Raw genomic sequence first — 112,967 nt, forward strand, 5'->3', positions numbered from 1 at the left:
TTATATGGCAAGTGGAAAGGGCTTAAAGATCAAACAACTGAAAGATTTCAGCACAGTTTTGGGCACAGTGGAGCCTTAACATCCCCAGGTGCAAACACCTAAGGTGAAAAAAGAGAGCCTGGTTGAAGCCAGCACCAGCAGCAAATCTTATCCACCTTGCACAAGGTCCCAAGGAGGAACAGTGGACCTACTGACAGGCTTCAAACATCACACAACCTTCAGAAGTTGTATGGCAAGGGGACCCTGGAACATCCTATCAATAATATTAGTGGGTGAACCTAAAGATTTGACCTCTTAGCAGGTAGGCAGGCACCACAGCTCTGGGCAATGGTGGACCTGAATCATGGCCACCATGTATACACTGAGAGGCTGACTACCTCTGCGTACCACGGCTTCGAGTGTCAGCGAGGAAATTCCAAAATAAAGGAGAGCTTACCCTACCTGACCCTCTCCAGCATTAGCAAGATCAACTCCAATCGAAACCAGTGTTTGGCCATAAGTAAGAATTGAGATCCATCAGAGAACAATACATGTTTTCCCTGGATGCAATCTGGGTAAATTATGATATAAAATCAGGCATCAGTCAGGTCTACTGTAGTGAACCAATCCCCCATGCTGCAAGTCAGTATGAAATAAATTGTCCATGAGCAGATGATTGTTTAACATTCTCCGATCCACAATTGGATTTGAACAGGTGTCTCTGTCCAGAAGCACAAAATAACATCTGTACCAGAAACAGGCTGAATGGCTCGTTTGTGTAAAAGACTTTCCTCTCTGAGAAACTTTGCCCTGCTGCCTGAAACCTGAGTCTGGATCACCCCAGCAAAACAAGGAGGGATATTATGCCCTCTACCTCTCCCCCTCCTATCTGCCAACAGATACAACAGCAGTGAACATGGTTCTGTCATTAAACCCATCATGTAAAAGGCTCATGTCAGTTCTTTAAGCCTTGGTGTCAGGTTTGAAGCCTTCACACATAAGGCATCATGGGTGAGGACTTAACAATAGTTACATTTCATTAGAGGATGATGAATCCATTTTATAATCTGCAACAGAAAGGAAAGGTGCTGGCAGACCTACTGAGGTACATCATAGTAAAATGTTTTCCTCACAGATTAAAACTGGAGATTGCAGTGGTGAACAAAGTAATCAAACAAAGCATGGCGGCCTTGTAATCAGAAGGTTGCCGGTTCGAATCCCAACCTGCCATGGTGCCACTGAGCAAAGCACTGTTCCCACACACTGCTCCCTGGGCGCCTGTCATGGCTGCCCACTGCTCACCAAGGTAGATGGGTTAAAAGCAGAGATTGGAAGAGCACTGTGTGCTGTGGTCTATGACAATCACTTCACTTTCATTTTAAGTACTTTACCGCTTTAAGATTCCTCAGCTTTGGCACATAAGTTACAATTCAAGGATTCAAAACCTTTTCAATCGCAATGTGACAAATTTGTTTTTGGTTAGAAGCCCATTGTAAAAGTTGTAATAGACATGCGTACATAATTGAAAAAGAATAATTGCTAAAATTTATTAAAAGTTCCCTATTATGAAATGTATTCATTTTTTATATTGGTATTAGTGGTCCCCTAATCATATATCTGAAGTCTATTTCTGAAAGTTTTTGGTGCAGAATTACAGCCACTTTTTAGCCAGTCCCACAATAAGATTTCCCCAGAACGTGCCATTTCGGTGTCTGTAGCTTTAAATGCTAATGAGGAGGGGAGAGGCCTATAGAAGTGAGGGGGCATTTGCAGAAATTATGTCATCAACACCTTTCACCAACCACAATTTTGGCACCAACAGGAAAAAAAATTAAACTGGTTCTTTAGATTCCTACAGGACTGAACAAAACCTGTAATCTTTCTCCTTATGACAACATAAGGGGAGACATTTCAGATCCAACTGTCTGAGCTGCTGCTCTCTAAACGGCGAAGCAGAGTGACCAAAGCACTCTTTACACCTATCACCATTTCTAGCCACTGCAGTACCGTAGACAGGCTAGAGGAACTTTTATTAATGTTAAATAAAGTGACATTTTCATAATAGGGGACTTTTAAACAATAGTGATGGCCTGTTTGTAAAATAAATACTATGGTGGGAATTAATGGTTTTGTGGGTTTTATGCTGCGCCACAGGTGTAATGCAATGGCCAAAAGTGGACATGAAATCCAACAATATTCCTGTTGTTCCTGTAACTCCATGTGAAGCAGCTATACAAGGTGTATTTGGAAAAGCAAACCTACATGAGGACCACATGAGGCTGCAAATACAGAAAACCCAACTAGAAATAAATTACAGGTGGGTATATTGCCATATTTTAATTGTTTAATTTAATTGTTTCAATATGAATAGTTTTCTATATGTACTTGAAAAAAACTCATAAAAGAAACCCACCAAAAATTTTGCATATTGTCTTTAATGGACTATTGATTGGTCATTTCGAAATGACTGACATATTGCATCTTCCTCTTCCATCTTGCATGTCAGGGTTGCATTCGGGGTCTGTCTCTGGTGCAGAAGGGCAGTGTTCTCCCCTCATTATAGCAATGTTATGGGGTCTGGGGTGACCTGAAGCCAATGAAGGCACTAGTATGGCCCAGGCTTGAGGTCAGGGTAATGGGTTAATAAGTGGGACTGGCAGGGTCATCCTTGCTTAGTAACTCAGTTGCAATATAAGTACTATATATGTGTGTTCATAAGTACAATCATGGGTCAATCTAGTGCTTAGTGTAGACTCATGAGAAATTTTGGAGTCATCCAGGCCAATTTGATTCCACATTGGTGGAAGATCACACAAACTGTAATTAGTTCCTGCAGATGTACTGTAAAGTTGGCCCGTCATCTATTTATAGTAATACAAGTTCCAAAGCCTGAAAAGTAAGCCTACATGCAAATTGATACTGCAGAAAAACTTCCTGTTTACATAATCAAGAGACCACACCAGACATACAAAAATGTCTATAACCTAGTACAGTGCTGTATTTAACTTTTTGGTTTGATTAACTTTAGGTTTGCTGAAATTCCAAACAACAAGAGCAAGATTATTTGTGGAAATAGCTAGCAGAGTCATAAATTTCTGTTTGGATAGCTTGGACAGGTTAGGGGCACTTGGGTATGACTTCCGCCATACTTTTTATAAAATTGCAATTAGTGACTTAAATATCCAACAATTTGCAGTGTACAGTGTCGATAGTATATCGAATAAGGAAATGAAACCAATTTCTTTTGAATTTTAGTGGTGCTTTGTAAAACAACAATTGGTTTTTGGTCAAACTGCGGGAGAACGACCGGCGTTGATTCGATACTAGACTCTGTTTCCCAGGAACACCCTACTTTAGCCGAAATGCCTGACGGTATATTGGTGGACATAGCGGCTGTCGCGCTGCCAGTAGAGGCAGCGAGTCCCGACTCAGTAGCGACTACCATGGCGGCCACAGGAGGAGGGAAAATCAGAACTAGAAGATACCATATCGTCTCCAAACCGTACGCGAAAGGGAAGCAGGTACCATGGAGCTTTTTGTGTCCTATTGTGGGTGGTTTGACCATTTGACGGTCGTGTAATTTTAGGAAGACTTTGTGGAGCTCCGTTGTTCGCCACCTTCCGGGCTAGCAGGCCCCGCGGCCCGTGGCGCACTCATTTAGCCCTCAATGCTAACTAGACCTGATTTTGAAACAGCGGACAAAAGTATTGCTTTGGTCTACACGGACTCTGTGCTTGGTTAACAGCGTTTATAGGCAAGATAACAGCGGCTGTCAGCCGCCACGGTTCTCGGGGAGCTTCCCGGCGGCCCAGTTGCTAAATGCTAAAGTGTTTAAAACCGCACACTTTCACCGGCGCACAAGTTAAAGCAGCCGGCCACGGTTCTGCGGCACAGGCCAGGGCCCGCCACGGTTCCGCAGTTGACCGTGGTTCGATGGACGACAGCCGGGCGCGGTTACCCGCCTGAACCAGCCAGCTTCAGGTTTACCGCTTCGAAACTGCTCCTCCCTGCACGTGTGCGCCGCTTTTCGCCTTATTTACTCCACGCAACTTCACTCGTGCATTCATCTGTTGGCAGCCGTGTGTAGTTGTTTTAAACGATCAGGAATGAATGAAGCTGGACACGTGGGAGTGTTCGGATTAGACGTAATGTTATGACCTTTATTGAGTAGGCCCGCATTTTAGTCAGAACACCTGGACGTCGGTGATAGTGGGGTGTGGGGTACAAAGCCATCCGCATCATAAACTTTATGGCCAAAAATAAGGTGTGCCTGCGTGGATTGTTTTCCAGCACATCAGACAGATTATTGATTAATTTATTGATTAATTTGGAGGTTGGGATCTCCAATTTATGGTCCTCAGTTCTGTTTTAGGGGTTTGTAGTGTGGTAGGGTATGTTATTCTTCCTAAAAGAGGGCTCAGGCATCAGGGGATATTTTTTCATGAAGGGAGCTTAGCTGCCTGACCAGCTTGAACACTCATCAGTTTGAGAATTATCTGAACACTACTATACATTAATTTGACATTCATCAAAACACGTTTATCCATTTTCCTTTAAATAACGTTTCGCCAGTCGATATAGCCAGGCACAGTGCTGGATGTGTGTGAAGCTTGTATTGGAAATTAGTACTCTGTATGCGTAACAATAATTAGTGCTGCTCACTTTTAATTATGCTTTAGGCCCCTACAGGCATTCTCTCTCTCACACAGACATTTAGTTTTTTAACATTAATATTTTGTGAGGCCATCATTATTTTCCAGCACTGCCTCAACTCTCCTAAGCATGGAGTTCCACTCCTCCATGACTGCATGACTGACGCTCCTCCATAATCCTTTTGAGGATGTCCCACAGATGCTTAATAGGGTTCAAGTCTGGAGGCAGTGTTTGGGAATGTTATATTGAGTAGTTTCTGCTTCAGCACGTTTGCCTTCATGTTCAGCACCAAACCATGACACTCCCACCACCATGTTTCACTGTAGGCAAGACACACTTGTCTTTGTACTGCGTACCTGGTTGACACCACACAAGCTTGACTCAATCTGAAACAAATAAGTCGACATTGGTCACATCAGACCACAGCACCTGGTTCCAATGTTAATGTCTTTAGTCTGCTTGTCTTCAATGAACTTTTTGCAGGTTTTTTTTGTGCATCATCTTCAGAAGACGCTTCTTTCTGGGTCAACAGCCATGCAGACCCGTCTAATGCAGCGTGTGGCATCTGGTCTGATGATTGACAGGCTGACCTCTGACCCCTTCAACCCATGCAGGAAGGCTAGCAGCACTCGATCTGTTTTTCAAAAGACCTCTGGTTATGACCTGACCCACATTTGTGGCATTTATCAGATGCCCTTAACCAGAGTGACTTCCAATCAGTAATTACAGGGGCAGTCCTGGAGACACTCATGGTTAAGTGTCTTGCTCAGGGACACAATGGTAGTAAGTGGGGTTTGAACCTGGGACTTTGTGGTCGTCTGGTTCAGAGGCAAGTGTGTTACACTCTAGGCTACTAGCACCCCGTTGAGAGACACCTTTTTTTAGTAGACCATGGCGAGGTCTCTACTGAGTCCTGTTAAACCGCTGTATGGTCGTTACCATCATGCTGGCATCTTCTTTTAGCTTCTGCCATCTTTATGCATAGCAAAAACACCAAGTTAAGCAACCATAGTACCTTTTATTTGGTCTGAATCAGTCGGCGAGTTTGTCACATTGAATCATTTTCCTCTTGGTTCAGTTTCCTTTCACATAAGGAGAATTAAACTAATCCAAAATGCAACATTTCCAATCACACAAGAACTTTCTCTCTGCTTATCGGTTTGATGTGTTGCCTTGGGAACAACAAAAGGAAGTACAGAAAGTAGATCTTTGTGGACAACTGCAAGTTTGTGGAACATTATAATGGTTTTTGCCATTTTCTATGCATTTACCACTTTAGGCAAATCATACAGTTTGAAAATTAGGTATGGTTATGGCTTGATATACTCCTGGTGAAGTTTTTAACTCGTGGGTTGTGCAGCAGACCCTTTCTTTCCCAAGTCGCTTGCCTCCTCATGACTCCTGCAATCATAACTGACAAAAAACAGTTTTTTTTCATCTTGCACATTGTTTAAACGGTGTAAACGGCGTATACCTCTGTAAACTGCCCTACCACCATTACTGCCAGCAGTTGGAAATATTCACAGATTCTGAATTAATTCAATGTCTACTGTTTCTTTTTGTATGAATCTTTGATTGGTTTGAACCAGTCCTGTTCATATGTTATACTTGTGTGTGTGTGTGTAAACATATGTAAATGTCTTTTGCTTTCGTAACTGTACTTTCTCTGTCTTCTTCTCTGGTTTTGCAGCAGGTTGGTTTAATCAGTAGAGTGACTGACACGGTGAAGAGCATTGTACCCTCCTGGCTGCAGAAGTACTTCAGAAATGAGGAGGTGGCTGAAGCACCAGGGGGAGGAGTTAAAGGGCATGACCAGCCAACCCCCAATGGCAATGAGGAGGTTGTCCCTCTGCAAGATGGGCGTGACTCACCTGAACCAAGCACCAGTAATACAGGTAGGGTTATTTCAGCACATTAAGTCAGCTAGGGCTATACTATGTATTAAAAGATCTCTGGCCTGGCCAATTCTTAATATTTTGAACTGATATGAAGTAATTAGGTGTGCAAGTAGTTAGGTAGCAATCAAAAATCTCTGATTGCTAAAGTCACACAAGCCAATCAACACTGAAGCGCTGCTGTCACTTACATTCCACTTCCACATGTGAGCAGTGTAAAGGTGGAGAGAGGAAGGAAGATATAGCAGCTGAGGGCACTAATCCTTGTGGCAATCTCTGTGGTTTGTTGTGAGTCTTCCACCTTCCTCACCTCTGTCCTCTTCTCTTGCCACCAACGGTCTGTCTTAAAGTAAAGTGAAGTGATTGTCACATGTGATACACAGCAGCACAGCACACGGTGCACACAGTGAAATTTGTCCTCTGCATCACCCTGAGTGAGCAGTGGGCAGCCATGACAGGCGCCCGGGGAGCAGTGTGTGGGGACTGTGCTTTGCTCAGTGGCACCTCAGTGGCACCTTGGCGGATCGGGATTCGAACCAGCAACCTTCTGTTTACAGGGCTGCTTCCTTAACCGCTAGGCCACCACTGCCCCTAACTGTCTGGCCTAGTCCTCTTCCCATATTTCCCTTATGATCCCACTCTTTGCGCATCATGTGGGTCCCCAAGTCAGTCCTTTGCATCCCACATGCTAAAGTTGCAAAACATGCATTTTCATAATTGAAAGACTTTTGGAAAGATTTTTGCTTTAATTTTAGCTTAAATTTTGATTTAATTTTAGCTTTAGTCTAGTCTTTGCATCAAGCAGTCATTTTAGTTTTTGTCATGTACAGACTCAAGTTTGTCAAGTATGACACTTTTATTCTATTTTTATTATTTTATTATTTTTTTTTCAACAAAAATTTTATTTTTATTCTGAAATCTAAATTATGCCATGAACCAGACATAATTTATGACATAATTAATTACATTTCATAGGTAAGGCTGGACAATTGTTTTGAATATATTTGGCCATTATAAAATCCCGTTTTATAAGTCTTAACCTTAGCTAAGCTAGGCTAAGCTAACGAAGCTATGCATTCCTGTGTTCAAGTCAGCCTCCAAACAACATTTTGGCTAAACGTAGGCATTAACTATTTAGACTGTTCTTAGCTGTTTAGTTAACTTTTCTCAAACTTTGAAGGTTTCCTAAAGAAATTCACCTCAGTTTACAAATCTTAACCTTAGCTAAGCTTGCAAAGCTGTGCATGTTCAAGTCAGCCTCCAAACAACGTTTTGGTTAAAAGTAGTGGTGGGCTGTTATCGGCGTTAACGTGAGACTCTTATCGGCAATTTAAAATAAATAAATAAATAAATATCGCCGTTAATCTATTCACAAAGTTGGGTTGGGAGCTGGGTCTATACTACGCAAGCTATTGTGCCTGAGTTAAATGGTTACACTAGATTTATATGTATATTTCTTCTTTCTTGTGTCTTATTTTCTAAAGACTTTTATTTGGTTTTTGAGACCTGGTTCAGGTCTCTTGGACACATTGCGTGAGTTGTGAGAGGTGCGTGGGGTTTGTGTGCAAAGTTATTTTTCATTTTAATTTATGTACATATTAGGAATATTTTGCATGTGTTTGTGAATATTTTTTTTTATGTTCTTTTAATACTGTATATTATAGAGAGAGGTGTAGAAAGACGCAATGTTCTGACGCGACCTTGCTTTTTGTACAGGTATGCAGTATTGTAAATTGTGAATGCTTTATGTTAATGTTCAGTTCTGTTGGACATGGCGTGAGTTGTGAGAGAGAGAGGTGCAGAAAGACGCGATGTGTGACGCGATGTTCTGACGCGACCTTGCTTTTTGTACAGAATACACTTTGCACAGAAAATCTCTTGGGTGTCAGCTCATCATTTGTGGTTCAAGAAACGAAACCCAAAAATTACACAATGCCGAAGAAGAACCGCTACACTATGATGACTTTCACCTTGATATTTTAGGGCAGATGTATACCTAGCCAAATTGCACTGTAGGGGGCGAGAAAAAATTACCACATCAAATGTGACGTGGTAACATGGATGCAGCTATTTAACTGAATAGACAGTTGGTAAACACAAGTACATCTTATTGAACATCATTTATTTTCATCACCAATTATCATAGTAGAACAGCTTTCTCAAGTAGTTTGTGATTCATTTTGGAAACAGGAGAAGAGCCCCTGGTCTAATGCGCCACCTGTCTTGAGAAACCCGTTCTCAAAGACTTACTTTTAGTCATTATTTGGGTAGCACACACATTCTGAATGCCTTCGGCAGAATTCAAATGAGACATTTTAATCTAGATTAATTTAGATTAATCTAGATTAAACTCACTGTAATCTTTGAATTAATCTAGATTAAGAAAATTAATCTATGCCCACCTCTAGTTAAAAGTAAGAACTATAATACAGGATTTTATAATGGCTAAATATAATCAAAACAGTTGTTTAGCCTTACCAGGGAATTGTCGTTCGACAGTAATGTAAAGAGTTTTTTGTGATTATTTAATTTTGTAGAATATTGTATTTTGAAAGCACTGGGCATTTCAAGTTGTTATAAGTAGTTTGTATGTTTCACTTTGAAATTAAACATTTCACTATTAGTATGCCACTTTTCATTGACATACAAGCAAGTGTCCTTTATCATATTGCAATCGCATATTGCACTATTGATCTCAATAATTGCAATATGTATTTTTTTCCCCCAAATCATGCAGCCCTACTTGATGACTAATAATAAGAAACTGGAGTCTCCTAATTAGAAGGTTTAAATTGATGTCATTATTGTTTGATCCCCAATCATAAAATATTACACTGTGAGATTATTTAACACTAATGAGTTTCCCCTAGCCTGTCTGAGGTTCTGTAGTGGCTAGAAATGGCTATTGGTGTAAAGAGTGCTTTGTTCATTCTACTTCGCCGTTCAGTAAGCAGCAGCTCAGATGGTCTGATCTGGAATTTGTCCCTTTGTCATCATAAGGGGAAAGGTTACCTCCCGTTTGTCATGCTTTGCCCACCCCTCCCCTAAAACATTATCTTCACGGATTGTCATGGCTTTAAAAATGAGCACAAATGTAATTTTTGTTGTCATGCAAGACTCTGCAGAACCAGTGGGTTAATAAAATGTTTCTTTTCTGGAAAAACGCTGACACTACTTTCTGTCTGTGCCAAACATGGTTGGTGAATGGTGTTATCATTTCTGCGAATCCCCCTCAACTTCAATAGGCTGCTCTCCTTGCCCCGCCTCTCTCCTCCTCATTAGCATTTAAAGCTACAGACTCCGAAACTGTATGTCCTGGGGAAATCTCATTGTGGGATTGGATAAAAGTGGCTGTAATTCTGATTCTACTTCAGATATAGTAATATGGGACCACTAAGACATATAAAAGCATAAAAAATTATAATAGGTGACCTTTTAAAGCACCCAGTCATTTGTAAAACTCAGGAATGTTTGGGTGATACATGTAGGGTGGAAGGTGGCCTAGTGGGTTAAACAATCGACTATCATCCAGAACACCAAAAGGCCCAGGTTTAAACCCCACTTGCACCCATTGGCCAGGGGAGTGTCTCCGGGGGGCCTGTCCCTGTAACTACTGATTGTAAGGCACTAAGGGTGTGTGATTGTTCTTTCAAGTACAGTATTTAAGTGAAGTTTAAGATGGATTCTGAAAAGTCCTACTTCTGAACTTTTATACACTATTGATATGTAAATAAAGAATATACAAACCGCCTAAATTCCTCATTGGGGTTCTTTCCAGAATCTTCAACAAACAAGGCATTGCTGAACTTCCACGATGTTCTTTCTCGCCCTCCACTCAATCGCTCTCACCTGCACTTCCCATCTCTGGATGGATCTCCAGTGTTGAGCGGCTCCGGGACTCTATTCCCACAGTCCTCTGCTGCCTCAGCCCCCTTCTCTCTGGTGAAGGAGATTAAAGATTCAAGCTCTCAGCATGAGGATGATAACATCTCCACCACCAGTGGCTTCTCATCACGTGCCTCAGAGAAAGGTGTGTGCTTTAAAAAAAAAAAAAATTCTGTCTTGGAATTGGTGCTTTCAACCCTGATTTGTTTCAGATGTATCCACCTCAAGACCGCCTCCACAACTGTGGTCCCCGGAGGGTGACCGCACCTCATCAGGACCTCAGCATGCTCAATCCAGTCTGAAGAAGCCCACCTTTAACTTGTCTGTTTTCAACACTTCCAACTCGGTGAGTGCATTTGGGATGTTCACGTATGGGACAGTTGGAATCTTCTGGTGGTTACTGATTGTGTCTCTCCTGTAGATGGTGCTAAACAGCTCAGGGCTCATCTCAAGCCAGTTGGGTAATTCACCGTTCTACCCAGGCAAGACCACCTATGGTGGCGCTGCAGCAGTGGTTCGCTCACCTCGAGTGCACTCTGGGACACCTTACCAGGTGTGTCCATGCGTTGGCTGAAGGTTCTGGTTTATGGTGTCTCCTGTTTCTGACAAACTGGGACACAACCCAGATTTTGACTGAAAGATTTTGTCTCTCCTAGGCTCCTCTGAGAAGGCAGCTTAAAGCCAAACCTTCAGTGGCTCAGCCCTGTGGGGTGACTAGTGCTACAGCTCGTCGTATCCTGCAGTCCCTGGAGCACATGTCCAGCCCCCTCGCAGTGAGTAGCACATTTACCGGGGATCACTCGCCTCAGGTTGAACTGCTCTCATTCTACATGCTGGTCTTATTTAGTTTGGCCTTCAATTTGTTCTTTAAACACCAGTCCGTGTCCTGGTAAATACTGCATGTTCATCGTGTTTTTTTTTTCTCTTTTACAGGATGCAAGGAAAATTCCGTCAACTATCTCTTCCCCTTTGTCAACAGTGAGTGTGAACGCAGCTCTTTGCTTTTATTTAGGACAAGAATGCTGAAGCTGTGTGACCATTTTGGTCTTTTGTACTCTCTTTTCACTTTACAGTCTTTACAGTCACTGGATCATTCTGATGCAGCCGTTTCACTTCATCAGGCCAAAAAAAAAAGGGTACGTTATTTTCTTTTTAAGGAAATCCTGTCTTTAACCTGAAAAGTTCCATCTGGCTTATAGTTACCAAGAACTACCCATCCACTTTGGTGGCGCCCATTTTTATGACCATGATGACTGCAATGAAATGTTACATTTGGTGATCACGCCTGAAGAGTGTTTCATCCTTCTGAAAGGGATTGTACAATATTTAACTTTTCACTGTATGATAAATTAGGAAGCTACATAATAAATATGCTTACTTTGATGTAGATAAAGATCCATGCATCCAAAAAACTGACCTTTTGTCCATAATTGCAACAGGTTCAGATTTGTTCTTTCGTGGTAGGTAGGGCTTTATAAATGCTTAAGCATCTGAAAGCTTGTTCTGTTTTTTTTTTTTTTTTTTTTTTTTTTTGGTCTAAATTTATGGACTGTGGATTTGTAAGACTGTGTAATTGAGTTGTGCTTTGCTGTGCGTGGTATTTTTTTTTTTTTTTTTTTAGATTGAACCTGGACTGCCCCCTGTGCAGAAATTATTGGTACCAACATCTGTGTGTGCATCAGGAAATCGTTCCATGTCGTTCCGGCCCTCTCTCACACCAAGGGGAGCCAATCAAAGCTTGGACGGGAAAATGTCCAGACCTATGGTTAAGAGCATTTCACACTTATTGTATAAAGAGCTAGGAAAGGGGAACATTCAGTTCTAACATGTGTGTCTGTCTGCAGTCTGTCAGGAAGTCTCCTCCCATCCCTGAGCCAGCTCAGAGGTAAAGAAATATCTCTACTCTTGTGCATACAGTTCCACCAATGTCTGCATTGTGTGGAGGGCTAACAACAGACCTTTGACCCCACAGCCCAGGCACCACGTCAAAACCGCTTTCCAGCACCCCTGCCTCCTATGGGTCAGGAGGAGGCAAGATGAAGCGTGAAAGAGCCATCAGACCATCCAACAAACGGCCTGACGATGAGGTATGAATAGATGATGCACTCTCTCGTTTGCACTTCTCTCATGTTGACCTTTATAATTATGAAGCTTAAAATGTTTTTTGTTTGCTATTGGTTATGGGGCCGGACTTCCATGTTCTCTGATTTAGTTACTGACTGGATTTGATTGAATAGTTCTCCAGTGTGTTAAATACTTGTGTAGGATCTTTTAGGGGGCAGTGGTGGCCTAGTGGTTAAGGAAGTGGCCCCGTAATCCGAAGGTTACCAGTTCAAATCCCGACTCGCCAAGGTGCCACTGAGCAAAGCACCGTCCCCACACACTGCTCCCCGGGCGCCTGTCATGGCAGCCCACTGCTCTCTAAGGGTGATGGGCTAAATGCACAGGACAAATTTCACTATGTGCACCGTGTGCTGTGCTGCTGCACAATGACCATCACTTTTTTTTTTCTTTTCACTTTTCAGTATGTTTGTTTGTGTTGTCAGATTGTGAAAGTGTACTACAATTGCTGATTTTATGCTTATTCGGGGGGGTATGGTTATATACACGCTTGTGGGGTTATGTGGTGTGGTGGCCCAGCAAGTAATCAAAAGGTGGCTGGTTCAAAACGCAAACTGCCAAGGTCCCACTGAGGTCTTGATCAAGGTACCTTCCCCACACACTGCTCCCTGGGCACCTTTCATGTCTTGCCACTACTCACTAAGAGGGATAGGTTAAATGGAGAGGACACATTTCACTGTCTGTCACATTTGACAGTCACTTTCAATTCCCTTCCACTGGTTTGATTTATATTCTAAAAATATGGATTGTGTGGTGTTCTTTCAGGTAGTGGAAGTGCCTGACCTGCCTGCCATCTCTCTGCCCATCAGCACTCACTCCCTCCCAATGTTCACTTTCTCGTCCACAACACCTACCAACACTGTCTCACCTGTTGTCAAGACTGCGCCTCCTTCCACAAAGAAGTCCCTTCCCACGAAGGTGAGTGCTATTCAAACTGAGTGATCATTAAAAATGCTGAATAATCATGTATACAGTACAGAGGGACTGATTTTCAGCAGAATGTGGTATTGTGGTATAGCATTTTATCAATTTTTGTAATCTACACCAGTGGGGACAGGGACCGCTTAGCCTGAAAAACCTCAACACAACATTACAGAACATTTTACAAATAAACATTTAATCAAAATTTTTGTGAGATTTTCAGTTTTGTCTAACTAGCACTTGCAAACAGCCAAACACATCATGTAGACACATCATGGGTGGTAGTAGCCTAGTGGGTAACACACTCGCCTATGAACCAGAAGACCCGGGGTTCGAATCCCACTTACTACCATTGTGTCCTTGAGCAAGACAATTAACCCTAAGTTGCTCCAGGGAGACTGTCCCTGTAACTACTGATTGTAAGTCGCTCTGGATAAAAGGCGTCTGATAAATGCTGTAAATGTAGACCCTGTTGAAGAGCAATGTGGTAAATTTGAATTCTCTTCCTGCAGGAGACTCAATCATCTTCCCCACCCCCATGTGCACCCTTCACTTTTTCCTCACCCATCGTAAAGGCGACGGCTGCCAGTCCTCCAACTTTCTCTCCATCTGTAAGTGCAGCATCACAGTGTCATACCCACTTCCCATAATGCTCTTGACAAATGTGCTCATTAACTGTGTGTGTGTGTGTGTGTGTGTGTGTGTGTGTGTGTGTGTCCATGCCTGCAGTCCGGCTTTACATTCAGTGCTCCTGTAATGAAGACGTGTGTCACTATGTCCAACGGGAGTGGACTGCAGGACGTGACTGGTATGATCTTGTGGGAAATCTTGATTTTGCTGGAGTGAATGACTGTTGTCATGACCCTGTACGTTTCTCTCTGTGTTCAGTCAAAGTTGCATCCTGTAACAGTGAAGAGGAGAGTGAGGGTCCATTCAAGCCAGCCAAGTTCCTGAAGCAGGGCAGTGTCCTGGACCTTCTGAAGGACCCTGGTAAAAAACAAATGTTCTCTTCGTTGTTTTTGGTTCAGAAGGGTTTGGACAGATTTTCAAACGTGAAGTATTGTCTCTTCACCAGGTTTTTCCTCCACCTCCCCAGAGATTTCCACAGCCCCCAACCCACCTGCCCCCCTACCAACCGATAAATTCAAACCTGCTGCTGGTTCGTGGAGTTGCAGCACCTGCCTGCTGCAGAATACCTTGACCGACACTAAATGTGTTACCTGTCAGACCCCCAAACCGGACGATAAACCTGTTTCTGGGCAGACCGCACCCTTATCTGGGTTGGCTGCCCTGTTTGCTCCCCCAGCGGGTTCATGGGAGTGTGACACTTGTCTGGTTCAGAACAAACCAGGGGCTGTCAGGTGTGTCGCCTGTGACACAGCAAAGCCAGGCACTGCGGTCAAACACGGCCTGATGCTGCCCAATTTCTCGGACTCCCCCAAGACCACAACTTCTCCCTCCTCCAGCACGCCCACACCCGGCCTTTCAGGATTTGGGGATCAGTTTAAGAAGCCCGAGGGATCCTGGGAGTGCAACACGTGCCTGGTGCAGAATAAAGAGCAGGACTCTGCATGTGTGGCGTGTCAGAGCACCAAGCCTGGTAAGGGTTGATTACTGGCCCTGTACTCTCATTTAAATTGGCTGCTCAAGACACACTGTTCTTCCAACTGTTCCAATTCCAATTCTGCATCTGCTTTGTAGACCAAGGAGCAGTCCCCCCTGTTTTACTCGTAACATGACACTATCCTGTTCTCCCCATCCATACTTGCTCTTTTCATCCCATTTATATCTATATTCCACACGGTGGAATCTTCAATTTTCGTCTATTCAATCTATACTCTAACCCTGATTTTTCTTTTTCAACACTCCCTTTCACTCTCCTTCAGAGACTTTTAACATGTTCGCACCAATTTGTGACACAAGATTCCATTTGCTAAATCTTTTTTTTTTTGTTTTTTTTTTTTGTTTCTACTGGGATCTACCTGATTATTCTTTCTGTAAAAACTGCCACAGGTGTGACTGCAGCACCTACCTCCGTCAGCAGCTCTGCAATGCCCCTACTTGGATTTGGGGATCAGTTCAGGAAGCCAGATGGATCATGGGAGTGTGACACCTGCCTGGTCCAGAACAAATATGAGGATCCAGCGTGCGTGGCATGCCAGACACCCAAGCCGGGTGCGTCCATCGAGAAAAAGAACTCAGGTAAAGATATGAAGCACCAAAAACTGATTAGCTTACTGAAATAAATGTTGTATAAAATTTGCATCCACCACTCACCAAATATGTAGTCTCCACTCCCCTTATGAAGCTTTGCATGAGTCTATAAGTAAGTTTTTCATTTCATTTTCATTTGTTAACTCTATAAAACAAATGTAATTCTGCACACAGCTGCACATGTCTAGTTGTGTGACTTTTATATTAAATCATTTAAAAAAGCACATTAATATACCCTGTATTTTGCTGATTTCCTGTAGGTTTTTAGACAATCTGTGGTTTAGTTTATTTTGCTCCCTGTGTAAAATCACCATTTTATTTTATACCTCCATACAAGTTGAAGGAAGATTACTCATTCTAGTTTCTTTTTTTTTTTTTTTTTTTTTTTTCTTTCTTTCTTTCTTCAGGTTTTGGAGTCTCCTCTTGCAGTTCAGGAGGTTTTAAATTTGGTAGCACTGCTTCTTCCTCAGACTCGGCTGCTGGAGCGATTAAGTTTGGAGGCTCTTTTTCAGATTCCTCCAGTACTTTGTCAGGGGGCTTTAAATTTGGAGGCACTTCAGATTCGGTGGGCAGTGTGACCACAGGGTTCAAATTTGGAGGCTCGTCTGTGGATCTGCCCAATTCAGGAGGGTTCAAATTTGGCTCTGCTTCCACCGCTGTGGCTTCCTCTTCAGAAAGCACCAATGTTTCTGGAGGGTTCAAATTTGGTTCTTCTGCTTCCTCGACTACAGCACCTAGGGAGGAATCACTCACGACAGACACTCCGAGCCAGAATGGGGGGTTAAAATTTGATGTGGCTGGTGGCTTCTCATTTGGTACAAGCACAGCAGAGCCCTCCGGTGACACAAACCCACAATCTACAGCATCTGAAACCCCCAAAGGCTTCTCGTTTGGCCAATCCAAACTTGAGTGCAAACCCCCCAGCACCACATTCAGCTTCTCCACCACAGCACCCAAAGTGGACAAGGAGGAGCATCCACCTGAGACCCAGTCAGCTGCATCCACTCCCTCCCTGTCCATGTTTGGAAAAGCAGCAGGGGTGGAGCCCACCAAAGCACCAACAACCATGTTTTTGTTCGGGAAACCAGAGGAGGAGGCATCTCCTCCACAGACTGGCTTAATTTTTGCTCCTGTGAAAGAGCAGGAGAATCCTGCTGCCTCCACAGTCACCACAGGCTTTGACTTCAAACAAGAGACGCAGAAGGACTCCGCAAAAGCCTCCTTCACATTCAGCAAACCAGCAGAGAAGTGTGAGCCTGAGCCCCCCAAACCCACCTTCAGCTTTGGGCAGAGTGGTACAGGTGAAGTTCCTCCACGAAAAAGACAGAAAACACAAAAAGTGTGCCTCACTAATGCTAGGGCACTCCAAATTAATATTCATACTTCACAGAATAAATCAATTACTCAATTATTCAAATCAAATGCTTCAATCCTGTATTGACTATAACGTTCCCCATGTTTAGATTTCTTCTTATGGCCACAAGCATCTCGTGAGGGTGGTGCACATTTATAAAGATGCAAGTCCAAAAAGTATATGAAAGTGGAAATAACAGCCAGAGTTTGCCAAAAAATCAGATCAGTTTTGTTTTGTTTGTTTTAAAACTTAATTGAACACAAACGTGTATTTTAAGTCTAAGAAAGGCTTAATTAAATGAATGCAATGAAAATAAGTAAATGGTATTGTAATTTTGAATACATGAACATGCTTGGTAGTGGCTCTCTTCTAGGCAACATTTTCCAGCTGCTGGAGATGCGCGTGCATTTGCTGAAATTAAAAAATGTGCATTAACTTGACCGTGTTGCTGTAGACATGTTTGTATACAATCAGAGATCATTGTGTGAGAACTGTGCTCATAACTAATATCAGTTGATTCTGGGACCTGTCTGCATTGTGATTTTTCAAGAAATGTTAATCACATTGTCTGGTGTGTTCCATGTAGATACAACAACAAAACCAGCTTTTGGCTTCGTGGCTCCAGTTTCCACCAGCAGCCCTCCGGCCCCCAGCCTTTTTGGGGGTCCTACCACCTCCACCCCGGCACCTGCTTCTACCTCCACGTATGTGTTTGGTCAGAGCTCCTCGTCTGATGCCCCCCCAGCCAAGACCTTCACGTTTGGTCAGCAGCAGCATGACTGTACTCCAGGCGCCACTCAAAATTTCTTGTTTGCTCCTGCCAACAACGCAGCAGCAACCTCCTTTTCTTTCGGCTCTGCGTCTTCATCCACTGCAGCTTCTTCAGGTGAGACTAGCGTCCTTGGCATCAATAAATGAATGTGGCTTCATCTAAGCACCACCTTCTCTTTTCAGCAGCTCCTCAGTCTGCAGCGCCCGCCCCCTTTCTTTTCAATGCTGCCTCTTCCATCTCAGGCTTTGGTTCTAGTCAGACACCTGTGTTTGGTCAAGGCTCCGCCCAGTCCACCACTCCAGCTTTTGGCTCAGCAGCACCTTCATTCTCAGCAAGCTCCTCCCAGCCCTCAGCATTTGGTACCAAGCCCAGCACCGCCCCAGTATTTGGTCAAGCAGCAAATGCTGCGCCCGCTTTTGGCTCTGCCAGTGCCAGCACTGGACAAGGTGAGAGTATCGGTCACAAAAATTCTGCGTGAACGCTGGTAGACTGAAGTAAAGTGATGTTTCTTGGTGTTGTGTGCAGGTGGCTTCCAGTTCAGTGGTGCCAGTGCATTTGGGGCCTCGGGGAGCAGCACGGGTGTGTTCACGTTTGGAGGAGGACCAGCGGCAGCTGCTTCTGCGGGAACACAGTCCTGTGCTCCAGGCGGGGCATTCGGCTTCTCCCAGGCTCCAGCCTTCAATATTGGGTATGCAGATTTTTCACTGATCTGAACCTGACTGGACCAAAACAGTAGTTTAAATTAGACATTAGAAAAAAAAATAGAAAATTTTGGAAAAAAAAAAATATAAATAAAATGACCTTGCTGAAGAATCAAAACAAATAATTAATAACCAAATCTAGGGAATTAAGTCAAACTGAAGGTAATGAATAGAATTTTAATTAAAATGTGCAGTCTTAGTCATTTAAGTGAAACTTTAGCACAGAAGGTTGAATCAGCTGTATGGTTATGTAACCATTGGTGTAATTACAGCAGTCAATGCTGCCAGGCAAGGTAAATCTGGAGAACAGCACTATGACTGACGCGGCTTGGAGTTACGCCTCAAATCTGAGAATATTGTGTACTAAAAATGATAAATGATTTCTATTGTGTTGCCAGATGAATTTAGCATTGGGGGCATCTTGTATGTCTCATTCTAGGAGTCATGCCAACTGAAGCGGTCAACCTTCACTGGTTTCATCATTTGATTACAATTTTTGATGCATCACAGTGCATCTCATCAATTTTTCTAGATTACTTCATATTATGTTCTAAAAACAGTCAGTGAGATGACACTGACATCTGAACTGGCAGTACTTCACATTAAAGCGTCCACACGGGCATTCAGTCTACTGCACTTTAAGTTGATTCCTTTATTCCTTGATGGTGGTACCAGTGGAGGAGTGATGAGAGAGGAACATCTTCATTATGGAGATGTCTACATTATCTGTTCTGATATGAAGATGTCAGTCATTATTGAATATCTGGTAGTTTGCTGTGTGTGAATCTCTTGTATGGTGAACTGAACTCTGTTGTTCTACCCTGACAGGTCTGCCAAAAACTCATTTATTGCAGCACCAGCAGGACAGAACACCATCTCTGGGCGCAAGATCAAAACTGCTTTTCGTCGCAGGAAGCAGTAGTTTTCTGAGTGAAGTGTGTCTCTTATTGGATGAACTCTGGAGTTCTATGCATATGGAGATGTTGTGGGAATATGGAGAGCCTGTGGTAATGGGGATGGATAGGAGCAGCGCAGGGACTCTGCCAGAGCCACTGAGGACTTCAGTCTTTTGTAAGAAATTTGTAAGATTTGAGACTGTGTGAAGATGGGATTTGGCTAGACCCCCACCCTCTTTTTTTTTTAAATTGGATTTATTGGTGCACCGTTGGTCCTTTGTACAGAAGTGTGGTGAAATGTGCTGGAGTGACGTGTGCGTGTGTGTCTGTAGGTTCTCTGGTTGGATGCAGTCATGTCTGAAGCATATGAATGTGTTTCTGTGCGGCCCGCGGTGTGGTTGGGTGGGGGTGCTGCTTGGAGGGATGACCTTGCTCCACCTATCAGTGTGTAGTTTCGTCTTCACTCCCACCCCACCCCCTCCACTTTCTCTGATTTACCTCTGTCTCTCTCTTTCCTCTCTCCCCTATATTCACTTGCTCTTAATTGGCCTTTAAATATTATTAAAAAAAATGTGTAAATAGTTTTGTTTTCTTTTTAATCGTTTTTTTTTTTTTTTTTTTTTGTGTCTTATCAGATTTTTTGTTCAGCATTGTCTTTTAGACTATGTGAAGTCCTTTATTCAAAGCTACCCAGGTCCATTTGAAATAATCTTAAATGCAAATTCGGGATCCTTTGTTTAAAAGGCATATTGGCTTTTCTGATCCGTTTGCGTCAAAAGCAGTATTGTAAAAAGTGTTAGTATGTATTTTTCTATTTTGTTTAAATGGACTCTGGTAACCTTGCATAACAAGGACAACTGCTTACTTTTAAAACTATGATTAATACTGGATGAGTTGAAAATAAACCATGGGTGATTGCCTACAATAAATTTTCAGAAATAGTTTTTAATAGTCATTAATGTTGTCTGTTTCCAGCCCACAACCAGTCAGGGGAAAATGTGTCTAAACGTTTAACATAGACAATGTTATGAGTGTGTGTAACCATACAGAAAAGAAAAAATGTGAGCTCTGGAATGGTTTTCTGCATTAATTTGTTATAAAATGTGACAATCTTCATCGAAGTCATTGTGCCTAGAATATTTTGATCTTTACAAAAATCATGATCTTTCATGTCCTTATTGAAACTACCAGAGTTAATGACTCCAAAAAAAGCCAAATGGAGTGAAATTTTCACAAACCTGAATGATTTTTAGAAACTGAGTTTAGAGGTGTGGACGAGATAATTTGACAATCCACTCAAAATTGGTTCCACAGAAACTGTAATATCCTAGTGGGAAAGACACCTCACCTTTCAACCAGAAGACCCCAAATTCCCAGGTTCAAACCCCCACTACCATTTGTCCCTGAGCAAGACACTTAACACTGAGTGTCTCCATTGGGACTGTCACTACTGATTACTAAGGCACTCTGGATAAATGCGGTAAATGTACATAATTACGATTCCAACAGTGACATGGATGTTTGCTAAGACTGATCATGTCTCACTGGCACCTGCTCCTGTGCAGTTAAATGAAAGCCTGCAGAAGAAAACGTGGTCCTGCGAAGTATCATGCCACTCCACACCAGCGTCTCAACTTTAACTCCCTATTTAATACCCTGCTAAACAGCCTCTATGAACATGCTTAACCTCTTAAAGGGGTTTGGAGGTTTTCCTTCCCAATGACTCCTACATGAGCCATGACTCTCTAAAAGCAGCTTTCACTCGATCTACAATTTACATAAGGGTGGAAAGATAAGACTTTAGAGATTCATCAGTCTCTAACCAACCTACAAATGGAGACAAGAAGAGGTTGGACAGTCAAAATGACACCAAGAGCAGAACAAAGACTCATCAATGAGATTAACAACCCAGAGTGACAGGCTAAGATCTGAAGGAGTCATTAAAGTGAAGTGATTGTCACATGTGATACACAGCACACGGTGCACACAGTGAAATTTGTCTTCTGCATTTAACCCATCACCCTGAGTGAGCAGTGGGCAGCCATGACAGGCGCCCGGGGAGCAGTGTGTGGGGACGGTGCTTTGCTCAGTGGCACCTTGGCGGATCGGGATTCGAACCGGCAACCTTCTGATTACGGGGCCGCTTCCTTAACCACTAGGCCACCACTGCCCCTGGTAACATTTGTGTTCATGAGTCTACAGCATGTAAACTGAACAGGAAACCAAACTATTTGGGAAGAACATGCAGCACAACATCTGGGGTAAAAAAATAACACTCGTGAAAACGTCACAATGATTTGCACCTGCCAGCTTGTAATCACTGATGTGAAGATGAATTTGCAAGTTTATCGAGAAGTTCTGCTTGATAATGTGAGTGTGTGCATCAGATGAAACTGTACAATTTTGGTGATTCAACAGGACAATGATTTAAGATTGGTTTATTGTCAGTACAACAGTATACATTGTATTGAAATAATGTTTCACACAGACCCCCCCCCATAGTGCAATCATAAAAGAAAAAAAATATATATGTATATACACACTAAACCATACTAACTAAAACTAAAGTAAAACTTTTCTGTACAATGAACAGGTTGAACATAACTGGACAACTTCATGTAGGATGCTTGTAAGTGGGCATGTTGGATATAAAAGAACACAAGACAAACGTGCAAAATGAGATGAGGTGCATAAGGGTGGAAGTGTCTTGTTGTCGAATTTATCAGTGTTCTGGTGCTGGCGGTGCATAGAGAGCTCTGACTGCTTGTGGGAAAAAGCTCTTGCAGTGTCTGTGAGATGGGTGGAAGTGGAACCCCGATGATGCGCTTTTTTTCTCCTCTCTGTAGGCAGACTCATCGTTGTTGGTGATGAGCCCCACTACTGACAAAGGTCCTTGTCGTTGGGAGTGGGAGTCATTTTCCTTGGTGGCTCCCTGATCTCAACCTCAAACCATGCAAAGAAGTTCAGCTTATCCGGCAGGGAGGGGTCACTGCTGCAGGCCTGATGTGTTGACTTGTAGCCCGTGATGGTCTGGATCCCCTGCCACATGCGCCGTGTGTCCTTGAAGATGTGAAGTGGCTGCGGATAAGCTCGCTTTGCCTCCTTAATAACCTTTTTTAACAGGTTGGCTCTGGCTGTAGAATAAGCCTCTTTGTCTTTGGACTGGAAGGCAGAGTTCCATGATTTTCATCATGTTGTGCAGATTAGCAGAAAACCAGAGTATGTGGTTTGGACAGGTGATGACGATCTTGGAGAGGGTGACATCCTCAACACACTTGGGGTGGTAGTAGCCTAGTGGGTAACACACTCGCCTATGAACCAGAAGGTTCAAATCCCACTTACTACCATTGTGTCCCTGAGCAAGACACTTAACCCTAAGTTGCTCCAGGGAGACTGTCCCTGTAACTACTGATTGTAAGTCGCTCTGGATAAAGGCGTCTGATAAATGCCGTAAAATGTAAATGCTGATGTAGCTGGTGACTGAGGTCCTACGAATCTTCCCTTTGGAGAGTCAGATCCCAGACCTTGACCCAATAGAGATGCTGTTGAATGACATCCATGCACATGGATGCAAAGAATACGAGAGATCTGAGGCAGTTCTGCCAGGATGACTAGGACTGATTCCTCCTGAACGATCCACAGATACATGCCTGGATGAGGTTATTACTGCCAAGTTATTAAGCATACTTTATGGTTGGTCTGCAAGACAAAAAATACATTTATTTTATGTACATTACATTAGGTTAAGATCTGGTGACATGACGAGTTTTTACAGAAAATTTACATGCTTTTTTGGCCATTGTATCAGTGTGTGTGTGGTGTTGCTTTATTTGTGTACGGGATGATTTGACCTCGCATGTGAAGAGACAGGAGAGCGTGTCCCTTAAACCGGATCAGATTTATTGTGGCAACGGGCCTTGACAACAGAGAGAGTCTGTAGTGACCTGGGTCGTGTGCTGGAATCTGTGTGGGTCCACTATGGGTTGCAGGAGCTCCAAAACGTGCAGTGTAGAGCCGTTCCTGGACGAAAATGAGGTATGTGTGTTTCATAATGATGATTATATATCACGCTCAATTTGCCCAGTCTTATCCAGAAAAAAAGCTGCTGCCTGATGCGAATCAGCCACCTGACCACAGGAACCATTTTCTAATCAGTTTGTCAGCATTTCTACCTGACGTGACGTGTGAGCAGCTGCACTTCATGGTAAATGCACATTTATGGACCTGTGCTGGGAGTAAATCATTTTTCATCTTTTAAAAACAGCATTTTTGCTGTTGAGGGCTGGTATTTTGTCGACTGTGTATTATTATAAGATGTATGGACCAACATTTTAACACAAACTCTGCACTGATACCTACTTCACCCTCACTCTACCCTGGAAGGGCATCCCTTTTTGTCAACTCTGTGCTGAGGGAGGGGACAAAAATCTTGTTTGTTTTTAATAATGAGTTTGAAATCAGCACTTGATTTTAATAACATAATAATTTTTAATGTCTATAGTTATTTAAATTACTGTTTAGATACGACCAAAACAAATGGGATGGATGTAGAAGAAAAACGAGCGCTTGGTAATGCAATGAGATGATGACTGGATGGATGGATGGATGTTCTCCTCTTCACAGCGCGTGCACAGCTCTGCTCGTGGAGACTCTGCCGCGTCCAATAACACGACAGACAGCGGCTTGGGCCTCGAGCCGCCAGAGGGCGCTACTGTCCGAGGAATCAATCAGAACATGTTGTCTCAACTCACAGGTACGCCGGTACCACTTATTGTAAAATGTAAAATGTAAAAATGTATATAGGTATCTAAAAAAAAAGTCTATGAAGACTAATATTTTTGCAACATGAATGTACAATAATTTGCCAGAATTTCAACAAGATCATCTTTTGAGCACCATTTTTCAGAATTATTGACTGGACGTGTACTTGGTCTTCCAGAAATATTTGGTATTCCTTACATCTAGAGAAAAATCAATGATATTACTGCAGCCCAAACTGTCTCTCATACTCCCTCTGGAAGTAAAGAAGTTTCTACGAGAGAACAACACTAATACTAATAATAATTTATTTGTGCTATGCTGTTGCTTTACTGATGCAACCTTCCGAGCAGAAAAACACTATTGGCCAGGTGTTCAGAGTGTGTGTGTGGCAATGGACAGTGCTATGCATAGGAGTGAGAAAATTATATTCTTTATTCTCTCTCCACTGCCTTGAATCAGACTGGCCCTCCTGAAATCAGAATCGTGTTTATTGGCCAAGTATGTGAGTGAACACATACAAGTAATTTGATTCCAGTCGATGGAGTCTCTCAAGCCGAATGGTATAAAATATGAGGTTGAGGTTGAGGTTGAAGTTTATTGTCATATGTACAAAGTACAGTGTACAGAGCACAATGAAATTCTTACTTGAAAACCTCTCCCACGTAGACAGAACATAGAACATGAATCATAGAAGACATGATACATAGAAGACATAGAAGGCAAAGTGCAGCAGCAATAAATAATAAGTCACAGAAGGGTGAATATATATAAGTTGCATATGAAAGTGATTGTGTGTAATTTAAGTGCAGTGCATACTATGTGTTGTATAGCCTGATGGCACTGGGGTAGAAACTGTTTCTAAATCGTGATGTGCGTGTGTGAATTGTCCTGAGTCTCTTGCCTGATGGCAGGAAAGTAAAAAGTGACAGTGCAAAAAAGTGACAGTGCAATACAATATTATACAATATTATCAAATGCTATATACACAAAAATACGAACATTACATACTTCAGAGGTAATACCGTATACATAAAGTGCAATACTGTATAGGTAACAGTTCACTTGTTATGGAGGCTAAAGGAAAGAAACTGTTGCTGTGTCGGCTGGTCCTGGTCTGCAGGCTTCTGTATTGTCTGCCAGAGGGCAGCAGGTCAAACATTCTGGGTCCAGGGTGTGAGGGATTTTGTATTGATCTTCGCTGCATGTTTCCTGGTTCCTGAGAGGACCAAAAAAAACTGGCAAGGTCACAGCCTTTTTTTTTTATCTTTTTCTTTTGGTAAATCAATATTCTTATCACTGTATTGGTTATTTACCTGAGCACCAATTGCACATTTAGAAACACCTCTAAAGTGTCCAACTGTTTTAATTCAAAAAGTTCATTCAAAAGTTTATTTCTCTGTGGAAATGTTGTGAATGTAAATGTGCATGTAGTTATTAATGTGCATGTAAATTGATGACAAAAAGAGGGTGTCAAATGCTTATTTCCTATGCACAAAATACATTCTGTGCCACAAAACCTTGTTGCATTATAATTTGTTTGCCCAAATCCAAAAGCAATGGTTTATTTTGATTTTAGCACCCACCATTTACAGAAGGCTGTATTGTATGAAGAACTGAAAATGGTTTAGTCCACAAAATGCATTTTGTCTTGTAGTGTTTGTCTTGCATTATTGTGTGTGTGTTTAAAAGCCCCCAGTCCTGGCCTGGCTAGTTCTTGTGCAAACAGGCTTGACTCGAGTGAAATCTTGGAGCAGCTGCTGAGTCAGGGCATCATCCCAGCCCAGTCCAGACATGCTTCTAGCGGTGAGGCCTACAGCCTGATGGTAAGATGGAGGCAGGCATTGTGGTGGTGAGGTAGGGTGACCCCCTATCCCCCTGAGTTAAAGTGAAACACAAATATATACATGGACACGAGATCAAACTGAAATGTAGCCTCACATGCACAGGCAGACACGACATGCATATCAGTTTCAGTGAAGCGGCAATGAGATCTGGGGGCGTTTCACTTGCCAACGTACTGTCCCATTGGATTTGGGAAGAAGGAGTTTAGCAAACCAGGGAGTTCTATGTAATTAGCTGTGATCCCAGAAGCCCCCCTTTTGCCCGCATCATTTCAACTCATTCTCGACTCGAGTGTTTTTCGGCAATTACAGTCAGAATTAGAACTGCATACTCACAGCATAAATTTATTCTTAACAATCAGCCAAAGATTCAGGCTAACAACAATTTCCTTCAGCTTCAGAAGACCCTGATGGACTTGCATATATGCGTATATTAACTTTCACTAGTGATATACCTGGAAACATGAAGGCAGGGGTTTTCTCTTCAACATTACTGAAATGTTTAAATACCGTTCTCACTGATTTCAAATAAACCATGAGAAAAAGTCTCTATTTAATGTCCAAGTGTGAGATGTGAGCTTCTGTCTCTCCTGAAACAGATGAAGGATGAGATTAGGACCAAGAAGCGGCCACCACTTTTCCTGGAGTCACTGAAATTAAAGAGGGGACAAGGAGTGATGACAAAGGAGGAACTGGATGAGAGGATGAAACGAGTAGAGGAACGGCGTCAGGTGAGAGAAGGAATCAACTCAACTGAATCAAAAACATTGACAAAAAATGTTGATCATCATGTTGATCTTTCTGTAAGATGAAGGCCCTTGCCGTGTTTGAGGCTCCATTCATTTAAGCATCTTAAAAATACATCATTTGATGTAGAGGTGGAGTGGAGATGGTGGGAGGGACTTTGTCCTGAGCTTTAAACTATGCCCTAGGCCAAAGAGGAGAAGCTGAAGACCAGACTCAGGGCCAAATCGGCCCGGCTGCACCCAGCGTGCCATCCCACTGGGAGAAAGGAGAGGGAAACCCCCATACTCACTTCCGTCATGAGCTGCAGCACGGACCCAGAGTAGACTCCACAGGAAGGATTTCTGAACATGAAGACTGACTCCACCTTCCAGCAGGCTGAGAACACAGAATGTATGTTTTAGCCTGGATCTCCACACATATTTTAGTTCTTAATTTAGTGAAATGAAATAAGCTTGTAGGACAGAAAGGTTTTTAAATTTTGCAATACGTCAATCACTCCCAATATCTGGTGAATCTGAGTTGACTCTGGACTGAATGTGTGTGTGTGTGCATGCATGCATGTATGTCTGTGTTGTTTTACTGTGGAAGCATTTGCATCTATCTCGCCATCACTTTAAAATGACAATGTTGCCAATGTTGTAACTCAATGTTGTAATTTCAGATGTTGATTTTTGATTATTACTCTACGTTTTGTGCCACATGTATGAGCAGGAGCTCCAGTGTGTAATGGAACCCAGATCATGTGTAATGTGTGTGTCTGACAATAAAGTTTCTGTACATTGTTGTGTGCATGGAAGATTTTTCACCAAAATAGTGTTGGCATCACAATACCCATCCGAGTCATGAAAAAGGTATTTTAAGTTTGTGATACAAGTTTGTCTGTGTGTGTGTGTGGAGAAAACAGTGTTAAAACACACACACGCAATCCTCACGTAGGTTCACCACTTTGTGATCAGATCTCAAATTGCAACCAGGCCCATCTGTCCATGACAAAGACACACGCATGTGGCAGAAGCCGGACTGCTGGGACAATGACAGGACAGGAGAAGAGTGGGGAAGTCAACCAGGAGTGGAGAGCAGGGCCTTTGTCCCCTGTAACCTGAAGCGGGGTGCAGTGTGCTGCCTCACTCTGGAATGAATGGGTGTCAGTCTCGGATTAATAAATTAGTGGCTGTGGAGCTCCGGCTAAGTTTACTGGGCAGCTGTCTGGTGGGCAGCACCCAGTCGTGGAAAAGTGAGGACTTTCATAAGACTTGTCGGATGTATTTTGGTGAGTACAGAAGCCAGCACCTGTTCTGCTCCAGCACGACTACTTTCAAACAGAAAAGAACAGCACCAGAAGAGAAGGAGGAAAGTTTTCATGGCTCTGGTTACAGACGTTACTGAGTAGAATGAATAATTCAGCGCGTTCCTATCACATTCCCTCACTTCTCTCCGGCAGAAAAGATGCGGAGCGCGCATGCGCACTGCGGTTCCGCGGGAACCGCTGACCGCCACCTGTCGCTGTGATCAGGTGAGCATCTCAGAAACGCCAAGAGATGCAAAGTGGCTCACAGATGTGGAGTTTAGAAGTCTAAAGCTCATTCTCTGCCCGTTATCCAGCTGTTCCTGCCGTGCGCGTGCTCGTGCCTCAGGCGGGCGTGTCCAACGCGGCTCGTCAGAGCGGGTGGGCGGAGCCTGCAGGCCGCATTTAGCAATGGGTCACCGGTGGCCTGCGGGAGTCCAGGCAGTCGAGCAGAGTGCCCAGCACCTGATGATCCTTGAAGTTCCACTCCAGTGACGGAACTCATCTACCTCGAGGCGGACCGCGGAGAGGATGCATACCACGCAGAAAGACACGACCTACACCAAGATATTTGTTGGAGGACTTCCGTACCACACCACGGACTCGAGCCTGAGGAAGTACTTCGAGGTGTTCGGGGAGATCGAGGAGGCTGTGGTCATAACGGACCGGCAGACCGGCAAGTCCAGAGGTTACGGATTTGTGAGTAAAGTCACATACACACATGTTGATGGTGCTGTTGACAGTTGAATGTCACAAAGATCCACTGTTCCACTGACAGAAACCACTTCTAAATAAATAAATAATGTAAGAATGAATCATTTCTGACCCAGAGCTCCTGTCATTCGTGCCTCTTATGTGCTTGTCTAGGTTACAATGGCAGACCGCACCGCTGCGGACCGAGCTTGTAAAGACCCCAACCCCATCATCGATGGAAGGAAGGCCAACGTTAACCTGGCCTACCTGGGCGCCAAGCCGAGGGTGATGCAGCCAGGTGAGTGTGGGTGGAGCCGCACTCTCTGACCTCACTTTTGATGGATTTGTGTAAAACCTGCTCATGCATAACTAGGTTTTTCTTACAATTCTGGACAGGCTTCAGCTTCGGCGTTCCCCAGATACACCCAGCATTCATCCAAAGGCCTTATGGGTAAGTAGGTCTGTAGAATGGGTGTGCAGACATTAGTGCAGGAGAGTATTAGAATTCAGCCAATCACATTCCTTCATGGGAGAGCTGTGTATCACTGCTTTTATTTTATTCCCAAATGTTATAGTAAAGTGCTGTGTGTGTGTTTGAAATATTAGACGCCACCGTCTGACCGAATATTGTTTATCTCCCTCTGGTCCGACAGGCAGAATGTGGGTTAACGTGTCAGTTACCATGGTGATTACTGCATGTATGTGCATTTTTTTTGGGGTGAAACGGCTCTTAGAGCCACGTGTGCCTGTATGAAGTGGTGTTAATACTGGGGGGTAGAAATGCGGTTTTGCTTTCTCTGGAGTGTGAACTTTGCTGAGCGACAGCAAAGTGTGTGTTTTATTTTTTAACCAGACAGTGTGTGTTCTGAAGTTATATTGAAGTTAGTGGAGTCTCTGTTTGTGTGTGTGTGGTGCTCCTCATGACAACCTCCTCCCATCCACCTGCTTTTCCCTCTTTCACTGTCTGTCAGCCGCCCTGCACCCATCCATGCTCCTCTCTCTCTTCCTCCCCCCCACTACTGTGACACAAACAAATGTCTGGATGCCACAGCTCCTGAACAAGCTATGGGTCACATGTTTGGCCCACGGTAAGGAAAACAAGTTGGGCCATTGTCAGACACAAAGACCGCCCTGCTGACACTGCAGTTGCATGAAGCACGTTCTCTGTCTCCCTCGCTCTCTCGCTCTGTCCCTGTCTCGGTTGCTTTGTGGGGTAGAGGACCTTTTCTTATCTTTAAAAATCCGAGGCTCTGTTTTTCTAACAGGGTGAAGGCCTGCCGGCTGTTGTGCCGCCTTCAGAGGAGTTAACATGGCCTGCGGTCGGGTTTGGCTTAGCAGCAGCAGCAGGAGAGGGAGGAGAGGAGAGGAGTGGTGGGACAGAGAGATTTTAGACCTAGAGGGAATTCCAGCTTGAAGGGGAAGGTGATTGCTGGTGATCTGTGTGTGTGTGTGTGTGTGTGTGTGTGTGTGTGAGAGAGAGAGAAAATAGCTACACTCCAGCCTGCACTGTCAGTCAAGCACACAGTGGACCAATCCCACAATCCAAATCCCTCACCATCCTCCAAAATGGAATTTTCCAGATGAATATTCCATAAATACTGAGACCCTTTATAAACACCTTTATATATTTAACAAAAGTGAGTGTGAAGGATCTTAACATGGTTCATTTAGAGTTTGACTGGTACAGGCCTGAACGATTTGGCAAGTGTGTAGTGCCTACTAGACCTGCAACATACAGTCTCACGGACAGAAGTGGATTCTGCTCCTAAGGGGTTAATGGTCACTGATTGTCATTTCAACTCCTGATTTAGGTTCTGCAGAGGGCATCTTTTATCTTTTCATACCATGAATGTTCTGCTTCACCGTAAGCTATTGTTGGACATCGCCATGGTCCAATTCTGATTGAAGGGCATTAACTTTTAAAGCATGAACAGGACACCTTCTACAGACACTATACACTACCAAATGATGAGTATTCATTTACATTACATTTACATTTACAGCATTTATCAGACGCCCTTGTCTAGAGCAACTTACAATCAGAATTTACAGGGACAGTCCTCCCCTGGAGCAACTCAGGGTTAAGTGTTTTGCTCAGAGACACAATGGTAGTAAGTGGGATTTGAACCTGGGTCTTTTGGTTCATAGGCGAGTGTGTTACCCACTAGCCTACTACACCCTATTCACACTGCACGCTGGTGGATTGTATCCAGTTTGTGCAAAACCATGAAACAATAAATGGTGTAGGCAGTTTATTGAAAACGGGCTGTTCGCCAGCTGATCAAAACAAAGAAAACTTTGACAAAAAAAGTCTAGTGGTAGACACCAAAATTTTTTAACTACTCAGACAACCGACTGGTTCCTCTTACTCAAAAAAGACACCAAACATGGGGCGTTCAATGGTGGGAAAAGGAGGATTCATTCTCCTCCATCATGAAACTTGGATGGTCCTGATGGTTTCCAACATTCCTGTCTTGATGTTTTGGAGGAGACTCCATCATTTGGAGCTAAAGGTTGTGTAGATGTAGAGATGGATGCACTGTCTGGGTCGCCTCCTGATGAAGGATGTTGCTCTTTTGGACCCTACTGTGTATCCGTCTGATCTAAATCCCATTCAGAATGTCTGGGGATAGATGGTAAGGGGCAAAATGGACCTAAATTCCAGATCGTAGATGTCCTGCATTAAGCCATCTTTCCTGATGTCCTGCATTAAGCCATCTTAAACCTTTGATTAGCTGATGCCTGTTTGAGTTTAAATGCAGTATATTTTCAGTATATACTTTGCCCTCTTTTTTTCCTCTTGTTCCTATTTGTAGTTTGAACCTCCATAGCTAATTGCAGTTTGAAATTTTGAACTGAATGAATCGTTCAGCTCTCATGTGGTGGATGAGTGTGTGTGTGTGTGCGCAGTTCCACTTCTATTTGCACCTCAAGAGTTTAATGCATTGTGCCACTGGCAGAAATTTAATTGTGTGTATGTGTGTGTGTGTGTGTGTGTGTGTGTGTGTGTGTGTGTGTTACGGTAGGGATTACAGATACTTCTTGTAAAACTGGTAGAATTTTTTTGCAATGTGATTCTGATATTCATATCCATGCAATGTGACATCAACAGGCTCCACCCACCGGAGGTGTATGGAAAGCAGGAGAAGAGTGAGGGACAGAGTGAAAATGTGTGTGAAATGCCTGGCTTTAATCTCAGAGGCGAAACAGGCCTTTTTGAAAACTGTTGTCCCACCCCTAAACTCCTCCTTCTTCCTGTCTGTAGGGGCAGGGCAACACCAAACTTCTTTAAGTCAAGTGATTTTAGTGCTTTGGGTGTTGATGTGGTCCATATCCCACCTCCCTCTCTCGGTACTGTCTGTTCTAGCAACCTTAAAATATGACCTTTTGTGTGTGTGTGTGTGTGTGTGTGTGTGTGTGTGTGTGTTCTTCAGCAGGATAACTTGATTGATGCTCCTCAATAACAGGTGTGTGTGTGTGTGTGTGTGTGTCTGCAGGATCCCTGCTCATTATGTATACCCGCAGGCCTTCATGCAGCCCAGTGTGGTGATCCCCCACGTGCAGCCTGGCACAGGGACGGGCTCCGCCTCTTCCTACCTGGACTACACCAGTGCTGCCTATGCCCAGTACAGTGCCGCCGCTGCCGCCACAGCCGCTGCGTATGAGCAGTATCCCTACGCGGCTTCGCCCGCTGCAGCTGGATACGTTGCCGCGGGATTCGGATATGCCGTCCAGCAGCCGCTAGCCAGCAGCACTCCGGCCACTGCCGCTGCTGCCGCCGCCGCTGCCTTTGGTCAGTACCAGCCCCAGCAGCTGCAGGCTGACCGCATGCAGTAACTAGGGAGGATGAAGTGTTGATATCATTTCACAAAAACACCAAAAGACACAGGGCAGAATAAGGAAGGACATGTAGCTTCATCTTTATTCAACTAGATTTTATTTATTAAGGAGCGAAAAACTAATTGCTGTAGCTGTTGTAGCCACTAGCTCTCATTATTAACTCCTATTTATTAATATTTTTTTGTGGTCTTGAGAACATTGATTTTTTTTTTATGATTATTATTATTATTAATCAGGGATCCGGAGCTTCTTCTTCCAGTGTTTATGTAAACTCTGCTATCAGGGAACAGGAGGAGGACTTGTGGGGAGGAGTGAGGGGAGAGTGTGTTCAGGCATGCTGACGTGATGTGACGTGACATGACATCCTCTGACCTCTTGTCTAGACCTCCTGACACAAACACACACACACACACACACACACACACACCAAATCCCCTCCACAAACAGGAAAAGTTCAGGAAAGTGGAGTTTGACTAAAAATCACAATGAGCGAGAAGAATCAGTGGACTGAGCCATCATACCTGTCTGTGGACCAGCTGCAGGACAGGCTGGCCTTTCTGGAAAGGATTCTGTGCTTGTGCTCATCTATTGTCATTTGCTGTCACTTTTTAATCCCATGGCATCAGCACTTCCTGATCTCCTAAAGCCCCACCCCTGGGTTTGTGTGAGGGGCGGGGCCACTGACAGTCAATGTTCATGTTCACAGGGAGTGACATTGATCACCAGCAACACAATTTCCTTGGAAGGTGGCCTTAAAACCGAGAGACGCAACACTGAGAAAAGATCAGATCACTAACATCATGACTGTTGCCATGTCAAGGATGTCTTAACTGTGTAGTTTCATTTAACAGAGGAGAGATTTCCTCTCTAATCTATTTATTATGAGAAATATGTGGCCTTGTTGTGGTACAGTGTCATGTAAATGTGTCATCTCATGGCTAATAAGTTATTCATAGTACATTTATTATTATTATTATTAGTAGTAGTAGTAGTATTTTTACAACCAAAAACGTAGATGCTATTTAAGATCCTGTTCTGTTTGTTGGCTGTATTGTTTGCGTCTGTATGAAACTTTTAATGCTGGGAGATGGAGACATGGTGGGAACACTGTGTTCTGCGTTAGAATGTAGAATTCATGTCCAGGTGGGAAAGTTTGTTTCTTCTGCTTGTCACTCAGATGGCTTATTTTACACATGTTGGGAATTTTATACTTGAAATGTTTAGTACAAGGGAAAATATGATAATAAATCAAAGAGAAAGACTTTTTCAGAGAGCTTTTCACTGTTCCTGGAGGCATATTTACTATTTAAATGCAACAGCAAACCTGTCGCTACTCGTATTATATATGTTGGCAGTATGAACTCAATATGAAGAATAAACAGTTTTGGACATGTTGCATGGGTCTGTGCTTGTTTTTTGGTGCAATTTCAGCTCTTCACTTATCTTCCTGTCGAAAGGGAAATAAGTGAAGGAGAATATGCCATGTAGAAATGGCAAACACAGCTACACACACACACACACACACACAGGTAATGATAAAGATGTCAGCTTCTTCTTGATTAGAGTGTGAATATTTCATTTGAGATGGTAGTGACTGAACACTACCAATACTCTAACCACATCTGTTTTTGTTGGCTGTAATGTGACACACACATCATGACACAGCAGATATATATGAGCCATAACATAATGACCAGCCATATAATGTTGAATTGGTCACTTTTTACTACAAAAACAGCTCTGGCCTGTCAGGACATGAGCTCCATTAGACCCCTGAAGGTACCAAGCCATCAGTAGCAGGTCCTTTATGTCTTGTAAGTTGTGAGGTAGCGCCTCCGTGCATCAGATGAGATCTGGAGAATTTGGAGGACAGGGCATGGTATTCCTGATGAAAAATGGCCCTGCTGTCAGGGAATACTGTTTCCATCAAGGGAGGACCTGCTCAGCAGTGATGGTTAGGTAGACAGTTCGAGTCAAAGTCACATCCACATGAATGCCCACGTGATTTAAATGAAACACCTTTTTTAGACCAGGACACCTTGTTCTATTGATCCATGGCCCACAAATCATCATGTGCACCCTGACAGGTCTGTGTGTGCACATCAATCACTAGCTTTTTTGGATCACAGCAGATCAAGAACATCCCACAAGGTCTGCAGATGCTATGACATATTTTCAGGGCACTCTGTCACAGGTCATTTTATAACTGATCGCTGTACACCCAGGGGGGTGGGGGGCAGTACAGGGTCCCTAAAATGTCTGGACACTTATCTGGTCATGACATACAGGATGTAGGATGAAGGTCTGGGAATGTGTCTGGTGAGTGTCAGTCTTGCTTTATTTGGAAGTGGTGGAAGTTCGCGCACGCGCATCTCAGACTGGCGCGCGGAGCAGCAGCCGCCCGACAGCACGTCCGCGGAGCAGCACGACTCGGTCCACAGGTAAATCCCATTTAAAAACCCTACTCGCTCTTCTTCTAGATATTCATTTCCGCAGCGGGAATGCGTGCAGTTTCCTGATCCCAGTTAACAATCCGGATTTCTCTGCGTCCTGTGCCAGCGCTTGTGCGCGTGTGGCCCTATATGGTCACCATATCAGATAACGGTGTGGGGTCTGGATCTCAGCAGGCCTCTGTCCGTCCAATTCCGACTGTAAATGTATAGTCAGGGTTTCATTGTACTCTGAAAGAAAGTGAATAAAAATTAAATAGTCAAAACCATTTATAATGGGAACCAAAATGTATTCTAAACTCTAGTGACATTCTTTTTTACAATGGACAGCAAATATTCCTGCCAACTGGTCTGTTGCTTTTCCCAGTTCATCCCAAACCAGCTGGAGACTGTGCTAGATGTTCTCAAGCTTAACAACATGTTTCTTTTGCTGTGGGACAAAGCTCTGGCCAAGTAGGCACATATCAGTCATTTTGGTTCAGGGTTCTACTGACTGTCTAGTCAATAACGCTGGATCCAGCAAGACTGCCCCAGACGTCCATGCTTCTTCTGTCTGGCTTCCTTAATCACTGAGGAAACATCCTTTTGCTACTGATGATGACCTGAAAATATTTTATATCTCTCCATAACAACTTTTTCATTGAGTTTCATGGCCCAAGCAATATTCTTTTTTTTCTCCTGACATCATGACTGGTCTTCTCTTGGCTTCTACAGTTGAAACTGAGTCTTGCTTGAGATGTTAACCCTTGTCTTGTTTTTTGTTAGTAATTTTGTTTGTTTTTAACCTTTGACAGTTACTTTTGTGTCATTTCAAGCTATTCATTGTACATTGAACAGCCTGAATTGAAGCACGGTGGTTAAAGTACTGAATCCTAACCATTAGACCACCAGGGACATAATTAGTATACTTTAATTAGTATAATTTAATCATGTAACGATACAATCATTCGAATGAATGAGCTCATGTTTCTCTGCTGCTATGGTAACTTGTTGGAAGACACATGTGACACCCATCTGGGTCTCAGATGAATAATGAAGTCTGTCTGAACTGAATTATTTAGCATTTTTCCTTTCTGAGATGCCATGTGAGAGATCATGCTGACTAGTATTACTAATACTACTTGTGTGTGTATGCCAGGTTGTTATCGCTACTGTGAGCGATCATGCTGACTAGTATTACTAGTACTACTTGTGTGTGTATGGCAGGTTATCGCCACTGTGAGAGATCATGCTGACTGGTATTACTAGTACTACTTGTGTGTGTATGGAAGGTTGTTATCTTTGCTGTGAGAGATCATGCTGACTAGTATTACTAGTACTACTTGTGTGTGTATGGCATCTCTTCATCTGCTCCACTGTTCTACATTTGTCAGACTGACACCCCGTTACTCTTATTTGTGAGGACCTGTCAGCATGGAGACGTTGTTGGAGAGACTGGAGCAGGCTGTGCTGCGTCTGGAGCAGGTGTCGGCCAGGATGCAGGAGCGGGGCGTGGCCAGTGGAGACATTGTTAATGGCACTGACGGGGGTATGGCCACCTCGAACTGGAAGATATGTGGAGTGAGGTGGATGTGTGAAGGACGGATGTACTCTCCTCTCCTCTCTCTGCAGGCGGGTCTGAGTGTTTGGCTGCATTCGATGCTCTGCTCAGTGGGCCAGTGTGTGAATACCTGAAGCACAGTCACATTATTGGAGACCATGTGGCCCAACATGTGAGTGTGTTTTGTGAACTGCTATATTTCATCTGTACATCCCTGTTCAGTCAGGTTTTCATATTTAATAGGAACTGGGGTATAAATTAGAAGGCAGATGTCAGGAGGCGGTGCTTGCAGTGTTAGTAGGTGTGGTGTGAAGCTTAGTTTGCTGCAAATATAGTGTAGAAAGACTACCATCACACAACACTACCAACACACACTACAGAGAAAATGGGCAGTATTATTTTAATAAATCTTTCTCTAATACAAACAGGCAGTAAAATTATTAGTCAAGTCATGTTTAGTTTTTAAGTGGACGAATTTTCACTCACCGTCATGTCTGATTGATTCTGCTTTTTCTTGGCAGGCCGAGATGGTGAAGAGTGCGCTGCAGGTGCTGAAGGTCTTCCTCAAGATGGCGAGCACTCACCAGGAACCTGCACAGGTAACCACGCACAGGAGTTGGTGGGACTGTTGTGTCTCAGTGCGAATGACGAATGTACTTCATAAAATAAAAATGTGATTGGTCCACATAAAGTGTGTTGCCTTTAAGAACAGAGCCACAATGGGCTTGAAATCTAAACCTAGGAAATGTTACACAACCCAGAAGCCAGCACGCAACAGACCTTTGATGAGCATTCCATTCCACAATGACGTGGACTAATGCCTAAACTGTTATACTGTACACAATTCAAAAAGGGTTTTATAAATCATTTATTAGAACTTATGTAAATTTTACCAAGCTATAACTGATTCATGGATTTCAAAGCTGTAGCAATCTTAATGTCAGTTCCTATTCCTTGCCACTGTCACCTCTGGCTGCTGTACCTCATTAATTTGTGTTTTGTTCCAATGTCCACAGTAAAAAGTGCAAATTCTGGAAGGACCATATGTTGGATTGCTGTATTTTAAATCTGACACCCCCTATATTGTGAGTTGCGGCCAGCAGCCCTGTGCTGTAGACACAGTGGGATTAATAAAAGCTTTCATAGAGAATACACCACATTCCCAGTGCTTTCACACAGCTGTGTGTGTGTGTGTGTGTGTGTGTGTGTGTGTGTGTGAGGGAGTGATGTCACTCTCTGTCCTGAGTTGCTGACTGAGGGTAGGAGTCCAAACGGAAGTGATTAGCTTCTGACTCATGGGTCACTGGAAGGTTCAAATGTTCATGAGCAAGGTCAGCAATTTACACTGTTCTCAGGTCTGTGGATCTTTTGTGGGTGAGGGCGTAGCCGGCTGGTTACAGATCAGCACATGACCCAATACTACAGGAGCAATTCAACCATTGTGTGTGAAATTAATTTCTCACATTATGGCATCATCCCTAAAAAATAATCAAATGTATACACAACAATTGGTTTATGCCATTGAGGCACAATTGTCGAGATATAGGTAGATTCAATGTTCTACACGGTAAAAACGTCACTAAATATGACATCGACAAAGTGTTTTAATATTTTTAAACAAAAAAATGTACAAAATAAAAAATTTTCACTATTGTATTTACTGCAGCCTTCCAGATTATAACACAATCACCACAATAAATACACAGTATATTTAAACAATCATTGCAAATATTAACAGCCAGGCTGTCTTTGCATGAGATTTTTGTCCTGGTTGACTTTTCATGCTCATCTTCAATATCTGAGTCTGTGTATCTTGCGCTTTGATTATCAGTGAGAAATCAAGAAATTGTCAGGTGATGCAGATTGTAGAAAGCTGTGGAAATTCCAAAAACCAACAATCACTCCATTCTGACAAATTGAATAATTGATGCTCACAAAATAGATCAGATCAGTTTGTCAATTCATTAATAAAGGAATGATTGAGGTTAATTCAAGGTCTGGAGAAACAAGTCAACATTCTGAAAGAAATGCTTGTTGGATTGGTAGAAATGTAAATTAAATACATGTTGGAAGATTAATCAGACATATTCTACTGCTCTATTACACCAAGATCTGAAGCTTATGTCATGGCCTGTAGAGTTGCTGCTTTCGTGATCAGGTCATCTTCGGTCCCATTTTCATGTACAAGCTCAGTCCTACAGTGGAACACGTGTGTGTGAGCTGGATATGTGCAGGAGCAAATTGTGGCCTTACAAGGCCAGGGCATCTCACCATCAGCAGAGGAATGCTGGACTGGAGTGGGCGGGAATTTCTCTGGATGGAACAGAATGTGGGTTGTAATGAGGGAGCAGCAATCAGTGATTTTATAATGCATAAACCCCACATCACAGAAATGTTACAACCTTATTTAATTCCATATTTAGCTTAAAACATCATGTGCCAGACTTGCAAAAAAAATGGAACAAATGTTTTTCATTTAAAGATGTTCTCTCCCCCTCTCACTCTTTCAGTCAGAGTTGAAAGATCTTTTGAGACCAATCTCAGATCAGATCCAGGAGATCCAGAATTTTCGAGAGAAACACCGTGGCAGCAAGCTGTTCAACCACCTGTCAGCAGTGAGCGAGAGCATCTCGGCCTTGGGATGGGTTGCTGTGGTGAGAACGGGGACCTGATTGACTATCACACCGAACTCCTGCCTCTCATACCCTAATGACAGGATGTGCTCTTCAGGGTCAGAAGCCAGGGCCGTATGTGAAAGAGATGAACAATGCAGCCATGTTCTACACCAATAGGGTTCTGAAGGACTACAAAGACAGGTCAGCCCTGCCAACACAGACAACACAACTGAAGACCATCAAATGTGTAGAATTCTGAATGAATGCCTATCTCTGTAGTGATGTGAGGCATGTGGACTGGGTTCGCTCCTACCTGAGTATCTGGACTGAGCTGCAAGTCTTCATCAAGCAGCACCACACCACCGGTCTTGTCTGGAGCAACACTGTGAGTCTTGTGTTATATGTGTTTATATTGTGTTACTGTGATATATATGTGTGTAGCAGACTGATGCAAATTGATGATGCAAATTTTATTTAATGCTGCTGACACCACCTGGTTAACTATTTGAAAAAAAATACTTCTAATGATAGGTTTACAACGGCATATTTTTTACATTTACTTGAGCGAATTAGAAACTCCAATAGCAACAATAATCACATGACGATGTTTCACCAATCAGATGTAGCCATGCAATCACATGACCACACACAAACTGGGGTGGCATAGCGGCACAAACTTGTCACACAGCACAGACAAAGAATGAAAAATGGCAGCTGCGACTGTCTCAATGATAAAATCAAAGGATAAGGAAAAGGGATTTGTCTTTTCATTGTGATACACTGCAACACAGCACATCAACCATCACCCTCAGTGGGCAGTGGGCAGCCATGAATGCCATAATTTCATAGTTTATTAAAACCAATTATAAATAAATGTGAAGTAAGATGCTGAGGTTGAGCATGATTAGATCTTTATGTAAGATTATCAAATTGCCAATAAGACCTTTTAGTAAAGTAAGCATGGGTCCCAGTGAAAGTGAAGTGATTGTCATTGTGAAACACTGCAGCACAGCACACTTTGATACAACAAAATGTATAAACCATCACCCTTAGTGAGCAGTGTGCAGCCATGAAAGATGCCCAGGGAGCAGTGTGTGCTGATCAGTGTGTGCTGATCAAGATTTGAACCACCAACCTTCCGTTTCCTTACCCGCTAGGCAACTAGTGGCCCAAAAATGGGAACACATACAATGGAGTTCTAACTCTACTGTGGAAACAAATCACCAGTCATACTAGAGCAAGGAACACACCAGCTTGGTAAATGCTAATAAATTATGATCGATTTTTATGATCGACTTTATGGGGTAGTGGTGGCGTAGCGAGTAAGGAAACAGACCTGTAATTGGAAGGTTGCGTCAGGTGCCACTGAGGTCCCCTTGATCAAGTACCATCCCGTCACACTGCTTCCCGGGGGCCCTTTATGGCTGCCCACTGATCACTAAGGGTGATGGTTAAAAGCAGAGGACACATTTCGTTGTGTCACCATGTGTTTCACAATCACACATGGTCTGTGTGTGTGTGTGTCAGATAGATAGATTACTGGCAGCTGTTGTCTGCGCAGTAAAGTGTCAGACATTGTGTGTGTGTGTGTGTGTGTGTGTGTGTGTGTGTGTGTGTGTGTGTGTAGAACTATTTATGTTTGACAGGCGTTCCTCAAGTTTTTAAGGCAAAAAAAAAAACAAAAAAACAAGTCTAGTATGTCCTGACTCAACACACCTGCTCATACCATCTCTACATCACACACACACACACACACACACACAACCTGTATGTTATAGTGTCTCTTGAAGGCGCATGTCATGAAGCACAGCCCAAGGATGGCGGCATCTCTCTGTGTGTGTGTGTGTGTGTGTGTGTGTGTGTGTGTGTGTGTACAGCACCTGTTTATTTGCTGATTTGTCCCTTAGATCAGGAGTCTCTGAGGGCATTTGGTCCGATCCTCCCCTTTGTGAGCGGTTATGTTCTATCCCCCCCTGCTGTTAGTTTAGTGGAACTGTAGGACCTGTCTGACTGCCTGGCACAGAGCATTTCTGTGTGTGTTCTGAAATTATGACTCTGTATGAGGGAACTGTCACATTTCTCTTTTTTCCAACCCACCCAATACTGAATCAGAGTTTGTATCACATTTTATGTTCTTCACCATTAGGCAGTGGTGGCCTAGCACAGACCTGCAATCGGAAGGTGCCACTGAGCAAAGTACTATCCCCACAAACTGCTCCCCTGGCACCTTTCATGACTGACCAGTGCTCACCAGGAGTGATTGTTAAATGCAGACAACACATTTCACTGGGTGCTGTGCTGTTTCACATGTGACAATTGCTTCACTACATATCTCTATATTTTACTCCAGGGACCTGTTGCCCCTGCTGTCCTTCCCCTCCCCCCTATGGTAGGTCAACACCCGCCTCCACCTCCCCCACCACCTGGACCTCCACCTGTCTTCCTTGATCATGAAGAAACCAAGAGAGACACTGCATCATCTCAGCACTCAGCGCTGTTTGCCCAGCTCAACCAGGGAGAGGACATCACTAAAGGTGGACACTTACAGACACTATTACACTGCTGCCACCAAACGCCATACTTCATCTACAAGTGAACTAAATGTAAATAATTTACTTTATAAATTTACCTACATAATCCTTCTTGAATCTCCTGTATTAATTGTCATATGCTGACTGATTTTGGAATCCATCAACATCCAAGAGATGTAAAAAGAAAAGTTATTTTCCCTTCATTAGAGCTCAACATCATTATTCATCTGAATTCAGATGATACATTTTCACTCTTCTCACAGTTCATTCTCAGATCTCTCTCTCTTTCTCTGTGCCTGCAGGTCTTAAACATGTTTCTGATGATCAGAAGACCCATAAGAATCCAGGTCTGCGTGCTCAAGGTGGCGCACCCCTCGCCACTGCTTTACCCAGACATGGATTCCCTGCCTCCTCACACACACCTGCTAGGAAGCAGCAGTCAGTGTTGGTACTGGAGGGGAAAAAGTGGAGAGTGGTGAGTCCTGTCATTGCAGATCAGGATATAGATTTCATGTATATGTTAGGTCTTCGTGCGCATGATGGTACACGCTGGTACATTATCATTAGAAATGAGAGACCAGATATTGGAACAGTTGGAATCAGAAAGATTAGAGTGGGAAGTGAATTCCGGCAGTCTGGTGAGGAGGAATGAATGGCGGAGTCACACATTCTCCTTCTGGCAGGAACACCATGAACATAAACATGACCTGGTTATAGAAGAGACTGAGTTGAAGCAGGTGGTCTACCTGTACAATTGCAGCAGCTCCACGCTGCAGGTCAAAGGCAAAGTCAACTCCATCATCGTGGGTGAGTAGGAGTGTCTTTCAGTGTCTTTCAGAAATGCTGATCCAGTTGGATTTTTCACCCAGGACATGTCTTTGGATGTTTCACATTCTGATTCTGCAACCCATGCAGCATCATCCTGACTGTCCTTTCCCTCTCACAGATAACTGCAGGAAACTGGGTCTGCTGTTTGATAACGTTGTTGGGATCGTGGAAGTCATCAACTCCAAAGACATTCAGCTTCAGGTGACACTCAGCCGTCTCCATTAGGGACAAGTGCATAATTTACATTTATTAAAGGAACGTTCTTGTTGAACTGTCAGGTGGTGGGGAAAGTGCCCACCATCTCAATCAATAAAACTGAAGGCTGCCATGTCTACCTGAGTCAGGAGGCTCTGAACTGTGAGATTGTGAGTGCCAAGAGCTCGGAGATGAATGTCCTCATACCTCATGGAGACGACTATGTGAGTATGCAGCCTTCAGAACCTGGAACTACACTACTCACAATAAGTTACGGATATTGTTCTTTACATGCATGCTCTTCCTATTTGCTCTAAATTTGAATGAAATCAGTAAAAAATCCCTTTGATATTACTAATAATATATGAGAAGAAACACAATTTTCATTAGTTTAATATTTATTACCCCAAAATTTCTGACAATAACAGGGATAGCCCCAAATATAAAAAATTAACAATGTCAGTAGCAGATTTTTCCACCATTTACCGCAATGACAGCTTGACAGCGATGTTTCATGCTCCTCACCAGCGTCATGATGTTGTTCTTTGGCAATGCATTCCACTCTTCCACAAGTGCTACAAACAGTTCTGCCAGGTCACGAGGTGGTGGGGCACGATAATTTAGTCTCTACCTCGACTGGTCCCAGACGTGTTCAGGTCAGGGGACATTGATGGTCATACCACTCCAACTTCCTGAAGTTGAGCTATGACAATTCTGCTAGGATGCGGTGGAGCATTATTATCCTTGAACAGAAAATTGGGGGTGTGCTGGTGGAACTGGGGGATGATGATGGGTTCTATGATGTCTCTGAGGTAAGAATGTGCAGTGACTGAGCCATGTACAATAACCAAATCTGCTTTGCGCTGACTGGTGATGCCTTCCCAGACGGTTAAACCTCCTCCACCAAAGGAAAATCTGGGGACCATGTTGACCTCAGCATATCACTCACCTTGCTTTCTCCAGCAACTCTGTGCAAAGTGACCCGACACTCATCAGTGAACAGGACAGTAGACCACTGCTGCATTGTCCAGGTTACATAGTCTTGTACCCACTGCAAACGTTCACGGTGGTGTCTTGGTGTCAGTGGAGTCACCTGCAACGGTCGTCTGGCATTCAAGCCAAAGGGGTGGAGTCGGTTGCGAATGGTTTGTCTGGAAAACCTCTTGGTATTGTCCCCAATATAAGGCACACTTGTACACATTGAGACTGTTACATGGAAAACACAAAATGTCTATCCCCCCCAAAAAAGTGAAACAAACACTGTATGTATGACATACACTAAGTCTCTCACAATATCCCTAACTTATTGTGAGTAGTGTATGTAATGGATTGGGTTTCCTTCATGTCCTGCTGAAGGCTGTGTGTTTCGCTGTTCTCTTGCAGAAGGAATTTCCTGTTCCGGAGCAGTTTAAGACCGTGTGGAATGGGCTGAAGTTGTTTACGGAGCCCTCACAGACTGCAGGCTGAATGCTCCATACGTTTCACCATCTCTTCTACTGGTCCCCCATCAGGCTCTACTGCTGCCTGTTTCATACTCCCTTTTAATGTAGAGCAGTGTCTGCCGCAACACAGCCCTCATCAGTTCACCGATGCTACATGTCAGGAAGTGAAATCTAGATTTGCTATATTTGTATTATGTACATAATCTTATGTTGAAATGAGACAGCCACGCTGTATAATCGTGTAGTGCCAAGGAAAAGATGGCAGTGATGAGATTTGGATTGTGGGACTCTGGGACATGATTTTCTACATTGAAGGAACTGGGAGGGTGAACCAAACAAGTAAAAAATAAAAAGCTACTCCTGCATGAAGTTAGTGTCACACTTTCATGCACACGCATGCACATGCACAAACACACACACACACACACACACACACACACACACACACACACACACACACACACACAAACACCTGTCTTAGAGGTCTTGGTATAAATGCTTGAAATGACTTCAGATCGAACAAAGCATGCTGGGTAACTGATGTTAAAGCAGTAGATACATAAGCAGTTTTTATTTGGTTTGAAGTCTACATCCACACATGGACATGAATGTCATGGTCACTCCAGGCTTAAAAAAATTTAAGATTGTTCCACAACTGTTTCTGCTGAAAACGACAACCAGCTGTTATATTTACAGCATTTTACAATCAGTAATTACAGGGACAATCCCCCTGGAGACAAAATGGTACTAAGTAGGGTTTGAACCTGGGACTTTGTGGTTCACATGTTACCGGCTGTCACTGATCACATAAAAATTTTCACTATTGGGTAATATGTAGTGCAAGGTTATAAAGTAAACGTCTCTTCAGACTTGAGCTCATAAGTTTAATAACGGGTTTTAATATATGTCGACATATTTTTTGGGGAAAGGAATTTTAGGATATTTTATTTTATATATGTGTCATTGTCAGAAAACTGGTCTGATCCTGAAAGTGAGAATCCCCTCTCTCTAAATTCACTGGAGGCTGATGTCACTAAGTATGATTGTCATTGCACAATCAAACTTAGTACAATATTACAACAAGATTGTGGTCCTGCCCACCACCCATCATTGGCCCTACCTTCACCTGAATTGCCAGCTCTAGCAGGGTTGCCAGGTCCTTCTCTTTGCTTCATGTCACTTGGCCCCTTCGATCCCAGTATTGTTGCTAGGTTTGCTGCCAGATTCCTCTAAAGAATGTGATACAATTCCACAACAGATCTGCTATGATCAGTTCATAACGAATGATGAACTATGAGTTTAATACCAAGCCTTACTTCAGTACCATAAATATATGAAAAATTATCAGACTTTTAAACAGTATTAAACATTTAGAGGAACAAGTAAGCTCACTGAGAAAAAGAAAGCATTCACCCTGACCTTGAGTTTTGAACCTCCTAAGTGTATGATTTGAATTTGCAACAGAGAGCAGCAAATCCCTTCCAATAAATTCCATCCTAGTTCCAAGACACCTAGACAAAAGCTGAGATACAGCACCAATACAGTTGCTCACACGTGCTCAAACCAGATTCTGCTTTACATGAACTGCATTTGATTATCATTTTATTGTGGCTCTCATGAACAGTGCAATTGTCAGTATTCAAAAGTCATGATTAAGGTGTTTCTGCAAATCTAAGATGGAATTTCAGAGAACTACCCTGACTACCTTTGAAGTTTACATGATATAATACAGTGATTAAAGTAATTACAAATTCAGTTAATTAGGTGTTTGCTGATGAAAGTAGCACAAGTTAACATTACTCATTTCAAATCGAACTCTTGTTGGATCTACAGTACACTTTTGGGAAAATGAATGCAAAGGTACTGATGTTGGGTTCATGTGGAGTTTATTGTTCTTTCTTCACTAGCAACGTAAATAGAACATTGAATAATTAATAAGTGCAGCTTTAAACTCTTCCATGATTTATCTTTATACAACATGCAGAGAAAAGACTATTTGTACATTTAAGACCATCATTGACTCCAGATCATAAAAAAAATCTCCCCTGAAAATTTTATTCTTTGGTCAAATAAAGAAAAAATATAGTTGTGTATCATGAAATGCTTGTGTAAATCCCAGACTTCACATACTTGAATGTTCTGTGCAGGAGGGCCTTCCCATGATCTTACCTTTGAGCCAATGGAAAGCAGACAGGTCAGATTAAGAAATGCGTGTGTGGGTGAGAAAGCTACTGCAGGAAAGATGGAACAGAGAAATACTGCAGGCCGAGCTTTGCAGGGCTTTGGGTGATTTGCTATTATGCTTTTACTAATAAACCATAAATACATTTCAGAGTCCTTCAGTCAAGGAAGAAATTCCATGGTGCAGTCTCATTTCCTCCCAAGTCTCTGGGGTCAGTTCTAACATGGAGATAACTCCATGTCCTAATAAACATCAACATTGGACTACTGACAAGTTTCCACCTCATCAATATGTGGTTTCAATTTGCGAGATATCATTTGGACAGGCCACAGAATAATTGATGAGACAGCTGTTCTCTTTGACTCTAATGTCTGCCACATCATTTTAATGCAACAAAAATAAATGTAGTTATATTGAAACAATGCCGTGGCAAACACGTGCCGTAATCAAGACTGTCCAACCCCCGCCCACCCCAAAATTCTTTTCACAATTTACCAATTTCAGATGAGAAGGTGTTAAAATCAAAGAAGCTAGTTTTTACAACAGGAAAAATAAAAGTGACATCCAGCCACTCATGATTGGTGTGGCGTCTATGGAGAAGGTCCCTGTATTCAGGTTCCTGAGCACTGAGCTGGAGGATGACCTGACCTAGAGCGCAAACGCCAAGGAGCTGCTGAAGAAGATGCAGAAAATACTACTTTCTGAGAATTCTCATGAAAAAAACAAGCTCCCCAACAATCTGCTCTTTTGAATAGGGTGGTAGTAGTCAAGTAGCTAAGACACTCGTCTATGCACCAGAAGAACCAGGTTAAAATCCCACCTACTACCATTTTGTCCTGAGTGTCTCCAGGGGGACTGTCCATGTCACAACTGATTGTATGTTGCTCTGGATAAAGGAGTCTGGTAAATACCATAAATGTAAATCCTCTGCAAAATCATCAGGTCAAACAATTGAAAAAACAATTGACTGCCCCCTCCCACCCTGGAACAAATGTACACCTCACAATGCTGCAAAAAAGCATTAGACATTTCATAGGACTCATGACAATGAGGTCATTGCCACTTGTCATGAGGCAAAAGATAGAGAGCAAAGAAAACCTAGACAAAATTATCTATATATGTGCTATATCTCCATAAAATGTGCACCTTTACACAATTCAGGTCATGATCCAGCAGTGGTGGCCTAGCCAATTAAGGAAGCGGCCCCGTAATCAGAATCCCTGAATCTTGTTACCTCCCATTTCTATTCAAAGAAGTCAGAGTGGCATGGGGAGTTTACATCGTTTAATGTTAAAAATTTATATTTACAATTAAACTTTATATTCAGACTTATTTATATTTGACTAGACTATTAAACAATTAACAATACTGAATTAGGAAGAAGCTTGTTGCACAACAGCATCAATCCTCTTCATAATCCAATTACTGGAGAAAAGGAAAAGTTGCACCGAGGTCCCCCTTAACTGGGGCAGTTGCCTAGCGGATCCGCCAAGGTGCCACCTTGCCTGATCCGCCAAGGTGCCACTGAGCAAAAGCACCATCTTCACACACTGCTCCCTGGGCGCCTGTCATGGCTGCCCACTGCTCACCAAGGGTGATGGGTTAAATCCAGAGGACAAATTTCACTGTGTGCACTGTGCTGCTGTGTATCACATGTGACAATCACGTCAGTTTGATTTTAGTGCTCTTAAATTTGCATAATGTTGCTTCTGAAGTGTGAATTTGAACACAGCTATGGAGAAAACTAAAACAACTCCAATTTTTTATTATCCAGTTAACGATTTATTGGGTCCATATGATGAGCATTAAACTCATATGCAGAATCTGCAAATTGGTTTGTTCCGGTGAGAAATCCATTCTCCGTCTCGTTTGTACTGGATGACTCGCGACGGGCTACTCCTACATCACCGCTCTGCAGTCATTTGGTCAGGACACTCTTCTCCCAGGATAACAGAGGTTCAAATCTCCTCAACAAAGGTCATGATGTACTGAAGGACACTGCCACTTTTTTGCCAGACCTTTGTCAATACATTACAGTGATCATTCAGACAGATCTGAATGAGATTTTGATGCCTGATACTGGTGCCACCCATAGATGGACTCTAGGAGCTCAACCTTGTAAGCTTGACTACTGACAGGCACCAGTGTCTCCAAAAAGGGCCACAGTTCGAAGCTGTTTTTGCTGGGTCAGGCACTATTTGGCTGGCTTGATGTCAGCTGGGGCTTCGCCACTGTCCAATGTCTTCAGCAGGCGAAAGAGTCCAGCAGCCTCACGAATCCGGCTGAACTCTATGCAGAATGCCTGAACCTCAATGAAGAGATCCTGAACATTTATGATCTTATTTCTGATGAGCGACTGCAGGAACACGCATACCAGACGCACAAGGCGGTTCTACAAGGAGGGGACAGACAAAACATCATTAAGTACACAGTGACAATGTTTTTCTTAGCAAATTTGAACAAACTACAGTCTGATCCAGTGTGCTTTATATATTTTCTTTATCATATTTTCCCCACAAATAATGCTCTTAGTTTAATTTAATTTTTGGGCTCATCTTAATTCACAATCAATTCAAAGCTCAAAATTACATACAAGATTTGATTTACAAATTATTCTAAATTAAAGAAATTCATAGATTAACAGATCAATTTTCAGTTCAATCAATATACTTGTAGGAAATGCAACCTAAATATGTAAATATACTGTACAATGCAGAACTTTTTTTTAGCAAGAAATATGTTTCATCATGAACATCACAGACATTACATGCATTCAGGCTGTATGGCTCCTGAATCAAGGCTGTTGCACAATTGAGTGGTTCAAAATGGAAAATTTCCAGAAATGTCAAGAACAGGAGTAATCTAGAGTGCCGTATTAACAAATTTTGGATCAGTAGAGAGGAGAATGAAGAATCTGTGACAATTTATAGGAAAATTTTTAGCATTTTCTTTATTTTACTAAATACATTACTGAAGTAGCTTTAGACTAAATACATTACTTTTATATTAACTTTGTGGTGGAAGAACTGATACTGCCTATATCAACATCTGTGTGTTGTATGTTGCCATCATATCATACTTATTTTTAATTATATCTACCTGCATGTATTTGTCCTTGATCTGCTCACAGGTTGAGATGCAGTTAGATATGTAAAGATGGATGAATTCAGGAGGAAGATCTACTGCTGTAGTTAACCTGCAAAAAAGCACACACACACACACACACACACACACACACACACACACACACACACACACACACACACACACACCTTGAGTACAGATTCCTTATAGTCATCCTCTAACTAAAAAATTGTACATTAAACATGTTTCTGCTTAAATTGGTAGGATAATGTCTGAAACAAACGGTTGCCTGTAGACACTTGGGTATGAACATAAATCTTAAGTATAACTGTAAAATGCTGCAAGCACACCTCCATCCATGTTTCACTCTGCAGTCTGCTTGCTGTTACAAAAATGGGCAAAAATTAGTAGTTCTTGCTTCAGTAACTTGCTCCACTGGTCAATAATTAGGGATGGACCAACCTGATAATCAGAATCTCTATCGATGTGTCACACAAATGTATCATAAAGAGAGACATATCAGAAGAGCAGCAAAGGCCACATGTACGAGACTCCTTGAAAATCCACAGCACGGGAAAATTTGAATAATTTTATGCACTGCACCCCCTACATACAAAACTGTTAATATTAAAAAAAAATCTGCAATGGGGCGAGAAATCAGTGAATCAGGCACTCAACCACACCGTTCACAGTTCATCAGCAACATAGAGCATGTAAACATGTTTACAATATCATAAAATCGTCATAAAAGGCCCAAACTACAAACTCGATTAATTGAAGCTTGCACAATTACTAGGGCAGATTGTAATATTGTTTTTTTTTTTTTTTGGCAGAGTTTACTGATGCAAACACAGTGCCTTGTGTGGCCTTGACCAAGCCCAGAGTCCAGTGGTTGCTGTGATTCATTTTCTCTTTGCCACTGAGCAAAGCACCATCCCAACACACTGCTCCCTGGGCGCCTGTCATGGCTACTTAATGCTCACCAAGGGTGATGGGTTAAATGCAGAGGACATTTCATTATGTCACTGTGTGCTGTTTCTCGCAATGACAATCACTTCACTTTCACCTACTCATGTTGCCATTTATCTACTTTTGTCACTGTCTCTCATCCTAGACAAGAATGTGACACATTGTGAGTAAGCTTTTGATTTTTTAGGTCTGATGTAATGCCCAGAGTTAAATTATTGCTGGAAAACTATCTAGCATTGCATGTAGTGACCTAAATAATAAATACATAAATGCTTCCAATTTGAAATTTGCTTTGTCAACAGGAAGGAGGAAATTAAACTGTTTAGAATAGACTGAAATTTCCAGGTGGAGCTTTGTTCTTGTTCTAATCATTTGAATATATTTACTGACCTGAATTACATCTAAATAAGGAAAAACACATAAGGACACCTGCAATACCGAATCTCAGAATGCCAAGGTGCCACGGAGCAAAGCAGCATCCCCACACACTGCTCCCCGGGCGCCTGTCATGGCTGCTCACTGTGGTGGAAATTAATAAAACATTGGGAGCCCTGCTACATGTGACAGAAACAGTGTGCAAGTTCATTTAAAGAAAGCTTTAACAAATTTATTTCAAAGCCATTTCACATACAGGAGAGTCCAATTTGCAGAGCCCCCAGAGCAAAGAGCAAAATTTGAGCTGCCAGCAACAATGACAGCTCCATCATTCATCATAACAACAGTTGATAAGGGAGATGTGCAAAAGGTTCAGAAGCAGGGTGTAAAGTGTACTTCTTCCTTTAGGAAATAATAATGTACGTACAATTTACAAAGGAGTTCAACTAGTTATCAAACCCCAGCTCAGTCCTGTTGTAACCTTGAGTTGGGAAACATGCAGACTGACCTGTTGACCACCTCCATGGAGTGCAGGGACATGTCCATGTTGACCAGCACGCTGAAGTACTCTGTGATCTGACTGGAGGGCATGAGCTTCAGCAGCATTTCTATAGCAACCAGAGGGTTGTTCTCCACCAGGTCAGGAAGTTTTGCAGGGGTCAGTCCGATGTGGTAAACAAGCTTGGGATCTTTCTCCAGCTCACCAAGCAGCTGGAAAAAACATAACAGTACATCTTGCTCAGCAAGGTTTGAGAGAGAGAGAGAGAGAGAGAGAGAGAGAGAGAGAGAGAGAGAGAGAGAAAGCAGTTCTCTAAATGGCCACATATACCGGCCACCGGCCATTCCCAAATAATATCCGTGAAACTGATTCCTTAAACTGTTTAACTGAAACACAGGTCTATGCAGCAACACAGAGGTCATGCATGTTTTGACACATAAAAAGGTTGCAATCTTTAATATAATAATTTGCTGTATGGATTTTCTCTGTTGAATGTTGTATATACATAATTAATGTAATTTGCCACTAACACACAGCGATATCGGTCAGATATATATAATTTTCCATAACTGTCGGTCACTTGCAAGGTTAAATCTTCTGCAAGATATTGATCTAGTACTCTCAAGATAACTTTTGTTTTCTTAAGAAAAACAAAATTTGTAATGTTAAGATGATTAAAACATTTGTGATCTCAAAATAATCATTCAAAATAAGTTTAAAAAAAAGAAAGAATACTATTGCATGTCCTCTATGGACTTCCATGTTACCCCATCATCACATTTTTGGTTAGGCCACTTCAGGCAGACACTGTAAACGTTCAGACAGACACTGTAAACAACATCATGTATGCTTGTAGGAACTGTAGGAATAGCACTGCCAGGACAAAGAAAAGTACTGTAGACACTTGACTTCAACGCTGGTAATCAAACATGGATTACCTGTGTCTGCTGGGCTGCAGACAGGGGGCTTTTGAATGCTTTGGCCATGATGCGTTTGATTTCCAGGCCGGTGCCATTCTTCACACACATGGAGCGGTCCCACTGTACCCGCTGCTCTGGCTCACTCACACCAACACTTGGGCTCAGCCACGCCAGCTCGTCCTCACAGACCAACAGCGGCGGCGGCGGCCGGATGAACTCTGGCCGGAAATGGCCTGAAGGAGAGAAATCTGGGTTCACTACTTCACAGAGATACTGGTCATAAGGGAGCATTCCTTTTAAAAATGCTTATTAGGACCTTAATGATATGTACACTGACACTAAAACAATAAAATGTTCCAGAAGGAACTGTTATACAAACCACCTGAACCTGCATCAATCCTTACTCCAATTACATTACCAATGCACCAAAACACATTTCTATTTCTTAATTGATGTGTAATTTGCTTAATTATTATTCTACTTAGTTAATAAATATTACATAATCTATTCTATTCAGTGTGTGGAGAGAGTTTGTTAAAGGGATGTCCACCAGGTCACCGATTAAAGAATTAGACTTACTCTCCAAGGGTGGGCGTGGTCCAGTTGCTAGAGACTCTATGATCTGATTGGCTATGGAGCTGTCAAAGCCAGAGTTGGATGAATCTGGATCAGGATCACTGAGAATGCTGGGAAAACTAGCCTTACTCTGAGTGGGCAGCTCAGACTGTCGCTCTGAAAAGCACAAACACAGATAGACACACACCCTTCAAATAATGAAATAAGCATGCACATGCTGTCTCAAGAATTGGAAAACAACCACTCAATTGTTAATAACTGTACACAGATAGTAGAAGTTGCGGGCCTGGCGCATATATGGTGCGACCAAACAGGAAGAAGCTGCAGCCCTGTGCCCATATTTGAAAGAGGACTTGAGTTGTGTGGTAGTGAGTGTTACTGCATTGGGCTAGTGTGCATGAATCTCCATTTGAATTAATTTAACACCTCTGCATCCGTGCGCTTGTAGATGCTGTCGACTGAATAGTGAGAAGAGAGAACAAATGTTGATTAATTATATTTCATTTATGTTCAACAATAAATTGATGACTGGCATTTTAAATAATTAATTAAGAATAAGTTTGAGTTTTTGCAGATGTTTGTAATTTTTGTTATCTATTCAAAGGATTTTCCACTTAATTAAATTATATATTATGTTCAGATTGACATCTAATAGAATTGCAAGAGCAACTTATCCTTGGAAAGTGTAATATGTACAAAGAAAAGATCAAGAAGTTGCATTTTTAATTGGGTAGAATCAAGATCAAATTCCCAAGAACATGAATCATTCTCAGTTTGGAGAAACTGCACTAATCTTGGTATACACTACAATGCTTGGTATAGACTATAGCTGCATAGCACAACCCTGAAAATGTTAATGTGATAAAACAATTTACACATCAATATTTTTATTCAGCATAATGCAACTGAAGAACAACAGTATCAAGAAATATAGCAAATGCGTAATAAGGCAAAATGATATTTAAAGAGGTGCATGAGGATGTTGGTATGACTTCCAGAACCAACATTCCTAATCAGAACTAGTTTATTTGGTTCTAATGGCCTTAAGATCACCTGCTAGAGCAAGCTGCAGACCACTGATGTCTATAGTCTGTGGAGTCGAGCCCATGTCCATGCAGGACACCTGTCGTGGCGTCTTCTTAAATAACTCACGCGGAGGCGCCAGCATCAGCTGGGACAGGAAGTACTTCTCTGGCAGAGTGATGGATGGTAGGAAACCTAAAAACAGTGGTGAGTGCCACAAATCAGTCCTGAAATATTTTCATGTTGAAAAGCATAAAAGTTAAATGTAGCACTGCAATGGACAGAACAGCAGCCAGACAGAACGAAATGTGCCCGCTGCTTTTAACCCATCAGTAGGCAGTAGCCAGCCATGTAAGGTGCCCGGGGAGCAGTGTGTGGGTACAGTACTTCAGTGGCACTTTGGTGGTTCGGGATTCAAACCCGCAAGCTTCTGATTACGGCTCCATTTCCTTACCCTCTAGACCATTATTACGATAGTAATAATGAATGAATTATGTATTTAATTACTAAATCACGTATTCAGCGCGAAAAAAACCCATCTCAATACACTTAAGCAAAAAAACGTCCAATCCATGCACGCAAGACCTCGTAAAAGACTGGATTTAGAGGATCTGCTACTGCTCACTTGGCGCCAGAAAAAAAAAGTATAAAAATGGCAAAACGGGGGAAAAAAGTTTAAAACATCTAGTCCCTTAAACTCTAACATACACACACGCTGCCCTGCAGTGGAGGGTGTTCCAGCATCTGCTTACCAGACAGCGGCTTCTCCTGCTCCTCCCCCGCCGAGGACGGGTTGAGGATGTGGGCAAAGACCGCTGCGAACGGGCTGGCGGCCAGCGGCTCGGTGCGGTACATCTCCCACAGCAGGTACAGCGCGGTGAGGCGCTGCGAGGAACTGGGCAGCAGGTCCGGCTGCTGGAGCAGCATCACGAGAACCGAGCCAACGCGGAAGTGCTCGGCCTTGCCGAATAAGTGGTGGAAGGCGGTGGACAGGCTCTCGAAGGTGCTGCTGCACGCGTCCTCGCATATGATACCCAGCAGGTTGGACAGTTCCTTCGGCGCCAGGGTCATTTTTTTAATCGTTGCTCTTAAAAATTTACCGGATATTTACACCGCTTAGTTTTTCCTCAAAAGTCTTCAAGTGATCATAAAACTAACACAAATCGCAGAACTAGGTAAAACTAACCGACTAACACCCAACACTCGGGCTACAGGAAGTAAAACCCCTGTTTCTTTTCCGAGGTCGCTTGGTGCGCAAAGATTTGTGGGATTTGGAGTATGTTGTCAAACGTGGTTATGGTTTCGCTCGTTGTTAGCGGTGAATATCACCGATACCGACTTTAATTTATACAATACAAATTTAAGAAATGTTTACATACAAAAACGGACCAATCCTGTAGTGGTTAGAATACGTTTTGCAGGTGGAATTATATTCTGTGATTTTGTTATATCATTAAAAAACGTAAAATAAACTTCCTTCAAAAAATCATTTTAATCCACTGTGCACAAATGTGAAAGTTCATCTTCTAAGCCTGTTTCACATGCACGTTCTCATATTCTTTACTGAGGACTGTTTGTGGAATTTAAGATACTGATGAATCAAGTTGTAATTATAGCCGGCCATAATGTTTATATGATCTTGTCTTTAGAAGGACTAGCAATAAGAATAATAATAAGAAAAATGATTTAATAGGGTATAACTAATAGCATTTTGACTAATCCTTCACCAATTCTTAATATGCCAATATGCTGCTTTGTAGTGTACATTTTCACAAATGGAAGTGGGTGCATAATCAGTAATTCTCTGCTGTATGGCAGCAGCAGTAAAACCATACAAGAGAGGACACTCCATATAGACAGCAATCTGGCTAAGAGACAAAATATTGCAATTTGGAATAGGTGATATCCACCCAGTAAAATGTTACATGTTATTACTGAAAGAATCAATGACCCCATTCCCATTTCAAGTAATCAAAAGGAAGTGCTATTAAAAAAAATTTGAATTTATATTAGAAAATGAACTAAAGCATTAACATTTACCCTCCTCTCGTGACTTGAAACTTTTGCATTAATCTATTGGGGGTCCAAGAATGCTACTAGCTATGCTTTTACCATACTGCTGGAGTAAAATGAAGCAGAGAGAAAAAAAAGTACACAACATAACAGAAAAAACAGAACACAAAATGAATAATTGGCAAAAGTTTTAATTGGCTCAAAAGTTTTGATTTTACATGTATTTCAAGCAAATGCACACCTGTAAGACAAGGCTGTTTATAATGTTCAAGAATGGACATCTCCAGTAAATTCAATAAAACACAAAAACTGCAATGATATAATTTCAGATGGTTTTGCCATGAGCTCATCAGCTTAAATACGGCATGTAGATTCAACCTTCTTGTTTAGCTGCATCTGTTCACACCCCAAATTCCAGGGAGATCTGAAGGAGTTGTCGTCATCTGGTCAATCAAGATCAGATAATTTATCTTAAAAATGCAGCAGTAATATAAACATTCCTGACAGAAATTCAGTAAAATATAAAACCTCATACATTATGCTGTGTGTTGCTTTTGAAGATTCATTCACATTGTTAAATATGTTGTATGAGGATAAACTTAAGAATATAGTATGATTGGGTCTCAGATACTGTTAATCTGATCGCTGATTATACTGGAGTTTTGGAGTTCATTAATCATAATCATTAAGTTGCTAATCAATAGTTTGTGACCAAAGTTGACTTGCAGGCAGCATTATAACAAGGCACAGAAATAGCATCCAGGAGAATATTCTTCATTCTGGGTAGTGATGGGAAAATATACAAGAGGTGAGTCCCGCTCACTTCACTGCACCCCAATGTCCTGCAGGGATTCCCTTAATTCACTGTTAGCTTAGATTTGGTTGATTGATTTACACAGTTCCATGCTCTATGTCCAAAAGTCCAACCCTTTCCTGGTATTGTCTCTCCCTCGCCGAAGCAATCCTGGCTCTAAGGTCCAAAGGCTTTTCAAAGAAATTCACCAGAACTGTCTCAGTCAGCAAAGACGCCAAGATCTGAGGGAAGCTCACAGTCCAGTCGCTCTGGCTGTCTTGTCCATTCCCTGGGCCACCTTGCTTGTGTCCTGCCTCGCCAATCTGCAGCACCAGGCTGGTGACCATGGCAATGGCTTGGTAGAGCTCACTCTCATTGGGTTCATCATGGAACATGGTGTAGAGGGTTTTACAGAACTGGATGAACTCTCTCTGAAAAGAAACAAGGTTGTGATCATTATGACGACACAATGACTATGTTTAATCCCTGGGATGTCTGAATATTCTACAGGGTGGGCAATTTATATGGATACACCTTAATAAAATGGGAATGGTTTGTGATATTAAGGTCCTGTTTGTGGCACATTAGTATATGTGAGGGGGCAAACTTCAAGATGGGTGGTGACCATAGTGGCCATTTTGAAGTCGGCCATCTTTGATCCAACTTTTGTTTTTTCAATAGGAAGAGGGTCATGTGACACATCAAATTTATTGTTAATTTCACAAGAAAAACAATGGTGTGCGTAACTTTATTCTTTCATGAGTTATTTACAAGTTTCTGACTACTTATAAAATGTGTTCAATGTCACCAACCATTCCCATTTTATTAAGGTGTATCCATATAAATGGCCCACCCTGTATTGTGATTGGCTGGTACAACACACTACATAAAATGTAATTGCATTGCAGTTAACAGGTTAAACTACATCATTTTATAGATACAGGTATCATTGGTACAATACATTGTAATGCTAGCATGTTGAAAAATCACGCCAATAAAAGTTTCAATCAAAGTGGTCCCCACCAAAGCACTAAGCCTTGTCACCTAATTCACTTCCATATTTCTGCTTGTGACAAACTGGTGACCTATGCATGCAAGTGTTTCTGTTCTAGCTTCTTTTCCTGCAGTAACAGTTTTGCAGATTTTAGAAATGACCATCCATGTGAGCTGTAGCAATAGAAGCAATATTTAATTGTCAATTAAATGAAATTTAAAGAATGCACTGTGTAATATGACCAAAACTTGTCTTTTGAAACATGTTTTTAAATGGAATTAAACACAATAAGTCAAATTACTGTACACAAATGCATGGAATGCAGTATTACTAACCTGGTTCATTGGTGACAATATTTTCTCAACATCCCTTTCCTTCTCCTTGGCCAGATCTTTGATTATCTGTTTCAATTGCTCCTCATAGCCACAATTACCTACAGAAACAAATCCATTATACACAAATTACTATACAATCCAATTGAAGACCTCCAACAATAAAACACTATACCACATGTATTAATGACTGATGTGCCATTAGTGTGACTGATCTTCAGCATGTGGCTTCTCAATTGAAATGTATGAATATTAACTGGGGGGGGAGTTCTTGCATGTTGTAAATTGAAGTTAACTACCACAGGGTTGGTCCATGTGGGTGGATGTGGTAGTGGACAGCAGAGGGGGCTTCAGAGGAGAGTGGACATCCTCACCATCTGTCAAAGCTGGAGAAGACCAAGTAAAGCCAAAACTCTACAAAGGCTAACTATAATAAATAACTAATTCAAACATGTTCTTCACCATGTTTGTGACTGCAGAATATCAATACAAACATAAGGACACTGTGACAAGTCATATAGCCCTAGAGCCCTACACTCTTCACCTGGAGGAATGTGAAGGCAGTACAGCCATCTGACCTTTACATTCAGATCTTCGCTATAGACTGTATCTGTGAAAGACAGAAATGGAACATATGTAATGATTTATGTATAAGTAAAAAATACATGTATTTTTATGTATTTCTGTAAAAAAACAAACAAAAAAAAAAAAAGATCAAATATGTACAAATCTGTGTTAAGGATTTACAAAGTGAACACCCATGAGGTCAGAAAAAATCTAATTAATAAATACATGAATAAAATAATTGAATTTCCATTACTTACTAGTTCATTTGTTTGGCTGAAAAGCTCTACAGAGTGTGTGTATGTATGATTGTATTATTATTATTACCAAGCCAAAGTGCAATCTGTTGGAAGGTCAAATGGTTGGCGTGTTTATGATCCAGTAGAGTGAACGTGCGTTGGGAGAATGGGTTACAGTGTGTTTCACACTCCCATGGTGACAGCAGGTTGAACACACTCTTAAATTGAGCACGGTCCAGTCTGTAGCCCTCACTGCAAACACGGGGAACACACACTCCATCACCCCAATAGAGACTGATGAGGTGCTCGGTCTAAAAACACACAGACACACAAATAAATGTTCAGCATTAAAGTAATACAGTTATAGGCATACGTTTTCAGAATGAGTCAAATACTTTTTTTAAATAAAGTTTGCCCCTTCCGTTGTTATTATGACAATTTGTGTATACTCCAGAATGTTCAAGAGTAATCAGATGAATTGCAAAGTTTTGCTTTGTCATGAAAATGCACTTAAACCCCCCCAAAAATTCCTCTGCATTTCAGCCCTGCCACAAAAGGACCGCTTACTTGTGTTAATAACAAGAGGATCATTGAAATGATCCTCTTGTTATTAACACAAGTGAGCGTGTTGACCAGCACAAGGCTAGAGATCATTATATGGAATAGCAGACTGTTAGAATAGCAGACTGGATGCTTCAGAGGGTGATGCTTAAAATCACTGTTCTTCCTCTATTAACCATGGTTACCTGCAAGGAAACACGTGCAGTCATCACTGCGTAGCATAAAAAGGGCTTTACAGGCAAGGATATTTCTGCTACTAAGATTGCACCTAAACAAACCATTAATCGGATCAAACACTTTTAAGGAGAGAGGTTCAAGTGTTGTGAAGAAGGTTTCAGGGTGCCCAAGAAAGCCCAGCAAAAGCCAGAACCATCTCCTAAAGATGATTCAGCTGTAGGATCGGGGTTCCACCAGTGCAGAGCTTGCTCAGGAATGGCAGCAGGCAGGTTTGAGTGGATCTGCACAAACAGTGAGGCGCAAAAGGAAGGATTTAAAGGATGGCTGCAAAGAAGCCACTTCTCTCCAAGAACAACATCAAGGACAGACTGATATTCTGAAAAAAGTACAGGGATTGGACTGCTGAGGACTGGGGTAAAGTCATTTTCTCTGATGAAGCCCCTTTACAATTGTTTGGGGCATCTGGAAAAATGATTGTCCAGAGAAGAAAATGTGAGCGCTACCATCAGTCCTGTCCCGTGCCAACAGTAAAGCTTCCTGAGACCATTCATTTGTGGGTCTTCTGTTCATCCAAGGGAGAGAGCTCACTCACAATTTTGCCTAAGAACACAGCCATGAATAAAAATGGTACCAAAACATCCTCCGACAGTAACTTCTTCCAACCATCCAAGAACAGTTTGTTGAAGAATGCCTTTTCCAGCATGATGGAGCACCGTGCCATTTGGCCAAAATGATTACTAAGTGGCTGAGGGTACATGGTCCATGGCCAGGAAACTCCCTGGACCTTATTCCAGTTGAGAACATCTGGTCAATCCTCAAAAGGCAGGTGGACAAACAAATATCCATGCACTGATTATGAAAAAGTGAAAGTGAAGTGATTGTCATTGTGAAACACAGCACAGCATATGGTGCACACAATGAAATGTGTCCTCTGCTTTTAACCCATCACCCTTGGTGAGCAGTGGGCAGCCATGAAAGGTGCCAGGGGAGCAGTGTGTGGGGACAGTTATTTGCTCAGAGGCTGAGTTTACATGGACACATGAGACTTTTGAAGTCTGACATTGACTAGTTTTAATGTTGTGACTGACTGACTGACTGGTACATGTTGAGTCGTTTCTTTATTTACATTAACTACATTATTTTCCTGCCTGTCAAGTGACATCTTTTTACAGAACAAAGACAGGTAAGGCTTGTTTAATTTTTTTTCCAGAGCAGCTCACAAAAATGTAGTAGGCACACGTCTTTGTAAAGAAATCTTACATATGCACACATACCTTAACAAGGTCATAGAGGTCTGACAGGTCCTGAGCAGAAAGAGACACATTTGGGCTTACAAGCCTGAGCTGAAAAGAGAGAGAGAGAGAGAGAGAGAGAGAGAGAGAGAGAGAGAGAGAGAGAGAGAGAGAGAGAGAGTTTGTTCATCGTATTGCGTTTTCTTATTTACCGTACTCAAAGATCTAATTATTGTACAAAACTGACAAACTAACTGCAATAGGTTTTCACATGTACTTTTTTTTCTTTTTTAATCTACAGGTCATTAAAAAAAAAGAAAAAAAAAGAAGGAAAGCCTGTCATTCCTCACTGTATTCTCTTTAGTTGTGTCCTCATGTGCCTGCAGGACCTGGATTCTGTGTCTACAGCGCAGCATTTCCAGCTTCTTTACTGTGACATCAGCATACCTCTATACACAAACACAACACAACCACTCTTGTGCACCATGTGGACCTCAAAGAGGTCAAAACACCCGAAATAATAAAATCTCCATGAGAACTACAAAATGTCAATTTATATATTTTACTTAAAATGTATACATTGACATATTTTCACCTCATAGGCTTCATTGAGTAGAGCTGTAATGTATGTGTGTTCAGCTGACTCCTCTGTGCTCTCACAGTCCTCCTCATGTCTGACCTGTTCAAGAAAACTGCACATACAGAACATCAACATTAGCACAAAAATATCCTTTTTTTCTTTTTTATTAAACACATTCTCAATCTCTAGATCAGCAAGAATCGGTGGAAAGACCTGCCTAACCTGCTGCAGGACTGAATGATTCCTCCATAAACCAAGCATAAGCAGTTGTGAAGGAATTATCAATTCACTGTTCATTAGTTCTACTGCCTTATTGTTTCCAATTATTCAGTTGCGCAGACTGTGCTATGGTTGTTAATAAGTTGTATCTTCTTCTTTCCACTGTTACTGAGTTGGGGTTAGCTCTCTTCATAATTCATGTGGCAAAAGTTTAAAGACGGTGTTACATCTTTCTGATGTAACCCGAGCTTGGGACTGTCACCAAAAAATACACTGACACCTGCGTCCCCAGCAGCTGGGTTTAGAAAATGTACTATTGTGTAGGAAGATGCAAAAATACCTGAAGTTAAATTCTACTGAACTGGTATGGCTCAGTTTTCACAAATCGGTTGTGACTGAATTTCTAGAGCTGACTTCTGAAAGGCAGCAGTTGTTTTTCAAAGTATTAACACAACACAAAAGTCTGAAAGTGAGTGAGTGTATACCTGGTGAGGAGCATGAGCGCTTGTCCATCATCAGTGCTGGTGCACAGCTTGGAGACATTTGTGTTCAATATGCAAAGACCCAGCTGGAAGATGATGCGTATGCCATGAAAGAAAAAGCAGTCTAGGACACACACTGCACTCTGGAGTGGTAGAACGCTGAGGAACAGGGTCAAGAACCAAGTAATTGAGACAGATGCAAGTGTGGAAAGATCAGGAATATGCACAACCAGCTCTGGCAAACGTTCGCAGATCAACTCCTCAAACACAGATTGATCAACCTGAGCTCCTGAGAGAGAAATATGGAAAAATACAGGACAAATATAACAATATAACAAAATTAAAATATACAGTATAGGTCCAAATATAAGATTCTTTAGATTCCTACACAAAACAAAGACAAATGGGATCTTTTAGGTTTTAGGGTTAGGTGTTGTCGCAATATTCGCATATTTGAACTTATCTTAGTTTGCTGTCCACGTATTGCCAAAATATTACCATACAACAAAATTAGCATTTTCAACTACCAATTCATTAATCCATATCCATTCCCACATGGGCTGTCATATGACTTGTAAAATGTGTGGGGTGCTTTAAGAGAGCAGTGCTGGTGTACAGGGTGTGTGTGGCTTTGAACGGTGTAAAAAAAACCCTGATGCCTACCTATTACCCGTCGATTAAAATAGTTGGGTAGCATCCTCTCGCACACAGTAACCAGCAGCCAGAACGCCTCTTCTTCTTTGGTGTACAACAGCAATACAGATGCCAGAATGTTCATAGACTACAAAAAAAATTATATTATTTTAGGTGATTAGTGTGCTTGTATAAACAAATCGAGAAGAGGTATAATCAACAGGATTCAAAGAAAATGCAAATATGTGGTAAAACATTTATTGCGTGTCTCTTGAATGGCAAAGCAATGTTTGAACTGAAAATTTGAACTGAAATATGAAGTTGAAAGCAGGACAGTGCCAAGTACACAGAGTAACAGATGAGAGCAAAAAAGGTGGTGGCCTCTATCAGCCATGTGACATGACCCCCCCCAAGGATTGGTTGCGGTAGTAGCTAATGAGTGTACCTGGCAGTAGCCGATATTGGGGTTATGGTGTGCATATGCAGTGAGAACTCTGCGTAGAGCATTAATTCCCGCCTGGTTTTGGAATGCTGGGTGCTCTGGAAGGGAGCGGTGAAGATCGCGTTCAATCTCTTCCGTAGCTGTGGTTGTCACCCCCATCGAATGTTCCACCAGCTCAGCGTAGTGTCCAGGATGGGCTGCTATTTCAGAGCTGGCATCTACATTTTCAGAGAGAAGAACTAGATGGTTATCAGCACATGCTCCCTTCCCAAACTGAACAGGTCTGGAAAAATTACAGATTAATGAAAACGTGCACACGCACACCTGCATACAATATACACTATAGAAATCATATTCTACATGGGATTATGTAGTAAATCTATGTACGAACATTCCGCCCTCTACACCCACTAATTTTTCCTGGTGAGAAGTGAGGAGCCAGAAGGTTGCCACTGTCATCTGCATTTCATTATAAAAAAATTAAATACATGAACAATGAATAGTTAGAAATTCCACAATGTTTTACGAGTCATGTGTTGATCCAGGTCATCGTGCAACCACGTTTGCCAGGATCATGTGAGCATCATATATAACTTGCATGCTTTCTATTTGTATAAATAAATCCACATTAGATTTCAATCGTTGTGGCACATAGATTAAAAGTGAAGATTAAGTTTAGATTAAGTTAAATTAAGAGCCCTCTCAGATGAGGGATGTCTGCTATGATGGTGGTCTCCACTTTCCTCTGTGGGTTTAGTCAGCCAGTCACTCGATGCCACACTGGCAAAATTTGAGCTACAGAAGAAAATAATTGAGGCTCTTCTCTGTAGAAGGGCAGTGGTGGCCTGGGCAGTGGTTGACCTAGCTGGTAAGAAAGCGGACCGGTAATCAGAAGGTTGCTGGTTTGAATCCCGAGCCGCCAAGGTGCCACTGAGCAGTCCCCACACACCTTTCATGGCTGCCTACTGCTCACCAAGGGTGATGGGTTAAAAACGGAAGACACATTCCATTGTGTCGGCATGTGCTGTGCTCTGTATAACAATGACAATCACTTCACTTCACTGTATCCTAAAGAAAACCTGAAAAAAGTTTAGGTTAAAAACTGTCCATACAGATAAAGCAACAGTGTGATGAATAGACAATACAGGTCAGCTATCAAGTTGGCCGAGAGGCTAGTCCAGATAAAGGTCCACAGATGAAGGCATGATATAGAGGGCAGTGTGTAGTACAGACTTAAATACTTAACTCAATCCCACTCCCCTTTTTCTGTGTGGCGTTGAAGACTGTATGGCCCAAAAAACAAATGATAGTCTGAGCCTGTCTGTTTTACATGGAAGATACAGGAATGTACTGCTGAACATGCAAAGGGTGGCAGTTATTGTTCATTATAGCGGTAAGTCTGCTCAGGGTGCTTTAATCTGCAACTGATGTCAGAGACTCCAGCTCCATGTCCACCACAGAGCCAGCTTTTCTTACCAGTCAGTAAAGATTCCAGCATCCCCAACATACCACAGCATAGAAAGGGGCACTGGCCATGACAGACTGAAGACTGCGTAGAGCTGTATACCTAAGGTTATACCAGCATCCTTCAGTTATTTGGCCTTTGAGATGCTCAGGCTTTTTGTTCCTGTGAGCAACTGTTTGTCTGCTTCACAAGGCCAGTGTCTGTCCAGCTAGCATCTGTCACATTGGATTGTGGGGGTCAACTCTTTGGCTCAGAATAGGTTGTCTCACCAGAAGGAGTTAGGGTGCACTGTGCTAGGGCTGTACGATGGCCACTTACTTTTCACCTCGATGTGGCTTCACAAATACTCAGGATGCCACTGAGGTACCCTTGAGGCTGATCGGTTTAATGCAGAGGAAACATATCGTTGAGTGCACCATGTGCTACGCTGTGATAGATCACTTTGACTTTAAAAACGGTATAGCACTACATTTTACTGGGGATTTTACTAGCATTTCTTCTTCAGGGAACAGTGGATAAATGCATAGCCTACATTTGCTTGTGTGGAATGGACTTCTTTTAGAAGTTCTCCCTTTTCCTCCTGCCTATCAAAGTCAAAGTGAAGTGATTGTCATTGTGAAACACTGCAGCACATCACACGGTGACACAGCAAGATGTGTCCTCTGCATTTAACCATCACTCATGGTGAGCAGTGAGCAACCATGAAAGGCCGCTGGGGAGCAGTGTGTGTGGACGATCCCTTAATCAAGAAGACCTCAATGGCACCTTGACTGTTCTGCATTTGAACCTGCAACATTCCAATTACAGGTCCATTTCCTTACCTACTAGACCACCACTGCCTGCAAATACCTGATTAGTTTTTAATCCTGTGTTTGCACACAGAGATTTCTGAATCAATCTGCACATGAACATGCAACTAAACATACACACAGCCAACTGAAAATAACTCAAACCACACACACTTTTATCCCTCCCATCCATGGTGATGCTCACCTGACAAAGTAAGCCAGAGCTCTCCCCGTAGACACTCTGGGATTCCCTTAGTGAGCAACCTGTGCATCTTGTCTGTGCGGAACATGTGAACGCCGCGGCCAAACTCTTCAAAATGCTCCTCCCACAGTTTCTCCTTCTCCTGCTCCTGACTCTATGCACACATATGCAAACCACAGACACATTTTTTATATGATATTTCACAGTGATTAGTAACTTCACAATGCTATAGGCATGACCCTTTAGGCAACATGCAGTGCAAATAATGTATGCTCACCCTCTTGTAATTGAAGGCATGTGATTCGCTGTTGAGTGTAGCTATGAGAGTGTGTGTGCTGATGGTGTATCTCTGAGATTCCTCAGTGCTGCCCTCAGTAGTGGCATCAAAGCAAAGTGTGTAGAATGGTGTGGGACATGTCTGCACACAGAGAATTAATTGAAAACATTTCACACATACACAGCTACGCACACAAGCAGACAAAAGGTTTCTTAAACATATTACTGACTGAAACAAACAGCTCCTTCCAAAATTGCTGCAACAGCAAGGCACATTAATAAATTCTTGCTAATCAGCATCTTATTCCCTGGTATCCACAGCTAAATAGACCATAGACAATAACACGATTCATATCAAACCACCCAGTTTTTCCCGGTCATCACATACAGTACTGAGCAAAAGGCAGGTGTGAGAAAAAGTAATAAACTAAGAATGTTTTTCAAAAGGGAGTTAATAATTTATTTTTATCAATTAACAAAATGCAGTGAATGAACAGAAGAGAAATCCAAAATCAAATCATTATTTGCTGTTACCACCTTTTGCCTTCAAATCAGTATCAATTCTTCTAGGTACACTCGTCCACAGTTTTTTTTTTTAAACTCAATTTTCATTTTCCCCAATTGTATACCTTTCATTAATGGACTTCCTTGTCTGGTCCCTCTCAAGAATAAAAGTATTTAACGAGTCCCCAATTATTTTAATTCTGGCAGAAGGGCTAAAGTATATGGTTTTAATAATGCCTCTAAAATCACTGAAAAAAAACTAGTATGTTACCTCTTTTGAATGTCATGTTTTTTGCTTACATTTCTCCCTTTCTGGTAAATATAATGTGTATCGTTGGATGCAGCTTTAAAAAGAAAAAAAAAACCCACTTCAAATACACATGCCATAGAGCAGTTCTGCTCTTGCAATATTCAGTTTAAAATGGGCTTAAGGCTCAGTATCCGTTCTTCTCCATGGTGGAATCAAGTCGAAGCTGTGAACTTACTAGCCTCTCTAGAAAAACAGCCATCATTGTGTAATTCTCATAATCTTCCATACAAGTCTCCCCTGTAACTCCACCACTTCATATTCTGGGTTTGTGCCTCCATCCAGTCAACACGACATTCCCCCTCGTCCATTCTGATGAGTTTATTTGCTTCAACCTTTGTCGTTCACTCAGAATGGAATTGAGGCAGACTTACCCCATGTATATTGCAAATAGATTTATTTCATGATTGAGAGCATTGATTGAAAGTATTTCTGAATTCGTTGAGAGTGTCATTCATGCGGCCATTTAGGTCCTTCCAGCCCTCGCACAGTTTTTGAAGGAGGTCTGCAGGTAAATTGTTCCGAACATCTTGGTGAACTAACCAGAACTTCCACATTCATCACTGTTGCCTGCAGACACTCATTACTGTCCTACTCTCCAGACCTTTGGCAAACAAACTGCCTGCCTACTGCTACAGAAAAATATTTAAAATTTGGGAACATTAGTATAGAGGTGAACATTTTCATGTATAGTAGAACAGCTTGGAATCTCTGCAATTCTGGCCAGATTTCTCCAGACAGTAGATGGGTCCCACTGGCTTCTGCCAGATCTGAGCTGATGGCAGTCCTCAACATGATTCTGATTTCGAAGGGAAATACACTTGAAGTGTTTTTCCCTGGCTGACCACTATGTCTAAAATCCTCAACAGTACATCTGGGAAAGACCTTGCTGATGCAGTGTTACTACCCTCTTGCCAAGGTATACAACCTGAGTCCTGAAACTGTAGTCCACAACCTCAAGTACTATTAAATTTTTGAAAGCATTCTTAAGTTTATAGACTTCACACATGCCTAAAACTTGAGCACATTACTGTATGTGTCTGTGTACCACTTTGAGCGGTATGATGATTGGCCCTGGTTATATACTCTGGATAACCCACGTTCAAATCCGTGGTTACACAAACATACACTACCCCACCCCCTCAGAATAAGTGTGAACTCCTGGACATTTTACTAGAGGACTAGGAAAAGCAGCATGTGCAACATAAGGGTGAAACTGTAGCACCAGAACCTCTTAAGATGTAAATGCCAATGGGTGAAAGCCCCTCCCCAAGAGTTAATGCCCAATCTTTTTTGTGCTTCTACACACTCAACCTCCCTGTTTTAACTGGAGCTGAGCATGGAAAAAAAGAAAAACCTCATGGTGGCAAGCTCAGCAGAGAAGTAAAGTGACTCAAGAAGTTAACCATACCTTTACCGGCGAACCCTTAGTTAAAAAAAATTCTTTGCTCACCACTGATTGCTTGCACTGGTCCTGCCTGCGGAACAGAGTCTGTCTCCAGCTTAACTGACGCAGCCTGTCAATCAGTCCGTCCACCAGGGAGTCCCGATCAGTCACACTGATCAGCTGGATTGCTCGCTTAGACCGTATGCATACAATCACCGAGCTTGGCAACATACTCTCCTCTTTCTCTATGAATGTGACCTGAGAGAACAGACACTTATGCTTATGTGACATTCAAAGCTACACATGTTGGTGTTATGTGTGTGTGTGTGTATACAGTACAGGCCAAAAGTTTGGACACACCTTCTCATTCAATGTGTTTTCTTTATTTTAATGACCATTTACATTGGTAGATTCTCACTGAAGGCATCAAAACTATGAATGAACACATGTGGAGTATTGTGGAGTAAGGTGAAATACCAGAGAACATGTTTTATATTCTAGTTTCTTCAAAATAGCCACCCTTTGCTCAGATTTCTGCTTTGCACACTATTGGCATTCTCTCAAAGAGCTTCAAGAGGTCGTCACCTGAAATGGTTTTCCAACAGTCTTTTTTTTTTTTTCTCTCAAAATATATTTTTATTGACTTTAAGCAAGAGAAAAAAACACAAACAAAAAGATAAAATAAAAATACAATGCACACAATATAAAAAAAGATCTCAATAATTAAGTAAATTCTGTAAGAGTTACATACAAAGATCGGGTAACATTGCAGTACAGTACTATAGGAAAAAATGCCAATTTAGTCACATTTGAAGAACAATAATGATAATAACATGTGCAATTCTGAACCCAACAAACTTTCCACATAATAACCCCATCTTCATGCCAGATTGATTAATTAAAAAGAACAAGATGACAATATTGTTTCTGGAACTTTACTGGGTAATACTAATGGTCGGATTCTGAGACTAAAGGCTTGTAAAATGCTCCAGGAACGGCCCCCACACCTTGTGAAATTCTTTGTTTGTATCACAAATTGAGTAGCGTATCTTTTCGAGGCTTAGACAGGACATAAGGTTTCTCATCCATTGAGCATGGGTGGGAAGAGCAGCACCTTTCCATCTGAGTAAGACTGCCCGTCTGGCTAAAAGGGAAGCAAAAGGTACTGTCCGACATTTTACCGGGGTCAGACATGCATCATCACTGATGCCAAAAAGCGCAATCAAAGGATTAGGTTCTATATGCTGTTTGAGGACAGAAGAAAGGGTTTGAAATATCTCCCTCCAATATGTTTCAAGGCTAGGACACGACTAATACATATGAATAAGCGAAACATCCTCACTTCCACATTTGTTACAGCAATAAATGGGTAAATACGCGATAGTTTGACTTTGGACATATGAGCTCTGTGCACAACTTTAAACTGTAAAAGACAGTGACGGGCACATAGAAATGTTGAGTTAACCAGTTTAAATATTGACTCCCATGTGTCCTCAGATAATGACATGTTAAAATCCTGTTCCCAAGCAGTTTTGATTCTATTAATAGAGGGACACTTCATACCAGCCAGTTTGTCATAAATAAAGTATATTAACCCTTATGCGTTGGCTGCAAAGTAAGAAATGTATCAGCTGTACTCATAGCTGGTGTCTCAGAGAAATTCTGAATTTGAGATTGAAGAAAGTGTATAATCTGAAGATATCTAAAAAATGTGTATGTGGGAGATTTAGCCGAAAGTTCAGTAAAAGATGGAAAGCTATTGTCAAAAAACAAGTCATTAAAACATACAATTCCCTTCCTATACCAGTCATAAAATACAGGGTCGGATAAAGAGGGTTGAAAGAGATGATTTGATATAATTGGACTCAAAAGAGAGAAACCAGTTAGATTGAACTGTTTTCTCATCTGAGCCCATACTCTCACAGCATGCCAAACAACCGGATTATCAATTGACTAGTTTCGGGCTACAGGAAGTGGAGATCCAAGAAGTGCCAAAACAGAAAACTCTTTAGCTGAATTCAATTCCAATGACACCCAGGATGGACAATTATCTTTGTTTTGGGAATAGAACCAAAATGCAGTACAGCGTATATTAGCTGCCCAATAGTAATAACAGAAATTAGGCAGAGCAAAGCGTCCATAATTCCTAGATTTCTGGAGATGAGATTTGTTCAAACGAGGGTGTTTTCCTATCCATATATAAGATGCTATATCTGAATCTAAAGAATCAAAAAAAGATTTGGGAAGAAAGGTAGGACGTTCAGTTTAACTGAATTAATTCTTCCCACTAAAGACATAGAAAGAGGGGACAATTGTGTTAGGGACTGTTTTGTATGATTTAATAGTGTAAGAAAATTTTCTTTAAAGAGCCATTTGTGCTTCCTTGTCACAGTTATACCTAGGTAAGTAAATTGATCTTGTGCTATTTGAAATTGGAAATTAGAATATTCAGAAGCTGGTGCTCCATGAACAGGGACAGTTTAATTTATATCCTGAAAAATTACCAAATTTAGTAAATATTGAAATCATGGAGGGAATGGATATTTTTGGGTTTGACACAAAAATTAGCAGGTCGTCTGCGTACAGGGAAACTTTATGCTCAACTCCTCTCCTCCATATACCTGAAATATCCCCACAACTTCGGAGTGCGATGAAATACATTTTGATCCAAAAATGAATTTTTCTGAAGTTGAAAATAAATATTTCCACTCCACACAATCAAATACATTTTCTTCATCTAAACAGAGGATACATCCAGGAGTCTGACTGGAGGGGGAGTATAATATATCAAATAAACAACGGATATTAAAATAGGAATAACGATTTTTTATGAATCCGGTTTGATCTTCAGATATAATTGAGGGTATAATATTTTCCAGCCTACAGGCTAAAACTTTAGCTAAAATTTTAACGTCCACATTTAATAAGGAAACTGGCTTATAAGATGAACATTCAACTGGCTCTTTACCTTTTTTTGGGACAAGGCTGATGCATGCTTCGTTAAAAGATGAAGGCAGTTTACCATACTTAAAGGAATCAGTCAGAACTAAACATAATTGAGGTGATAGCAATGATGAAAATGCTTTAAAAAATTCAACAGGAAATCCGTCAAATCCTGTGGATTTACCAGACTGCAGAGAAGAAATGGTTGCCTCTATTTCCTCCTGTGATATAGGTTAATCTAATCTCTTTTTATTGTCAGAGGAAAGCATAGGAATATTGAGATAATTTAGAAAATTCTACTATCTTGTGGAAATTCAGAAGTATAGAGCTGGGAGTAGAAAGTACGGAAAGTATCATTGATTTTAGAATAGTCAGAGGTGATGTTACCAAAAATGTAACTGCTGCTTTATATATGTGAGAACACCTTCCTTCTTTTAATGGGGTGGTTTAAGCCCTTGACATTCTAGCTCACAAAGTTTAAGTGACTACCCACTACTCCTTTAGAGATTAAGGAGTGTAGATATTGAAAAAGTTTGCGGGAGCTCCTCTCCCTTACTCCTTTCACATCCCCATATCGACCGGAAGACCCAACAGTCTTGAAGGAGTTCCCAGAAGTGTTAAGCACTTGTTGGCCCCTTTGCCTTCACTCAGTGGACCAGCTCACCCCAAAACATCTCAATTGGTTTCAGGTCCGGTGACTGTGGAGGCCAGGTCATCTGCCGCAGCACTCAATCACTCTCCTTCAAATAGCCCTTACACAGCCTAGAGGTGTGTTTGGGGTCATTGTCCTGTTAAGAAATAAATGATCGTCTAACTAAATGTAAACTATATGGGATGGCATGTTGCTGCAGGATGCTGTGGTAGCCATGCTGGTTCAGTGTGCCTTCAATTTTGAATAAACAGTGTCACCAGCAAATCACCCCCACACAATCACACCTCCTCCTCCATGCTTCACAGTAGGAACCAGGCATGTGGAATCCATCTGTTCACCTTTTCTGCATCTCACAAAGACACAGCAGTTGGAACCAAAGACCTCAAATTTGGACTCATCAGACCAAAGCACAGATTTCCACTGGTCTAATGTCCATTCCTTGTGTTTCTTGGCCCAAACAAATCTCTTCTGCTTGTTGCCTCTCCTTAGCAGCGGTTTCCTGGCAGCTATTTGATCATGAAGGCCTGATTCGCGCAGTCTCCTCTTAACAGTTGTTCTAGAGATGGGTCTGCTGCTAGAACTCTGTGTGGCATTTATCTGGTCTTTGATCTGAGCTGCTGATTACTTGTGATTTCTGAGGCTGGTGACTCAGATGAACTTGTCTTCAGAAGCAGAGGTTACTCTTCGTCGTTTGGGCATGATGGTCTTCCTTTCCTGGGTCGGTCCTCATGGGTGCCAGTTTTGTTGTAGCGCTTGATGGTTTTTGCAACTCCATTTGTGGACACAATTAAAGTTCTTGCAATGTTCTGGACAGACTGACCTTCATTTCTTAAATATGATGGCTTAAGTATGATGGCCACTTGTTTTTTTTAGTTAGATGATTGGCACATCTGTGAAGTGAAAACCAGTTCAGGTGATGACCTCTTGAAGCTCATCGAGAGAATGCCAAGAGTGTGCAAAGCAGTAATCAGAGCAAAGGGCGGCTATTTTGAAGAAACTAGAATATAAAACATGTTTTCAGTTATTTCACCTTTTTTTGTTAAGTACATAATTCCTCATGTGTTCATTTGTAGTTTTGATGCCTTCAGTGAGAATCTACCATGACAAATGGTCATGAAAATAAAGAAAAAACACACACACACATATATATATATATATATACCTCTTTCAGTGGTATGATGAGTGTACACACTCCTGCCTCTCGGCTGCTGAAGCACAAATAGCTGTCTGTGGCGTAGAGGGTCCCGTGTGTATGACAGCGAGCGTGAGGCGTCCACACAGCACACGCACGAACCTCACACACATTCTCACTCTGTGGCAGGCCGAACATTGACAAAACACACTGCTGCAGAGCATGCTCCTCCAACATCCTAAAAAAAAATTCTCACGATGTGACTTTTGGGAACCCTGGTGAAAGTTACTTAGTTTGATTGTCATTGTGATACTCAACAAGCACACATAACGAAATGTGTGATCTGCATTTAACCCATCACCCTTGGTGAACAGTGGGCAGCCATGAAAGGTGCCCGGAGAGCAGTGTGAGAGGACGGTGCTTTGCTCAGTGGCAATGTGGAGGTTCAGGATTCGAAACGGCAACCTTCAGATTACAAATCCTCTTCCTTACCTGCTAGGCCACCACTGCCCCACTGTTCTGTGTTGCACTGAGAAATTAAGCACTGGTTTTGGCAAGTGTGCTGTTTATGACACTATCTTTGGCAGTCATACATGGCCACAATGGGAGTAACACTACAATATTTAACAATAAGTAGTTTCTGGGTCTCGGTAGGCTGAGAAAACAAAGGACACATGCCTGCAGTCCCACACCAGCGGACAAACACCGCATCCATGACAATCTGCAATGGACTGAGCACACACACCCACCGTCCTGTCTGACCCCCTTGTACCAGACCAAGCGGTGTCTCCTTCTGACTTTCCTCCAAGTGGTGCGAGGAAAATTGAGGTCCCCCAGACTGCTCCCTGGGTGCCTTTCATGGCTGCCCGCTACTCACATAGGGTTAATGCAGAGGACACATTCCGTGGGGTGTCACCATGTGCTTTACACTTTCACTGACTACAGCCTTAAACACTATAGTCCCACAAAGACTGTTCAACTGAGCTGGGACTGAATGGTCACTTGTATGCCTGGGTTTTCACTTTGAAGTGTAACAAAGCAAATAATAGAGTACCACTTGTAAAGAGCATTTTTTGCATATGGAAGTGTGAATTTTTTGAAAAGTGCTATTTTGCAGGCAATCATTAGTTTGAAGATCAATTTTTTTAAATAAATGGATTCAAAATTAATATACAGTATAAATACTGCATGTGTGTTGTTTGAATGTGTTTACCTCTTGGTGATGAGTGTGTGTTGTTGGAGTGCATGTGGCAGCTCCAGTCCTGCGCAGTCTAGAACCCTCCGTAGCGTGATGTCGGCTACCTGAGTGATGGTTGCTATGGCATCATCCATGAACAGGAACATGGAGAAGTCTCGCTGGTGTGTTCTGGTGCGCACACGGAGAACATCGGTCCTCAGACTCACACACACACGCTCTACACCTGTCACTTCTGCCCACGGCAACAGCAGCTTCACTGAACAAAGGTCACATATGAGTCAGAATTCCACACTGAGCTGCAGTGGTCTATGAAAGTTTGTGAATCACCTTTCTATATTTCTGCCTTATTATTTTCATTCAGATAAAGTTTTTTTTTTTTTTTAGCTCATTTTGCGACAATGTTTTAACTTATATTTATGTAGAAATATAAAAAGTAATGAGATCACAAACTTCCAAGCACCAATGTATGTACAATTCTTTATATATAATATATCCTAATGATCTAGCTGCATGTTTGGATTGATAGCAGATATGCTCCCGATAAAATGATAACATAAATTGAAGAAGTGTTGCCAGATTGGGTGGTTTTGTAATTGGAGAAATGTATTCAGGAACCAATGTTATGTTAAGTAGCAGCAGGAGTTAAATACTTATCAGATATTCTTGGAATGTTTGTGTGTGTGTTGGTTACATTTTTTTACCTTTTTGGAATCTGGCAACACTGTATGTGCAAAATTATTGGAACAATGCACAGAAGTAACATGCGTGCGAAGAGTCAATCATTGCTCTGTTTTTTCTCTTCTTCAATATACAGATAAATATGATTGTTATTTATTAAACCTGAACAAGTTCCAATCTCAATGTCAATTATAGTGTATTGAAAATAGGGTTTGTCTTGTGCTAAGCAGAGGAACATTACAGGGACAGACCTTCCTTTCCCAAGAGGAAGGAGTAGAAGGCCAAGTGATTGGTGGTGAGATAGAGCCAGCCTTGCCGTGGGACATGCCCCTTCCACAGGCAACAGGAATAATGGACCAACATACGCTCCCGCCGCAAAAGAGCAAAGCGCTGCTCAAAACGCACGCGCACATCTTCCTGATGATCTGCCCCCTGCTCTGCAGAGGACTGCTTACACAGCTGCTCTTCTGCTATCAGACCCTGCAGAAAAACACATTGAAAGTAATTCAGATCAGAAACATCTTCAAACCATATTAAAAGTAACCACAGAAACCACCAATCAGTTTTCAAATAAACAGGTTTACATTTTTCCAGTCAGTATTTTCCAGATTTTATATATATGTAAAACCAAAACCTAGTCTCAGGTTCGGTTAAACCTTTCTGATACCTTGATTTTGCCACTGACAAAGCTGGTTACATCCTCCTTGTACTCAAACACAGACAGAGAATGTAGTAGATTCAGCTCTAGCCAACGCCAGTGTGTGTTCACTTCATCTAAAGTTGCCCCTATGCAGACACACACAGGACAAAAGCATGGAGTGAAACCAAATATTAATTTTATCCAACTATACACCACATCAGACACATTCTCTTGGTCTAATATAGACTAACTAATAAAAGTGAGTACACTCACATTTTTGTAAATATTTTATTGGGACAACACTGTCCCAATGTATAACAATGTATTTGTGGTCCCCTCAAAATGTCAAAGTGTCAATATTTTGTGTGGCCACTATTATTTCCCAGCACTGCCTAAAGTCGTTTGGGCATGAAGTTCACTAGAACTTCACAGGTTGCCACTGACATCCTCTTCCACTCCTCTATGACTGAGCTGCTGGATGTTAGAGACCTTCCATTTGAAGAATGGCCCACAGAGGTTCATTAGAGTTTAGACATGCTTGTCTACCTTTACCCTCAGTTTCTTTAGCAAGATTAAAAGAGAAAAAAACAATGAGATACTGTAGAGTGTTTGTGTGTCAAAATGTAAAGTCATTTACAAATGTCCATTAAACCAACATCAAATTTGTACAAAAACTGTCCATGTTGTAAATGACTATTTAAGAATCTGCAGTTCACACTTTCGGCAATATTTCTATGTTATAGAACAGAACACAATTCACCCAGTTATCAATATGAGCAAAAGTATTGGAAACAACTAAATCTAAGTAAAAATAGTTACATTTGCTCATAATAATAGCATCATTATGAGCATCATTATAGCATCACATGAATGCAGAGGGTTTCTCCCTTCAGTCTTCTCTTTAGGAGGTCAAATGCATGTCTAGTTGGTTTAAGATATGGTGAGTGACTTAGCAAATCCAAATCCTTCTGTTTTCTAGTACTTTATTAAGGTGGCAGTGTGTTTTGGTCTATTGTCTCTTTTTGGCATTGCTGTTCTAATACTTTAAGATGGGATTGTATTTTAGCTAAAAACAGTTGAACTATTTAAAGAATCAAGAAAACTAGTCTTCATTTAGTTGAGCATCTGGTACATCAGCAAATATAAATTTTGAGAAATGTAATTGTTTCTAACTTAGTCAATTACTATTTCTTAGTAATTCAAACAATTTCCTTCATAGAAAGCAACAAATTCTACAAATTTTATTTGCTTCACTGGAGCTCAGATGGAATGTGTAAATGCATTGAATCTTACCACTAGCTATGACCCAGCTGACCTGCCCCCCAGGCACTTGCAGTAGGATTCGGAAAGGAGCAACACGCGCATTTGAGTCCAGCACTGTGTCCAGAGCCCCCACCAGCATCCCTACACACACACACACACACTTTAATTAATACAATCTCCACACACAAAGGAAAGCACATACACCTCAACAATTGTGCAAACACAAACAGCCAGTGCTATAACTACCTCATGAATATAATGACGTCATCATTGTTGTATTCAGAATAGAGGAGTGACCTGCTCAAAATTTTAAAATGCCTCTATAACCATAATCACACTATCAGAATATACAGAACATATACAGAAACAGAGGAAACTACATACAGAGTACACACATACACAAACATTCAAAGGTTTAGGGTCCTTTTTTGGATGAAAAACAATTGTTTGGTCCATTAAAAGGACATCAAATGGGTCAAAACTCAAAACAATGAAGACACTGTTCATGTTGTGAATGTCTATGGTATCTGCAAATAAAATAAATCACATGCCTTAAATAATAAAATTATATTCCAGAGTTGAACTAATCAAAATTAAATATGCTTTTATACTATTAACACCCTTTGCTTACAAGAATACAGGAATTATATTTCAAATTAGCAGTGAACGTAGGGCCCTATGATTGATATGAAAACGCGGACGGAATCGCTCAAGCCAAGAAATAAAACGGATTCCGCTACAAAACGCGGAATTGTGTATAATTCGCGTTTTTTGCCGCTGCAGCAAACTACGCGTGTTTCCGGTTGAGGCAGGGCGTTCGCACACAAACGCGATGTAAACGTGCGGTCAGCAATGGTGAAGAGGCTTGTTGGCTCCTCGATTTGGACCGGAAACCCGAATTGGCCTGCTGATGCTTGCGCAACGATTAGGGTTAGGTTTAGGAGTAATGTTAGGTTAAGGCCGTAACCATGGTGGCTTTCGGAGTACGCATGCGCACGCATGCACTCTCCAAACTGGGTAGCCAGATGTCAACGCTGTCAGTGCCGAATCTGGATCACTCGGTTCCGCGCATGCGCGCACATGCGCAACGGCTAGGCTTGGCTCACTGTAACACCGATGAATATTACAGTGTTAAAAATAGAGCGGAACAATATCCAAACTATTTTTTTATGAATCGGATCAACTATTTTGTAAGAATATATGTGACGAGCACTTATAGTCAATAACTCGTATCACAGAAAAGAAGCCCCAGCAAACTCTTGGTCACGCAAATAAATCCGCTGATTCAAAACGTAATTTTATTATCATGGTTCATTATGCAATTGGGACAAAAAAAAATGTATTCTATTTTATATTATTTTTATAATGGAAAACATGGAATGGGAGAATTAAAAAAAGGGATTTTTTTTTAATTTCCTAAAGGGAATTTAGGAAAAAATAAAACAGATTTCATAGGACCCTATAACAACTTAATGTAACCTTCATATTAAGTAACATTACAATTAAAATGTAATTGGTCTGCCCTGCATGGTCCAGAGTGTGGCATTTTGATTTTGCTATTTATTTTGAAATTGGTCCACAAATGTCCAGTGATTGGACATTAACTCGCAGGAGGGCTTTCGCCCATTGGTGTTTACAGCTTAACATGCTCTGGTGCTCACTGTGGAGATCATAAATCAGATGAAACCATACTTTTTTTTTTTTTTTTTTTTTAACTATATCAATAGTTATGCAACATGAAACATCTCTTAAATCAAGCAACCAAATGTCTTTTTTATTCTTCACAACAAAAAGCTTTTTATTCAAATGTAACACTTTTATTAGATCAAATCTTAAAACCTTTGGCTTATAAACTCCAGGATTAAACCCATTTAAATCATTTATGATGTACATGAAAAGAAATACTATGAAATACAGTCACTAACATGGATTAGCATTTTGTCCACAGTTTTAATTTAATTTAAAAAAAGAAAAAAAGGCCAAAGCCCCCTGCTATTAACCACCTGAGAATGAAGAATAAATAATAGATATAAAACATATCAAGTATTACTAATTTGTATCCAGACAAGATAGCTCCAATTGTATCCAGATGAGATAGGTAGGTAGAGTAGACTATTTTAACTGAGTGCTTGTCTTAAAGTGCAAAATAGAGAAAGAAAAAAAAAAGAGAGAGAGAGACAGAGGGCATTTGTCTTTGTACATGTACATGTTCAAGCCTTTCAAAGAGAAAGTGCAAAAAGGTTAGTATAATGACATGGTCACAAGTAAGCCTTGCCCTGCACTTTATAATCAGCCTTAGAATCAGAAAATTATGTGCAGTCCCTGAGCAAAAGGTATCTTGAAAAGAAGAAAACTAGCATGCATGTGTATATATATATATAAAAATACAAAATACAATACAAAAGAAGAGGCAGTCTTCACAATCTGCTGCAGTGATTTCCTCTGCATTGTTGTGCAGTTGCGCAGGTCTTCTTTGTGAAGACCCCGGTCAGCTGCTCTGCACAGTTTCTCCACTGTTGGGACCTTCCGCTTTCCTGGGGTTGACAGCCTGGAGTGAGCGTCTCACCTCATGTTCCTCCACCTTAAGGGAGAGGGTGATTTTGATGTGATCTGCAGCTACTGTATTTGGAACAGCTGCCTCTCTTCAGAAGCTCCATGACTGGTCCTGTACTTCATCACTCCTGTAGTTCACATCCTCTTCATGTCTCACGGTGATCTGAGAACATTAAGAAATGATCCCTTGGCTTGAGAAGCTGGGTGGTCTTCGATGTTAGTGGGGGATTAATTTCACTTTCATTGGACTGTCTTTCTTGGCTTTTGACAGTAAGTGCCACTGTGTATTTCAATAGTTTTCTGAAGCGGGGCTCCAAGGCAGCTGCAAGGAGGGCACAGTTAGGGTCCTTAGGTTTAAATACAAACAGATCTTCCTACTTGTCAGTTCAGCTGTATGACTCTGCAATGCCCTCACTGGTGCAGTTTCAAAAGCTGAACTCAGGGTGGATTTCTTGAGGGTCTGGATCAGCTATGGAAGCACAGACAGAGTCACATATTAGAAAGTGAAGTGATTGTCATTGTGTGCACACCGTGTGCAGCAAGAACAGCACATGGTGCACTGTATCCTCCCTCGAAAGGTTCAAGGATCTGAGTCAGCTCTTCAATCATGATCCACTGCTCTGGCTTCAGATCCAAATCGTGATGCTTTCCCCATGGGTTGAAAGTGCAGTTGCAATGTGTGACAGACAGTGGTTTAGGAGGGTGATGGCAAGGGGAAAGAAACTGTTCCTGTGTTGGTTGGTCCTGGTCTGCCAGAGGGCAGCAGTCTGTGTCCAGGATGTGAGAGATGTGTGATAAATTTCCCTGCCTTTTCCCTGGTTCTTGAAAGGGACAGGTCCTGGATGGTGGTATCCAGAAATGGTGCCACAGAACCACCACAGAAGACTCTGATCTGTCTGATATGGTGAGGGGAACAGTGCAGAGGGACGTCTCCTGAAGTCTACTGCCATCTCTACAGTCTTGAACTTGTTCAGCTCCAGGTTGTGCTGTACCAGTCTTTAATCTTCTCGCCTGTATGCAGAGTGGTTACCATACTGAATGATTCCAGTGACTGTGGTGTTAATCAGCTGAGTTCCTGGAGGTGCAGTCATTGGTGAAGAGCAGTGGGGAATGGACACATCCTTGATTGTCATTGAGGTACACAAATGTGATAAATTAAATGACTGAATGATGTTTAGCAGCTGAGGTATTAAATTGTAGTGTGGTCTGAGTGAACATATACCAAGAAAATTGATCTCAGTATTTCTCAAATTGTGCATCCCTAAAACATTTTTACAAATGTTTTAGGGATGTAATTCCTACATGTAATTCAAACAAAACCAATGACCAGCATAGCTACCCTTCTTTTCAATAACAGTAGTAATCCTGGAATTCATGGAATCTGTCAGTTTCTTGATCTCAGCAACAACAGACTTCCAGATGCTGTTCAGCAGTGTACTGCTTTCAAATCAAATTTCCCTTTTAAAAAGTTCTTAATCAGGTCATTATTCTTTCATCCTTAAGATGTTTACTGGTTGGCCATACTTTGTTGAAATATATGCATAAAAATGGTGACATGGTCAAAATACTGTGTCGCTTAATAATTGTGCATACAGGTTGTATCTATATTAGAGCTGTTAAAATTAATTTGTTAATTCCTGCACGTAATTTATCAGACATGCCCAGATGAAAATCTTTAAACACACAACCATATGAAATGCCCTTAGGCAGAATTTTTTTTATTTGCCTGAGCACAGCAATTTGCATTGAATTTAACTTTTATTTTAATAACAATTAATTTGTTTCAAATTGTGCAATAATCTTTTAACGTATTAACAGATCTAATGTACACTGCTCAAAATAAGGGGGACACTGAATGAAGACATCCTAGATCTTAATGAATGAAATATTATTATGAAATACTTTGTTCTTTACATAGAAGAATGTGCCGACAACAAACATCACACAAAAATTGACTATGGAAATCTAATTTATCAGCCAGTGAAGGTCTGGATTTGGTGTCACACTCCAAACACACTACAGGCTGATCCAAATTTAATGGAACGGCCTTTAAACAAGTCAAATTGAGGCTCAGTAGTGTGTATGACCTCCCTACAATGCCTGAGCATGCTCCTGATAAGGACAACTTCTGGACAGTCTGTGATACAATGTGGCGTTGGTGGATGGACCAAGACATGATGTCCCAGATGTGCTCAATTGAATTCAAGCCTGGGGAACGGACAGGCCAGTCCACAGCATCAATACCACAGCATCGTCTTGCAGGTACTGCTGACACACTCTAGCCACATGAAAGTGAAGTGATCGTCACTGTGAAACACAGCACAGCACACGGTGCACAATGACATGTGTCCTCTGTTTGTGGGGAAAAGCAGTGTGTGGGGATGGTATTTGCTCAGTGACACCTCAGTGGCAGATCGGGATGCAAACAGGCAACCTTCTGATTACGGGGCCGCTTCCTTAACCGTTAGGCTGCCACTGCCCCAAATGAGATCTAGCATTGTCTTGCATTACGAGAAACCTAGGGCCAACCGTACCTGGTACCTAGTGGCAGTCAGGCCACCTCTGTCGAGCACATAGAGGGCTATGCAGCCCCCCAAATAAATGCCACCCCACACCATTACTGACCAGCTGGAGGATGTTGCATACAGCTGAACATTATCCACTGCATCTCCAGACTCTGTCACATGTGCTCAGTGTGAACCTGCTTTAATCTTTAAATAGCACAGGATGCCAGTGGAGAATTTGCCAGTCTTGGTCTTCGCTGGCAAATGCCAAATGTGGTGCACGGTGTTGGACTGTAAGCACAACCCCCACCTGTGGACTAGGTACCATACCACCTTCATGGAGTCGGTTTCTGACCATTTCACCAGACACATTTACATTTACAGCATTTATCAGACGCCCTTATCCAGAGCAACTTACAATCAGTAGTTACAGGGACAGTCCCCCTGGAGCAACATGTCTTACACAGGGACACAATGGTAGTAAGTCGGATTTGAACCTGTGTCTTCAAGTTCATAGGTGATTGTGTTACCCACTAGACTACTACCACCCTCCTACGTAGTCCTCCACCCTCCTAGTAGACCTCCTACGGCCTCCATCACATCTCCTGATGTACCCGCCTGTCTCCTGGTAGCGATTAGTTGTCAACTATGTGAGTAGTCATGTGACACCACAGCACAGCACCCAGTGAAATGTGTCCTCTGCATTTAACAATCCCCTTAGTGAACAGTTCTCAGCCACGAAAGGCGCCCGGGGAATAGTATGGGAATGGTACTTTGCTCACTTGGCAGTTCGGACCTTCTGATTATAGGTGGATTTTAGAAAATCTGAATTAACGAGAAAATGAGACTACTTTATGGTGCACCTGACCTCTGTCACTGCCATATTGTGCATCTATTGGTTATTTATAGGTTATTTATGAAAAAACATTCATACCAGGACCCACACAGAAGGAAAGTGAAAAGAATGCAGCAGTAAAAAAAGAGGAAGGAGAAGTTACCAAGATCTGGTAAGAGATTAGCAAGTATGTCCGCGTTTTTAAAAGGTTGCATGCATGTGCTGAGTTCTGAAATACCTGAACATACACAACAGCTCATACAGCCACAATTGTGTGTAAAGTGGAAGCCCTGTAGGGGTTGTGGGCTCCACCGTCCCCACCGTCCCCGGTTGTAGGGTCTCACCTGTAAATCTGCTCCCCGCGTCTCCGTGGCCGCGTCGGCGCTGCAGAAGGAAATATTCGTTTGATTTCTCCGTGACCCACAGCTTCAGGGCGTTTTTCAACAGAACTTCCTCCGGCTTCAGCCACATTGTTCCCACGGAGCAGGAGGGAAGAGCCGCGTCTATAGCGTCGGACCCCGAGCTGACTCACGCCTCGGCCGCAGCGCGCCTCGGCATTTCCGCGTTCCACGATCGGGGCCGGAGGAAGGCCAAGCTGCCCGCGGGCTGTGATTGGTGACCGCATCGCATCGGCGTTCATTTCTTTATTTATAAATGTCGTCCTTAAAGAGCCTACCATCCTGGTATATGCATACGCACACTCTTATAGAAGGCCACATGTAAAATTAAAACATGCGTTTACATAAAAACGGCGTTTAAAAGACATGTGACTGTTCTATGGGGACTGTCATGGAGAGGACGTGTGACCACATGCACACCCCTATTTGGACGAGTTCCTGCTCATTTGGTGTGTGGTTTATTCAAATCTCTAATTGGGAAATTGCATAGGCTAGTCGGTGATGCAATTGAGATTAGTATATAAGGTGCATCTGCAGTTATGGTGAGGACAGCGAGACAGGCAGAGAGGGACACAGAATTTCAAATTATAGGTGAGGTAGGTAAGTTCAGGTGAGTTAAGATAAGGTAGTACATTAAATAGTGACACACAGATGAACAGACATCTGTTCGGAACTATCAGAAGAGCTTAGAACTTTATTATGAAAGATAAGAAGTGGCAGTTAGATTTTGCTTGCATTAATTATGGCATACCAATGTCTAACTGTAATAACAGTTAATAATAACATAACAGATGGCCAGCTTCATTAAATTTGCATAAGACGGAAAAACAAAGAAGACCAGTCACAAGTGGTAAAATTTCCAGAAGAGGTTAAGTCCATATTTGATACTCCAGTCCACTTGGTAGACACAGATTCTACTGGCCTGAAACGGAGCAAGACATTTGGCTCTTTTTTTCTTTCTAAACTGTTTCGACAAATGTAGCGTCTCTGTGGCAATGGACATTAAAAATTCTTTATATCTGAATAAGGTATACTTAACTTTTCTAGATTGCTGAGTGTCCTGAATGCCAGGCTAGGAGAGTGACATTGAAAAAGAAAAAAGCTTACACCCCAATAGAACTGAGTACCTGTAAATGAAAACACACTGATTGAGAAGTTCTGATTACTTCTGTATGTCCCCTCCCTTAGACCACAGAGCCTTTTAAATTGGTTGGCTTGGATCTAGCTGGAAAACTCACGCCAACTAATATGTGTTGTGATCGACTATTTTACCAAATGGTGTCAACAGAATGTAACTTAAGGAAGTACGTTTGGGGCACCAAAGGGGCTTTTGATTGATCAGAGAAAGGAATTTGTAAATCAGGTTAATACAGCATGTCACCTGAATGTGTTTTAGATTCGACTTGTTTTTAAGCTGTCCATATTTGATGAATTTTGGCCCATGAGAGAGACTTGGCTCTTGGACTTTTTTGGTGTTTGGGGAGTGAAGCCAGATACCCAGTTGAGGTACTGGAGGATTATGAGGCATGTGGTTTAATGTTGTGGAAGACTTTGCACTGTTCCATTGTATATTTTCAATAATATTTGTCTGCTTCTTAGGTAAACCATGCCAATGTTGAGGTCGTAGTGCATCATGAGTCGTTGTTCACTGGTCTCACTACGCTAGCTGAGGCACACAAGATGGCATGTGATAATATCAGTAAAGCACAACTAAAAGTAAGAAAGAGGAAGGCTGAAAAAGGCCAAGAAGAACATTTTGTAGTTGACCAAAAGCTGTTGTGTGTGAACATTCGGAAGGAACAGAGGAAAGGTGGCAAGATGAAAGTGAAGTGAAAGTGAAAGTGAAGTGATTGTCACTTGTGATACACAGCAGCACAGCACACGGTGCACACAGTGAAATTTGTCCTCTGCATTTAACCCATCACCCTGAGTGAGCAGTGGGCAGCCATGACAGGCGCCCGAGGGGCAGTGTGTGGGGACGGTGCTTTGCTCAGTGGCACCTCAGTGGTACCTTGGCGGGTCGGGATTCGAACCGGCATCCTTCTAGCACCGCTAGGCCACCACTGCCCACCACTGGAGAGTGCCATACTGGGGCCCTTCATTATTCTCAAAATAGAAAGAAAAAATTCACTGAACCACAGCCAAGGATTCCACACAAATTCCACTCATGTCACATCCAGAATCAGCATCAAAAAGCTACAACATCCACACTGCAGCCCTCTCCAGCTAAAATTAAACCTTGCCCATTTTTGGTCCCATCACTCCTTGTCCTACAGCTTTCTCAGTCAAGCAGTGATTCAGCAGCCAAAGCCCTTTCTGTTATTACATTCTCCACTCCAGTACAGCTGCGCTCACCAAAACCACCAAAATCTTCATCTACCAGTGAGGTCACTACTGCTGCCAACCAGTCAAGTCCATCATATTGAATCATCAGTCCTACATCTTGTTCTCCAAATGTGTCTTTACATTGGAGCCCATCCACTTCATTGGAAAGCTGTAGGTATAGTTTGTTTGTTCAATGAATGTAATTTAAAAGAATAAATTTCCCCCATTGTTCTCCGTTGGTGGTTTTCTGGAGCAGGATTGGCCCTTTCAAAATATTTTCCAGAAACATTAGAGCACCAGGGACCAGGAAAACAGCTGGAAAGTAACATACACCAATAAGGGAATTAGATTGCTATTTTTAAAACAGTGATTCTGATCTGAATGATTAATAGTGCAAATTCATGAAGCATTCCATATTTTTGGGCAGTGGTGGCCTAGCAGTTAAGGAATCAGTAATCAGAATCCCGATCCGCCAAGGTGCCACTGAGGTGCCACTGAGCAAAGCACCGTCCCCACACACTGCTCCCCGGGCGCCTGTCATGGCTGCCCACTGCTCGCTCAGGGTGATGGGTTAAATGCAGAGGACTAATATTACTGTGTGCTGTGCTGCTGACAATCACTTCACTTCAGGTCACTTCAGATTTGCAGGTCTTAAAGGCAAAGGACACATTTCACTGGGTCATGTGACAACAAATCACATTCAATCACTTTAGAAGACACACATGGACAGTTCTACAAAACACTCTCATACACATGCAAACGCATTTATATATACAAAAATAAAGGGAACACTTGAACAACACAATGTAACTCCAAGTCAATCACACTTCTGAGAAATTAAACTGTACACTTAATGCATCAAATTTGGCATTTGTCTGAAAACACCAAGATTGGCAAATTTACCATCTGCTCTTCACAAATGAAAGCAGGTTTACACTGAGCATATGTGACAGACGTGAGAGTCTGGAGACGCCATGGATAACGTTCTGCTGCCTGCAACATCCTCCAGCATGTCTGGTTTGGCAGTGGGGTGGCATTTCTTTGGGGCCGCACAGCCCTCCACATGCTTGCCGGAGGTAGCCAGACTGCCATTGGGTACAAAGATGAAATCCTCAGACCCCTTGTGAGACCATATGCTGACCCTGGGTTCCCTCCTAACAATGCTAGACCTCATGTGGCTGGAGTGTGTCAGCAGTTCCTGCAAGACGAAGGCATTGATTGTATGGACTGACCTTCCTGAATCCAATTGAGCAGATCTGTTACATTGATTGAACAAACAGAAACGGTCCAAGTCCATAAGGACGAGTGGCGGCTGTCCGGCACTGGTGGCTTCAGGCCCGGTCCAAAGCACAGCTCATCCGTGAGGGACTGGCATCCTGTCCACCGTCTGCAGGTGCCAGGTCACTCCGCCAGTCTCCAGCACACCCCGCTGGGTAGTCCGCCGCTCTCCTCATCTCGGTTAACGCCAGGAGCGCCTGAACTGCGTGGCCGGTCTCCTCGACCCTACGGGAGCTTTTGGAGGCCATTGAGGTCTGGTAACACGAATTTGTTGGTACTCCCCGCCTCTGGAATCGCCAGGGGGAACATGGACAGCATGACAGATCTTCTCGACCCCACGGTAGATTTCGTAGGCCGTCGAGAGTCTGTCACGTTTGGGGTAATGATAAAAACATGGCATTACCGGAGGTGCGTCGCTGGAATCCGGAGGAGACGCCGGCGTCGGAGGACACTCATACATGGAACCTTGGACACAACCAGACATGGAACTATGGGGCAGGCCTCCTGACGAACCACGGCTCTTTGGGTCTCAGCGGAGCACCATTGGCTACGTCCAAATTTGGTCAGCGCATTCTGTCACGTTGGACTGGACATGGCGAGGAAGGAGGACAGGGGTTTAATCCATAATGCTCACGACAAGGGAACATCACCAGACAATGACCTGACGGCGAACAGACACAAACAGGATAGCTTTATACAATTATAGAATTATACACAGGTGAACACGATCAGGGAACATTACACGAGACTAACATGAAACTCCGGTCCAAACTCCGGAGTCCAAACACAGACACACAGGCTAGTACTCCGGGGAAGGTGAGCGTGTCAAGGGGGGCGGAGCCGGCACGAACGTGACACCCTTTGCATGGTAAATTTCTCCTGACATAATTATATAATAAATGCCATAATCTTCTGGATACATCTAATTGAAAATCTCAGGGTAATCCAGTGCTGACCAGAGGAGGAAGGGTTCCCCTTGATGAGTCTTGGTTTCTCTCAAGGATTTTTTTATTCCCCTGGGAGTTTTTCCTTGCCACTGCTGCATGGCTGCTCATGGTGCTCAAGTGCTGTCAGAGTTAAGCTCAGAGTACGCAAGTGGCCTTCTGCTGGCATGATTAAATCTTGGCTGCTTGTTACTGATTGGGTATATGGGGGATACCCCTGCATTAGACCTGAGGGATCATTGAGCCAGGGCAGCTGAGAACGGAGGGAGACAGTGCTGCTAGAGAGACAAACTTTTGCTACTCTGTATTGGTGCAGGACCATTGGGTTAGCCTGCCCTAATTAGTGTTATTCATACTTTTCATGTTTGATTCATTTTTGTAGCACACTTCTGTTTTTTTCCTGTACATATTTGCACTTTTCGGGAATAAAAAAATAAAGGAAGAGCCCTTTTGATACATTTTGGGCCCCTATTTTGACACTGCCGCCGGACATCCTGCCACAGGTGCTTTGTGACAATGTACATTGTAAAATGCGCTGTGGTGGGGATGTCTACAGTAAGACCTGAGACATACTGTATGTAATTTAGGTCAATAACAGTCCTGTTATAAATCTAATTGCAGTTCATATCTACCTATACGAAGGTACAAATTAACACATCCTGATAGTACAGTACAGGCCAAAAGTTTGGACACACCTTCTCATTCAATTCAACTGTTTTACTTTTTCATTCACCAATGTAAATGGTCATGAAAATAAAGAAAACACATTGAATGAGAAGGTGTGTCCAAACCTTTGACCTGTACTGTATGTAAATCTCTCTGGATAAGTCTGCCAAATACTGCAAATGTAAAATGTAACTGTAATTTCAGTTTATTGAGCTGCACAATTTCAGTCTTTGATGAGAACGCTTGACTAAACTAAATCGATGGCCTAATGTTTTATGTTAATAAACAAAATTGATGTTTCATCAGGTTATTTGGAAGGGGATGGTGCCACAACGCCCCCTATTGACCAGTTGCCACTGATCACAATCCTGAAAATCTTTTACCTTCCACTGAATAGAAAACAACTTAAGATGAATATTAAGTCAGTGTGTGAAGTTTCTAAAGCAGTAAAACATCTAACTACCAGAAAGAACAGACAAGGCCTGTGTCTGATTTGCATATTTGAAAAGTCCAGATTGCAAGGAATTCACAGGTCAGTAGGCAGCATGGGCCATTCTTCTTATGGAAAAAATACTTGATATTTGAACAAGCCCACAAGTTTCTGCTCATTCCATTAGGAAGTGTAGTTTTATGTACTACAAACCATCATCCTATGCTGGCTAGCTACGCCCTCCACAGTCATGCCCAGTCACAGACATTTTATATACAACATAACGTTATATAATTTAAATAATATAACTTAACTTTTTCCTCATTAATGTAAACACAGCATATGGACAAAAAATCATTTGCAGATTTATAAACAAAGATTTATTAACTGATATATATATGTGTGTGTGTATATATTCTCATTCTTATATAGAGTTCCGTGGCTGTGGAATGGCTTGACAGTCAGTGTTCGGGACACAGGCACAGTCTCAGTATTTCTGTTAAAATCCCAGACACAGTGTCAATTATTAAGTCCACTTAATTACACAGTCACCTAGTGTAATTAAGTTACATAGTTAAATTTACCTTAGTTAGGCTGTCCTAGTTAGGGCACCTAACTAGGACATAGTTACATAGTTAAATTTACCTTAGTTAGGCTGTCCTAGTTAGGGCACCAGGCCACTGTTGCACAAATATACCACTATAACCAAATTTTTCAGTACCAGTCGTACAATGCCACCATCTGCCATTGCTTCTGTTTGTTCTCTCTGAGACACTGAATCAAGCGCACAGACTACTGGCAGACTCCACTGAAGAGACCAGCTGATAAATCCTGGTTCCTGGCAACTGCTAAACGAGGACTTACCATGAACCAAACCAGAGGGTCACCACTACCACTACCCCTGTAACAACTATTAGACCAGTAGTATTATAATGGACACATAATGTACACAATGACACTTGACTAAAACCTACTCTGCACTGTCCAGTACCTCCAAACATTGACAGATGCTCTTTACTTTGGACTTTTCCACCACGGCACCTGTTGGACTTTCTTTCTGTTCTTGGACAAATCATCACCAACCCTGCACTGACACCAATTGCAGGCTCACTCTACCCTGGAAGGGTGTCCCTCCATGTATCATTCCCAAGGTTTCTTCCTTTCTTTTTTCTCTCTCCTGGAGTTTTTTTGAGTGGAGTTTTTCCTTGTGTGCAGAAAAGTCAAGTGTGGGGGGTGTCAACTTGAGACATACTGTATGTGATTATGGGCTATATAAGAAATAAATGTTTTCAGAAGGTTGCCAGTATAAATCTGGAGTTGCCAAGGTGCCACTGAGCAAACCATCCCCACACACCTCTATCCATGTGCCGTTGATGTCTGCCCACTGCTCATTAAAGTGCAGCAGAGCACACGGTGCACACAATGAAATGTGTCCTCTGCTTTTAACCCATCACCCTTGGTGTGCAGTGGGCAGCCATGACAGGCTCTGGGGGAGCAGTGTATGGGATGGTGCTTTGCTCAGTGGCACCTTGGCGGATCGGGATTCGAACCGGCAACCCTCTGGTTACGGGGCCGCTTCTTAAACGCTAGGCCACCACTGCCCCAGTTAAATGCAGAGGACACCTTTCTTTGTGTACACTGTGTGCAGTGTTTCACATTGACAATCACTTCACTTTCACTTTACTTATTTCATTTGAAATTTGAACAGATTCTACTATATTTGAAAACTATGAATAATGAATAATGAATCCAGGGCTAAAAATGAGACCCACTCTGGCCCTGGTTTTGAACTTACCAACTCCAAACTCTTTCAAACTAATCCTTCTGCATTGGATATAAAATGAACCTGCATGCATCATCCTTCAATGTTATATATATCACCCTGTGCTCCTCCCTCTACCTAAAAATGTTGTCACCACAGACATCTCTATGCTTTTTACAAAATTTGTTAAACTTTTGCCAAGTCAATGTGTGAACAGCCAGACTGATCGGCTGTGGCGAAGGTAGAATTATGTCATTGATTATGTCATTGTCTGTCTCGCTTGATTATCTTTTATCTCTAAATTTCATTTAGAGTGAAAAAGTTAAAAAGTTTTCTTTCCACAGTTCTATAAAAGGCCGGGGTTCTCCGGGAGTCGGCCCACTCCAGCTGTTCTCAGCCTCAGCTGCTGAAGACAGTCAGCACCGTTCATCACCTTATAAGGCCATCGGCGCCACCTAACCGGATATTGGCGCAACCGCTATTATTGTCCCCTTTTCCGGTAACGACTTTTCGTGGCATAAATGTTGAAAAAAAAAAAAACACCATAAATGTCGTTTCATAGAATGAAATTGTGTTGGAATTGTTATTATCGTAACATTTGCATAAATGTCAGCGCAGTTCCGCGGTAAAACGTGGCAGGAAGGATTTGCGGAACGCACCTCATGCGCTCCTCCTCCTGCTTCCTCCTCAATACAGAGCACACCGAGGAGAACAGAACAGCTTCAGAAATGCAGGTTTGTTTTATGAACAACAATCCCGTTTGACTATTAATAATCATTTATGGCGACAATGTCTATTAGTTATTAAATAAAAATGCTATCTACGAAGTTGGCTGCTGTGAATTTCAACAGGAAGAACTGATTCTGTTTTCTGCCGCTTGTTAATTTGTTAACCTGCTGACACAACCAGGACCCGAATGAAGACACTGAGTGGAACGACATACTCCGCAAAAAGGGAATTCTCCCTCCTAAGGAGACGCTGAAGAATGAGGAGGAAGAGGAGCAATACCTCCAACAGCAGCAGCATTCAGTCGGTAAGCTCCCACTCGATCCTACTCTCCACAACAGCGAGAACTGTTCTGTTTGCTGTCCCTCCCCAGCTAGTGGTGCAATTCTCTGTTACAGTGAAGACCTATGAGAACATGACGCTGGAGGAGTTGGAAGAGAATGAGGATGAGTTCAGTGAAGATGATGAAGCTGCCATTGAGATGTACAGGTGACCATCAATACTGATGATAATATTGACTGTTACCATTTTATAAATGGTAGCTAACTGGTGGTCTATGATGAGAATGTCTTACTCTCGTTCCTTCATTTCCCCATTTTCACCTCTTGTGCAGACAGAAGAGATTAGCAGAATGGAAAACCAATCAGATGAAGAATGTGTTTGGAGAAGTAAATGAGATCTCGGGCCAGGATTACATCCAGGAAGTGAATAAGGCTGGAGAGGGAATCTGGGTGGTCTTGCACCTGTACAAACAGGGGTGAGTATTGAGTAATTTACATTTGCAACACTGCAAACGTCCATGGGATTTTAATAAATATTTAAAAGGTAATAAATGACGTGAGCAAAAATTAGGGCCATTAAAAGGTATCACTATGGTGTCGCTTTGCCAAAGCTGGGGCAAGAGGCCAGAGCAGAGCTCTATTTATTTATTTATTTATTTATTTATTTATTTTTGTTCAAAGGTCCCCTGACCTGAAAAATATTTCACTTTAATACAAGTTGCTACATTAATACTAGTTCCCCTAGCCGGTCTATGGTCCTGCAGTGGCTAGAAATGGTGAAATGTATAAAGTGGCTAGAAATGGTGAAATGTTTTGGCCATTCTGCTTCGCAATTCAGTGAGCAGCAGCTCATACAGTCTGATGAGGAATTTGTCCCCTTATGTCGTCATAAGTAGCTTTATTTTTTCCTGAAAAAGAATTGCCTGCTCAACTTCTATAGGCCGCTTTCCTCATCCCACCTCTCTCTTCCTCATTAGCATTTAAAGCTACAGACACCAAAACACCCGTCCTGGGAAAATCTCATTGTGGGACTGGCTCAGAGTGGCTGTAAGACCGATATAAAAGCAAACAAAAATATTTAATGTCAGGGGACCTTTGAAATTGTATTTGCTAAAGCTTATTTAAATATTGGATTAGGCACATTCCTTGTAGTTAGAGAAGGCCTATGATGCTGGTGTCATATTCAGTAGTTATGTCATCATGGGCAAATTCTCAGATAACTGGTTTGATAACTCCAGGTTGTGTTTTGGACCCGTAGTAGAACATAACTGACATATCACCTTTTGCATATGCAATACACTATCCATAAACCTGAAAGATGCAGAGAGTAGTTATCAATCTGTACTTTCATGTTTGTAGTGTTATACATTTCAGAATTTGTTTTATCATTAGAAACATTGCCAATTTAACAGCTCATTGTCGTCCTTGGTTTAAAGTATTAAAAGGTATTCAATTTCAAGACGCTTGTAACTACTATGTAAAATCTATTGATGGGCCACATTTTGATGTCAGATTTTTGGATAAGAGCAGTTAAATACTGCCACACAAATAGAATGTTTACATTTGCTATTTCATACTCATATCATCGTTGTCTGCAAATTAATCTCTCTAAATGGATTATTTCTCATTTGAAATTGATTTGCAAATTGCATTGCCAGGATTCCTTTGTGTACTCTGATAAACCAGCACCTGTTGGAGTTGGCCCGGAAGTTCCCTCAGACCAAATTCCTCAAGTCCATCTCCACCACCTGCATTCCCAACTACCCTGACTGTAACCTACCCACCCTGTTCATCTACCTCAATGGTGAAATGAAGGCACAGTTCATAGGGCCACTCTTGTTTGGGGGCATGAACCTCAGAGTAGATGGTGAGTGTTTTGTAGAATATGTTCATTACTAGTCGAAAGTTTGGATGCATCTATTCATTTATTGGTCTTGTATTTTTAACATACAGAACAAAACTGAGTATGCAGGAAATAACTCGCGTTAGTTTATGTAATAAACAAAAAAGTTGAAGATTTGAGTCTCTCAAAACCAGGGAGCTGTAATTGCAGCATTTCACACTCTTGTCTTCTCTTCACCAATTTAAGTTGGACAACAGGGACAGTTTCTAATAGTCCTGAAGGTTCATGCTGAAAACCTTCTTATCATTCACTCATGTTAATGAGCATCTTATTAAGTGGCTTTTGATGATAATAGTAAACAAAGCAGCTATGAAGAGGTTGAAAACAGGTTCATTAAACATAATTCACTTTCTCCTGATACAACCAATAATTAATATTTGGTTAATATTTTGTCATTGGATTATTCAAAATGGGTCCATCTTAGTCTCCATAACCACCACAGAGTTAGAGGTGTCCAGACTTATGATTGGTATTATACATTTACATTAGGATGGGTGGTTTTGTACCCATGTGAATATTTAATTAATGCGTGATAAGGAGATACCTTTAATATGTGCTGATATTGTAGTGACTTGTCCATTTATTATTTTATGAACAATAAAAATGGACCTTGAACTCTTTTTGTAGAAACAGTTTAAAGATACGCAATTTCCATCAGTTTTGGGGGATTTTCCTGTGACATGTAAACAGGTTTGTAACCTGTGAAAATAATATTTAGGAAATTATCTTGACAGTCGAACAGTTGACAGTCGAAAACAAGCTACAGTTACAGAATTGATCAGAATTTGTCAGGTCTATACATTAAAAGCACATTCATAAAAAATTAAGTACTGTCAATCTGTGCTGTTTTGTGTGTGTGTGTGTGTATTAAAATGCAGCTTTTTGTGTTTGAGCAGAGCTGGAGTGGCGGTTGTCAGAGACAGGCGCAGTGAAGACAGATCTAGAAGAAAACCCACGTAAGCAGATCCAGGACAGCTTGATGACATCCATTCGCTGTTCTGCTCCAACACGGAGAGACGATGACGTTGATTCTGATGAAGACTGACCCCTCCTCTCTTCTTTCTCATGGAAAGCACACAGAGGTGCTGCTAATTAGACAGAACTGTTCACTGAGCAAGAATATCAATTTTTTTCCCAATCTGAGATGAGTCATTCATGTAAAACTCAATGCCCCCACTTCTGAAGTTCAATTGTGTCAACACATAAAGGACTTCTTTTCTTTTTTGATTCTTATGTTTTCTGTTTTATATGCTGGTTGCATTTTAGAAAAACTCGATAAGTGTGAGACATTCTGGAAATGCAGAAGAGCATAAAGACACTTTAATTAAACTGTGAGCCACAGTTGATTTGTGGGGAAAAGTCTTTGAAGCAGCTGCGTGAGAAGAGGTCATTATCAAACATAGCATCTAAAGTAACAGAATGGGTCACTCAGAAGGCCATAAGATGATTTAGGTATTTGTAGTTAGGAATCAAGACAGATCAGTGAAATAGTCATGATTCTGAGTCTCCCCTCTGCTACTTAGACCAAATGCTTGCTCACCTCCCGCTGTCAGAATCTTTAGTTACTCTGCTCCCATTAGAGGAAGAAGATACTTCTGAAGAAAGACAAAAAGAGATTTTAAGAATGAACAGCTGATGTTTCCACTACATTTCATTCCTTCTCTGACTTGTAGATATGTCACGCATGTTTAAGACACATTTCTGAACCAGTTGCGCACAGCTCATGACTATTCAAAACCTCTTTACACAATGGTAGGTTATCTAGTTATCCAATCAGACTTAAAATAGTGCCAATAACCTCACTGCATAATAAATTTGTTTTAGTCAGTGCCATAATGAGAAAAGAAATAAAGGGGACACGATAGTTCTCAAACTAACTTGTTTTCTCAAACTTGTCTTTAAAGTGAGCTTACTGATTCACTGGCCAATTTGATTATGGTCATTGGACATGTATGTGTGAAGTGCACTGTTAGCTGCTAACAGGATGTGAAACATGGCTGTAACTAATGTCAAATGCTAAAACAGGCGTTCAGGGGGAAGTGGTGGCCTAGCAGTTAAGGAATCCCCATCCGCTGAGGTGCCACTGAGCAAAGCACCGTCCCCACACACTGCTCCCCCGGGCGCCTGTCATGGCTGCCCACTGCTCACTAAGGGTGATTGGTTAAATGCAGAGGAAACATTTCACTGTGTGCACCGTGTGCTGTGCTTCTGTGTATCACAATGACAATCACTTCACTTTAAAAAAGTGAATACCACTGACTCCATATAGTCCCATCGGTCTCAGATCAGTGAACTTGAACTAGGGTGGATGTAGCCTAGTGGGTAACACACTCGCCTATGAACCAGAAGACACAAGTTCAAACCATACTTACTGTCAGTGTTTCCCTCACCAAGACACTTAACCCTGAGTGTCTCCAGGGGGACTGTCCCTGTAACTAATGATGCCATAAAGGTAAACTCAACGCGGTGACTCAACGAAATGATTCCTCCTTGTTTAACCTATCACTCTTAGTGAGCAGCGGGCAGCCATGACGGGCACCTTGGCGGTTCATCATTTGAACCTGGAACCCTTCAATTACGAGTCCACTTCCTTACCCACCAGGCCACCAGTATTAAATAAAATGAATCTTTCCCCAAGATGAAGACAGTCCTTTCTTGCATATACAGTCAGGTCCATAAATATTGGGACATCGACACAATGTTAACATTTTTGGCTCTATACACCACCACAATGGATATCAAATGAAACAAACAAGATGTACTTTAACTGCAGACTGTCAGCTTTTATTTGAGGGTATTTACATCCAAATCAGGTGAACTGTATAGTGTGCCTCCCACTTGTTAAGGGACCAAAAGTAATGGGACAGAATAAGAACCATAAATCAAACTTATACATTTCAATACTTGGTTGCAAATCCTTTTTCAGTCAATTACAGCCTGAAGTCTGGAACACATAGACATCACCAGACATTGGGTTTCATCCCTGGTGATGCTCTGCCAGGCCTCTACTGCAACAGTACTCAGTTCCTGCTTGTTCCTGGGGCATTTTCCCTTCAGTTTTGTCTTCAGCAAGTGCTCAATCGGATTCAGGTCAGGTGATTGACTTGGCCATTGCTAAACAGTCCACTTCTTTGGTTGCTTTGGGTCGATGTCAATCTGCATTGTGAAGCGCCGTCCAATGATTTCTGAGGCATTTGGCTGAATGTGAGCAGATAATATTGCCGAAACACTTCAGAATTCATCGTGCTGCTTTTGTCAGCAGTCACATCATCAATAAATACAAGAGAACCAGTTCCACTGGCAGCCATACATGCCCACGCCATGACATTTCCAGCACCGTGCTTCACTGATGAGGTGGTATGCTTAGGATCATGAGCAGTTCCTTTCCGTCTCCATACTCTTCTCTTCCCATCACTCTGGTACAAGTTGATCTTGGTCTCATCTGTCCATAGGATGTTGTTCCAGAACTGTGAAGGCTTTTTTAGATGTTGTTTCTAATCTGGCCTTCCTGTTTTTGGGGCTCACCAATGGTTTACATCTTGTGGCGAACCCTCTGTATTCACACTGGTGGGGTCTTCTCTTGATTGTTGACATTGACACAGATACACCTACCTCCTGGAGAGTGTTCTTGATCTGGCCAACTGTTGCGAAGGTTGTTTTCTTTACCAGGGAAAGGATTCTTTGATCATCCACCACAGTTGTTTTCCGTGGTCTTCCGGGTCTTTTAGTGTTGCTGAGCTCACCGGTGCGTTCCTTCTTTTTGAGAATGTTCCAAACGGTTGTTTTGGCCACGCCTAATGTTTATCTGCTATCTCTCTGATATGTTTCTTTTGTTTTTTTCAGCCTAATGATGGCTTGCTTCACTGATAGTGACAGCTCATTGGATCTCATCTTGACAGTTGACAGCAACCAGTTCCAAATGCAAATAGCACACTTGAAATGAACTCTGGACCTTTTGTCTGCTCATTGTAATTGAATAACACACACCTGGCCATGGAACAGCTGAGAAGCCAATTGTCCCATTACTTTTGGTCTCTTAACAAGTGGGGGGCACATATGTTGTAATTCCTACACCGTTCACCTGATTTGTGAATACCATCAAAAAAAAGCTGACAGTCTGCAATTAAAGCACATCTTGTTCGTTTCATTTGATATCCATTGTGGTGGTGTATAGAGCCCAAAATTTTAACATTGTGTCGATGTCCCAATATTTATGGACCTGACTGTATCTGTTAATTTCTGTAAGACATACATGCTTCAATCGTGTCTTAATTCATTATTTATAAGAGGGGATGAGATAAAACAAAGCGATCTTACTGTGAGTAAGAGCTGCTTCTTCCTCCTCTGTGACAGACTGGGAGAAAGACGCATCAAAGGATGGACGGAATGAGACTAAAAGGAAAAAAAATCAATCATGCAGTGATAAAAGTCTTGTAGGACGGATGTTATGTTCATAATATAATACAGTTACTGTAGGGGCTTCGAGTATTGGTAGTGGAAGAATAGTCGTGCCAAAGCGCTCACCTCTCTCTGAACTGATCCCATGGAGTTCTGAGCCTTGGAGTAGTGGAATAAGAACTGAGAGAACAGAAATGCAGATGCATTCGTTTGTTTGATTCTCAAAGACATCAGGCAGGTTCCATGCTTATTCTGTTTTGATGGCAGTTTTATTCACCCTTTTGAACACATTCTGGATCTGATCCTGGAAAAAATTATGAAAGGCCATGAGTGATTGATCAATCGATTTGATAATTTGATTGACTTATTGATTCTCTCAGCCTCTCACCGTGTTCTGGTCTCTCCATGACAGAGCACAGCTAGAACTATGCTCAGCTAAGTCCTGCAGGAGAAAATTGCAAATGTGAGTTTAGCTATGTTTCCCAAATTTGTAAAATTTCTCATTCGAATTGTCTTGGATTGAGGAATGCATGGTATCTCCTGATACCATGATCCAAATTACAGCTAGATATTCAATGACATGTATAAAATGGAACTGGTGTATTCAGTAGTTGTGAGATGTAGGCTGAATGAACATTTTGTCCCAAATATTTTGGTATGGGGTAAACTTTAATAATTGTTTACTGTTTTCATAAACATGTCATCTCAGTAATGTGATAATAATTGTGTTATTTTTTTGTATATAGAAGAGGGAGAAAGCTGGTGAAAATCATAACTTTCCACTTAGATCAGTGAGGGATGACTTGATTAAAAATGTATATTAAAAAAAGCAGCTTAATGTTTTTCTTTTGAAAGGCTGATATCTTTATTCCAGTCCACGATGTTAATCTAAACTCTTGTACCAAAACACTGTACAGATGTACACTGTAGACAGAAATCTCACATTCCCAACCCTATTGCTCTTTGGACCCAGAAACAAGTCACCGCCTCCCATTTGTCTGTGTAAAATTCTGCACTAGGGATGTTTACACCATGGACAATTTAGTGTTGATGGTGCCCATAACCAGATGTTCTGCTGTGTGTGTGTAATGATACTGTTTGGTGTTACCTCTTTCACAGCTTCTCCATTCTTGCAGTCTGGCACCTGAACTTGATATGCAACTAAAAGGAAATATGTCTTATTCATCTAAAGCCATTCACTGATATTATTCAAATTTTGAATTCAAAATACAACTTGATTATTCATCAATTACTGATCAACAGCATTTGCTTAAGTTCTTCAACATAATGCAAGAGTTTAGTTATAAATGAAGTTTAAGGAAATGCAAGTGTGAAAGTGTACTATTAGACTGGCATAAACAAGATCTATGCAGTGCAAGTGAAATGTGTGAAATTATCTGTAAAATCTTATCTATGAAATAGTCTGCAATCATGGTGTATATCTGACCTGTTGAGAAGGATAATCCTGCGAGGCACCAGAGAAACAGGTGAGGAAAGAAGACCTGCCGCCAAGTTGGACTCCCCATGTCTGGATCTGTTGGCTTGGTTTGGCCTGATACAAAACGGTTTATAAAGTCACTGAAGTCACCAACCTCACAGACTCTTTTATAGTGAGATGTTGAGAACGCGCCACAGTCGCCCACGCAGGAGGAACCAATCAACGCCACAACCTGTTCGTCAGGGGTGAGTGGGAGGGAATGTGAGGTAGTGGTGTGTGTGCGTGTGTGTGTGTGTGTGTGTGGGTTTGTGGTCATTTCACAATATGTTGCCTCCCCAAGTTGTCAAAGCTCTTAATAAGATGTGTGTATATTTAGATGCGTTATATCCTGCTCCAGATTACAGTCTATTGGCACAAAAAATGAAAACAGGGATTTGATGGTATAAAAGGGACTAAAATTTGATATTAATTGAAAAAACAAAGAAAATAATTATGATTAGGATATCATATCTTTATCAAATCATTCGAATTTGACAGGTTATTTTTATGTGAATAATGTGCTTTTTAAATTATTAAAATGCATGTATATGTAAATACTACATCTGTTACCTTGTACTAAACATTCCAAGCAGTTGGATCTTGGTATTAATTTTGTTGATTGCATAGTTCTTGCTAAAGTTCAGCAGTAAAAAATCTGCAGGCATGGTTTCCCAGGTATTGGGGAAAGGGCGTAGCTAGGAACTTAACATGGCATTGAGTTGGATAGGGGAGTATAGGTAACTATGTAAAATGATTTATAAATTAATGACTGTACAACTATTATGAACAGTTTTAATGTTTTTCTAAAGATAATTAATTTATTGTCTTTCTCACAAATGGTTTGGTCGAGGGCCATAATCACTGGCCCAAGTTGTTAGATTGGAAATAGAGAGGAGATGGAGAAGTGAGAAGAGAGCAGTTCTAGTGGTAATTTTAGAGTCCTCTTTTCCTGCCACCATTATTGGTCAGCTATCCTGCACAGGGAGATCTTTAGGTCTCACTTACAATAGCAATAAACAAATATTCATACTTGAATTATACTCAACAATTCAAATATTTTCATTGACAAGTTTAGATGTTTTACAGTATGATGTTTTGTCATTGACAGCTGTCAATGCACTGGACAGAAAATGAGTACAGAGTTCAGACAGACCAAACAAATGTAACAACGGCTACTGCAGGCTGGAAGAGTGATAAATGAGACCATCATGCAGAAATGGGCACAAACAGGTGTCTACATTGGGAAGGATACAGTTTTATCTAATTAAATTGTTATGGATTAGCCAATGTGACACAAACTAATAATGGAAACCATGAGGTTTTTTTTATTAGTAACATATACAGCCTATGCCTGTGGTGACCAATTTTGGAACCTTGCTGGGACACCTGACTTCAGACTTCAGCTACCTCATACAGTTGCAGTATGCAGTCATTTCTTTTATTTCTGTCATGAAATTTAAATACACCTTTAACTAGTTTGCAAAGGATTTGATAGCCACTTTTGAAGCTCAAAATATTTGTGCCATAATTCTGTTTGGACATTTCTTTTCATTCAAATTAGTTATATTCCTGGCACAAAAACTTTATACTTTATACTTTATACATACTTTATATATTCAAACTAGTTAGGATGTGTGTTTCAGATCATTGTCCTATTGGAAAAGCAAATTGTGCCTCCTCCTTTGCTACCTCTACCATATTTAACAGCTGGAATAGTCCAAATAGTTTCAAACATTCCTTTTGTTATTGTGGTTGATTTAATTATTTATATATAATTATAATATGAAACCCAATAGTGAAAGGATTGTGGTTTGCTGTGATACTACCTCAAGCAAGCAAGAGAGAAGATAGAGAAAAACATGTTCTTTTGTTTTAAACAATGAGATACAAGAATCTCTGAACACATCAGTTCATGCTGCAGACATACTGTCTTCTCATCAAGGCTTTATCATAATTAGTGTCTTTTGGATTGAATTTACTTGATTGAATCAAAGAAACAAAAGAAATCAAATTTTATAAACAATGGCCAAATAACTCAATCTATGTTTTTGTCTGACCATAAATTCCTCCAGAATGCTTTTGTCATGTTCATGTAGGCAGCTGCAAATTTCAGTGAAGTTTATTGGAGCAGGGGCTTCTTTGTTAGACTTTGTAGGAGACGTAATACAGGATTGACAGTAGACTGACATTGGTGTTTTAGTTTCTAGTTTACTGAAGGTTTGGACCTTGATGGTCAAAAAAATCTATGGACATTCTTTAAATTTGAAATAAATTAACAAAATTCTTGTTGGTAATTAGGGACACTGTATCCACAAGGCTGAAGAGGATGGAGACCTTTCAGCATGTTGTCAGCGTTCAGTTCAATACCCAATATCTCTGGTGGTATGGGGGAGCACGAGTGCAGGTACTGAACAGGCCTTCCTGCAGTCCAGATTCTTCACATATACAGAACATTTGGTACATCATTAAACTAAAACTACATTAAAGACTCATCAGTAGCTGGAAACCTACATCAGACAATAATGCTTTGTATCACTTCACTTTAACAATGGTGGTGGTGTAATGGTGTGGATGATATTTTCTTGCCATACTTTGAGTATATCCATTATGACCTTATTCTTATGAATACTTCCAGCAGTATGATCAAAGTGAAAAAAGTGATTATCATCTTCTGCATTTAAACCAACCACCTTGTGCAGTGAGTGAGCAGCCCTGAAAGGCGCTGCAGTGTGGGAGGGAGCAGTGTGTGGGGAGGGCACCTTAGCAGTTCAGGATTTGAACCCGCAAGCCTTAGGTTACGTGTCTTCTTCCTCATTCTTTAGACAAATTATAATGACAAAGCTCAAATCATCTCATCCTAGTTACTTGAATATGACAGTTAGTTCACTGTACTCCACAGTCACCAGACCTCAATCCAAACAGAGCACCTTTCGGATGTTGTGGAATGGGAGATTTTGCATGACGCATGAGCAGCAGATAAATCTGCAGCAACTGTGTTATGCTCTCATGTTAATATGGACCTAAACATCTGAGGAATGGTTCTATACCTTGTTGAATCTATGCCATGAACAATTAAGGCAGTTCTGAAGGCAAAAGTCCATCCCAGGACTTGTACCTAATGAGTTAGAAAAACACAATAAAGCACTTCAGCAGAAGAAGGTACCAAACAAATACAATCAATGAAATGTTACTTTAGGTGTTGAGATAAAAATCATTAAACTAATCATTGTGAAGAGAGTAACGGATCAATGGTAATGATCAGAAGTAATGTTTAACCTAAAAAAATAATCTTATATACAGTAGGGGAAATAATTATTTGAATTGGAAAAGATTATTTGGGCTGTTCTCATTATCATGTTCTCATTATCATTAAAACTCCACAATGTGAGATCTTCCGTGGAGCTCCAGACCAAGGGAGATTATCAGTTATTTTCAGTGACAACTGTTGTCACCTTTTCCCTCAGTTATTTGAAGATGGTCTTGTATGTAATTCCAGCCTTGTGTAGGTCCACAACCTTGTCCCTGACATCCTTGGAAAGCTCTATGGACAGAATTTGGAATCTGGATAGACTGATTGCTTCTATGGATGGGTATCTTTTATGCAGGTAACAACTTGAGAGGTTCCTAATGTCAGCTCCTTGTCTGTGTAAAATACAACTGGGAGCCAGAAATATTACTGATTGATATGGGATCAAATACTTATTTCATTTTTGGTCTGTGGAATGAAGCTATTGCAAAATCTGACAGTGAGAGATGAATGCTTTGGTACCTTTTTCCGGATGGTAGGAGGGTGAAGAGTGCATGTAAGGGGTGTATAGAGTCTGTCACAATGCTGGTGGATTTTCTGTTAGAGCGTGTTTGGTAAATGTCCATTATGGAGGGAAGAGAGACTCCAGTGATCTTCTCAGCTGTCCTCACTATACGATGTAGGGTCTTGCAGTCCGATTCAGTGCAGTTCCCAAACCAGACAGTGATGCAGCTGGTCAGAATGCTCTCAACAGTCCCTCAATAGAAGGTGGTGGGAGATGGGCTTTCCTCAGCCTCCACAGGAATTAATGATGCTAAAGATCCATTCAGTGGGGAGTAGTCCCTCTGTTCTCTTCTAAAGTCAACAATCATCTCTTCTGTTTTGTCCATCTTCAAGTTCTGGGGAATGATGGTGTTGAATGCTGAACTGAAGTCTATGAACAGCATAGATGTCTCAAATCACTTCATCATTATGGGTGTAAGTTAAACGGGATGGTAGTCATTAAAACACTGAAGACTTCTTAGGTACAGGCATGATTGGTGGTGGCCTTGAGACATGTTGGAATAACAGAGGTGCTCAGTGAGATGGTGAAGATGCCAGCGAGAACATCTGCCAGCTGATCTGCACATTCTCTGAGCACTCTTCCATGGATGTTGTCTAATCCAGCAGCCTTTTTAGTAACAAAAAAAATATATAATACTATATGTAATACTATATCTGAAGTCTCTTTTCAAAATTCAGCCTTGGTACAGACTTACAGCCACTTGCATTCAGTACCATAATGAGAGTTCCCCAGGACTCAAGGTTTCAGTGTGTGTAGCTTTAAATGCTAATGAGGAGGAGAGGGGAGGGATGAGGAGGAGAGCGGCCTATAGAATTTGAGGGGACATTTGCGGAAATTATGTTATCAACATAATTCACCAACCACAAGTTGTGTTTTCCAGAAAAAAAAGAACCCACTGGTTCTTCAGTCTCGCATATTTGGATAATTGTAATTTAGTACTTTTCTATTTGAAAAACACAATGAAGTAATTGGTTCAACATTTTTTTTAAAATGGTTAAACTTTGATTGACTGTATTGAATTACACATAACTTTTACAGTCTTTAATTAAATTAAATTAAATGACCTAAAGTTTTCATTATACACTCAACCCCTCACTATCCATTACCACTTATTCCTTATAAGGGAGTGGAGCCCAGCCCATGACCCATGGTCCAGGGTGGGCGGCCAGTCACACGTAGTTCATTATACATGACTTCACTTTTCAAGCCAATCAGTTGCCTTTTTAAAAAAGTAAATCCGATTTATCCAGCTTTGGAATTTAGTTTTAAATAAAAATAAAAACATGAAAGATCTACTTTACATTTACTGTGTTGAACATAACATAAAATTTCATTATTCATAATAGCAAGCAGTCTGAATAATTTGAATCTGAGTTTACAGTATACAGTGTAATTTACACACAGTGCCTACACAGTTTCAGTCCCTGCGTCATAGCCACTACCTCTACACCTATAAATTGTATTTATGACGTAGCATCCTAATAAAGTAGCCAGAACGTTTGTGTGTTTTCAGGGAAACATCTCTATATAGTCTATTTTTGTGTGTGAGACAGATTTATCTACTTAATAACAGCAGCCACTACTACAACTACCACTAATGGGCTGGTTTTAGTATCCAATGTGGATGTAGAGGTAAGCCAATACAGTTAAGGACAGAGAGGTATTGATGCGCACTGGGCTTGAAGTATGTGTGTGTGTGCGTCTGAGCGTAATTGCTCTCATGGGTGCATGATCTGCAGTAGAACAACTTCATCAGAAAGACACAGAGGTACACAAATACAGACACACAAAACTTACACTTAACCTGAACAAAATCACAGTCCAGCAAACACTCTGGTTCAAGGTTACAAAGGCATGTCTATTACCTTTTACACACACACACACACACACACACACACACACCAGGTAATTAGCATCGTGTCCAGTCATTACTGAAGAAATTGTGTGTTGTGTTCCCTTATAAAAAAACTACTCCCTTACCTCATATTGTTGACAGGAAGACACTTTACACAAAACACATGCACACACAATCATTGATAATGCTGTGCTGAAATAAACATACAATATGCCCAGTGCTCTCATCTCTTCTTTCAATCATTCTGCACTTTCCCAACTCTACCTTCTCTAGCAACATCCACAGCTGTGGCAGCATCAACATGGCGATGTCATGTTTCTGAACTGAACTGGGGGTCCAATGTTTCCTGTTGTGTGCAGCAGAAAGTTAAAGATATTTAACTTTTCAAGCCCAGCTCAAGGGTCAGCCAATCAGTCTTGTTGCAAGCAAGAAAGAAGGATTGGTCAACGCTTCTATGATCTCTGTGCAGCAGACATGCCAACAACTAAGTATTGACACAAAGTGTACTTGATTCACAAATGAAGATTGGCAATTCTTAATCACAATGATCAAGCAAATATGCCTAAAATGTATAATCATAAATGTATAATAATTTAATGAAATATTGAGTCTGTGATATAAATCAGCCACCTAACTAAAATAAACGTCAATTTATCAATCTGGAAAAGGTTATAAAGCCATTTCAAAGGCTTTGGGAGTCCAATGAACCACACTAAGAGCAATCTCTGAGAAACCTAGACTATTTTTGCCTAGTCAAAATCCTGACCTGTGTCCTATTGAGATGCTGTGACATGACCTTAAAAAGGTGGTTCATACTCAAAAACCCAGGTTCATCTCTTTTTTTCAGGCAGTTTTTTTCTTGCCACTGTTGCCTTTGACATGTTCATCACGGGCCCTTAGCTGCTGTTCTTATGTGAGGTTCTTTGTGTTAACATACATTGTAAAAAGTACTGCACAAATGAAATTGATTGATAATTTTTTATTATTATTTAGTACAGGTTATACAGTTGAAACCAAAAGTTTACACACACTGTATAAAAGATATAACTTTTTTATATTAAATAATATAAAACCCTTTCAGTTTTATTTCTATTTAATTTCTATTTGCTAACTGTCAAAATAATGTGTGAGATTTTTTTTGAGATTTTAAAAATTAATTTCTTCAAAGTCAAACGTTTACACACATTTGCTTAGTATTTGGTAGAATTGCCTTTAAACTGAATGACATGATGCAAACGCTTTTGGTAGCCTTCCACAAGCTTCTCACAAAAATTTTATGGAATTTTAGCCCATTCCTCCTGACAGAACTGGTGTAATTGAGTCACGTTTGTAGGCTGCCTTGCTCTCACACGTCTTTTCAGCTCCGACCACAAATTTTCTATGGGATTGAGGTCAGGGCTTGGTGATGGCCACTCCAAAACATTTACTTTGTTGTCCTTAAGCCACGTTGTAACCAATTTTGCAGTACGCTTATGGTCATTGTCCATTTGAAAAACCCATTTGCGCCTAAGCTTTAACTTCCTGGCTGATGTCTTTAGAAGCTGCTTCAATAGTTCAACATGCTATTCTTCATGATGCCATCTATTTTGTGAAGTGCACCAGCCCCTCCTTTTTTGTTTCGTCATACAACAGGACATGTCTCCAGAAATTATGATCTGATAATTGTTTGAACAGATGAACGTGTCCTGTTTGAACAGATGTTTGAACAGATGAACGTGGCACCTTCAGGCATCTGAAAATTGTTCCCAAGAATGAAACAGTCTTGTGGAGGTCCACAATTCTCTTCCTGATGTCTTGGCGGATTTCTTTAGACTTTCCCATGGTGTCACAAACGGAAGCAGTGTGTTGAGCTGTGCCTTTAAATACATCCACAGGTATGCCTCCAATCAACTCAAGTGGTGTCAGTTAACCTATCAAATGCTTCCAAAGCCAAGACATCATAATCTGGGTGTTCCCAAATAGTTTAGAGGCATAGTAACCTTAGTGTATGTAAACTTTTGACTTTGAACAAAGTAATAAAAAAATCTCTAAAAAAGGAAGCTGGAAGAGCGTAGGGGCTTGAGGAAGTGGTGCCTTGAGCACCACAAATCAGTGCTTAGTACAGCCCATGATCTAAACCTTGCAATTGTATAAAGAGATCCATATGCCATGAACAGGAAACGTTGAAAACCAACTGTCATGCCTGTTATTTGAGACAGCCATGGGAGAACAACATGCATATGCATCAGAGGAATATGGGATGTTTGTTGCTGTGAATGACACACCCAAAAACCTTGACAGCTCTAAGTGGAGGAAGCCTCAAAGATTGATCCAGAGCTGATAGAGGTGAGGAAAGCTATACAAACTAGGAAGTTTGATAAATGCATATGCACCCACAAACAATGAGATGAGAAGCAGGTGGAGAGGCATAACTGTCAAAACAATCAATCCTAGTACTTGTAGATTACTACATCAGATATTATGAATATGATGTACTTACTTTTTCAACAACCAAAAACGTAATTGACAGTTCCTGAATCAATATTCAGCATTTACATTTACAGCACTTATTAGACACCCTTATCCAGAGCAACTTACAATCAGTATTTACAGGGACAGTCCCCCTGGAGCAACTTCGGGTTAAATGTCTTGCTCAGGGACACAATGGTAGTAAGTGGGATTTGAACCTGGGTCTTTTGGTTCATAGGTGAGTGTGTTACCCACTAGGCTACTACCACCCCTGCAGACATGGACAACCTGTGACATTAAAATCTGATAACAGATCACATTTAAACTCAGATGAGTTCAAAAACTGCTGTTCTGAGAATGCAGTCCAAATTAGAGAATCTCAGCCCAAATTAGGTAGTTAATTATTTTTTTCTGGAAAAACTGCAACACTACTTCCTGGTTGCACCAAACAGGAAGTGTTGATTGTCATTTCATTTAATTCATTTCCATGAATGCCCACACACTGATTGGTCGCCTTCACCTCATTTTAAGCACACACTGAAATGGCACATCCTGTGATTGTGTGACTGTCTAAAAGTGTTTTAGTGTAGATGTTAGTCAATACAGCAACAGAGATTATAATATTGATGAGTGCTGGTATGGAGTGTGTGTGTGCATACCTGCTCATAATCGCTCCCATGTGTTTGTTGCCATTTTCTTTCTGAGATCTGTATGCAATGCAATGGAACAACTTTGGACTTTTCATTACATTTTGCAGATGCTTTTATACATTACACATTTAATCAACTGTGCCTGGAGAGTTCATCTGTCAGCCGTTACACAACACTGTGACTACTACTTTACTTTACTTTACTTTACTTTATTTAGCAGACGCTTTTATCCAAAGCGACTTACAAGAGGAAGACACCAGCAATTCTCGTTCGATTTCTATAGAATATTGAGTTTACAAACTAAGAGCCCTGATAAGGCTCAGACTTGTCAATGAAGATAATGTATTTATACATTTTTGTATTGTTTGTGCAATGTGTACGCATGTGCGTGTGTAAGTGTTAGATTTGTCTGTAATATTTTTTGAACAAGAGGGTTTTCACCTGCTTCTTAAAAGTGGTGATAGTCTCGGCTAGTCGTGTGGAGGAGGGCAGGTTGTTCCACCAGCCATGGACAACAACGGAGAACAGAGATCATTAGTATCGGAGACCCCGTGAAGAAGAAATTTTTAGTCTACTACGCACTTATATTATGTGGGAGTTGCTATTATCATGTGAAGGTACGATTCAGATGCTGATGTGGATCAGAAAATAGCTCTTCACACCTCGCCATTGCCTCCAACTGTTCGTCTGACTCTTACATCCCCACTTAGAACATCAGCGCTGATGCAACTTCCCAGCAGAGATGAGGATGGGGGAACACAAATGTGGTCTTTCTCAGGCACAAGAGGGGCTGTGTGCTTACTGTGCATCTCCCAGCCATCATTGTGCCATCTGCTCACTCCAACCGGGAAACCAGGGCACCAGTTAGGCAGTGGAGAACAATTACCTGCACTAAAAATTCTAATTGAAATGCACTGACATGATGAGAAATGACCGATTCTCTTCCTGACTAGTGCTATTGCTTCCTGGTTGTCCTCATACACCACATGTGGTGTCGTGATATTGTAGTGGACTATGGTGGGAGGAGTTTGGAATGTGGTGGAGGTTGATTTAGGGAGGATCCTATCATTTGGGACTGGGTTCATCCACCAGCTTTATAGAGGTAGTATTTTTTTATTCTGGCTAATTGTACTGCGCTCTCTCTTACTTTCTCTTTTTTCGTTTATTTTCTATGTGTTTGGTCACTCAGATCATATCACTTTCACCAGAGATCAACTGCTAAACTTCAGGTAGTCATCTCTGTCGGCTGTTCCAGAAACAGAAGACCAGGAAAGCCGGTCTCAAAGCCTGTGCTGAACAGCTGGCTCCCATCTTCACCCACATCTTTAACAGATCCCTGGAGCTGTGTGAAGTACCCACCTGCTTCAAACACTCACCATTATTCCAGTCCCCAAGAAACCCACCATCACTGGTCGCCTTGATGTCTGTGGTCATGAAATTCTTTGAACGCCTGGTGTTAGCCCATCTAAAGAACATCACGGGACACCAGCTGGACCCCCTGCAGTTTGCAAACAGGTCGATGAATGATGTAGTGAATATGGGGCTGCATTACATCCTGCAACATCTCGACCGCCCGGGAACCTACACCAGGATCCTGTTTGTGGACTTCAGCTCGGCGTTCAACACCATTGTGCCTGAACTCCTCACCTCCAAACTCTCCCAGCTCAGCGTGTCACCTGCTACCTGCCAGTGAATCATCAGCTTCCTAACAGACAGGAAGTTTGCAGACGACACCACCGTCTTTGGGCTCATCCAGGATGGTGATGAGTCTGCATACCAACAGAAAGTTGAGCGGCTGGTACTCTGGTGCAGTCAACACAACCCCTCACCATATCAGACAACCCGTTGTCTATTGTGGAGACCTTCAAGTTCCTGGGCACCACCATTTCCCAGGACCTGAAGTGAGAGACCAACATCTCCTCCATCCTCAAAAAGACCCAGCAGAGGATGTACTTCCTGAGGCAACTGGGGAAGTACAGTCTTCCACAGGAGCTGCTGATCCAGTTCTACACTGCGGTCATTGAGTCTGTCCTGTGCTCCTCCATCACCGCCTGATATGGAGCAGCCACTAAACAGGACAGGAGCAGACTGCAGCGGACTGTACGGACAGAAGAAAGGATCACCGGTGCCCCCCTGCCCTCCATCCAGGACCTGTACCTCTCCAGATCCAGGAAAAGGGCGGCTTGGGATTCAAACCGGCTGCAATTTTTTTCAACTATCAACCAGACCCTCCTCTCCAGTACCTTGAAGTAGACCTTTCCAGGGAGGCTGAGGAATGTGATCCCCCTATAATTGGAACATACACTTTGGTCCCCCCTTCTTAAAAATGGGGACAACCACCCCAGTCTGCCACTCCACTGGAACTGCTGCCGATGTCCACGCAATGTTGCAGAGACGTGTCAACCACGACAGCCCTACAACATCCATAGCCATGAGATACCCAGGATGTCCACCCCAGAGGCTCCGCTGCTGTGTAGCTGTTTGCACCCCCGGTTGGTGCCTTCTGGTGACGTGCAGCCCCTGTCTCTGCACATCCCCTCTGGCCCTTCCTCATGCAGGGAGGTGGTCCCAGACCCTCTGGAGACCGTTTACTACACCCCTGAAATGTCCCTCCCTGGGGTACTGCTCCACTGCTTGGTCACAATCTGGTGGACACACGGACACCAAAAACACACACACACACACAGACAGACAAAAGAGAGGGTCTTCTGATTCCCTCTCTGGGCTCTCCAGAACATCCTCAGGAGGCACAGCCAGGAACATGGGAGGCGTGACCCTCTCACTAGCTGCCAGGGCTGTGTCCCTTACCATGGGGTCTCCCTGCATTGGATCCTGGCTGGTGCTTTGTGTGGTGGTGGGGCAGGGTTCGATCCATGCCCCAGCCCCAAGTTGACCCAGTCAGACGCGTATGGTGTTGATCTTCTCTGCATCTGAGAGTGAGAGAAAAGCAGCAAGTACACAGCACAGGATGTTAAAAAGGACTGGCATGTACCTGCTGCTGTGGTAGTAGGGTGGTAAAGGGTGGTAGTAGCCTAGTGGGTAACACACTCGCCTATGAACCGGAAGACCCAGGTTCGAATCCCACTTACTACCATTGTGTCCCTGAGCAAGACACTTAACCCTAAGTTGCTCCAGGGAGACTGTCCCTGTAAATACTGATTGTAAGTCGCTCTGGATAAGGGCGTCTGATAAATGCTGTAAATGTAAATGTAAATGCTGCTCCTTAGTGTTCCAATGAACACTTCCCACAGGGGGCTGGGTGCTTTGCTGGAGATGTTGGTGGGCATGTGGCGTGGAGGGTGATGTTCTCTGCAGCAGGCGGGAGCACTGGTGCTGTGCTGCAGTTCTGCTGGGGAACGTCTGGGCAGAGGGTAGGTGTGTCCACGAGACACTCCTCCACAGCTTACCCTCACATCGCAGTCTTCCTCCTCGCTGTCCTCACATCATCGGAAGTCACATTGGGTCTCCATAGACCTCTTGACGATCACGGATGGGTGTGATGGGCGAAGCCATCCCAACGCTGACTGCCCACCAACTCAAGTCATCGGCGCTCTCGTCGTTGTCCGTGTCATCCCAGTCCTCGGGAAGGCTGGCATGACATGGTGAAGAGCATGGGGGTCACATCCTCTGTGCTCGCTGCCCACGTCACTTCCTCGCTGCTGTCGACGCCCTCGTCTTCGCTCCTCCCACTCACTCGCAGACGTTGCCGCTTCAGGTTTCGCGGATCACCCAGGGATCACTGTCACACCCACCATGACTCAACTCCTGTCTTACCAGGAAGACAACCAGCTCTTGGGTGGCATATCCCGGTTCTGGCACGTCATGCCTTTAGGTAGGGGTTGCGAAATTCTGTCATGTCCGCAAGCTGACGAGGGAATGAAGCGAAGAGGCAGGAGAAACAAAGGTTTATAAACATGAATAAACGGCACAAGGGCCGAAAAAAGGGGAAACAAAAGGGGAAAAACACAAACTAACCCGCAGTTCCAGTGGAGTTCTGCTGATTGTCAGAACTGAAAACAACTGTACACGGTCCACATAAAATTCAGCCCCAACCGGCTGCTCCGAAGTTCCTTTTAACTACCCTGCTGTCATGCAGAATGGCGCCAGGTGCATCTCCATGTGCACCCAATCGTGACAGTGTCATATGTTTGTATGTCTGGTATAGCATTATTTGCTTATTACAGCAGTTTGTCCACATTTCCTTTGGCAGCTAATGCCTTTTTTTTATTAAGTAGCACTTCCTTCCAATAAATTCTTTTTTTTCATCCCCACAGATGACACATGAACATGTGTATGTGTAGCTGTGCTGTCATCTGTCACTGCCTTTAAAAAATAGATTTTTTAAATATAATAATAATAATAAAAAAATCCATGTTTGTGCTACTCTTCTGCTGCGGTTTGTGTGTGGTCATGTGACTAAAGGCTTATCTTATCTTACATCTTACATCTGATTGGTGAAATTATGTCATGTGATCATTGTTGCTACATCTGAATGGTGAAACAGTCATGTGTTAGATCTACTGGCGGTACCTTTTTACATACAATATTCACATGTAACTGCAATAAGAATTTACTGGTGTTAATAAATTAGAAACTGTTCATTTTTTAACCTCTATTGTGCCATGCCTCTCTCTGCCAGGTAACATCAAGTTGGAGTGGTTTGAATACAGTGCTTTTGTGTATAGAGGTTTTTACTCTGTTTTCCTCAGTTTTTACAAAAGCATATAATTGATTTTAAAAGTAATGACTTGGGGGTTACCCTGTTGTCTGGTGTCCTTCCTGACCAGGGTCCTATGGATGATGACCCATGACAGAGCAGGTCTGGGCATCATGTTATGTTGGGCATAAAAAACTGCTTGAAGTCAGAGACCACACAGTTCTCTGTCTTGGCCTTCTGTGCATATGTCTGTGTGCAATCTTGTGAGTCCAGAAGCTTTTTTCAAGATGGTAGTCTTACAGCAAATGCAAATAATTCCTTTCTCACTTAAGGATACAAATACAGTAAACACATACGTGTATGTACAGATGCATGCATATGAACATGTGAACATATAAACAGATGTGTGTTCACACACATATACAGACATTCACACATTGGATGAAGTGACTTCCAGACACCCTTGATTAAATCACTGGGCAGAATAAACCAGGCACATGCTCACACACATGCACACACACACTTGCTTCACACCTATACCACCACAGGGCTTCCTGCAGAGGTGAGCAGCTCCGTACTTTA

The 112,967-nt window shown here is 41.9% G+C and overlaps 8 protein-coding genes across 14 annotated transcripts; 5 read left to right on the forward strand and 3 right to left on the reverse strand.

Moving 5' to 3' along the window:
* The first annotated feature begins 3,384 nt into the window (after positions 1-3,384).
* Positions 3,385-20,335, forward strand: nup153 (nucleoporin 153). Of its 2 annotated transcripts, none has more exons than XM_028997059.1 (22): positions 3,385-3,500; positions 6,323-6,527; positions 10,306-10,557; positions 10,625-10,758; positions 10,834-10,965; positions 11,069-11,185; positions 11,346-11,390; positions 11,486-11,548; positions 12,034-12,177; positions 12,257-12,297; positions 12,385-12,499; positions 13,299-13,451; positions 13,967-14,065; positions 14,184-14,262; positions 14,343-14,444; positions 14,530-15,054; positions 15,468-15,656; positions 16,076-16,969; positions 17,609-17,908; positions 17,977-18,240; positions 18,320-18,482; positions 19,324-20,335. In XM_028997059.1, the coding sequence occupies exons 1-22, from the start codon at positions 3,423-3,425 to the stop codon at positions 19,415-19,417; spliced, it is 4,188 nt and encodes a 1,395-aa protein (XP_028852892.1). In that variant the 5' UTR covers positions 3,385-3,422; the 3' UTR covers positions 19,418-20,335. The 2 variants fall into 2 exon arrangements, with proteins under 2 accessions (XP_028852892.1, XP_028852893.1); XM_028997060.1 differs by having other exon boundaries at positions 17,980-18,240.
* A 2,984-nt stretch (positions 20,336-23,319) lies between these two features.
* stmnd1 (stathmin domain containing 1) lies at positions 23,320-27,529 on the forward strand. Its single transcript, XM_028996700.1, has 5 exons — positions 23,320-23,426; positions 24,015-24,144; positions 25,842-25,975; positions 26,593-26,724; positions 26,926-27,529. The coding sequence occupies exons 1-5, from the start codon at positions 23,370-23,372 to the stop codon at positions 27,061-27,063; spliced, it is 591 nt and encodes a 196-aa protein (XP_028852533.1). The 5' UTR covers positions 23,320-23,369; the 3' UTR covers positions 27,064-27,529.
* A 918-nt stretch (positions 27,530-28,447) lies between these two features.
* rbm24a (RNA binding motif protein 24a) lies at positions 28,448-33,954 on the forward strand. The gene is made up of 4 exons (XM_028995966.1): positions 28,448-28,724; positions 28,893-29,016; positions 29,115-29,169; positions 32,216-33,954. The coding sequence occupies exons 1-4, from the start codon at positions 28,557-28,559 to the stop codon at positions 32,553-32,555; spliced, it is 687 nt and encodes a 228-aa protein (XP_028851799.1). The 5' UTR covers positions 28,448-28,556; the 3' UTR covers positions 32,556-33,954.
* A 957-nt stretch (positions 33,955-34,911) lies between these two features.
* On the forward strand, positions 34,912-44,528 carry cap2 (cyclase associated actin cytoskeleton regulatory protein 2). 5 transcript variants are annotated; one of them, XM_028995937.1, is made up of 14 exons: positions 34,963-34,999; positions 35,376-35,461; positions 36,421-36,536; positions 36,620-36,720; positions 37,070-37,147; positions 39,059-39,202; positions 39,279-39,364; positions 39,443-39,548; positions 41,514-41,697; positions 41,997-42,169; positions 42,378-42,501; positions 42,641-42,723; positions 42,801-42,941; positions 44,101-44,528. In XM_028995937.1, the coding sequence occupies exons 2-14, from the start codon at positions 35,427-35,429 to the stop codon at positions 44,182-44,184; spliced, it is 1,455 nt and encodes a 484-aa protein (XP_028851770.1). In that variant the 5' UTR covers positions 34,963-34,999; positions 35,376-35,426; the 3' UTR covers positions 44,185-44,528. The 5 variants fall into 5 exon arrangements, with proteins under 5 accessions (XP_028851768.1, XP_028851771.1, XP_028851772.1 ...); XM_028995936.1 differs by having other exon boundaries at positions 34,965-34,999; positions 36,411-36,536; XM_028995935.1 differs by lacking the exon at positions 35,376-35,461 and having other exon boundaries at positions 34,912-34,999.
* A 3,572-nt stretch (positions 44,529-48,100) lies between these two features.
* On the reverse strand, positions 48,101-55,005 carry cnot11 (CCR4-NOT transcription complex, subunit 11). Its single transcript, XM_028996338.1, has 7 exons — positions 54,540-55,005; positions 53,818-53,982; positions 52,768-52,920; positions 52,207-52,421; positions 51,278-51,480; positions 49,441-49,537; positions 48,101-48,733 (listed from the first exon to the last, which is right to left on the reverse strand). The coding sequence occupies exons 1-7, from the start codon at positions 54,856-54,858 to the stop codon at positions 48,536-48,538; spliced, it is 1,350 nt and encodes a 449-aa protein (XP_028852171.1). The 5' UTR covers positions 54,859-55,005; the 3' UTR covers positions 48,101-48,535.
* A 970-nt stretch (positions 55,006-55,975) lies between these two features.
* tbc1d8 (TBC1 domain family member 8) lies at positions 55,976-82,962 on the reverse strand. 2 transcript variants are annotated; one of them, XM_028995191.1, is made up of 20 exons: positions 82,720-82,962; positions 76,514-76,624; positions 75,248-75,366; positions 74,832-75,060; positions 73,918-74,158; positions 72,735-72,942; positions 68,044-68,235; positions 65,781-65,921; positions 65,507-65,657; positions 63,052-63,266; positions 62,637-62,754; positions 61,977-62,262; positions 61,288-61,384; positions 61,043-61,141; positions 60,735-60,803; positions 58,811-59,033; positions 58,464-58,529; positions 58,219-58,305; positions 57,923-58,020; positions 55,976-57,024 (listed from the first exon to the last, which is right to left on the reverse strand). In XM_028995191.1, the coding sequence occupies exons 1-20, from the start codon at positions 82,844-82,846 to the stop codon at positions 56,692-56,694; spliced, it is 3,210 nt and encodes a 1,069-aa protein (XP_028851024.1). In that variant the 5' UTR covers positions 82,847-82,962; the 3' UTR covers positions 55,976-56,691. The 2 variants fall into 2 exon arrangements, with proteins under 2 accessions (XP_028851024.1, XP_028851026.1); XM_028995193.1 differs by lacking the exon at positions 82,720-82,962 and adding an exon at positions 76,730-77,415.
* Positions 82,963-90,782: 7,820 nt separating this feature from the next.
* pdcl3 (phosducin-like 3) lies at positions 90,783-94,322 on the forward strand. The gene is made up of 6 exons (XM_028995194.1): positions 90,783-90,912; positions 91,088-91,211; positions 91,303-91,393; positions 91,518-91,661; positions 92,844-93,052; positions 93,985-94,322. The coding sequence occupies exons 1-6, from the start codon at positions 90,841-90,843 to the stop codon at positions 94,131-94,133; spliced, it is 789 nt and encodes a 262-aa protein (XP_028851027.1). The 5' UTR covers positions 90,783-90,840; the 3' UTR covers positions 94,134-94,322.
* A 328-nt stretch (positions 94,323-94,650) lies between these two features.
* nms (neuromedin S) lies at positions 94,651-99,044 on the reverse strand. Its single transcript, XM_028996365.1, has 7 exons — positions 98,934-99,044; positions 98,595-98,647; positions 97,875-97,928; positions 97,764-97,790; positions 97,613-97,666; positions 97,406-97,480; positions 94,651-94,683 (listed from the first exon to the last, which is right to left on the reverse strand). The coding sequence occupies exons 1-7, from the start codon at positions 99,010-99,012 to the stop codon at positions 94,651-94,653; spliced, it is 375 nt and encodes a 124-aa protein (XP_028852198.1). The 5' UTR covers positions 99,013-99,044.
* Between the last annotated feature and the right edge of the window lie 13,923 nt (positions 99,045-112,967).

The sequence above is a fragment of the Denticeps clupeoides genome, chromosome 11 (genome assembly GCF_900700375.1).
Source record: "Denticeps clupeoides chromosome 11, fDenClu1.1, whole genome shotgun sequence".
NCBI lineage: Eukaryota > Metazoa > Chordata > Actinopteri > Clupeiformes > Denticipitidae > Denticeps > Denticeps clupeoides.

Bases quoted from the DNA above. Each gene is read 5' to 3' on its own strand.
- rbm24a (XM_028995966.1), top strand. From the start codon at position 28,557: ATGCATACCACGCAGAAAGACACGACCTACACCAAGATATTTGTTGGA. The intron at 28,725-28,892 runs GTGAGTAAAGTC...GTGCTTGTCTAG, and splicing joins AGTCCAGAGGTTACGGATTT to GTTACAATGGCAGACCGCAC. The intron at 29,170-32,215 runs GTAAGTAGGTCT...GTGTGTCTGCAG, and splicing joins TTCATCCAAAGGCCTTATGG to GATCCCTGCTCATTATGTAT.
- pdcl3 (XM_028995194.1), top strand. From the start codon at position 90,841: ATGCGCTCCTCCTCCTGCTTCCTCCTCAATACAGAGCACACCGAGGAG. The intron at 90,913-91,087 runs GTTTGTTTTATG...TGACACAACCAG, and splicing joins GAACAGCTTCAGAAATGCAG to GACCCGAATGAAGACACTGA. The intron at 93,053-93,984 runs GTGAGTGTTTTG...GTGTTTGAGCAG, and splicing joins CATGAACCTCAGAGTAGATG to AGCTGGAGTGGCGGTTGTCA.
- cnot11 (XM_028996338.1), bottom strand. From the start codon at position 54,858: ATGACCCTGGCGCCGAAGGAACTGTCCAACCTGCTGGGTATCATATGC. The intron at 52,921-53,817 runs GTGATCTTAAGG...TGTGCTTTTCAG, and splicing joins TCTGCAGCTTGCTCTAGCAG to AGCGACAGTCTGAGCTGCCC. The intron at 49,538-51,277 runs GTCAGTCTGCAT...GCTTTTTTGCAG, and splicing joins TCCATGGAGGTGGTCAACAG to GTTAACTACAGCAGTAGATC.
- cap2 (XM_028995936.1), top strand. From the start codon at position 35,407: ATGTTCTCAAGCTTAACAACATGTTTCTTTTGCTGTGGGACAAAGCTC. The intron at 36,537-36,619 runs GTATGGCCACCT...CTCTCTCTGCAG, and splicing joins TGTTAATGGCACTGACGGGG to GCGGGTCTGAGTGTTTGGCT. The intron at 42,170-42,377 runs GTGAGTCCTGTC...TCCTTCTGGCAG, and splicing joins AGGGGAAAAAGTGGAGAGTG to GAACACCATGAACATAAACA.
- nup153 (XM_028997059.1), top strand. From the start codon at position 3,423: ATGGCGGCCACAGGAGGAGGGAAAATCAGAACTAGAAGATACCATATC. The intron at 11,186-11,345 runs GTGAGTAGCACA...TCTCTTTTACAG, and splicing joins ACATGTCCAGCCCCCTCGCA to GATGCAAGGAAAATTCCGTC. The intron at 16,970-17,608 runs GTGAAGTTCCTC...TGTTCCATGTAG, and splicing joins CTTTGGGCAGAGTGGTACAG to ATACAACAACAAAACCAGCT.
- nms (XM_028996365.1), bottom strand. From the start codon at position 99,012: ATGGGGAGTCCAACTTGGCGGCAGGTCTTCTTTCCTCACCTGTTTCTC. The intron at 97,929-98,594 runs GTAACACCAAAC...TTTCTCCTGCAG, and splicing joins ATGGAGAAGCTGTGAAAGAG to GACTTAGCTGAGCATAGTTC. The intron at 97,791-97,874 runs GTGAGAGGCTGA...AATTTTTTCCAG, and splicing joins CATGGAGAGACCAGAACACG to GATCAGATCCAGAATGTGTT.
- tbc1d8 (XM_028995191.1), bottom strand. From the start codon at position 82,846: ATGTGGCTGAAGCCGGAGGAAGTTCTGTTGAAAAACGCCCTGAAGCTG. The intron at 68,236-72,734 runs GTATATATATAT...CTGTTCTCTCAG, and splicing joins TCATCATACCACTGAAAGAG to GTCACATTCATAGAGAAAGA. The intron at 62,755-63,051 runs GTACACTCATTA...TTTTTTTTGTAG, and splicing joins CCAATATCGGCTACTGCCAG to TCTATGAACATTCTGGCATC.
- stmnd1 (XM_028996700.1), top strand. From the start codon at position 23,370: ATGGGTTGCAGGAGCTCCAAAACGTGCAGTGTAGAGCCGTTCCTGGAC. The intron at 23,427-24,014 runs GTATGTGTGTTT...TCCTCTTCACAG, and splicing joins CGTTCCTGGACGAAAATGAG to CGCGTGCACAGCTCTGCTCG. The intron at 24,145-25,841 runs GTACGCCGGTAC...TGTGTTTAAAAG, and splicing joins CATGTTGTCTCAACTCACAG to CCCCCAGTCCTGGCCTGGCT.